Source organism: Tauraco erythrolophus, chromosome 1, assembly GCF_009769465.1.
Source record: "Tauraco erythrolophus isolate bTauEry1 chromosome 1, bTauEry1.pri, whole genome shotgun sequence".
In the NCBI taxonomy this organism is placed as follows: domain Eukaryota; kingdom Metazoa; phylum Chordata; class Aves; order Musophagiformes; family Musophagidae; genus Tauraco; species Tauraco erythrolophus.
Genome location: NC_141465.1, coordinates 55,254,211 through 55,398,389, shown reverse-complemented (window position 1 = coordinate 55,398,389; position 144,179 = coordinate 55,254,211). Strand labels below are relative to the sequence as shown.

Sequence of the window (144,179 nt, the reverse complement as noted above, 5' to 3'; positions counted from 1 at the left end):
TTTTAGCCATATGAAACATAAAGAGTGGTTTATGTATGCTTTTTTGATTCTTCCAGGTAAGTCACTGACTTTGTATCTTCAGGTACAGTGGACGTTTTCTTGTCATGGGTGATGCTGCCATGGGAATGAATTACTATTACCAGAAAAAATGAAAACTCTTTTATAGTGAGTTTATTCAAAGCAGAAAAAGATTTCTCAAAGAGGAAAATACACTGCAGAAAATTAGTATCCCATATAACAGTGAGGCATCCACACTCATCAGCATAGTACTTGCATCCAACCCTTTTAGAGAATTACAGATATGAATGGATTGAAGTGAAACATATCAGAGAAAAAGAATATTTCAATCCAAATATTTTATGTTTTTTTTAATTGATTCTGGTCTATAGGTATGTCATAGTTTGATGTGGAGGGGGTGGGGGTTCTGGTGGCAGGAGAGGGGTTTTGGTCCCTGCGACCTCCCCGGTTTTGGAACCGGGTCAGACCTGGTTCTGGCCACCAGATCAGACTGCCATCCCCCTCAGGCTTGAGCCAATAGGGCGCCTCTGCGAATTGCCCTATTTAAGTCAGGACAAAGGAACCGGAAAAGGTGCTTTGCCCAGAAGCGAGAAGAGAAGGGAGGAGGGCACTGCCCCCTCTCCCCGGCTCCCGGCCGGGCAGCTGCCGGCGTCGGGCTGGCACCGCCCACGGAGAATGGCGGTGGAGGAGCCAGCTGGGGAACTCGGGGGCACCCCACTCCCGGGGTGCCCACTGGGCTGAGTTCACCTGGAGAGGACTGAGATCTGAGAAAAACAGCCGCATCGACAGCAGGTCAGTGAGGATGGAGCGGGAGGAGGTGTGCCGGAGCTGAGTTTCCCCTGCGGCTGATGGTGAGATAGCAGGCGGCCCCCCTGCAACCAGGACGGCCTCGGTGGAGCAGAGACCCACTCGCAGCCCGTGGGGAGAAAATGCCTGAGCCTGAGGATGGTCGTGTTGGGACGCACAACAAGGCAGAGAGGCATCTGGAGTCTGCGTGACGACCCACGCCGGAGCAAGTAGCTACAGGTCCCTAAGTACCCGAGACTGTGGTAAAGCCCACACTGGAGCAATCTGTGGGGAAGGATTGTTTCCAGTGGGCTGGACTCACGCTGGAGAAGTTTGTGGATTTTTCCTCGTGGGTAGGGGATCCACTGGAGCAGGGGAAAAGGGTGTAAGGACTCCTCCTCCTTTAAGAAAGAAGCAGCAGTAACAGCACGAAATGAACTGACCTGCACTCCCCCAGTCCCTGCCCCCTGTGCTGCTGGGGGGAGGAGGTAGAGCCGGGAGGAAAAGGAAAGGGGGAGGGAAGGTGTCGGTTTTAAGATCTGGTTTTGTTTCTTTCTGTCCTCTCGAGTAATCGGTTTTGTTTCCCTTTGTCCTTCTAAGTAACCATTAATAAACTGTTTTGCTTTAAGAAAGCCTAGTCTGTTTTGCCCGGGACCATGATTTGTGGGTGCTCTCTCTGTTCTTGTCTCAACCCTCAGTTCCTTTATTTTTTTTTTTCCTCCTCTCTACTTTACTAGAGAAGGAGAGACTGTGTGAGTTTTAGTTGCTGGATCAGCCTAAAACCACTACAAGGTAACAAAGAATAACATGAGTTTCTGAGTAAAAAAAATTTATTTAATCTATTGATAGATAATAAATGGTGTCCCATTTTAGAGAAATCATGTTGACCTATCAAAACTTTCTATAAAAAGCTTAGTCTTGTTCTGAGTAGATTTAGGCTGATCTAATAGAGCTACAAAGTCAAACCAGGACATCGGGATTTTCAGCCTCATGCTTAGAATCATCTTTACTCTATGATCGGCTTTCTGGATGGAAGATACTAAAAAAAGCTGCATGGAGGCAAAAATCAAGGATAAAATTCATTTTGGAGTAAATGTTTGACACTAAAATGTAGGAAAAGTTTTTTCAAACCCTTGAAAAAAAATTTAGGGAAAGATGATCCTTTAGTCTTCCACTGGCCTTAGCCAAAAACAAAGGTTCTTCTACAGACTATAAATACAAAATATTTAACACAAAACATCATGTACACATTTTATGAGCTTTCTGTGGGCAGCAGAAGCCCATTCAGCAGTCTTGATATATCACAGATGTTGTATATTCAGCAAATGCAAGATTCAGGAACAACAAAATAATAGGTCTTTGATATTTCAATACAAAAGAATCTTGGGCATCTTGACAGGAGTTATAAAGATAATTCAAATCCAATAATATTCTGTAATGCAATAAGACTCAATTCAATACTTAATATTTAATGCAATAGCTGATGTCATAGGAAGGAAAAACACTGCCACAGTACTGGTTTTACAGCTTAGTAAACTGAGGTAAAGAAAGGTTAAGAGATTTGCCCTACATACTAACAGAGTAAAAAAAAAGAAAAAAAAAAGTAACTTATTCGGGATATGCACCGCCTTACTAATCAGAGTAGTTTCCTGCACTTAACCTAGAAGTAGCTTCCCATGATATCTTATGAATGATAAAGATACGGTTATGCTGAGGACTTATGAATACCTTAATGTATCTTAATAGTTCTTATGTCCTAGAGGCCTGGCCCTGCAAACGAGTCAGTATCTCATAAAACATTTCTGCTACCCAGAGCCCATGCACCTATCTATTCTTCTACGAATGTCAGAATGATTATACATAGCAAGTAATTATGTGGACTACAAGAGAAATTAGCATGGTTCTGAAGAATCTCTTAAGGAATTAGTTCTGGAGCCTTAGACTCCTGAAAATTATCTCTACTGGGACTTCAGGACTAGCTGTGTGCAAAATTCATCTTTTTATTCTTTGAATTCTGGGTTTCCCATTCACTAAGGTTTCAGCTGGGACTTGTCTGAAACTTTGTTAAAGCTGGCTGACCTGGAAAGTGTCCCAGTTGTGGCTTGCCCACTCATTATTTTATGCAATTAATCACAGGTATAGTAGAACATGGCAGATAATAAATACTCTTGATTTTATTTAAAAAAAAAAAAACAAACAACAAACAAACAAAATCTGGGTGGTTCCCCTGATGGCTAAGGCACAGGAGATCCTAGGAGTTTGCCTCTTTGCCTCAAAGTATGGAGGAGGACTTTATGTTTCCCTGTGATATAAATCACCCTCCTTACATAAGAGATACACAGAAAACTTACCCAGAAATGAGAGGGCTGTCTTGTATGAACTCCTGCAGTAAAAAGCCAAGGTCAAGGCAACAGAGACAAAGTGGTTCAGGCTTAAGGATATGGGAAGACATGAGAGGAGCACTGTGAACCGTCTTTAATCAGTATGGTTCTGGTCATCATACAGTCTGCAGGGAAAAGACTTGAATTCAATACCTCATTTTCCTGCCAGGGAAGCCAGCTGGCTCACTCAAGAGTAGAATCTGAATGTCAGCTGACATCAGAATATGGGTGACTGGGACTTGGGTTTGAAGGAAAACTGCAACCCACATTAGTATAAACATGTAGCAGCTGTGCAATCAGCTGTAGCGTAGGTTAAATTCACCATAAAAATTGCAATTGTCTAAGTTTCTGCAGTTGAATAATTTTGACTGTGAATTTCTTCTCCCTCCTTTCCATACTGGGAAAGAAAAGGTCTGAAGATTACCCCAAAATGCAAACTCCCAAAGCAATTGCTTAAACTGAAAGATAAGCCCCACTGAGTAGAAAATGCAAGCAATTTGGCTATGACTACAGCTTTCAAGACGAATTGCAGAGATTCTCTTTGAAGAGAAAAAAGCTAAAAGAACAATAGTGAAATAAAATTAATGAGATTAAGCTCCTGAAACAACAGCAGTGTTCAAAATAAAAGCTGTAATCAGTGAGAGAAAAATGCCTTAGGTTTCTACAGTTTGGAGCAGGCGGCTCTGTCTAATTGAGTAGATTAGAAATTATGTCATTTTGCTTTAGAAACTAGGCAGAAATTTGGGGATAACATGTAAAAAACGTCTCTTTGGCTACTTAACCTAAAACATAGTTAAAAGCAATCATTCTTCAAGCTACACATATGCATTTTGAACCCATGCACAAACATTCAAAAACTATTGACACTGAGTGAAAATAACATAGAAAAACTCTCTTGTGCTCTAAGGTTCAACAGGATTTTGGAGAAGTTGACAGGAAATTAACCTATCAGAGACTGAAAGAATACTCATAGGGCCTTATCAGAAAAAGATTTTCCTGTCTTCTCTCTCCCCACAAGCACTGTTATACAGCAACTTTAATCCCTAGAAGTACCAATTCTCTCAGAACTTTGGTCTTAAATTCACAAGTTTCACCAGCCTTATAGTAGGAAATGAGTCAACGTTTTATACAGGAACCTTATTTACAGATTCAGACATTATTTGTTTAAAAAAATGGACCAAACAATGGAATGAATGCTGCATTGTTGAGACCAATCATATTGTGGCAAGAGTATGGCACAAAGATATTGCAGTAGTACTGGATGACCATTCTCCACAACTGAAATTTTGCAAATGTGAAGAATGAATTTATGAAAAGAAATGCAGGGGGGTAACACACATACTCCTGTAATATAAATCAATATTGTTGACATCTCAATTGGAATTATTACTAGTTAAAGAGTTTCCTCAATGAAGGTCGCACACTCTAGAGAGATGTCAGTTAAGATGGAAAAGAAAGAAATAGAAAAGTATTGCAATGGGGTGCTCTAGCAAGGTAATTCCGTAAACCTTGTGAGCTGCAAGACAAATCAGATGATTTAATGCCATCCAGTAGTAGTAGCTCTTAGCATCTAACTTTAAATTTGTCAGTGGTAAAATAAACTGTTTGCAACCTAATCTTCCTCCTCTGTGGGTTTTGGGGTTTTCTTTTTTTTTTTATTTTTTTTTTTTTTTTTTCGGATTCTAAAGCTTAATCCTCCACCTCTAATAAAGGGATCTCTCTACAAGCAAAGCACAAGCTCTGACTAAGCCTAGTATTACTGCCAGTGACAGTGGCTCATCTCCAAAATTGGATCCAGAGAAGAAAAGAGCAATAGGGATCTTTAAAACTCAAAGGGATATGATTGTATTGCAGCAGGAGAGGGTAAGACTATTCTCTGACGTCATAATCAGCTGTTGCAGAGAAGAGTGTGGTCCATCATCTAGGCCCTGACACAGGGCCTAGGATGTTGATTTCTGGTCCTAATCCTGCCCTGAGGTGATTAAAATGCTTTTAAAAACTATTTTCCACTTTTTTGTTTCCTGCCGTATGTTTCACCTTATCACTTCTTTGTTGAGCAGGATATAGTGATCTCATTGTAATAGGAGAAATATGTTAATAATAAATATAAACAAATTAGTGAGTCATTAGTTTAGCAATTTAGGGCAAATAATTTTTAAAAATCAACTATCTGGGGTTAGTATCATCTTCATGTTCTCGTATACGAAAGCCAACAACATTTCTAATGGAAATGAAATGATATAAAACACTTTTAATTTTATCTTCTCATACTTTGGCCACTAGATTGTTAAACCGGCATCAAAGCTAACAGTAACCTGTAAAATACCTAAAGAGGCTCTTTCTGTTCCAAGATCACAGGATTTCCTTAATCTTTATAAGAAGTATCTGGTGATGGATGCATGTGTCAATGATACACTGTGTTAGATAGCATTTCATTCTTTCCAAATATGGCAATTACTGTGTGTTTCTTCCTTGCAGAGTGACTAGAGCTGCTCAGGTAAGTAGCAATTCACTGTTATGAAGCCGTGACCCCTTACAAAATAATTTGACACTGTTGAAAAATAGTAGCAGCCATCACTAAATGGATTAATAATAGCTATTTCTAAGTTTCCTTTTCATTCATGATGTTGGAAAATAACACCTTTAGACATTCTTATTTTCATGTGCTAGGAGAAGTGTGTTTACTACCACGTATGAAGTTACAGTGGCTATCTTACATTTGCCAGACGCAAGCTTCATCTCCTCTTCAGTGGCTATCCCATAATGTCATACATCTTAACAGTTAAATGAAGATCTAGTCCATGACGCTGAGAATTAATGTGAAGCAAGTGTGTGAAAATTCAGTACATTACCTATAAACAACAACAGGAGAAATTATTTTAGAGGTAGTTGGTGTGTCAATCTACAGTAACTGACGAGTCAAAAGGAGAAGGAACACTGAGAATCTCAGATTCTTGCAAATGCTCCCACATATCATCTGAAGAGGTTAATGATGGACAATACAACAGCTGCCTTCTAGCACAGGGTTCAGTGTACTTTTTGAGCTCACTGGCATGTTGCAGTTGTATTAATATGTGTACAATACACCTCTAGTATGACACTCCACCATTATACAACTTGCTTCCATTTACATTGCTTCCAAAGCAGCACCACTTGAAAAGATGTAGCTTCTGGAAATGGACGGTGTATTGCTTAAAAAGTGTAGGTTGTGTTTTTATCACTGGCTAATGGCACTATAAAGATCAAAGATACGTATATACATAGTGCACATATGTATATTCACTCCACATCATGAACATTGTTGCTCACTGTTCTCATTGAGAAACACATTACTCCTTCTCTGTGACTACTTCTCATCCTAATACATACAGAAAGACAATGGCTTCCTCTGTAAACAAGCAAACAATGCCAAAATGTAATGTAATGTCGTGGGTTAGGCCGATCCGGCAACTAAACCCCACGCAGCTCTCCTAGTCCAGTAAAATGGAGAGGAGAGAAAAATGTAATAAAATAGCTGAGGATCGAGACAGGAACAGAGGAGCACCCACCAACCACGGTCCCGGGCAAAAGAGGCTTTTTCTTAATGCAAAACTATTTATTAACAGCTACCTACAAAAGAGAAAAGCACACAAAAACAGTTACTTGAGAGAATAACAAGAAAACAAGGCCAGGTCTTAAAAACAACACCACTCCCCCTCCCTTTGCTTCTTCTTTCCGGCTCTACCTCCTCCCCCCAGCGGCGCAGGGGGGCAGGGAATGAGGGAGTGCAGGTCAGTTCATTCCAAGTTGCTACTGCCGCTTCTCTTAAAGGAAAAGGAGTCCTTACACCATTGTCCCTTGCTCCAGCGGATCCCCTACTCACGGCGAAAGCGTGAATCCTGCCCGCTGGGGGGCAAATCCTTACCCCATCGGATTTGCCCCAAGTGCGGGCTTTACCAGTCCTGGGCTTTTAAGGAGCTGTCTCCACTCGCCCTGGTGTGGGTCATCAACAAACTTTAAATGCGCTCCGGCGTGGGTCGTCATATCGACCTTAAATGCGTCTCCGTACAGACTTTAAATGCATAAATGCGTAAATGTGAAATGCGTAAATGTGTCTCTACCTGTGCCCATGATTCACAATAGTCTCAGGCTCTCGCATCTCTTCCCGACGTGGGTCATCCACTGGCTGCGAGTGGGTCTCTGCTTGCTCCACCGAGGACTGTTACACAGGGGTCGCTGCTGGCAAGGGGGACTCAGCCGCGGCACACGTTGTTCCGTTCCATCTTCACTGACCTCTTATCTGTGTGGCCGTTTCTCTTAAATTTCAGTCCTGTCTGGGTGAACTCGGCCCGGTGGGCGCCCCGGCAGCGGGGCTCTCCCCGAGTTCCCCAAGCGGCTCCGCCGCCGCCATCCTCGACGGAGCAGGCCCGGCCGGGAGCCGGGGCCATGCCCCCCTCTCGTCTCCTTGCTCCTGGGCAAAGGCACACACCTTTCCGGTTCCTTTGTCCGACGTAAATAGGGCAATTCGCAGAGGCGCAAGCCCCGAGGGGGATGGGAGTCCGGTGTGATGGGCAGCTTCTGCCACCCGGACCTCCCCCCCCCACTTCAAACCATAACATGTAAGTATTGACTTATTTTGAGAAAATGTCTACAATTGTATCCACAACATAAGCACATCCAAAACAAATAAAAACACTACTCTAATAGGGAGCTGTGAGGGTTTCACTGTCTGGTTCAAAAGACTTTGATTTTTTCTTGTAGCCGTAAAGCCCAAGAAGATATATTACCTTCGAAATGCCTACAGTCTCACTGCCTGCCATTAACTAGAGAACAACATACTTTGTCCCTAGAGAAGACCCTGCCTGCAGTGTTATATATTGCACAGTGAAGAGCATATTGTTGGCAATCAGCAATCATAATAAAAGGCATTTGACTTCTGCATGTGGCAGCTAAATGGGTAAAAGACTGACTGCTGGGAAAAGGACAATAGGCAGATTCCAAAATGTTCTGCTCCCAATGCATGTTAAGCTTTCTGGCTGTGTAGGTTGAGCAGACTGCATCTCCCACACTGGCTTGTGCCAGAAGGCACTGGTGAATGAAAGTTTGGGAGCAAGCTTCAGGGAAAAAGAATGAAGTGTTTTGAAAAGTATTCCAAATAACTGAGGATCTACATAAGTCCTTTTGAAAGTCAGACAAGTCAGCTGAATATCCCCCACAAGCCTCTTACTGCTGGAGATATAGGCACATGTGCATATATACATATTCACTGCACATTGTGAGCATTATTGCTCACTGTTCTCATTGAAAAACACGTTTTTCTTAGTGCTATGCATATTAATGGATTGAGACACAGCTATGTTAAAGACTGAGTTTAGATTTGAAGACTGACAGCTGTGCTCTTCTGAGGCAATACAAATCCTGGAGTCAAGAGGAAAGAACATGAAGTTAGGGAGAAAAAAAAAGAAACAGTTATGAAAAAAAATACCAAAAACATGGAGGACAGATTGCAGTCTGAGTCACTTTACATACACCTTTCTAAGGAACTTCTAACCATAGGCAGAGCAGCATTTGTAACACTGCTACCTCACCTCTTCTCTTAGAATTACTTGCAAGACATTTTAAAGTGATATATAAAAAATACACAATGAAAAAAATGGAAATTAGAGGTGAAATCTGTGACACTGAAGCATCTAAAAGATGGATCTAAGTATAAGTTAGTGCGTCTTGATTTTCTTCATGATTTGTGGGGAGAATTATATAATGAGAATTACTTGTCCTTTCTTAAAATAAAATGAATGTAATCCTGTGCAGCTAGTTACTTTTTTAATTGTTGATAAAAAGAGTTTGTGGGACCAACTAAGACTTACCCATCTCAGACTGGGTTAGCCAGACTAGGCAAAATGAGTCCCACTATGCATCTTTAAATTCATGTGAAGAACAAGACCTCAATAACTGCAGCAGTGGTTGACAAAAAAGATGAAAGCTATGAAAACATGAATGAGAGTCAAAGCTGAAGGCATAAACCTGAAACAAGATAGAGAGGAGGAAAAACATGCAAATGAGAAATCAGTGAGTTTAGAGAAAGCTATTTGAAATATGACAAATTTAGCCTAAATGTATTTTTAGTTAAATTTCTCACTGTTGAGGTAAAGTTTACAGCAGTTCCTCTCTGTGGTTTTGGAGTTTTTTTAGATTTGAGATGCGATTTGTTATGTGTTAACCCAATTCTTGTGTCCAGGTACAAAATGAGATGAAATTTTGCTTTTTCCTATATGTGTAAACTGCCCTACTTTTTCTGAGATCAGCAAAGCTATTCCAGCTTATTTCTGCTGAGGATCTCTCTACAGTCCTAAAATAGAGGGACTACCGGTAGAAAGAACAAATACGTATAAAGAAAAAAAAAAAGATAACATTCAAATGCAAGATTAAGCATAACAAAAATCTACTCATAATCAAAACACCATAGAAAAGGGATGTTAGTGATGCATTGTAAAGAAATTACTCTAGCAACAACAACAACAAAAAGGAATCAACTGAGAGATTTAGAAAGGTAATTATTTACATGGAAATTTAAATTTTATATTTATTTGATACATAGTTGCTATATTTTCATGGAAGGACTACTTTTCAAAAGTTAAATCAAAATTGAATAATTCTTACTGTCTCTGAAGTGGAAATTGCACATGCTACAGTGATACACTTGAAGGTGCACAATGGAAAGCAAACCGGTGCCTGAGTGAAAACTGGACTAGTTTAGAAAGGATTCTACTTTTGTTGGAAGAGTAGACACAAGCGCATTTAGCAGGCATGCATTTCTGAGTGCTTGTTTATGTAAATGTTTGAAACAGAAGCATGATCCAAGAGTGGGCATGCCCTACTCAATCTCTTATTAACTCTCCCAGGTGTAGCAACCTCATGTTTCACATGAGCAGATACCTCTTTAGACTTATACAGAGAAACAGACTCTCCTGTGTCCCACCATCTATCATAATCCATGTCTATCTGATGATAAATTGCTCTTACCAAAAGGGCCTCTATTGTTGATTAGATGTGTGATGTGCACGTTTCATCGGTTTGTAGTATTTAAAGGTTGAAGTTTTGTACATGTTTTTTGTTTTCTTCCCTCATTCTTTTTAGAAATGATATTTTTTACCTTCGTTTTGACTCCTCAAAGATACTGTGCCAACTTCTCTAGTCAGTTTACGTTATAGTATCAAATTGAGGTTGCTGCCACAGTGACATAGAGGACAGAAATCTTGTAAAGAGTAGGAAGCTGTCTTTCAAAAGTCAAAAGGTTCCATGATTTATAGGAATACAAGATATGCCCTTGTGGAAACTAACTTTGCTTTTCAGGTGCCTTTTTCTAACAAGATGAGGCTAAAAAGCGTAAAGTTAAAAATGAATTCTTTATGCAAATGCCACATTTTACTTTCAAATTCCTAAGTACATTTATCCATCATGTTCTAGAAAAATGGTGATAACTAAAAAAAGCTGATAATGGGTAAGTACTGTAGCAGACCAATTATAGTGAATGCTAAAAATTACTTCTTTACAAACTCATTCTCAACCCCTTCTGTTCTTTTGATTTACGTGTCATATGGCTTTTTAATCTCTAGATTTTATCCTTTTTTTTGGAGATACCCCACTAAGCAGTTTACATTTAAGGGAGACTGGGAAATAGAATTGGCTTTATTTCTGTACAAGGCAGATTGTATCTTCCCCAAAGACTTTTTTTTATGGTAGTTCTTTGCAAAAGATATTGCCTGTGCTCTGTGGATACCTGCAGTGTTTGTCCAAATTAGTCTCGATGTTATACAAGAAGTTTCTCATTAAAGGTATAGGCAATAACGGTTTGCTTTTTCCTCCAAAGAGTATATCAGCAACACAACATACAAAACTATATAGCAAAATTGTGATGTTTCTGTGAAATGAGAAGGAGACAGATGAAGGAAAGTTTTTGGTTGAAAGGATGAATAGTAGCTCTCAAAACTTGCTGGAACAAACAAATATCTTAACCTATTTTAGCAAAGAATTTACAGGACCATATCAGGTTATCACTGTGTACCAAGATCCCATGCTGAGGTCAAAAGACTGTGCTACAATCAAGTTTAAAAGAGCTGACCATACAAAACACAACTCCATGTGCTTTTTCAAATATGTTTTCACAGTACTTGTAAGAACCTCTGACAAAGTTCTAAATAATTTCTTCTCTTTTATTTATATTTCCTATTTAAAAAATAGAATTAACTCTTACTGCATAGACATTTAATCTGATTCTTATTTAAAAAACAAACAAACAAAACCAAAACGAACCAACCAAACAAAAAAAAACACAAGAAAAAACATTCCAAGTTAATTAATGGGAAGTGGATTATGCCCTGTGTATTTTATCAATGTCTGTTTTCTTTCCGGTAGCCAGCAATGGCTGTTATATGGGAGGTCTATGAAAAAAATAAAAGCAAAAAACACCCGTTACCTACCCCTCAGCTATAATTAGAACATGAATTATTTTATTGAGCAGATAGTTTTGTAATGGCCTTTCCACTCATGAATGGCATTATAACCCACAAATATCAAAACATTTCCATCAAGAAAAGTAAAAGCAGTAAATTTCAGTAATTCTAGTTATGGTGAGATCTCAAACAACTGCAGTTGGCCTCAGTTGAAAGTTAAGATGAGTATTTGCTAGCAAATGTTATCTCTTAAAAAACCCAAACGCAACATACAAAAAAAGTGTCTCACTATGTCTTGACAAAGTGGGATTAATTTGTGACAAAGTGGTGATGAAGAACACTGGCTCATTAACATTCTAGTGGGAATATTCTAATTATCCACCAGAGAGGGTATTAATTAGGTCAAGTCCAAATCACACAAGTTGCATGATACCACTACAGCATCCAACCTCCAATGATTCTGTTCTTTCCCTTTGCAGCATCTCAGGAAATGTCAAGCAGATATAGGCAGTACCTGATTTTTTTTAAAAAAATAGTGCAATTTCTGCTATTTGTTTGTAATGTTTTTAAACAGACAATTTGAAATTCAGAGAAAAAAAAAAAAAAAATCAATCCAGAACAGGAAAGTTGTAGGTAGAGAGAAAACATACCCCATACTCATTTGGCCCAATATTCTGCATACACAGTGCAATACTTATTCATGTTTCCACTGTTGCAAAGATTTATGCTGACTGCTAAAGGTCCTCATTCACGTAACACAGGAGCTCAGTATGTACTGAGAAAACTCAGTACAAAGAAAACCATTTGCTTTATGGCCAAAATATTTTGAATATTGTACAACTGTATATGATGAGAATATGTTGGTAATTATGTTATAACTAGTTCTGTATTTTCTTAGGCATTACTTTGATCAGTCACAACTATTATTTTGTATTTAAATAGTTTAGGGAAAACAACAACAACAAACTTACGCAACATTGCAGAGAAGCCTGTATTACATTATCTGAAAACTGTTTTTTATTACAGATAGTTGGTATTTTTTATTCTTTTTTCTTTCTCTCAATTTTATTACTCAAAGTATGCAAGTAAAGAGGAACAAAGAGGAAGAAAAAATTAAAATCGATAAACCAGAAATGAATACACTACTCTTTCACTTTTCTGTGCTGGTTTTATGTGGTGAGTTTTTGGTAGCGGGGAAGGGGCTGCAGAGATGTAAGGAGCTGTGAGAAGGTTCCCTGGCTCCAAAAATCATTGGACCTGCCCCTGGCCTGGTCAGACCATCCTCTGGCCAGGGCCAAGCTAATCAGCACCTCTGAATAAAAATATTTAAGAAGGGGACAAAGAAACCTGCACCATGTAGGATCTGCAGTGAAGAGATGGGGGAGGCAGGGGGCACCTGGCCCCTAGCCTCCTGCATGGGCAACTGCCAGTGCTGGGCCGCCACCACCTGACTGGAGGTGGCTGCAGTGGTGCAGCTTGGAGAGCTCCAAAGGTCTCCGCTCCTGGGGTGCCTGCTGGGTGGAGCTCATTCTTCCAGGACTGCTGAGGTTCATCAGGCTGTACATGGTGGAGCAGAAATCCACCTGCAGCCCGTGGAGAACCCCAAGCTGGAGCAGAGGTGTCTGTGCCCAAAGGAGCTCATAAAGAATTGACTCAGTGGGAATGGACTCCCCACGCTGCTGGAGACTGACGGTGAAGTAGAGATGCATCTGCAGTCCATGGGAAGAGAGTCAATGTAGGGGTGGATGGCTGCACCCTAAGAAGCTGTGACTCTGTGGGAAAAGCCTGTGCTGGAGCGCGTTCTAATGGGTAAGAACTGAATTCTACAGGAAGGACACATGTTGGAAAAGTTAGTGGAGAACTGTCTCCTGTGGGAAGGGGCCCCACGGTGGACCAGGAAGAGTGCAAGGAGTCCTTCCCCTGAGGGAGAAGGAGCGGCAGAAACAGCTGTGTGACAAACTGACCTTCAACCCCCATTCCCCACTCCCATGTGCCACTGCTGGGTTGGAGGAGGTAGAGCCCAGAAGAAGGCAAGGGTGGGGGTAAGGTGTTTTTAAGATCTGACTTTGCTTCTTTTTATCCTCTCAAGTAACTGTTAATAAATTAAATTTATTTGTCCCCAAGTCCAGACTGTTTTGTCCGGGGCCATGGTTGGTGGGTGATCCCTCCCTGTTCTTGTCTCAACCCTTAGACCTTTTGTTACTTTTTTCTCCTCTCCACCCCACTGGGGAAGGAGTGAGTGAGTAGCTGTGTGGTAACTTAGCTGCTGGCTGGGCTACACCATGACATAGTGAGATAAGATTTCAGAATTAAGAACACACATCGTTTAATCGTTTAATTAAATATCTTCTACCAGCTCTGTTGCTTACGTAGCCTTGTATCCTACTTTCCAGAAATATAAATAGGACAGGTCCTTTGGTCAAAAAGCTAAAAATCAGTGAAATATTGAATGTACAGCAGCTGTTCTGCCTGCACTAGATTCCACTAACTAGAGCTAGAGAGACTTCGGTATTAGACTGCAATGACATTGGGAGGAGTTAGAAATAGTCACTGCCGTTTGGCTTGGTTAGAGTCTCCATTATAATGCTCCCACTGGGACTCGCACCTATCTATCACATAATGCCAAGGTTTTGAGACCTACACCTGTGTCAATCTGGACATGCATGAAGAGTGGCTCTGTAAAGCTGTAGGGACTCTGTCGAGTCCAAAGGACTCCCTGGAAGAGTCATCGGGGCTCTATTAAACAAGAAGCTAACACAGGAAAAGATGCGATGAAAATTTAGGTGATTTTTTTTTCCTTTTTTAGTTTGCTTTTTGTTGCTGACATCTTTGTTTCGGAAGGTTTTCAGATAGTATCTTGTATATCCAATATTGAAGCAGTATGAAGGAAAGGGGGAAAAAATACCACCAAAGAAGTATCTTCTGACCTTTATCCAGCATTTAATGCTGCTGCAAATAAAAAAGGTGAACTTGTTCCAGAGAGAATGAAAAATGCTTCCTACTGTTCTCTCATACAAAAGCAGTATTTTTTTTTCAATGAATCAGCTGGAAACTAAACTGAAATTATTCTTTTTTCAGATAAATAGCAGAAGCCCTCTGGTAAAGAAATGTGGTAGGAAGATAGATCACCTTTGTCAATCACCATGTGAATAGCGGCCATTGAGTAAAACTGTTATCTTGTTTACTAATGGCTGATAAGTCAATTCCATGAACCTCACAGAAGACAGATATAAAAGAAAATAAAGCACTTGTGACCCCACCCCTTTTATCTAAACTCGTGAAAAGGTGACTTAAATTTTAAAGGTTTACTTGTTTGTTCTTCTGTAGGATACAGTACAAAATGAGGGATAGGGAGAAAAATGTGCAAAAATCTGAACAAAGGGAACTGCCTTTCTCAAATGGTGATTGAAGTGGTATTGTCTTTGAGCATCGATTGGCATTAAATAGCATTAATCTGTACATGTATTTTTATTCTATCTTAAACCATCATCCTGTTTACAATACAGATTATGTTCTGATATTATCAGGAAGTCTCAGAATTTCCCCTATTTATTATTACGAAAGACTCCTACACCCTTTTGTTTGGCCTGTCCCTCCTGAAGTGATGTAGCTGTTTATAACACTGAGATTTACAGAGAGCTTTTCAATTTATATGCCATCAATTCTGTTTTTTCTTCCATCTTTGTAAGTTAGGTTGGTCTAGACTAATAGTAATTTACACTCTGAGTCTGAAAGCAGAGATTTCTTAGTCTTAAACAATCTGAACTCTCTTTCCAGTCAAACAGTGGTGCTCAACCTTAAACTCCAATGCCTTTTTCTACAAACATCTACAAACACCTATACAAGCTAACTTATCAAAGTAATATAGAAACATACAGTACTTAGCCTTCATATTGTTGGTTATGTACTTTACGCAATGGAGCATGAGAGAGCTTCTCAAGCAAGACATTTACCAACTTGATTCATCCACTCAGTGCGACCCAGAGCCCAATCATCTGGACCCTTCCAGCCAAACAACAGCCTTACCCCATCTCTGTGCCTGTGCTACAGCTGTCTGCCCTTCAGGGCTGATGGGGAAGGCCCCCATCCACTTTCCCTTCTTATGGGTATAAGTACTACTGCTTCCTAAGTAGGACAAGTGTTAATATACTTCCCTGAGAACTGATAAGAAAGTTTTCCCAATTAGCACTTATCACTGCTTAAGATGTCATTGCAGGGGGGAGGAAAAGATTATACGCCTTCGAGCCCACAACTCTTCATTTTGAGGATAACAGTGATAAACATGTATCAAAAGGTTAGTTGTGAGTAAAAGCCCATCAAAAATGCATGGTCGTGTTAAGTGTTATATAAATTTTGAATATTTATTAGTAAGTTTAAACAGACTTAAAACTTTCATTGCTATACGATGTAAATTGTTTATAACAAACAGAAACTGTCACCATAGGCAGTAAGACTTTAAGGTTCTTGTGTAATTCTATGGCACCCAGCCCTGACACCAAATAAGCATTTTTAAAACAGCAGTTTCACTCTGTAGTAGATTGTGAAAGATGATGTTAAATTTTTGTTTCTTTCAAAGGAATTCGACGTATATTTATGTTGCAAAGTGTGTGTCATGTCCCTGAGAGCACCACAAGCCCTCCCCATCCCTACTCAGCCCCACCTCGGGCTCTGCCACCCTGCCCAGGGCCCAGGACCCCATGTCAGCCTCCCAAGGCTGTCAGCCCCTGCCTCAGTGATGCTGCAGCGGGGTTGGTCTGTGACCCATCCCAGCCTTGGCTCATTCTCAGGGAGATGCTCAATGCCTGGGGCTGGGGCTGCCCTGGTGCACCCCAACAGCCTTACACATGGATGAGGCTGGGATGGGCCTTGGCTGCCAGGCTCTGCTCTGACCCACCATGGGGATCCCCCACTGCTACTGGCACCCAGGGAGCCATCAGCCCCAGGGAGCCATGACAGTGAGGTACGGTTATTCTGGGTATGTCCTACATGAAGGGTGAATCAACAGAGACAAACAGGACATTTCAGATCTTCTTTATGTACGATCCAAAGAGGAAGACATGATTTTCTTACATTTGTAAGCATTCTTCCCAACTGAATAGATGGAGAAATTTTCACAATATTTTTAAAGAGAACTGGAACTTCCAGAAAAACCTTCATCTCTCCCAAGAAAGACACATCAGAGAAAAGAACAAATGTAGACCTCCTTAGTTTTTAATTTGATCCCTAGCAGATCCTAGAAGTTTATTCTTTGATTTTAGCCAATATCTTTTGTTGCAATCAGTCCTTTGTTTTTATTTAAGTATACAGATAGTTTGGATCATGTTAATTATTTTTTTTTTAGAATTCAGTGGGACTTTGTATTGGAGAAAGAATATACCATATCTATTACATTGAAAGACCAGGACTTCACATATAAACCAAACCTTCCACCTTGAAACAACCAAAAAATCAAGAGCCAATGAAAGAGTTGATAGGACAAAGATATTTTCAGGTTTGGTTGTGTTTTTTTTTTCTTTTAACATCATGAATTGTTCATTCTTTGAAACAGAGGAGTCTGAATGCATTGCTTCATAGGTATGGTGGGTACTAAAAAATACAAAAAGTCCCTTAATATTTCTAGCATTCCTGATGAGCAGAGTCTTCTGCATTAACCTTTCCCCATCAGTGGCTTGAAAAGCTATCTAAACTAGGCCAGGGCCAGGAGTATAGCGCTTGGCAGTCTTCAAATCTCTGATGAACTATTTCAGGGAGTGCTAATTACAATGCAATAGTGAGAGCAGGAGCAGCTCATCACTGCAGAAGCACAAGTCAGCATTTGTAAATGGTTCACTCTGACAGCTGTCTGCTATCTGCACTCCAAAGATCTCCCTTTTAATGTACTAAAGCCTATCCAACAGCAAATCTCTTTCCCTTTTCCCACATTAACTGTTAAATGCATGAAGTCTTGTTTGCTTTGCCCACAGAGACAGTTAAAATAGTGGTCCATATGTTTATCATAGCGACATGCATGGTTAACTTATTCATCAATATGCAAGGGAAATACAAAACCAAATGTTCCTACAGGCACCTAGAAATAGTCTATCCCTACAGCATCATTAACCATATCATTGGACTGGTTCATATTTCTATTTCTTTTCTTTCTATATCCCAATGTTTATGTCTCTCTCATATATTGTTGATTCACATTAAAAGACAAATTAGAATTCTTTATTTTGTAAATTCTTTTCTCCCAAGAAGGAAAAGTCTCCTTTAACTTTTTTAAAGCTAGCTAAAAAAGCTAGCATTGGAGTCAAAGTTGAATCAAGCCTAGTTGAAAGGACAACTAATCACTAAAGATTTTACAGTTAATGGTGATAACATGAAAAGTGTCATTCTAGAGGATTTGCAAGGGGAAAAAACATGCTAATCTTTAAGCAGTATCACTCAATGACTAAGTGGTGTTTGATATTCATTAAATGGGAGGTAGGTCATAATCTTTAACTGATGAATGATTAAACTAACACTGAAGTGTGAGATTAAATTTTGGATGGCTGGAAGAACTTTTAGCCAGAGGTGAGCCAAATCACTAGAAAGTAAATTGAATGATCTCAGGGGGAAAAAAAAAAATTGCTTTAATGGTCATTAATTAATCTTTTTGTTCTTGGTTTTGTTTTGAATACATATCTTAATTTTCTGACAAAGTCTCATATACTAAATAAGACATTATCCTGTCATCTGTAAAATATTAAGAAAAGGAAACAGGAATTTGAAGTTTATTCCGCCATTGCTTTTGTTTGCTACTAGACAGAAATGAACAATTTCTGTCAACTTGAAAATCATTGGTCACTGCAGATACAGAGACAAACTTTCTGTGTTTCTTTTATATATGTCCCAAGTTACCCAGCAAATATATGGAGTTCTTTATAAGAAGAAATGACTGCAGAGTTTTGATTGTCATGGTTATTATGTTCACAGTACAACTTTCTCCTGGGAAATGGAAAAGGTCCCTGGTTGTTTCTGCCAAACTTCAATATGTGTTTATGGCATGCAGCATAACGTAATTCATAACGTTAAAGAAGAAAAAATAGGGGGGAAGGGGAGCTGGGTGAAAGATGACATAATGAAAAAGATGTTTGAAGGTATACATCCTTCAAAAGTGAGAAGAGAAAAGAACTAAGAATAAAATTGAGATTTCAGAAATTCCTCATTTTGACCTAGCTCTATTTCCATCAAATCCTTTGTTGGTAGTCTCAATGGGAATAGAAGTAAACCAATATTGAACACTTAGAGTATAGCACAGTAAGTAGCATGGAGAAAACTGTCATCAGGGAAAAATGGTTCTCTGTCTTTTCTAATCAAAGATCCATAAATATCAAATTAAACCATTTTATTTCAGGTTTAAAACAAGAAAAAGTATGACTTCTTCAGGCAGTGAATAGTTAAGTTATATTTTTACTACAGGATGTTGAGGAAGCAAAATCTTTATGACTGGACAAACTCACAGCATAAAATCCATCAGAACTATTAGACGCTAAAAAAAAGCTCTCACTTCAAGCATTCACTCTCCTCCCTGTTACAAATCGCTGAAGTCTAGGAGAATCTCAGTAAAATAGTATCATCTGATTGGCCTGATCTTATAACACTCACTATACTATTCTCTCGGTATTTAATATTGGCCATTGTTGGAGACAGGAGCCTGAGCAATAAGGAGTTTAGCCTGATTTATGCAACTGTCTTATGTTTCTGAGAATGAATAAATGTGTGTACCTGAAGTTGATGCCTTTCTCAGTTGACAAAATTCGTCATTAAAAGTGATCAGACATTAGGAAGGAATATATCTTAGAAATTTACTTTGTTGTTTTCGCATGTTTGGACAACTCAGAAGACAGTCATTGCCACTCAAATTGCTTCCAATTGTATTCTTACAGACTGCAAACTGAGACTCAAAGACAATTTGAATTCTCACAGCCAGAAATATGAAGGAACTGCTACTTTATGTGCCTACAATATTACAAGCTGTTTGAAGAAAGCTGTATGAAAAAAGAAAAAGAAGCACGACCTTATTCCGTTCAATTCTAGATGAACTATTCTGGAATGCAATAGCTTTCTCTAGTCTGGAAAACTGAACTTTCCATTTATGTTTTAAGGGCACCCATCACTCAGAAAGTAGTTCTGTTCCAGACATGTAGTAGTAATGTAAATAAAATGGCTAGTGCCCTTGTAGCACACATCAAGTAATTCACATGTTTTCACTTTATGACCCACATTTTTGTCTGACATAAGCTGGCAAAGGGAATAGAATTACACCAATTATCAATAAAGTCTTTTGGCTTGCAACAAGAAGAATGGCTTAGATGTGCTCTTCTCAGGAAATGGATGTAAAAGAAGCCTGGTGAACTCATAGTGACAGATGACTTAATGAAAGTGCATATTATAAGAAGTTGTACCATGCTGATGTAATGATAGATAAATAACTAACTTCAGATTCTACTGAAGTTCTGCAATTATTATAATCATAAAAATTTCAGCTGGTCTGAATTTTCTGATGAATCAGATTTTTTAATTTAAATAATTTCAACATAACAATATCAGTTATGAAAACCTTCTGAAGGAGTACAGTCAGAATTAATCCCAAATTTTTCCTAGTTTCATGCTAGCTCACGTGGCACATCACCAAAGTACTAGATCTAGTCTATTCTGTTAAATAGAAGAGGACTGATCCGTGACCCTGAAATCAAGTGGCAAGAACTGATTCCCATCCGCACTTGCTAGTCTTGTGTAAAACAAATTGCCCATGTGTGTACTGAAAAGCACTCTGCCTTGAATCTCCCCTGAGTCCTTTGTGCTCTATTTGACAAAATTAGTGTTTTTTTCTGGAAACATGGGGCATGAGGCTCTGTAGGCTGCTTGAGCATACAAAGCTACTGAGAGAGAGCTGGCAGACTGTCTAAAGGAGAAAAAACCTCAGCTCTGTTGTATTAATGATGATATTTTGCCAATGCTGCTCTGACTCACCGACTTGACATCCGTTGGCCTTGGACCTGCCCTGTCACTACAGACAGGACGGTGGCTGGCCCTGATTGTGGCTGCCTTACTTTTCTCACACGGGTGCTGTGGGATCAGGCTCTTGCTGCCAAGGCTGCTGCCCCGTCTGCCTTGCTGTCACCCTCAGCTCCCCATTCCTGTTCCCTTGCGGAGCAGACAGCTCTCGCTGCTGCCTGACGGTAGGTCCCCAGAGTGCAGCTCCACAGGACCGCAGCTCAGAATTTCATTAGCAAGACCTAGTCAGAGCAAGCCTAAGCAGAAACAGGAGACAAATTAACAGCTGAGCTGTGTGGGTAATCAGCGCGTGCGTGCTCCAGCTTGTTCCTCATCCCCCTTTCCTATACCAAACCTGCCTGGTTTCCTATACCAAACCTGCCTGGTTTCCTGTACCAAACCATTGCTTCACAATGCAGAACCCTTCAAAGGCTGCAAAGCTGGGAGCCTGGCAGATGGAAAACCCTCACTGTGCTGGCTCCTGCCTCCATTTCCACGTCAACAGCAGATAGCCTAGAAATGGCAAGCCTGTGCCTCATATAGTACAGAGGGTCTCTCCTGAGCATACCTCCAGCCTTCTGGAGCAGAAACCTAGCCTGAACACGGTATCTCATTTCCAGAGAAGATTTTCTTAGGAAAACGGATCACAGATATAAAGGAGGACAGTGTGGGGTAAAATCTTGTCTTAACAGGAGGTTAGGATGAAGTTGGCTGTCTCTGGCATTTTTAAGGTATCAGCTCCTGAATGTACAGTCAGGAACCTAGAAGCAGTGAGAGCTCAGATCTGAATTAGGGTTAATCAAGCTTCTAATTTTTATCACTAAGGTGATAATCCTAAAGTGATAATTCGCTAAGGCTAATCCTGTGGGCCTGTATTCAAAGGGTTTGAGGCTTTTTGAGTAATCTGTGACTCCAAAAGTATTAATCTCCCAGTGCTCCTTAGCTTTGCCAGTGCTCACATTGAGCTAGGAGTCTAGAGGGCCTTGAATGGACTGAAAACACTCTGGGGGCTTCTCACTGGGTGCTTCTTCATACAGAAGAAGGCTTGTACAGAGCAAAATGCTGGATGAATGCCATTGATCAGCAAATCCTATCATCATATCTGATTACTAGATAGCTAAAATTGGGTTTTGCTCAACAGTGCTATAGATGAAGTTGGTATAAATACATAACACAGCATGATAATTTGTTTCTTGAATAAAAAATAATTAATTCTTTGAATAAATTATTTGGAGAACATTATACAAAAATTTCTAGCTAAAGTTAAAGAGATTTTTCCGTAAACTAGTTCTTTCTTTTTCAACAATAGGCATTTTTTATTCAGAAAAGAATAATTTTGGTTTGAAAATCAAAATAAAAGAAGAAATAAAGATGGATGCAAAGCATTTAGAGACTAGAGGCTCTCAAATTAAAATATAATTTAAAATTGAAATCCAAAATACATTTTGTTTCCCCAAAAACATAGGAAAGAGAAAACATTGGGAGTTTGACTTGATGATCCTTATGGGTCCCTTCCAATTTGAGATATTCTATGAGTCATAACACAACTTTGAAAGCATTTGTAATATATAGTGTTTAATTTATAGAATGTATAGAAATAACATTTTATTGTTATTTCTGAATGTGATTGGTTTTGCAATCCAAAAATTAATAGTTGTTTTAACTATAATATTTCTTAAGTAGCCTATCAGTAACCCTTTAATAACAGCAATTTAATTTAAAATGACATTTATAAACAGTTGATGAAAGGCATACCATTATTCAAAGCAATAATATAAAAGCCACATTTACCTAATTTCAGATACAGTAAGGAAGTAAAGGTTTAATAATGCCTAAAGTTTAATTATATCTGAAGTAAAAAGTCACTGTGGACATTACCTGAAGACCGCTAGAGTACATTTTTACACCTGACTAAACTAAGGTTCCACTAATATACGGTGTCATAATATACTAAGCACAATATCTGAAATTAAGACGTTTAGCTCATCAGCCAATGTAAGATTCTTACAAATGCCTCTGTGTAAAAGGATAGTGTGGATTTTTTTGAGCAGACACGATTTTTAATGTGATAGTTCACATTTATATTGCATTCTGGGGTTTAGTCAGTTGGGACATATAGGCAGTCACTAAGAATGCATAAAACGGCTCCTGAGATACCAATACAGTGAATTGACATGACACAATTTTACAAATAGCATGTGTCAGAAGTAAGAAATGGATGATTTTTTTCCTACTGCAATATTTCCCATTGGAAAATGCCAATTCAGCAAAATCAACTAATTCAACAAGAATATCCATTTCATTGACACTTCTATTGAAGAACTGTACAAATGATTCATTTCAATAAGGTCAAAGAAATAGATCATTTTGACTTCTATATTAATACAATGCAGGCATTGTGTCAATAAAACCAAAACAAAATGTTTCAGCTTTACCAAAACAAACCTGTTTTAAATATACCTAAGTGGAAACTTTTTACAAAGCCAAAAGAAATGTTTTCAATTTTCTAGAATGTTACTTTTGAATTCCATATTTTGAATATTTTTTTGGTTCAGAAAATGTAACTGTCAAATGTTAGAAGTGTTGGACTTTAAGAGACTATTGTTCCATGCTCTGATAAACTATGCCTAAAGGAGAAAAAAATTAAGACTGCAAGAAACCAGTAGTAGGACCACAATTGTTCATAATGACTAATGCTTTTGAATGTTTGATTTGGCTTCGAAAGTGCCAGTTTCTCAGAAAGTGAAGGGCCATATACATCGGGATTTCTCTTTAACATGTGGCTTGTAAACTTCTCCAGGCTGCCCACAACTGACTGAACCAAAATATTTTGTCTCTTAATTAAGAGATAAATTTAAATAAAGAAGTTAAGTAAAGTTTATCTCTTACTTAAGAGGTAAAACAATTTACCTCTTAGACTTCACATAAGAAGCATGTAAAAAATGCAGTACAGGGAACTTCTGTATTGCTGTTCCTTCTGGTAATTAAACACAATTTCAAGATCCATTAACTGTTTTTCAACACTATCGATTTCTGGTTCACCCTCCTTCCCCCGCCCCTCTCAGTGAAGTTGTAAACAATTTCAGAAGTTCTCTCCATAAATTGCATCACATTTATAAATTTAGTTTTCTCAATATCACCTTTCATGGAACCCTTTGAAACAACCTATACAAACCCTGTATTTTAAAGCACTGAATACCAAATCAATATTCACTGAAGGCAACAGCAATGTACTCCATAAACACGTTTTTACAGATTCTGCCATTTTTCTCACAATACAAGCTCTCATGTAAAAATAAATTCTCACATCCTTTGGCTGTGGAAATAGCCTTCATTCCCTAAATCAATAGATTTCTGTCTTGTTCGCTCTGCAGTCAAGACAGACTGAACAATATAACACCTGCAGAGGTGTGGATGTCTTTCACCTGAGTAGGATTTTTAACTTCAAAATCAACATCTGACTCTTCAAATGTTTAGGGCTCAATTTTCAGTTTGTAACAAACTGCAGAGAGTTTGTGACCAAAATCAGAGTTTAGTTTCCAGTTATTCCTGTTTCAGCAGCCGTAAACCTGATACCGCTTACTTCCCAGTGTACCTGCAGGGAACTACAGGTTGCATGTACTCTTTGCTGCCGACAGTCTTGATAAGCACCCCGGGGAGCAGCCTCCTGCACAGCTTGTGCTGCAACTGCAGTAAGGCCAGTCTGGCAGGAAAAGAGTGACTTCCTTCAGCATCTTTGCCGCCCAGCACTGTCGAGGGAATTATAGCCTTGTCCCAAGGTTCGCAAGGCAATTTAACAAATAGATTCCAGGTGGCCAAACCTGTATTTTCACATGCAGCATCTGACACGTACATGGGATGCTATGCAATCTCACTTAGGACAAACAATAAAATATCTGTCTTTGTTTTACACAGGTAAGTGAAAGCCAAATCAAACCGAACTGCATGCAAATGAATGTTGGCCTTCGTTCTATGCAGTTCTTAGGGCCCTGCCATAATTATAAGCGTTTTACAGTGTTAAAGACTCACTGACTTCTAATGAAAAATATCGACAGGCACTCAATATTGGGAAACAATCTGCCCCCTCATGAATTATGGTGACAAACAGCCTCCACTCGACCCTGAGGGAAACATTGATTAAAATAATTTTGCTTACGTTTCGCACTTAGGATAAAAATCTTTTGCATAGATTTTCTTGTAAAAGAAGGCAGGTTATATTGACAAACATGTGAGTATCTAACATTATTGGAAGACATTTCTGAAAGCACTTAAGATTTTTAAAGTAGAAAGCATTTGAGATTATTAATTAGTAATAATCTAGTATTAAAATTGTAAGGGAACTTTCTGAGAACACTATAAAATAAAATAAAGCTAAGATTGTCTTTTGGATTCCAAGTATCTGAGGTGTGATGTAACGCCTTCAAATTTAGCATATGCTTATGCTGTATGAGTGCTTAGGTCCCATTTAATCCCATTTACTAGGACTGTTCACGTCTTGTGGATCTTAATTTCTTTAGGCACCACAAATTAACCTAAAGTTCCCTGGATCAGTGACCCGGGCAGACTCAGGCGAGTACCCCTGCTCTAAGAAGAAAAGCTTTTACCTCCATATTGCTGTGCACAGATAAGACAGTTTTGCTGAAACCTGTAAGAGATACCTGAAAGGTTTAGATGCAGTGAAATATTTCCCACACAAGATGCGAAAAATCTGAGAGCAAAGTTTTGTTCAGCCTGAGGAGATGTAGTCGCAAAGGACCAAGAAACTGTGAGATATCCTTGGCAAAGACAACAAGAGTGACTTCTTTGGTCAGGACAGGCCTTTCTGTAACTATAAAATTTGCCATGTGCTATTTAACTTTTCCACACTCTACACAGCAAAAGCAGCGTAAGTAAAATAAAGAAAATGCAGAGTAGAACTACAATATTTTTTAAAAAAATGTATCTTAAATAAATTGCATATTCCTGACATATTTTCAGGTGGCTTCCAAAAAACAGTACTTAAGCAACACCAGCTGTCTTAGAAAGTCCTCAAAAGCATAACACGTACTAAATTCCTTAGTTTAATTAGGCAGGGTTAGATTAGGAGCCATTTCATGTAAATCTCCATATCACAGAGGATGTAGAGAGGAGAACAATACTGTATGAATACAACTGGGTATTCACAGAATATAAGCTTAAAGAAATCAAGATATTAATACATCAAGATAAATACATCAAGAAATTAATGCCATAAAATTGTGTGCCTGTGAGTTGATCACTGTGGTGGAAATAGCAGTCTTCCAGTTAGAAATTTGAACAGGTTGAGAATTTTAGACATAAAAATTCATATAAAATATTGTCCCATAATAATAATCAAACTCATCTTCACAGAAAATTATGCTTTCAAGTAAAGGAAGGTTTTTTTATTTTAAGAATTTTGTAGCATATTTCTGAAAAACTAAGTTTTGTTACTGGGGTGGGCTGCCCTTGGCCAATTGCCAGAGACCCATCTAGCCACTCTCTCAATCCCTCTCCTCAACAGGACAGGGGAAGAAAATAAAAAGAAAAAGCTCATGGGTTGAGACAAAATCAGGGAGATCCTTTAGCAATTACTGCCACAGATACAACAGATCTTTACTTGAGGAAAATTAATTTAAGTTCTTGACAATGAACGGTGAGATACAAAGAAATATTCCCTTCACTCTGTCTTCCCAGGCATAACTTCACTCTTTCCTTCTCAACTCTTTGACCTCACCCCATCCTAAACAACACAAGGGGAATAGGGTATGGGATTATGGTTAGTTCATAACAGTTCCTCTCTGCTGCTCCTTCTTCCTCACACTCTCCCTTTGCTCCTGTGTGAGTTCCACTCCACCGGCTGTAGTTCCTGCCAGGAGCCTGCTTCTGTGTGGGCTCCCCATTGGCTGCAGCTTTCTTCAGGGAATATCCATTTGCTGCAGCGTGGGGTCTTCCATGGGCTACAGTGTGGATATCTGCTTCACCATGGTCCTTCTTGGACTGCAGGGGAACAACCTGCTCCACCTCAGCCTCTCCATATGTTGCAGGAAATCCTCAGCTCTGGTGCCTGGAGCCCCACCTCCTTCTCCTTCTTCACTGACCTTGGGGTCTGTAGGATTGGTTCTCACCCTTTTATTTCCTCACTCCTTTCTTTCACAGACTGCCATGCAGCCTTTTGCCTTTTCTTAAATATTTTTTCCTGGATGCACCACTAGCGTCACTAATGGAACTGGCTGGAGTGTCTGGCATGGGGCACCCCCTGGCTTTTCCTTGCAGAGGCCAACCCTGCAGTCCCCCCTCGACTACCAACACTTACAAACCTATACCAAATAAAGTCACAAAAAAAATCTGACACTTTCTTCCTGAAAAATAGAAAATAATTTTCAGTTAGTATTTTCACTTCTTCTTCAGTAAAAATTTGCCAGAAAGGAGTGAACTGTTTTTATATCACACTGAAACTTTCTTCCTTCCTTGCATTTTAATGCTCACAAGTTTGCTTTTTTCTTTTTCCATTTGCCAAAAGAAAAAGTGGTGGGGTTTTTTTTCCTGTCTATGATTAAAAGAACCATAAAATCATGACTTAAAACCCCATATGCATTCTATTCAGTATTCTGCAAATGTTTCTAATTAGCTGACTGGCTGAAGTGGTGAGATTCATTAACAAAAGACAAGGTTTTTTGGTGTTTTGTTTTCCTAATTAGAGGTCAAAAATCTTTGAAACAGTAACAAACAGAAATAGATGTAGGACATACCTATAAGACACAAGAAGCATACAGCGCACAGCCATTGGAATATGTAGATGTTAAAAATATATATAAATTTTGAAAAATGCATTTTTAGAAGAAAGAGTCATTAGAGGCTGATAGAAACAAGGTTTCCACTCTGGCTTTATCAGCAGATAACATAATTCTAATAGCACATAAGTCCTTTTCTTATGTACAAGAATAATTTATCAGTTAGGACTGAACAGAAAATGAAGAGTCGTTCATTCCTGTGACACTAATAGCTCCAAAAATGCCCCATCTTTGTAAGACTTAACTCAAATACACACTGTTTTCTCATTGGTGCAATTAGTAATATTAATTTCAGTAGACAATGACTCCAAAAATAACTCTATTCTCAGGAATAGGAAGGAGAAAAAGCTATACATAAGGAACAGAAAAACAGAGATTGATGGAGGAAGAGTTTAAAAATTACAAATGTAAAAGAATTCACCTTTCTGTCATCTCCGATGCCTGATAGTGCATTTCAGACTGATATTAGAGGTGAAGAGCTGCAGTCGTCGACCTTGAAAACCTAATGAAAAGTCATATCTGTTTTCCCTTCAATTGTGTGTTAAATATGATCAGTTCTTAATCCCAGACAAGGTGAAGAAGTTGTTTTGGCTATGGTATACGCAAAGAGTCAGTTATTTGGGAAGAGATGGTAGCATTTGTTCTGTATTTTTAGTGTGCCTGGAAGAGTCTATAACTACATCCTCTTTAGTAATAATGCAGCTAATTAATAGTAATACATTATGTCATTTATACTATATAAACCCTAACTTTTCTTGCAGGAGCCAGATGCGCTGTTCAATAATCACTCAGAGCAAAAGGGTTTTACACTTTTAAACCTCAATGACTAAGTTCTAGCTGATCAGTATTGTATGACTTCAACATCTGTGCACTCCAACTGGTTCCAAATGCCTTTTTCTAAAAGTTGGGGTTTTTTTTAACTGCATTTATTTGATTGGAGTTGTAGAGGCAATTTAACAGCAACCTTACTCTGCTATTTTTAGTCTCACTTTAGATTAAAACTAACCTCGTTCATTCAAGCAAATCTACACCACTAGATTGATTAGAAATTGGATTGGTGACAGTAGCTACTGTTTCACTGGCAACACTGAAGAACTGAAAAGACACGAAGGGAAAGATTTGCAAAGTGGACTTGCGTGTGTATTTGCCTTGTTAAGTGACACCGGCAATTACAAAATCCAACTTATTTGCCACCTACAAGTTGAGGTTTCTGTTCATGCAGTGAATTATTGAACAGATTTTATGCTTAGTTTAAAGCTAAGTCTGAGACAGATTTGCAAAAAAACCCCATTCTTATATTTTTACTTAACTACATACTCTGATTCCGTAGGCATGTTCAGAGTGTCTGATTCTGCATAAATAATGCTAAAAAACTACTTCTCAATAAGTAATTAGGGTTTGCATATGAAATATGGAAGATCAGATGAAATTCCTTTCTTTAATCTTTGATCTGGAGTATGAATTTGTACTTCAGAGGAAGTCAGGCAAAAACACCAGGAGACCTGCATGGATGAACAAGGAGCTCCTGGACAAACTCAAACACAAAAGGAAAGCATACAGAGGGTGGAAGCAAGGACAGGTAGCCTGAGAGGAATACAGAGAGATTGTCTGAGAAATCAGGGATCAGGTTAGGAAAGCTAGAGCCCTGATAGAGTTAAATCTGGCCAGCGACATCAAGGGCAACAAGAAAGGCTGAACAAGTCAGTTGTTAGGGTTATTCAGCCTGGAGAAGGGTCCGGGGAGACCTTCTAGCATCCTTCCAGTACCTAAAGGAGGCCTAAAAGAAAGTTGGAGAGGAACTTTTTGCAAGGGCATGTAGTGACAGGACAAGGGACGATGGCTTTAAACTGAAAGAGGGTAGATTTCGATTCTTGACTGTGAGGGTGGTGAGGCACTGGCACAGGTTGCCCTGAGAAGTTGTGGATGCTCTATTCCTGGAAATGTTCAAGGCCAAGTTGAATGAGGCTTTGAGCAACCTGATCTAGGGGAAGGTCTTTCTGCCCATGGCGTGGGGGTTGGAACTAGATGATCTTTCAGGTCCCTTTCAACCCAAACCATTCTAGGATTCTATGATTCAATTTCTCACATCCTCCTTTCTTCCAGGTAAGGCAGCACAGGCAGTAACTTATTTATTCTTATTCTAGTCTGCTTTATGCATGCTAAAACACCCAGTTTTCCAGCAAATAACAATGACTCTGAGGACAGATGATTAGCACAATCACCAGGGTTTCAGATCTTCATTAACATCCTCCTCACTGCAAAGAAGTTTAACAACAGACGCTTTGCCACACCATAGTATACAGCAAAGAGACACGTAGAGTCTACTCATAGATTCATAGATTTCTAGGTTGGAAAAGACCTTAGAGATCATCGAGTCCAACCATCCCTAATCCCCATTAAACCATATCCTCAAGTAGATCATCCACCCTATTCTTAAACACATCCAGGGATGGGGACTCAACCACCTCCCTGGGCAGCTTATTCCAGTGGCTGACAACCCTTTCAGAGAAGAAATACTTCCTAACATCCAACCTGAATCTCCCCTGACTGAGCTTATGCCCATTTCCTCTTGTTCTATCACCCATCACTAATGTAAAGAGCCCTTCCCCCACCTCCCCACCATCTTTTCTCAAGTATTTATAGGCCGTAATCAGGTCTCCCCTCAGCCTCCTCTTCTCCAGGCTAAACAGCCCCAACTCCCTCAGCCGCTCCTCATAAGTTTTATTTTCCAGCCCCTTGACCAGTTTAGTTGCCCTTCTTTGGACTCGCTCCAGGAGCTCAATATCTCTCTTAAAGCGAGGGGCCCAAAACTGGACACAATATTCCAGGTGCGGCCTCACCAGTGCCGAGTACAGGGGCAGGATCACTTCCCTGCTCCTGCTGGTCACACTATTCTTGATACACGCCAGTATCCCATTGGCCTTTTTGGCCACCTGGGCACACTGCTGGCTCATATCAAGCCGGTAGTCAACCAACACCCCCAGGTCCTTCTCCGCCAGGCAGCTCTCCAGCCACTCTTCCCTGAGCCTATAGCGATGCTTGGGGTTTTTATACCCCAAGTGAAGGACTCTGCACTTGGCCTTATTAAAGCTCATGCCATTGGCCTCAGCCCAACGATCCAGTCTGTTCAAATCCCTCAGAAGGGCCTCCCTACCCTCGAGCAGATCGACACAGCCTCCCAGCTTGGTGTCGTCCGCAAATTTACTGAGGGTACATTCAATCCCCTCATCCAGGTCATTGATAAAGATGTTAAACAGAACTGGACCCAGCACTGAGCCCTGGGGAACCCCACTGGTGACCGGCCTCCAGCCGGATTTAGCCCCATTTACCACCACTCTTTGGGCCCGGCCATCCAGCCAGTTTTTAACCCAAAGGAGGGTGTGCCTATCCAGGCCAGCAGTTACCAGTTTCTCCACCAGAACACTATGAGAAACTGTATCAAAGGCTTTACTGAGGTCCAGTGAATACTCATGCATAAAAGCATGTTTCACACATCTGAAATGATGATTAAAATTAATAGAATATGGGAAATTAAATTTTAATTAGAAGAAACATCTGGCAAGACTATCCAGTGTCCAAAACGGGATTATCATTATGCAGCCAGAAAGAATTCTCCCTAAAAGTTAGATGTCTAAATATTGCAGTATTCAGTTAGACTCTGTCCATGCTATTTCCTAGTGGTTAGCCTAGATAACTCCCTGGTGAGCATATGGATTTATCTGAGCCTTACATCTAGATGTCTGCCTCTTCTTGTGATCGTAAAGCATGTATCCCTATACATTTATGGACATCATACATATATCTTTGTACATATATCTTTGTACATATATCTTCAGATCCCTCAGGACACTACCAGGCCTTATTGTTCGTGTCCAGCCCCACTTCCTTCCCACCCCACCACCCATGGACCCAGGAGCCCTGTTTCAGCCCATGCCAAGGTCATCAGTTCCTGTCCCAGTCACGTGGCTGGAGTGCCAGTCTCTAGCCCTGTCTCTGGCCCTGCCTCCCAGAAGGACCTTGGCTCTTCACTGCAGGTAGCTCATCTCTTGGGTGGACCCTCAGACACTCACCTCCTTTTGCCCCTCGCTGGTGCCCCTGGCCAGCCTTGGCCCTGGCTCATCGCTTGCCTTGCCTGGGATTGTTGATTACCCTGTTCCAGCATCCAGTGCTGCCCACTCTGTGCAGATCCTGTGGGTCTGCACTCCTTGGAGAGGGCACAGCCTATGATGAGGTCACCCTTGGACCCTGGTTCCCTGTCCCTCAGGGAGCTGCCAGCCTTCACTGTACTCTTACATGTATATTCTATGAGTTTAATTGAGAGTTGTGTGTTTCACTAAACACATTAGCATGCTATCATGATACATTAATCTTAGATTAAATTCTTGTTGGAATTATAAATCCAACTGCTTGTTGAACAAAAAGTCTATGAAGGTTCCTCAAGGAGGGCAAAAGCAACCCAAGTGAACCCAGGCCTGGTGAAAGATGATAGCTGAAAGTAGATGCTTGACATCCTAATGAGATTCTTGATTAGAAGAACAATTCACCTGTACAGAGTATGTCAGGAAACCTTCACTTGGAGAAAAAACGAGACAGAAAACTCTTTAGTCTTGAACGGACAGAGAAGAGCTTGGTATCTAATGGGAATTGTTTGCATATTTCTGAAACATATTTCTAAAAGGCAGAAGGTTATAGGCATCTTTCCAGAATACCTAGAAATGTCTACTATATTCCTGCACTTTCTAGATATCTAAGCATGCAACAAACTGCTTTAAAGGTATCACCAACTTAACCCACTATTGTCTCTTTTCTACCCTTTTTGAATGAAAAAAAGCCTTTAGGCACAAAACTTGTGCAAATATTCATCTTAAGCTGCATGTGAGATATGTAGCCAGCTAATCATAGAATCATAGAATCATAGAATGGTTAGGGTTGGAAGGGACCTCAAAGATCATCTAGTTCCAACCCCCCTGCCATGGGCAGGGAAATCCTCCACTACACCAGGTTGCCCAAAGCCTCATCCAACCTGGCCTTGAACACCTCCAGGGATGGGGCATCCACAACTTCTCTGGGCAACCTGTTCCTGTACCTCACCTCCGTGAGAAAAGCTCATGCTGAACCAATATCTGATAGGTAATGATTGCGTCCAGTGGGAAGGACTCATGTTGGAAAAGTCTGTGGACTGTGTCCAGTGAGGAGGGGATCCATTGGAACAGAGGAAAGAGTGTAAGGAGTCCTCCTCCTTTAAAAAAGGAGTGGCAGAAACAATGTGTGATGAACTTACCTGTAACTCTGCCATTCCCTGTCCTCCTGCACCTCTGCTGAGGGGAGGAGGTAGATCCGGGAAGAAGGGAGGGGTGGGAGGAAGGTGTTTTTAAGATCTGGCTTTGTTTCTTGTTATCCTCTCAAGTAACAGTTAAAAAAATAAAGTGATTTGTCCCCAAGTCGAGTTCTTTTTCCCTGGGGCCATGGTTGGTGGGCAATCCCTTCCTGTTCTTGTCTGGACACTCAGTCCTTTTGTTACATTTTTCTCCTCTCCAATTCACCGAGCAGGAGTAGTGAGCAAGTGACCTCATGGTACGTAAACTGCCAGCTGGGCTAAACCAAGATACCACGTCCTGAGCTTCAGGGGTTATGAGTAGTGTGCTGACATCTAGAACTAAAATGAGGTTCCTGGTCTTTGTATAGCAGTCTCTGAAGCTTAGCAGTTAACTCTGAAAACATCTTTTCTCCCAGGTGTTGATAGTCCATGATAGCTACTTCATACAACCTTTCTTTTTTTTTTCTCTCATTTTTCTTCTTCTTTTTCTTTTTTCTTTTTCTTTTTTTTCGTTATTTTTCTTTTTCTTTGCATGGTATTAGAACAATTCTTTTGGCATTCTATATTGATTTGACCATTTTGGCCTGCTAAGAATATATTTCATGAAAGATGCATCCTTTACAACAAAGGCAGCAGAACTGGCTGCTCGACAAGCAGCCAATTCCTCTGTAAAATATTTGTTTGTCTCCTGAGTAAATTAATTAAATCAACATGTTCACTGAACAAGGCAACAATCTCACAAATTCTGCAGCAATCTCACTCAAGTCACTAGAAGTGTCAAAAAGCACCAAGTTCAAAAAAATATTCCCTGTGGGCTAAAATCTCAGGCGTATTCAGGTATATACCTATCTAAATATCAAGTTTCTATTACAATTCCTATAATCAGTGCCACTTACTTCTACTTAAAGTCATGTATCTACAGGCAGACATATCCAAAGTCAGTGCTCCTTCAAGTCAGTAAGCTGCTCAGAGCTCAGCTCAACATGAAGCTTAGACAATCCTCCAAATCAGTCTTGTCAGTGGCCTGAATCAATAGCAGATATCAAATACACCTAAATACAGAATCTTCCTAAAGCACTGCCTAACATCTGACTGTTACTCCAGAAAAGTTATGTATCTGAAACATGGTAAGTTTCCTTTATAATTTTGAAAACAAGGGAGGATTCCTGCCTAACCAGAGCTAGACAAATGACAGATCTATTCTTTCCCTGCAGTTCAACCCTGGCTCGCCTAAAGCAGCTACCTTCTGAAAAATCTTGGTTAAGGCATGTATCTTGTGGCAAGAAGACACCTAGGAATTTGGTATGCCAAAGACAAATGCCTTCAAGGACCTGAATCTACAATATTATATCCTCTAGATTTCTTTTTTTCTTCAGATGTGTGTTTCAGAGATTTCTGAGCTTCATCTGGAAGCATAAGAAATTACCATGTCCATCGGAGTTTCTGACTTCTAAGACCTTTGTTACAATATGCTCCAAAATGTCGTTCAGAAATATGCTCTGTGACCTCTGTTGGTCATAAATTGGACTCTGCCTGACAAATGGAATAGCTGCTTATTTGAAATGTTTAAAAGTCTCTTCTCTATCATTCTACTTGGTTTTGCAATGAAGGTAGGTCTACAGATCTTTTGGTTTAATGGTACTCTCCCTCTGCTCAATTACAAAATTGTATATTCTGATGCTAAAACATACTGCAGGCTACTGTGGGACTCCAGTTAGGTGAAGAGAACAGAGCAGCCCTTTTTCATTTTTATTGCTATTTGTTTGAAACTCTCCTGACATTTTACAGGCAATAGAGAAAGCAATGAACCTTATTTTCTGACAGATCTGCAGTTTTAGGGGCTTTGTTTGTTTAAAAGAAAGGTTTGTCCTTTGTAAAAGAAATTGTATTCATACATCTTCTCTATTCTGTTCTGTCTATTGGCTCCCAATATACACAACAAAGAATCCAGATGCGGCAGAAACTTGCAAGTTACTAAATTTTTCTTCTCATTTAAACTTTGCATTTTAATATATCATTCCTTGATGAAACTCAGAAACTGCTGGCTAATGAATAGATACAACATATCAAACATCACTGTAGAATACAGGAAACCTTTCAGGAAATGCTATACACTAATAAAGTCATGGGACGTAGAAGTTTCCAAAAGAGATTTGGATCAGAAAAAAATGCTGTTCTCCAAGCAAGTCTTAAAACAGTCTTAACTTACCAGATGTCCTCCATGAATCCTGTGTATTTAAAACTCCTTTAGGAATCTTTTTTTTTTTTTTTTTTCAGCTGGGAACTCATTAAATTACTGAGTGGAAAGCTCTCAATTTACTAAATACCTGATAATTGTATCTCGTCTGATTAGGCACTGTCATTTTATGGCTTTGTATCCCATTTTCAGTATAAGATATGATCAATAAATTCCTCTTCAGAAACTATTTGTAACATTGATAAAAAATGGAAAAACACTTTGCCTCAAAACTGGATGAAAATATATTGTTTTAAAGAGACAAAAAATATCAAAAGAGGGAGTGGAGGAGTGATAAAGTTGACCAGACACAGTTCGGTTGTTGATGCCATGTTTAATAGCACTCTCAGCTGTTAAATTCTGGCAACTGAAGAGTCTACTTGTAAGTCAACTGTGATCTTTAACGTGAAGAAATATAAATAGAACAAGGTCTAAATTCAAAAGTAGATCAGTACTAGTTACCTGGAGCTGGCAGAAAATGGCATCAATAAATCTTATACTTCAGTTGACTTAGCATGATGCCTTTCTTTGTGTCAAAATGAAATGAGCTTTGTGAGCTACTTGGATTTTAAGGTATTTGAACACAAGCTTTTTCCCTGTTTTTGTTTTGTCCTCAGAAAAAGTTTTATTGTGTATGTGAGTGTCTCCATACGAATTAAGTCAGGCAGAAAGCACAAATCAGTGACTTTGAAACAGCAGCAGTCTCTCCTGAAAATGACAGGACCTGGGGACATATAAGTCTCTAAAGACCCACAGTCATCTTCAAGCACTGCATAGAATTCTTTAATGATTATTCACTGCAGTTATACACCTGATATGACAACTCAAAAGAATGATTTGGTGAACAGAAAAGTAGACTCACTAAAGAGACTGATAACATCAGAAAATCGTAAGTTCCAAGGCAGAACATCTAAAATTGACTGGAAGGATATTTGGCATGCTTCCTCGTACTATACAGTTATGTAGGATATTAAACAAATTAAAACAGAGTAATTCATAAAATAGATTGTGAGTTTAAAAAAAAAATCACAGAATGGTTGGGAGACTTTAAATTATGAAATCAATGTAAACTATTCCAATAAAAGAACTACTCCAAACCTTTCAAACTCAGGATCTGTTGTGGGTATTCATAAAGCATCCAGTGAGATTTTACCGTCTCAATAAATTAAAACATTATTAAAGCTGCACTAATTATCTATATGCTTTCACTTGCACATGATTATACTCTTTAAAGCAAAATAGCAATAAGGACACTTAGCTGTGTCAGGATAATAAAGTCTTCATTACTTTCAACTCTAATTCAATTTTTCTTCTTTTTTTTTTTTTTTAATGGAGAAAGCTATAGCAATCTTTGCTAATGTTAATAGGCAGTGGAGGGACTTAAAATAAGCATGTACCCTAAGGATATGCATTAAAGAACAAGCTCATGCATTTTTTACCCTGGAGGAGGTGTTAGGTTTGTGGGTCATGATTCAGCAAGACTGAGATAGAAGAAGGTGACTTAAACACTGACTCTTGCAAAAGCTAGAGAGAGAGGTTGAAGGGAAGCTGGTTAACCTTTACAACACTAACTACTATATACAAATTGCTTTAACAAAGCTCTGCTTCCTGAAGATGATGGTTTTCAGTGCCTTTCCCGTATGAGGGCATTTTCCTTCCCTGAAAAGCTGGACCTTGTGTTTCTAGCAATGGCTCAGATCTACTTCTTTTTTTTCTTTTTTTTTTTTTTTTTTTTTTTAAATTCCCTGTCTAAAGGTTGGTTAAAAAGCCTAACAAGAGGGAACAACTGCCACATTGCTGCCAGGAATATTAATTGACTATTTATGGTTGAAGTGAGCACTGGGGCCTTCATATCCTGGGCATCCTTCGCACAGCTCTCTTCTGTTTCTAGGGATGAGAGTAGGGTTTTACTCATGTGTTTCCAAGACTTCTATAGATTCCAGTGAGAGTAAAGTTAAAAGCATTTCTTTTTGTCCCCTTTTAAGTTAAGCTTCCTTTCCAGTTAGGAAATTAACATTTCTTCCCTTGCCCATTAACTTCCTCAGGTTTCTGAAAAGATACTGGTGAAAATATGACCGCAAGCTCTCATCTCATTCCGTTATGGCCTCACGTGATATGTTAGAAAGTGTATGGATTGTCTTGTGAGATATTTCTTCCTTAATAACTCTACTTTGAGGGCAGACGAGGAATAAATAAAATTGAAATCTACCTATAGCTAATCTAGGTTCCTGGAGCCTCTAAATGGTCCGGACAATGCTTTTTAACCAAAACTGACAATTTACTCATGATCTTCATATTTTTCAGAGCAGAAAAATGGCTGGAAAATGATAAGGCAAAATCTTGCTGTTTTTTTCTCATCTTGACATCACAATACCAGAGGTACTAACTTACCTCTTCCACAGTAGAAAACAGTGGTTGGGGTACCATTTTTAAGGTCCTTATCTCAGAAGTATTGAGGATGTCTCTGAAGAACAACTAGAACTGAGACTCAGAAGCTCCTTGAATATAGTCATCAACAAATTATTTGTTGGCAGAACTTATACTGGAAAACTGGTTTAAAAAAAAAAAAAACAACAAACAAAAGAAACCCCAAAAAAACACAACACTGAACAGGTTACAATGAATCCAAGCAATAGTTTTAAATGACTAAAGATAAAAGGGTAAAAAATGAAATATTGAAATAGCTCATTCTAGCAGTTCCAAAGCACAGTTTTCATTCATGTTGAAGTGAAATTACTTTAATGAAGTATCCCTAGAAAATCTAAGCAAGCTAGTCTCATCTTCTTCACTTACCTAATTCAAAACAGGTCCTTTGACCAATTTTCTCACTGTCTCAATGATTTCTTTTAATATTAGCCTGTAAACCGTTTTATATTAAGTAAATCGGTTTCAACATAAGCTATGCAAACAATTCAGTATCTCTTACAGCCCAATGAACAGTTACTTTAAGGAAGAAGAAGTCTTCAGAGATCAAGAAAGAAATGTTCTGAGTCTCCAATATCCCATTCTAATAGCATAACCACTTGGTTGGAAGTAGAAAGGGAGATCAGGTTCCTATTTCTGGTGTGGCATGGGGTCTACAGCATTAAAATTTAACCATGTTGACCTAAACTTTGTTTTGCTAGAAACACCTGGGGAGCTGAGGAAGTGCCATAAATGACCAGCTTTTAAACAAGTTAATGATCAAGAAACGAAGTTTGGAGTGAACTTGAACTGGCTTTTTGTTTATCTTTCATTCTTCTTAGGTCTTCCTGAAAATTTTTTCAACAAACCTAACTTATATCACCAGTAGTCACCATTCTTATTTTCCAGAGGGAAAATAAATTCCATTATTTTCCTGTATAAAATTAACATATTGTAAACTTTATATTTTTAGGTCAATTTTACTTAAATATTGATATACTTTTGACTTGTTTTATCATAGGAAAGTTCAAGGTACTAGGCTTTGCATTTAAACTAGAAAGAGGTGAATCTTACGGACTTTCTCAGTTTCTCCAAGCAGTGAATTCCATTATTTTATTCTAAGCTCCAAAAATATGATGACTCACCTCCTTTCTCATAGAGTTAGGTAGTTAAATTCTGAAGGTCAGAGTAACCTTGGCAATACTCAGTCAGAGACTGGAAAACACTAGATGAAACATTAAATGTGACTCAATGTTCTTTCTGTAAGGAGTTAGTGCCAAGAGCTGAACAGTGGGTGTAGGTACCTACTGTGTTCAGGCTTCAGTAAGCTTCATCATGATAATTAATTCATGAGGTAAGGAAGGTATACATGATTAAGGTCATTTCATCACAAAACAAAAAGCGAGAAGAAATCTCTTAGTCTTGGTGTTCGTGTATAGGTTGCTATTTATAAGTCTGGGTTCAGAGGGGAGTCTAGAAACCAAAGGCTGTTTTGATGATTTGTGCTGTATGTCTTCAAATGGAGAAGTGAATATGATGGAAAGCTCCCTAGGGGTTTTCTTCTGCCTGCAGGCATAACCTCTCTCTTACCTGGATTTAGTTTCAATTAACTCCTCATCAGCTATGTGCTGAGCTCAGCCAGGCACCAGAACAGTCAGCAGCCTTCATAAATTATGACAAATAAACAGATTTAAATATAATCTGAACAATGTACCAGAGCCCATCATATCCTAGTCTTTCTTCCATGTTTGGTTGCTAACCATGGGTATCCAGATTCAGCACTACTCAGCGTTTTTGCATGGTTATTTATGCTCCCACACAGTGTCTGCAGAAGGTACCTTCTCTAATCTAATCGTATTCTGCATCCTTTTTTTTTTCCAGTGGCAATGAATGGATCTCTTGACATTTGGTTTATATGTTTTTATGGTCTACATTGTTTTACTTTCTACCTTTCTTTAGGTTTGCTAAGTAACATCTAAATCAGTGTATCCCCAAGACATGTAAATCACTTATTACCTGTATGGTCAGCAACTATATATATATTTATTATTGCAAATAGATTTGACCCAGATGGCTAATCTAAATGCAGTCATAAAAAAAATGTTTATCCAGAACAAGGTACCTCTCAGAATATAATTGAAAACTGCCTGGAGCTGACCTGACAAAAGGAACATTTTTAAGTGTTACCTCTAGCCATAATCTGATATTAAAATACATTTTATTTACTGTCACTTGAAAGCCAGTTTCTGCTTTACTTTCATAGGGTATGTCAGAAACTGTGATAAAAGACACTGCTTAGGTAGAAGCTCTCTGCAAAAAAAAAAATCAGCATCTCGTTAAAGAAAACCATGATGATGAAACAAACTTTTTAAAAACAAGCCTAAACCTCTAAACTAATCGGGAGGGTGCCTTAGGGTATCTTGGTGGTCCAGACTTACTCTAACTCCATAATGGGATGGGAACCTGGGCAGGTATTCATAGTATAGGAAAGAGATTTATCTCAGAAATTGCATCAGAAGTCCTTGTATGTAGCTATTATGTTCCTACAGATAATGTCTGTTCATAAATTTCGATTGAAACTTCCAGAATTCTATGAGAAATCTTTAAAGAATTCCTCAGTACATGTAGGCTTTTTTGTCTTTCACTGGTTAACAACTAGGAAGGTCTTAAGGAACCTAAGTGGTAACCAGTTTCTGCTTACCTATCAAGCAGGATGCAGGTCTAGTTGCAGAGGCCTGTCATACAGAAGATAGTCCTTCTCATGAAAATCAGAATGGGAGATGGAAATGACATCTTTCCATCCAACAACAACAACATATTTTAGTAAGTAGTCCATGATACTGCTTCACTCCAAACAATAAGTTCTTTTCGCTATACTCATACTTGTATGAGTTAATATTGACCTAGTATTGTAACAATGCTAACAATTTCCAAGTGTGTTTGTTACTGCTGGAAAGGGGTATTTTTTCTCCCTTTTAGGTATCACAGACAAATGCAAAAGAGTGCAGACTGAGTTTTTCACTGGCTTTTGTCTAACATAGCAGCGAGAATATCACATGATGAAATATGGTCTAAGAAAAACTTAAAGCAAGCACTGAATGTTATGGCACGTCTTCAAGAATTCATGCAGAACAAGTGACACCCCAGATGCCTGCAGAAGGTAGCTTGAGGAGGATCCCCATTAATATCCTATTAAACAATCATTTGCTAAGTAATATGTAGCAATTTAATGCAATTCTATGTTAAGAAGAAGGAAAGAATCAGTAAAGCTTTAAGTTGTATGTATTTTTTGTTGTTTGTTACAATTACAGTCTTCTCATAAGCAAGGGGGAAAGGAGACTAAATTAACTGAAAGCAAGTACGGGATCTACTAAAAGAGGTAAATATCTGTAGCCAAGTGGCAGAGCAGAATCTAGCTACTGCAGGACCATGGATAAACTTTCCTTTTTAGGTCTGGTGGTGTTCAGTAATTCATTAATAACAAGGATAGTGGAACAAAGTGATGAGAAAATGTTAAAATGGTGTTCATCAGGAAGGAGACTCAGGCCCTTTGGAAGACATCCTCAGAGCTCAAAATGAACTCTGCAGTTTGCCATGGTCATCAGTCGAAAAGTCCTGATACTAATAATAATACCAAATAGACAGTATTTACGGGGTAGACAAGCAAAGGAGAGCGAGATTGCACTAAGCAGCTAATGAGCACTAGTGGCAAGGGAAAGGCCTCTGCTGGTTATTATGCATTGATTTCATAATGGCATTTAGGAAAATTTAGAATCAAAATAACACCACCAAAATCAAGACAGGTTAAAAGATTTTGCCTCTGGTTAGAAAAGACAGCAACTGAATTTTCCAATATAAAAGGTTGATAGTAACGAGCACAGTCAATTGTTCTTTATGTTCCCTGAGTATAGTTCATTAAGTATTCAGCTTAATTTACAGGAAAGAAAATATGGCATAGATCAGAAAACATGTTTCTAACTATAAGGATAGTTAACAGTCAGAACGGGCTGTTTATTAGACTGCAGCAACAGTATAATTTCAAGCTTTAAAAGAATTCATATGAGCTTCTGTCAGGGACAGTCTGGTTGTACTTGAATTGTCTCAAAACAAGGAGTTATATGATCTTTTTAGGTAAGGGTTTTTCGTGGTTTTTTTCTGTCGTTTTCTGTTTTTCTTTTTTCTTTTTTTTTTTTTTTCCCATTTCCTGTCTAGGAAGGTTTCTACTTAACAGATAAAATTTATTTTTCTGTTTAACACTGTTTTTGCCACAAGCCCATGATGATTTTTCAGGTTCAAAACCTTGCATTCAGTTCATCAAGCAATCTGGGAGCTATTAGGCTTATAGAAAATATCCTCTATCTTGCTTAGCTATTCTTGATGCAGCAGTAATAACACAGCCAATATGTTACACCAGGTTTCTGCTGGATCAGCTACTGGTAATCACTAATACATAGAAATATTCTAAATAAAAGTTTTGAAGTAAAGCATACAGATGATAAAGACATTATAGAAATGGAGGCAGAAATTTCTAGTTACTAGTATATCAGAAGCATTGAAGTGAATTTTAATGTAAAGGTAATGTAAGATTGAATGAAAAAGCTTTAGAAAACTATTTAAAAACCCTATGAAAATTACTGAACAAAATATGTCAGCTTTTGAAACATTACCTGAGGAGGAATTATGTAGCCAGAACCTCACATAGCCAGAAAGGTATCAACAAAACCCGAAGGACGTATCCAAGAAGGAAATAAAGAAGCTTTAGAACTGCATGTGATTCTTACTTAAACCATGGGTCATACTGAAGCTATCAGAGACACAGGAAGATGATGCAGATAAACTATGAGTTTTCCATAATGAAAGGATCAAAACAATCTAGTTTCAGCAAAAACAGAGGTTCTTACAAATGCAAGGGTCCAGCAGAAGACAATGACTTAGAAAGATTCTCTGAGATAAAGCAGAAGAGCTGAACCTCATGGTCACAGAAAAAAAGCATGTCATATCCGCCTCTAAATCTTGGAAATAGTTTATTAATGCATGGCTTAGATTGAACTGAATAGGAATTGTGCAATAAAATGTCTCTATACCAACTTAGTCATATAATAAGAGAACTTAACTGATCTTGCTAGTTCAGTTATTATTATTTTGTCCAAGAAAATATTGGTGTTGCCTCTTTTAAATTTCTATAAATCAAAGAAAAAAAAATTAGCTACTTAACCAATACATATAAAATATTTCCTATTGAGATCACAATATTGTTTTAAACAAATTCCAATATATTTATAATAAAAGTACAATGAAAAAGTTGTCAGTCTACTCTTCTGACATATATAATGCTGACTTATTGCAGAAGACCTATACTACAACTCATATTAGTTGTATTGATTGCATCAAAGTAGGCTGCTGAATGAGAAGATAGGTGGAATGGCGATCAGAAGGTAAAAACGGATATAAATAATCATAAATTCAGGGAAAATAATAAAAAAAAAGATTATAAAATCTGACTAGGAAATGGCACTCAGGAGAATGCCACAGTGGTGATGTTAGAATCATCTCGTATTTCTAGCTCAGTTCCTTCAGATAGGAATTATTACTGAGGCAGGGAAGTCTAGTTAACTTCATGAAAGAAAGATATATTATTCGTGTGATATTACTAAGTATGAGGCTTATGAAAGTCAGCATTACAACAATTGCAAGGTAAAAACATGAAAAAAAATACATATCTCAAACATGAGCAGATCAGTAGAGTACCACAAATGTAGGGAAGAATGTTCCCAATCTATTCAAACCGGAGAAAATAGTTGAAACTATTCAGCTATACATCGCATAAACTAAAGTCAGTGTCAATTTTCCTTTCTCCTCTTACAACAGGCTGCTAAAACCTTATGTGGAATATTGTATTCAATTTTCATTTTCTTGCATTAAAAATGATGAAGATATTCTGCAGTTAAAGGTTCCCAATTAATTTGGATATTCTAAGAGCTTACTCACTCTGAGTGTTCAGAGGAGCTGTAGAGTGGAATTCTGTGAGACTGAGAAATTACTTAAATGTTCTGTAGGGTTAAAAACTCATGTTCTTTACACTCTGTATTTGGAAAGTCAGGACGTCAATACATTTGGGCAGAATGCTTACATCACATGGAACAATGCGGAGAACACCAGCATTCAGAGAAGTTAGTGAAACAATGCTGAAAATGGACATGCACAAGTATTTTGAGTTCAAGAGAACTCTGAACTGACACAATATAGGCTGACAAGTGTTATTATTGCTATGAAAATTTATGAGTACTTTAAACATTTTACCCTGTCACATTGGCAAGTATAACTAAAAGGATGTGGATAGTCCTGTACCAAAATCCACTTCTGAATAAATAATTTCTTTTAAATCATAGTATTGGAACATGGAATAAGAATTTTTTAATTCGCTTTGATTTTTTTTCACAGGTACATGCTGCTGAAATTCTCACATTTCATAATTTACAATAAAAATGCATGAAAACAAATGAAATTGAATTGATTTGCTTAACTATATTTTCTTAAAATACCATCTCTGTGACGTTTTCTTCTCAGACAGAAATTCACTTGTTTAAGTTTCTGTCCTATCACAAATCCAACTTCCCTTTTATAGTGCCACAGTAATACATTTTAAGACACTGTGCCCATGTTTTAACATCCCTCATTCTTTTGTTGTTTTAGAAAAGAAACTATATACAGAGACTAAATTTTCAGTATGGCAGAAAAACAAACAGTTAGGACAAACTTGATAGAGAAACAAGATCCTCTGAGACAAATACTGTAAACTGCAGAAGTGAAGGAAACTAATAAAAAAAATTGTACAGTTACTTTTGGGTATCCAAGCTGAGAAAATCGCTGTATATTTTTACACCAGAAAAGTGCTTAGCATTCTCTAGAACATGAAATGTCTTCAGCTGAGCAGCAAAAAATTCTAATTGTTTTTAAATTTTTAAAAAAAAAATATCTGCAGAAAAACTTACACTTTTCCCCATCACATTTAAACAAGTCTTACAAAAATGAGCATCTGCAAAGGGGCATGACATTTCATCTATATAAACCGAGTTCATCAACTAAGGTTAATATCAGACCAACATCATCAAATTACACCAGGCAGTAATTTAAACCTATTTAAGGCAAACAAAAATACTGTATTTTTTTTTCTACTTAAAGTACTTGTGATATTATTTATTGTACTTACAAGACTTGTGGGGTTTTATTTATTCTACCTATTACGAGGATTAGATCATCACTGTGGCTCTCGTCACAAGTTATTTTAGTATAAACTGGAAATGTGTAATAGCAAATAACTCCGAATGTCACTTTTTCATACAGGTATTTCCTGGGAATACAAGTCGTGATCTTACTATATTCTCAATCTCTTCTATTTATCATTTAACATCACAGAAATTCAATGTGTAAACGAAAGGTTTTAGCCAGAGGAGAAAAGATGAAGCCAGCCAAACATGGACTTAAAGCTCGAGGGAAAGAACCGGAAACATTGCACTTCATCCTTCTGTAGGGCCTTACATGTTCAAAGTGCTGTATGAGCATTCATTAGCGAAAAATGTCTCCTTTCACCCTCTCATGCTAATTACTGTGAGAAGTAGCAAAATGTTAGTAGCACTAATGTGCATATGCTCTGAACAATATAGTACTCTACCATGTATTAATTAGGATGAATTTATTCCAACTTCTATTGGAAATATTCCAGGAATGCAAAAGCAGCAGGAAAAGAAGAACTATTCCAAAGTACTTGAAGGTAACAAGATATAAAAGCTAAATAAAAAAAGCAAATCTAAAGAAAATAGCTGGCTGCAATGTTTTGGGTTTTTTTAAATTGTCATAGTAAAAGAGGAAGTATTTCTTTAATGATGGATCTCCATTCATTCTCATTTAACTTGTTGTCTGTATTCACAGAAAAGAGTAACTCTCTGTTGACTGAACGTCAATTAAATATTATTAGTAAGTTGTCTCCTATTATAACCCTGTTTGTTCCCCACAGTGAACTTGTAAATCACACAAGTTGAGCACTGTGCCTGTCTCAGATGCTGTGCAGGGCGAAGACTGTGGTCTCTCAAACATTTCTTGAAATTTCTCTCTTCCTTTTAATGTGATTTTCTACTGGTTTGTTTTACTTCAGAAGTTTGTGGCAACATATTTTTTATATTTTAATCGATTCTTCCCACTAATTTTCTTTTTCAATGAGAAATGGAAAACTTCATGATACTTTTAAGAATAACATCTGTTCGTTTCCATAGGGAAAATCTTATTTTATCTGTTATTTTATTATACCACTGGTAACTAACAAATGAGGAAAATTGAACTATCGTCTGGCAGAAAGGAGGGAAATAGAAATGATTCTTTTCCCTATATGTACATAAAGTTAAACAGCTGTTTCAAATTCTACCAAAGAAGTCATATTTAAATACTTTCAAACAAACAAACAAAATAAAAAAATTATGACTGTCCAAACATAATAGTCTAAATACTACTAAATATCTTTTTTCAAAACAAGCATTATCCTTAGATAAAATTATCCATTCCTGTACATCAGTATTAAGTCCTTCAAAGCTTCATGAATAAGACGCAGTTAAATTTTCAATATAATGAATGCTTAGTCTAGTAGGGGGTAGCTTTTCTTCCACAACCTTCTTTGAGGTTTGAAATCTTTACAGTATGGAATACTACTTAAAAATGTAACTCATACCTGGCTTCTGAAGTTTTTAGGCACACGAGGGAAGACAGAATATCCTAGCAAAAGTCAGAGCTGATTAAGAGAAGAATGCAGCCATGTGGAAAATCTTGTGATTCAAAAACATAGATGAGGACTTTACAAAACAAAGTAATAATCTGACGTTTGTTCAACTACAGACGCGAGGGCATAAATTACCATTGCAGATTGATTCAATGGTCTAATATGCTGTAGGTATCAGTTATGCACATTCCTGCTTATTGATTTGTCAAAAGGCTTTTTTTTTTTTTTTTTAAGAGTAATTAAATTTCAACCTCCTTCATATCTTTGTCAGCAAAAGGGTTAATTGCTGCCAATTGGTCTGGTATTTTTCTTTCAGAAGTACTTGCTAATCTGTTCCTTAAGGGCTTTCTTAATCATATCACAACTATGCAGTATATTTTGGACATCCAAAGAGGTAACAAGCACAGTTAGCTCTCTGTAAAGCCTCAATAAACATCTATAATATTACACAAACAATTGATAAAAAGTAGATATCACTAATAATTGGTGCTGATTAATATCACTATGTGTTTCAAATAACTGAATTTAAGATAAAGTCTCGTATTCTCTAATGAGTCTCCAGGGTACGGAGATATTTACGGTCATTTTCTAAGATTTTTCTTTTCCCCTGTTAATTATGTGTCTTTCCCAAGACAGTCAAAAATTCATCTCTATTATAGAAAAATATCAGATTACATAGCAGAACAATATGATGAATTTAAAATTTAATTTTCAGCTTTTAATTTTACTTCATCATATAAATCATGCACCTTTTGCCTTCACTAATTTTTTTTAAAAACAAAAAGTTCCAGTAAGGATGCTTTTAGACTTGTAGATGGCAAATATTGAATTAAATTTGAATGCAGAAGAAAAATCTCAATAACAAAAAAGTCACTTTGCAAGTAATTTTTTTTCCATACAAGTAATTGAAATTGTGAATAATTTGGGAATATATTTTATTCTGAGATATTAAAAACTAATTATATCCTTATAAAAACTCAGGTTTGTAATTCTCAGTTTTCTGCCTGCAAAATGTACTGGTATACTGCACTGAACTCTCCTACTGCTCTAGCAGATTCATATTTTGCATGCAAGTGAAATTATTTATTTACAACATTTCAGTCACTTTGTCAACAATGAACTTTAGAGCTCGGAAGACAGCAAAAGAAACAAATGAATGGAAATATTTAGAAGACATAATCTTCTTCATTTATATCATATATGCTGCTAGCATGACAAAGCTCCAAATAATTTTCTTACCTGAAAGAGAACATTAAAATATGTCAGTCATAAATTAGGTAAATCACTGAAGATTTCTTCCTTGTTCATGATATCTTCAGACAAGAGAACTGTACAATGTAACTGTTGTGGAGGTGTTGTCAGTTGGCGTTTTTTTCCCCCTCTTTTAGTACTTTAAGAATATTATTTCAAAACAATGAAACAATAAAACAGATTTTATTTTCTGGAATCTTCAGAGAAGTTTATTTAAAATATATATATGCACTCTAAGAATATGGGTACTGTTTTAAGAAGACTCAAGAGACACATTCAAGATCTCATGTTACCATCAGTCTTACCACCCAAAGTATTAAAACCTGGACGTTTTTATCTTTTGAAGGTGATTCATGAATGATTTCATTGTTTGCACATTCACTTTCTTAGAATACAACACCTATTTTATACAGATGATTCTGAAAAATACTACAGTTTAAAAAACATGCAAGGCATGGACAAACAGATACAACAGAAGACATCTAAAACAAGCATCATCCATAAGAAACTGTCAGACAGAATATCTACTGGAAATTAATATCATAAAAATCCACACAATTTTTATCAAAAAGTCATTGAGATCTTGCATGTACCATGGAAAAACTCACAGACCCAGAAATCATGAGTGTATTTTCCATTACTGGAGACATTAGCTAGCAATAACTTTACTCCAGTTCTGTGCTGTGCATTGTGCCAGAGTTTCTTTGCTGTGCTTATTAAGCTGGTGACACAGGTAGTATAAACTCTGGCATTGCAATTCTGGTTGCAGTCAAAATTGGCTGCTCCAGTCAGAAAAGTCAAGCTGAGAAAGTGGCAGCATACTGATAATTTCTCAATAACTTTCCATTCAAACCGTCTTGGGGAATGTGAGGGAGGAAGGGGACTTCTCAGCATGCAGCCAGTGAACGCACTGTCGAACCTGAAACCCAAGCTTTCCTTCAGCGTAGGTCTTACCAGCCCTTGTTAACCTGAGGGTCTGGTGGGTCCAGTGTGCTGAGGTAAGGAAGAAGCAGTGGCAATGGAAAACTGCCTGTGAAGATGGTGGTGGGAAGTGGAGATGCTCCAAAGGACAAGGAGGCCAAGGTCCTGGCAGCAAAACTTTTCACATCGTTTATTGTGTTTCTATGCCCTGTTACATCATACGCAATTGTGCAGGATTCACTCAAGCTGTCACAGGCAGGAACAGTAGTTTATTTAAATGCACAGAATGAATGAATAAATAAATAAATAAAAGGTATTTGGATGTCATCTAGCCCATTCCCTGGGAATGGGACTCAGGACTGCTATGTTAAGTGGCCACTAGGAGCCTATTAACATTCTCACTTAGTGCTACTTTCCTAATCTAAGACTCAAATCAGAGTTGCATCCCAAGGCATTGCTTCTAAAGCAAGAAATCAAATTTAAATACTCTGCCTTCTTCTAATATGCTTCTAACTGATATTTGTCTCTAAAAAGTAGAAATCATATCACTCTCAATGGAGAAAATAAAATATCAATAAAGCACTATAAAAGTAATAATAAATTAATAAAGCTGTGGTCTGTGAGTATATTGTCTCTACTTACTTACACTTTCCATTCTCTTGCTCTCAGAGATGTTGTCGAATGTTTTAAAGCAGTGCTGAAGAATAAAAGACAGATGAAGATCCCTTGTAATCTTAATCTGAAAAAAAATCACTATTTTTCAGTTATTTCAAGACCTCAGTTTTCACACAAAATCCTGTAAGAGCAACAAATTCCAGGTGCTGATTTGGCAGCATTATGTTAATTTGCACCAACTGACATCTAATACATTACATTTCGCAAACTATAGGTGCAAAGTTTGGGTGCGCATGAGTCCTTATGTTGAGTAGGCAAATATATGTTCCATATAACAAATAGTTGTGTGCCTGTATTTTTTTTTTATTACCTAGTAGCTAGGCAGGTAAGAAACTCAAGCACCTACTCTATCATTTAGGAACAGTTTTTGAATTTGCTACAGTCCTTACAAGATTTGGGGTCTTCTAAACTAATCAAGGATTTATGAGACATAAATACTATATTATGTCTGTGACAGATGAATTTTCCCCCCCACTAATGATCCTCTGGCCAGTCTAAGAGCTGAGGAATGTTGTTGGATGAAAAATAGATATTGTGATACATTGCCTGAAGGGAGTTATACCAGAGAGGGAAAAGAGGGAGGACCTTTTCCACGAGTGGCCATACAACTGTAAAATATACACACATTTAGATACAGTGATCATGGAAGTTTATTTGTTTTGAATGTTATTTGGATTTTAATGAATACTAAAAAAATTTAATGTTCAATAACCTCATTAATTGCACAAAATTCCATGTAACGCAGAACATCTAAAGAAAGGATGAAGAGCTTAAATTAATACAAAAAAGCTTCATTGGCACGGATGAAGTTGCAGTGGTTTATATCAATTGAAAATCTATCAAAAAAATGAGATGTGGCTAATGGTTGTGAAGTGCACTTCTTTTTGTAAATTGTAGAAGATGAAAATGTGATATTTTTAGATGCAATATTATAAGATACAACTTATGCATACATGATATTAATGGCAGAAGACATTAAGCTCTGAATGATTGCTTTTTCCTGCTTGCATACCAATGCATTATTTTATATTTAACTCATATCTTAGATGAATATCTGTTCTTTCATCTCCTTTATTTATGTAAGATGTTTTCTCTTTTTTCTCTTCTATACATTTTGTTTGTTTGCCTTGATATTTTTAGGGTCTTCACATTTATTCTGGGAATAGGTTTTGTTTGTCAGGATGAGTCATGCCCACCCTCTTTCTCTCATCCATACAAGCACACAAGCAGAACTGAAACGTCCCTTATGTCTTCAGAGCAGGAAGACATTCTCTTGGTAGCATGTAATTTATTTTGTTTAATAGAGCTCTTATCACAAGTGTACAGTGAACAAGAGTTAGTTTTGAGTCCTTTACAAGAGGGTTCAGTTTTGGTTTGTTTTCTTTTCAATCCCAAAGGAGGTAATCTTTACTAGTTTCACACTTCTTTTGTGGCCTGTGAGCTAATGCAAAAGCTGTTGGGTTCCTTACTATTTAGTAAAAGATATACTTATTTATTTATTCTTACATAAATTTTCCCTGCTTCTCAGCCTGAGATGTTAATATTCAGTGCATGACCATACATTGCTTTATAGACAGTGTGTTATATGTCTTCATTGAGAATTTTCTCTTTCATGATTTTTTATAATAACACTGAAGTTTTTAGTACTATTTTGCATTTATTTTGTATGCAAGTAATATTTCATTCAGTTGCATCTCTCTGTATTTGCCTTGAACTGAAATGTATACATGAGTGCTATCAGTTATCAGAACAATAACACCTCTTGCACTTAGGACTGTGGTACTTTTGCTTCCCTGACATATGCACATGCATGTGATGCATACATGTAATGGACAGGAAAGTAGCAATTCCTGAAGACAATATATTGGAAATACATCTTGTTTTGTAAGTATATGTTGCTATCTTAATCAGGATTTTTGTTTTTCTTTTTACATATATATGTGTATAAAATCTCACATTGAAATTTTAGCTAATGACTAGAATTGGAAAGTATGTTTCTTTGGATAATTAAATCAGCATAACCACATAATTTTTTTTTTTTTTTTTTTTTTTCAGTTCAGTCGTGGTCACAATATGCAAGATAACCTTTTTGTTCCACTTTCAACTCCCATACTACACTCAAATTTTCTTCCTAAATTAAATTAGAATCTCTTGAGTGGAAGCAATTACCTTGATTCCATAAATTCTCTGTCATAGAAAGAAAGTCTCCAAAACAGTGTGGAAAAAACAATCTTCAGGTTTATCTGTCCTTTGTCATGAAATCTGCCAATGATTTTCCAGAGACAATGTGAAAATAGAAGGGAAATGTGAAAGATGTGAAAATATGAGGGAAACAAAAAACATGTCAGAAAAAAAATATATTTCTGTTTGTATTTTACTTTTTTAACTTCATGGTCATAAGACAAAAACTATAATTGTCTTAAATTTGTGTAATTTGCAGTCTTTTAGTCCTTTCAGTTTGTCTGCACTGCTCTTTGTGAGGTAGACTCACAAGGACATTATCCTCAGGTAGTATAAATCACAACAGCCCCATAGCGAATGCATCAAGTTTATAAACAATTATATTTTTGAACCTTCAGAGTCACAGGCATACAAAGAAATGTAGCTTGCAGCTTTCTAATCTCCAGATTTGTCCACTGATTCTAACTGAACTTGAGAGAATAAGCTTGCATGAACTGCATATGGAAGGATCAAGAGAGAGAGATGTAGAAGGGAAGGCAAATCTATAATGCATATGCATCAGTTCAATGCACAAAAGTGATCTGATGAATACTTTATAAGCCTAATTTATAAGTGTGCCCTGACTCCCTCAGTGTGCATTGTTTAAATTCAAAGTTTGTACATCCTGTATGGCATACTCAGATTGTATCAACACTTCAGGGTGTTTTGTCTCTTTCCCAGCAACAGACCGTGATTCTTGTACACATTTTGCAGAGTAAAATGAGCCCCAATGCTAAGACACACAAAGAGGATATTGCTGTGAACTTCCAAAGTGTGTTGGTTCATTTCCTTCAATTCTTCTCATTGATTAAAAATTGAATACATACTAGAATTTTTCTCAGCTTAGTTACAATGCTACCCTTAATCACTCGATGAAAAAGTTGCAGATTTCATGCACAGCTAATGTAGGCCAAGACAGAGCAGCTCACTTACGAGGACTACATCAGTGGATCTATTATAATTTACTGCCTTCTTGAATCATTATTCCTGCAATGTAAAGAGATGGAGATGAGTTGCTTTCTCTAAGAAATGACAGAGAGAACATCTGTCTTCATGGAAGAGTGATATTTGCAAAAGCGTACCTTAAAAATACCTCCCTTAGGAATGTCATGTTCTAACCTCACAGGAAGCTGTACTGCTCATCCATGGATTACCCCAACAAAAAAGCGTAAGTAGTGTCTGGAAACTTAGAGGTACAAAACCTTTAGCAGGCTTGAGATTCTTAAGTAAATCAGTTGCATTAATTTTTAGGTCAAAAAGAATTAACTATGTATTGAGAAGGATCTTGTCTTCTCAAGCAATTATTAGCTGGTTCATGACTACTGACTTCACAAAGGCATAAAATGTAGAAAGTTAAGGATACAAAATACTGTGGGCAAGTCTCTGGAGCTGCACATTTATCCAATGCCTAACTTCAGCTCCAGACATGTGGGGAAGGGAAAAAGGTCCATGAAAACTAAAAGACTATCATTAAAGGTAAGTAGTGTGTGTAAAAAGCATGTATCCTGATCTGTCTCACTAACAAGACACTCTGCCAGCAGGAACTACCAACAAAAGTCATCCCTTTTATGCACTGAAGAAGGTATTTTCTCAGAACTTTTCCAAACCAAATATACTCTTATTATTTATTTTAGATTTACATTTTTTTTTATTCTTGGGCACATTGAAAAACTAATATCATTTAGCTTTCCAGTCAAATTGCTTTTTCAAGTTTTCATGCCTTAGTTTTCCATTCTTCCAATTCAATGTCTTTAGCATTCAAAACTAGGTGGAAGGAAATGTTCACTTTGGAATGTTAAATGATTGTTTTTTCATTCTTTTTCTTACCAAAAAAAAAAGCAAAAATAGATATGTTATGAAAACATATATGTATATAAAATACACATATATACATATATAGCATGTATGTTGACTTATGAGGTCTTTATAATAATGGCATATTAGCTTGATTAATTTGAGTACATCACGGTGAATTTGATAAAATTTAGAAACAGTAGTCCTCACTTATCAAACATTTAAATATCATTACAGATGAACTAGACAAAATATTTTCCCCTTCTCATAAACTCTGGTATGACCACCTAATGCATGTTTTTAATTATACGTACTTTAATAGAAACAAAGAAAATGTTTGGGAGTTTTTTTTAAGTAAAATAAAAAAATTATCCCTTTAACCCTTGCTTCCCCTCCTCCTGGTCATCTTTTTTTGTTTTTGTTAGTATCCTATTAAAAGCAACTGCAAAAGGAATATTATCATACTGATTTTATGTCAGCACTTGCACAAGATCATTATGTAGGTGACCTTTTCATTTACCTTATTATTTATCTCTCTAAACTGAAAAAATGATGGTTAGTTTTTTTCTTGAGAGAGGTGAAGTTGATGGCTATATTGTCATCACTGTTTTCAGTAGTCTTGTGAGCTGGGGCATTTCTGAAATTTCTATTTAGACAAAAAAAATCCACAAACAAAACAACACAAAACTCAACTACATGAAAATTCATTGTCAAGGCATTTCCCGCGATACTATGTTTTACATATTATACCTTTCTACATTAAGAGATGTAAAGCTGAATCCAATTTGGAAAAGTGAGATTGTATTTTATAAAGAAAATGTCAACATGCAGCCATGTGTCTCTAATGCCCTTAAAGAATGATGGTCTTCCAGATAGCTATACTATTCTTTTTTAAAATTATTGAATTGCTTTTGAGATTAATCCATAAATATGGTACTAAAAATGTATGAAAAAGTCTAGCTTGTTTTTGTTAGTAAAAAACCCTTCACTTAGCAGACCTGGACATAATGTAAATGAATATTTCAGTTCAATGTTTCAATGGGATGAAAGGCTGGGAACATTTTTCAGCATGGACTGAACAGCTCTTAAAGCCTATTTTTCACAGATTATAAGGCAAAGTAAAATTATTATAATCTTCAGATCCGATCTACTCCTTGACAGACAATGAAATATTTCCTGAATTACGCTTTGCATTAAGCATAAATTAAAAAAAAAAAAACACCAAACCAAACCAAAATATTTTTAGTTCTGATATCAACATTTTGAGAAATAGTGAATTGAATACATCAATAGACAAGCTGTCCCAGCAAAAACATCCTGTTCCAAACATGCATACTTTCTAATCTTGATTTATCTAGCTTCAAATTTAAGACTTCTAGCTTACAAAAACCCTGCTAAACTGAAGAGCTTCTCAAAGTTTGCTTTCTTATAGTGGTGGCATCAGTACCAAACCCAGAGGTGACTCTGCTCCTGCTTGACATTTCTCTGGGCACGTGTGCAAGGCTGGTGTCAGCCTTCTGCTCACCTCTGCCTCTCGTGCAGTGCAGGGGTGCACAAGAGAGCCCCTCGAGCACGGGTGCCCTTTGGGACGGGGGGAGACAGTATGGCAAGTGGCTTCCAGCCTGGGGGCCAAGCGTGCCACTGCTGGAACTGGAGACACGTGGAGGGGTAAACTGTGTTCCCAGTTCTGGCTTAAAAGTTACAGCATTGCTGGGACCCAAAGCATAGATATTATTAAGTTGTGTGATAAAAATCTCTTTTGGGCAGGTTGAGTTTTGAGCCGAGCTGCTGGAATGATCCACGTTGCCCATGTGTTCATATATATTCTCCGTAGCCAACCTCCAGTCTGCTTGGGCAAAGAGGGGGACAGGGTGAGCCCCTGGTGCTGCCTGTGTTTGTGCGAGTGCTCTGTGTGTGTCTGTCTGTGCTGCCTGTGCGGCTGGCAATGTACTGAACTAGACTGTACTGAAGAACATATGTGGTGCATAAGTGTGCTCTGTGGGCATCTGCCTGCTGGGAATACGTGCACAGCCTCACTGCTGGTTGGACCTGGGAGCATGGAGCTGCAGTTGCCTTCCCACTGCAAGATTTGGCAACTCCTAACCAATACGTCTGCTGCTGCACTGGGGACTCATTTCCTGTGGACTCATCCACTGTGATCCTGAGCATTTTCGGAGCCCTGGCTTACCAGGACAGAATTCTCTATCCTGTGGGAATGGACTCCATTCATAAACACTTTGCTGAGAGGTACAGTGAGTAATCTGCAAAGATTTTTCTTGACCAGTATCCAGTCATTCTTCTGCCTTCACCTGCTTGTTCTCTCCTTCTGTAATTTGTGCATCATTTGAAGACTGTATCAGTAATTATTTTCCCCAAGACATTCACAACCTTGTCAAATAGCTTAGAGCCAAAAACTGATCCCAGTGCATCAACCTCTGTAGCCACTTAACAATGAGTCCTGCTTATAATCAAACTGAGCTATTAATTAGATAACTTTTAATAGACCTTATGTGTAACATGCAGATTTTTTTAATGGTTTCATATTATTTCCCAAGGCACTGTGCCATGCCAGATCAGAATAGAAATCCAAGAATATTACAGCAACAGTACCTTTACAAGTCAAATTCGTATGTTAAAAAAAGCCCCAAGTTACTTTGACAAGATATGCTTTCCAGAGACGTCTGTTGATTTGCATTAATTAAATTAACTCTCTTTTAATTCTTTATAACCTGAGTCCCATATTAGGTGTTTCTTTTTTTTTATTTCTCAGACTAATTTGATGATGACAAGCATATAACTAAATAGGTTATCCTATTTATTCTTTTTTAAATATAGGCACAACGTTCATTTTTCTTCCAGATATTTACTGAAAGTCCTTCATGTTTCACTACTTTTGAAAATCAACCTTGACAGTGTAGAAAACTCCTCTGACACTTGCTATAATTCTTTGATGCAAATTACATAGATATGCTGATGGTACAACCAGATGAGAGTGAGAAAGAGCTTAACATCCTTCAGAGTAACTTTTGTAATTGAAATTTTTTTATCATTGACTATGATGGGACTATATTATCTGGGTGTTTCCCAAAAGAGGACAGAAATACTGAAGGAAACCTTCTACTTTGTCCAGTGATTATCATTGTGGATTCATTATATTTTATTTTATTCCATGTTCAAACACAAAGAAGTTGCGTTCCAAACGGAAAATTAGCTGCGTATTTTCTTTGTCAATTTGCTACCCTGGAAGCTGTGGGTGCCATGACTTAGGACAGTGTGTGGAAAGATCTCTGCCATGATTGGCATGGATGGGGGCATTCCCAGGAGGCCTCCTGAAGCTTCACCATCACAGCAGCCCACAGCCAACACATGACAGGCAAAGGCACAGAAACATTAATTTCACTAAGCAGCTGAAGGGTTGCAATTACATTCAGCTCCCTTCACTATTTATTTACTTTTACACTGTGGTTGGTCACATTTGCACTGGAACAAAACTTTAAAAAGAAGCTGAATCAACAATCTAAACAAAATCCATTTGATGGGTATCTTAACCTTTCTCCATCCACCCTAGACCTGAAGTATGCATTATTCCTATCCACAATGTGGAAAGAGAGCTCAACGGCATTGCTTCCAGGTACCCCAGCTTTATGTAGGCAAAGAGATATTTTTTTCTCCTAAGTTTTTAATACTTTTTGTTTTTCTGAGATGCTAACTTCTTATTGTGTTGATCAGAGAAGTAGACATAGGAATCCCAGGTGATTAAGCTCCATATTGGAAGGGATGAAAGAGGAAGAAGGATAAAGAAAAAAGGGGTAAAAGAGCTGTCTCTTCTCTCTGTAAAGAGAATGGACAGCTAAGGATTTATCTGTATTCCAGATTTAGGAGCCATTTTCTGTTTGCCATTACAGGCTTAATTTTATTTTTTATTAGTTTTTAATCTCAATCAGAAGTTTGTAAAATTTACAGCTATAATTAAAAAAATGAAATGATTTGAAATATGGGTAAAGTACAGCATTTGGGTAAATTTGACTTTTTCCTTTCAATGGTGATTAAATTGTGCAGTTATAGTTACAGTATTCCTGACAACAATGGTCTTTTATAAAAAAAATAATTCCAAACTCTTTACTTAATATATTATATAATAATATTAAAGAAAGTTTCCTGTTGAAAAATCCAAATGCATCACTAATATTTTCCAGACATTTCAAATCCCTGTTTGCATTCTGGCTTACAAGTTTTTAACTGTTATGAGGCAGAATTATATTTTTTATGTGTGTTTTGTGATTAATTGCATCTGCAAAGCTCATTTCTGCTGATTGTTTACACCTGTAATCAGCTGCGCAATCAGACAACTAAAGGAGTTGAATAACCTAACTAGTTTACATGCACTTCCAAAAAAACCTACAAGTACAAGAGGAGAAAAGTATCGTGCTATCATTAGTGAACTATAATCAATTAGTCATAGAATCATAGAATCATAGAATCATAGAATGGTTAGGGCTGGAAGGGACCTTCAAAGGTCATCTAGTCCAACCCCCCTGCAAGGAACAGGGATATCTCCAACTAGATCAGGTTGCTCAGGGCCTCGTCCAACCTGGCCTTGAATGTCTCCAGGGATGGAGCATCCACCACCTCTCTGGGCAACCTGTTCCAGTGTTCTACAACTCATAGCGTTCCACGGCTATGCTTTGGACTTTTTAGAATGAGATCTAACTCTATACTGGTGGTGATTCTTACGTCAAGCATTTTTGGATACACACACAGTTCTGCTTTTCTGGCGCAAGGAGCTCTGTGCACTGAGGGTGGCTACTGGTACTGAAGGGGATTCAGTGAGGTCTGGCCACTCTGCAGAGATCAGTTGATAATTGATTATATGCTCATATTTGTTGATACATTTTTCCTGTCTTTTCCTTACCAGAACATGACTAATGACAGATATTTTATCACGTAGAAGCTCTTCTAGCATACGATAGTCAAGTTATTCACTGACTGTACATGGCAAGAGTGGCCCACACAATGAGGTGGCTTTGTATTACCAGGAGTCCCAATTTATTAATTTTAATCTTAAACATCAAAAATGATTTGTGTTCAGATCACTAGGGATAACTGTGCCAGCATGCTGGGCTGTACACTGAGAAATCTGAGGGTGAGATTCACTGTAAAAGAAAGACCTAAGTAGTGTTTCCCTCAAAGATCCACTGATGAGATGACAAATTTTACCTTTTGACAAATAAATCTCAGGTTGTTTTTTACTTAATTAGTAAACCGCACTTTTTCCCTTTACACATATTAAATGGCTTGTGTTTTCCCTGGGTACCTTTTAGGTCAGAATCTGGTATCAAAGACAAGGTCTCTGTCTAATGCATATGTGCAAACAACTGTGGTTACGTGGAATTTTTAGAATCTTAAATTTTGAACAGATAGGAATAATACACTTTTACTTTTCATACAGATACAAAGTGCAAATGTTAAAAAATATCAATAATTTGGCAGGAATAGTTCAAGGGTTTTTTTTATTTATCAAGTCAGTTAGGGTATTTATCTGCGGGAGATGAAGGAATCTGAGGATCCCTGTTCAGGCGCCAATTGCGGGAGATGAGTGAGGACACCTGACACGATCAATGTGATCAAACAAGTGAACCTTTATTTGCATACACTCAGCGTGCTTTATAGCTTTCTAAATGAGACTTGGCAATCTATGATTGGTTACAATACAAACAATAGCCCACCCCTGAGTATGATTGGTTGCATCCCGGAAGCAACGTCATCATGGTGTCGAATTCCCTTTCTGCATCCAGGCACGTGCTCCCAGGAAAGGCTGGATTGTTCACATGTCTCAGGTATCCTTCCACATTTATCCAGACGAACATCCACACATTCAAAGAGAGCATGTGTCTTAATACTTTTGACATAAACCTAACAGAACTGAAAAATACTATATCAAGTGTGACACCTCAGCACTGCACCGAGGGAACCCAGAAGGGAAGGTGGCTTTTAATCATGAGTATTACAGTCACATACATGTTTATGACTTCTTACCTTCAAAGATGAATTCATAGGAGTCATAGTATTCAATCATGTTATTGATCTACTATTAGGAATTTAAAATATATTTTAATCCTTGCATTTAACTTTTAGCACATGGTAAATCCAAATGTTTACATGTGGCAGGGGGAGGGGAAGAAGAAGGTAACAGGAGAGAGAGAGAGAGATGGGCTAAAAGGAAATTGCCTGCATATACTTGTGTGATGTATAGCCCATTTAACCGAGGATTTTATGACTTGCAATTACTTGTACTTCTCATGAGAGATATTTTTCTTTCATTCTAGCCATTACAGTCAAACAAGAAACATGTGTGGCACCCTTTTAGTCTTATCACTACCACTGAACCAGTAAGAAGATGGTATCATGATTTGTCATAAACCATCATAGTCTGCAGTATTGTTTTTAAATTTTCTATAGAATTGTATGAACAATTCTACAGTACACATTAATTTACATTAATTAAATGTTTATGAAGTTTGCCTAGCGTCATGGCACGAAGTGGATTGGACATTTAGCTATAGAGCAAATTCAGTGCAAAGCAGTGTTGGGAAGTCTTCCAGTAGAACCCAACCCTCCTGAAGTGACTGCTTTGTTCTTCAGTTATTTAGCTCTTATTAAAAAAAAAAACAACACCAAAACCCAAGAATCAACCAACAGAACAAAACAAAACGAAACCCCTAATACTCTCATGAAAAAAAAATCTTAATAACAGCCAACAAGGCCAATACTGTGGTAGTAACTTCAAATGGCTTAATAGAAGGAAGGGTGTAAGCAGAAAGGTTTGTAAATTATTGAACTAAGAATGCAGGGAGTTGTCCAAAAATCATAGCAGATTAGAACAAATAACTACGATAGTTCCCAGTGGATGGCCCTGGTTACCTTTGTGAGAGGGTATCTCAGACATTCAGTATGTAATCACTCATAGATATACTCTCTTAAATGTGCAGTCTTTGGTGTGGTCATTATAGCAATTAGAAGCTGATATAATACATGCCCAGATTACCTACAGAATAGCTAGACTGGGTACTGATACTACCACAGACGCATAGAGGTAGAGGTAGCTGTAAATCTTAGGCCACAAGCGAGGCAAATATCTGTGCAGTTAGCTCGCTCTGAAAAGAAGGCTGCTTCATGTTAGGTGCTGTAATTTGCTAAACATCAGACTACGTTGTCTACATCTGGTTCAGTATCACTGGAAAAGGGAAGGGAAACATCCCTGTGAGGTGTTCGTAGTAAGTGTTTAATCCTTTAAGCAGTCTCTCTCTTTAAAGAAGAATTTATGGTGATAAGGGTTTACTTCCATTTCCTCAGGAATATTGGTAATCTAAGTAAATGCCATTGAGAAATATCCTGTATTTTTAAAGCCCATGGAGTCTCAGCTTGAAAGGACAAGAGCCAAACAGATCTCATAACCACACTGGCTTCCACATTCAAACTGATGATTCATTTGACTGAGAAGGCTCGGAGTCAACTTGTGGGAAGGGTGGCATTCTGTTACTTCCTTTCTCCCTTCCTCCCTTTCTCCCTTCCTTCCTTCCTTGCTTCCTTCCTTCCTTCCTTCCTTGCTTCCTTCCTTCCTTCCTTCCTAGAGCTAGATTTGGCTGTTTACTTCCATTCAGCAAAATTTCACACAGGTGTGAACTTCACTAAAGATAAAGCACTCTCTGCTGAATTTATGAGGATATTAATTTCATACTAGATACAGCAATGATTTTAAGAAGTGCAGAGATGACAGCTGTGCACCAGCTCCTTTCATTCAGATGTCAGAAAGGCCTTCGTATAAGAAGAGGTTTACAAGCTGTTCCTAATACAGTTGAGTCTTCACTAGAAAATCAGAGCTGAAAGGACTCCATATACAATTTCACAAACCACCTTCCTTCAACCATACCTACAAAAAATTAAAAATAATTTTGTAAGATAGGCATGGAATGCATTTAGTGCACTGCAGACAAATAAATTCATTTCCAGCCATAAATTTAGTTACATTATGTGCTCTGTAACTTTGACAAAATCATTACTAACCAGAGTTATATAACATAGGCTTAAGAAACATGATAGGATGAAATTACATGATTAATAAATTTCCTGACAGTAAGATTTGCTTTAGAGAGGGGAAAAAAATCCGCCATGTTTTCCTGCTTTATATTGCACTGAAAAACATGAAGTCCCTCTCCTAATGTGTTTGATCTGAAGAAAGTGAATGCCCTGCGTTTTACAACATTTCAGATGCAGCCATCAATAAGAACAATGTTGAGGGCCATAATCGATAAGTTTACAAGGCTGAGGTCATAGGCCACCAGGAAATCCATTTTGACTTAATCAGCTTTCCAATTTTTCAGGTAAAATATAACACTTCTGGATCATATCCAAGCAATGAAGACACAGTAATAAAATGATTCAATACAGTTTGCACAGTCTTCACCATTTTTCAATCAGGATGGTATTTTAGCAAAGATTAACACTTGGTTTCCCTCATCTTGTGCACCTCATTCCTCCCTGTTTTTTGATACTGCAGTGAAAACTGTGCTCTCCCCACTTGCAACTGGATTGTGACACCCATGTCTCTGTGGATATTCTGCAGCAGGTCAAATGTGTGAAATATTCGTATGTTGTAAAACTACTGTTTGCTGAAATTATTTTCTGCTACAGCAAAAAGACATTTCACAAGGCATGACACTATTGAATGATCTTCAGCAATTTCTGAAAAGGGAAAACATTCCTTTACTTTTCCCACCTCCCCCTCCTCCAAGTGTAGCACTTCTCTTTCTTGAGCTTACCTACCACAGCACAGTGCTTGAGGTGCTGAGTGTCTCAGCTGACTAACGAGCATGAGAAACTGCAGCTGCAGCAACCACCAAGAACAGTGGTTGTACTGGTATGTCACAGAGATGCTTGTTTGCGTTTCTGGCAACGTATGCAGAGAATTTTCTGCAACTGAAGCCTAACTGAATTTCACATATTTATGTTTACCTCTAAAGTTCATACGCAATAGAGAAAACTGTGAGAACAGAGACAAAATCTGTCTATCTGAATTTGTTATGCCAAAACAATACTTTGGTTAGCAGCTAGAACTCCTCTCCTTTTCTTGGTCTTGGGAATCTCCTCTGGGAGTATCAAAAGAGGCTCAGAATGGTTGATCTGTGTGTGTCTTCCCTCTTGTCCCTGCACGTTTCTACCCTGCGTTTGGAAGAAGTCACTAGGAATAAAACTATTTTGTGGAACTATCATATTTACATTCTTCCCCAGAAAAGCTGCATCTTTGTATAAGGAGCCCGTGGCAAATATATTTTTCTATCAGCTACAGATCTACATGATCTCCTACTAAACTCTTCCTTTTCAGAGAAAGTAAGAGGGTGATCTGGACAATAAGCCTCCAGTCTGAAGTTCCGAATTTTTTGATTTTATCACATTTGAGTGTAAGTTAGCAGTTTTACCTGCAGTCATACAGTGATTTGGATTGGACACTGCTACTATTAGACACATTGCCCACACTCCAGGTATGCAGGTAGCAGTAGTCAATTAAATTAAAAGCAAGACATCCAGATGACACATTGGAAACTGCTTTGTCAAATCTACAGGAACTTAATTAAACCTCTGTTCTCCAACTTTCAAAGTTCTCTAAATGAGGAGGTGTTGCCGGCTACATATAGTGTTATTACTCTTTGTGAAAGGAGGAGTAATTTACACCATCACAATACAGTTCCATGATATCTCCTGAAACCATGTATAGTAACCATGATATCTCCTGAAACCCAGGGTAGGGAGCTTGCTGAGTGCCCTCCTTGCCACCCTAAGGATCTTGAACTCCACCATTTCATGATCACTGCAGCCAAGCCTGCCCTTCAGCTTCACCTACAGATTATTCTCTACATTGATTTGTGCTCTGATGCTCATCAAAGGCAGTTTACACATCATCTTTGATTCTGGATTTCAACTGCTTCATTTTCTCTGGACTTTATTTTTAAGAAACATGCTTCAGGAAGTTGACTCTTTTCTTTACAAACCTCAGTGCCTTATAACACAATGTCTCTGAATATGTTCTTGACCTGGGTTTTGCTTCTGTTAATGCAAAGATTTTCCCTCCATAAGCTGGCAATTCTTTTTATCAAGATTTAAAAAACAAAAAGTGGATTTCTGTATGGACCTAGTAATAAAGCAGAAAATTTCAAGCTTCATTCTCTAACTGTTAAATATACGGATGAATCTTAAAGCAGTGGAAAATCATTTTATTTTTTCTTACCATGAAGTTTCTTGCAACTTTTTCTGATTCATCTAGTTTAGCTTCTGCTGAAGATATTTTTTGGAATATATGCAACATGAGCTTGATTCTGGGCAGAGGTTTCTATGGTTTAACTATAGCATTCTTTAGAAAGACATCCAATTCAAATGAACATCTCATTTTTTTCTGATCTTTATTTGTAGAAAACAAATGCCAAGTTTCAAAGAAGTCAGTCGTCTTTTTGAAAGTAATCCTGTACCAATTCAATGAATTTTCACCTGAATATATTAGGTGAAACTCCTGTTTATGGATATCTTTGCAACCTGGATATTCTACCAAGATTAATCCCATTGGAGTTCCAGTAAAATGTAAAACCTAATTAACTTCTGAGACAGAAAGGAGTTTAAGTTCAAGTACAAAACTTCATACATCACTAACTTGCCCTTTTTTTTTTTTTAATATGAATTTCATGGCTGGATTTGGCTCCATCTTGCTGCACGTATCCTATTTTCCATTGGTAAAAACTTGGTCATGAAGTTTTGCCTTTATTTTGTGGGGGCTGGAATTCTTCTCAGGATATGCCTGAAGCACATGTTCTATATTAAGCCAAATAAAACTGAACATATCCTTAAAATTAATCTGGTGCTTACTTTCTATGCTTAATAAAAATGAATTAAGCATGCACTTAAGTATTTTTTGGGATTGAAGTTGGCTTGCTGATTTAAAGGATAGAATTTTTGGAGTAGTTTTTAACAGACTTCTTCATACAAACACAGATGAAACATTCAAATGTCCTGATTGCTCACATGTCCTCATGATCTGTAGTCAGGATCTGGTGTGGATTTTTTTAGTTCAGTCAGAACAAGACTTCATCTGGAAAGCAGCAGATGGAAGGAAGGGAAGGGTTCCAAGTTTTTAATACTTTTTTTTCTTTTATTTTCTGAACAGATGTTGTTGAGATGATCAAGCTACAGAGCTACAAATCCAACCAAAAAGTGGGTAAAGAAACACATACAAACATATGTTGGTATTTGGTATATGGTTAATCAGGCAGGCTACAGTCACCTACTGCTGACATGAATATCCACATCTCATATGATGGAGATGACAGGATTTTTAAGATTACTAAAGATAAAGAATTTAATTTGTGTACTCTTTTGATTTCTCATTCAGTCAAAAGAAAAGCTAACACACCACTGGTACTTACTTTAATAATACTCAAATGGTTCAGCACAGGACCAGGAAGTTGGTCAACAGCAAGCAGTAAAGTGTAGGGAAGGGAACTTTACTAAAAGAGGGGAAGGTTATACCATATGGCTCAGGTTCACAGATTTCAGTTTGGGGCAATAATCTCACTGACAACTCTCAGGTGTTATACTAAATGCATGAAAGAATAATCGTATGGGACAGGATTTACTGTTGAGTTAAAAAGTGATAGTTTTCTGACTATTAATTCTCAGCAAAAGATTAGGCTATTAGAATTGCAGGGTATGCTGATCTCATCATGGTGGTCATGATGAAGTAATTCTGATTTTGTCAGTGATATATTTATGAATGTCTCTACATCTTTAATAAGAAAATTCAAGACTTTGATGACAGTTCCATCAAAGCAAACTGTAAACGAGACATACTTAATTTTTATTTTTTTTGTAAAACTCTCCAGTTAAATATATGCAAAACTTTGAAAAAGTAACTAATTACAGCTTATTAAAGCTTGGTCTACCTAGTAACTTCCCTGTTGGAATTCAGTAATCATGAATGAAGGCGATCCCAACAGGCACCTGCTTTACACTTGAAAGCTCAGAATTATTGCTATACAGTAACACTTTGTCTTATGTAACACAAGTCAAAGGAGGAATTATACAGCAGTATTTCTGTTACCTTGTCTGTAGGGACCAGAAATGGAATTCATACTGGGTGGGATGGGTTGTTGTCATTGTGCGAACACTATTCACTGCAATATCCATGGGCCTAAAGAAATAACATAATATGCAAAATACCTACACTGAAACAATATTTACCCTGTGTTCAAAAAAATGCTTCCAGATCTTAGATGAAAAGCATTTAACTGCAAACCATTATACTACATGTACTAAAAATCATCTGCTACCATCTAGGTCATATTTACTGACCATATGGAATAAAATTTCTTAAATTTTTTGACTACAGTAACAGCAAATAATAGCAGTCTACGTAGAAGATGTAAAATTCTGGTTTTGTTTAAATCCAGAAACAAAGAAATGTAAGGAAACTCACCCTGAAGACTGAAGTATCTATGATTCATTAATTTTTGTTCCTGACTAAAAGACCTAAACAGTTAAACATTAGAAATGCCTAGAAACAATTTTGTGAGGAAGATCATAGATAAACAGACGATATTAAAAAAAAAAATCATGAAGTCAGAGAAGTAGTCTCATAATACATGGATATTATCTTATTTGACATATTTCACACTTCTTGTCTTTATGGAGTTTGATATTTTACCAAGATTTTGGAGTAACTTACGGACACTCAATTAGAAATTTAGTTTTTTAAATGCTGAATACAGTAATTAATTTTATAAAACAGTCATAAACTCTGCATAGTTTTCTTTAGACAAAGCCAAAGACATTGTTTCCACCAAGTCGTACAGGTACTTGTGGATTCCACCAAAACCTGTCTACATGTCTAGCATTTTCTAAAGAGACCCTTACCCTTGTCCTGAAGAGATGCTAGAAACAGACAAAAGTAAGAGGGACAGACAACAACATAAACATTTTGTGGAAATTATGGTAGCCAAGAAAATAAATTTTAAGTATTTAAAAATTTTAAGTATTCAAATAAACCAAACCTACAATTTCTGTATTTTTAAAGAAAGATAGCAAAACTCTCCGTAGGGAACTTGGCAAAAAAAGGGCTCAAGAAAGAGGTAAGAATGGAAAGTAAGAATGGCCTAGAGAAAGCTATTTGGATATGAAGGAGCTATGGCCTTCACTTATCAGAACTGAAGCAGGGAGACAGGACGGATTCACTCCACAAGAATAAAACGGAAGGCTACAACGCAACATGGAAAATAAGAAGAGTATAAGGAAAGGAAGGCAGATGCAAAGCATTTCGCTAAACTGTAGGATCGCATAACCTCGTATAGCTCCTAGCAAGTGTTCACCATGCCAAAAAAGATAAAGACAAAATTATAGAATAATGGAGGTTGTAAGGGACCTCCAGCAGTCATCTCATTCAACCCTCAAGAAGAAAACTAAGAAAACACAGAAAGTACAGCAAAACCCCTGTAAATAACTCAGGGGGGGAAGGGGGGGGGCGGCGACCCAGCAGAAACAATGTGTGATGAACTGACTGCAACTCCCATTCCCCATTCCCCCTTCATCACTTGGATGGGGAGGAGGTAGAGAACTTGGGAGTAAAGTTTAGTCCAGGAAGAAGAGAGGCATGGGGGGAAGGTGGTTTAATATTTGGGGTTTTTTTCTTATTATTCTACTCCAATTAGATTGGTAATAAATTAAATCAATTTCCCCAAGTTGAGTCTGTTTTGCCCGTGATGGTAACTGGTGAGTGATCTCTCCCTGTCCTTACCTTGACCCACGAGCCTTTCATTCATTATATTTTCTCTCCCCTGTCCAGTTGAGGAGGCAGAGTGATAGAGCAGCTTGGTGGACATCTGGCATCCAGCCAGAGTCAACCCACCACAGCAGAGAACAAGGCTGGATTCACTTCACAAGATGAAACATTGCTTTAATTTAACATTCATCATGAGGACAAATGATAAACATTCCAGTCAACTTTCAAAGGTACTGCGTGGAAGACTTGGTGTTAATTGGGTTTTTGTGCTCTAGTTTTGAAGAAAAGAGGAAAAGATGTAAAACAACCATAAAATCATAATAAAATTTATATGTCACTTTCCCAATCTCCAGTTAAGTGCATATTCATAGACATTAGGCATTAATCATTAATCATATGCTGGTAAACCAAACAGTTCTGGTTTGAAATCCTCCATGGAGTTCAGCAGTAGTGTTGCCTCCTTTTTAAGATCTGGATTTAATTTTTCATCTGGAATCATAACCACTTGCATTCCTGCTGCCAGGGCTCCTTTGACTCCAAGTGGTGCATCTTCAAACACAAGACACTGAGAAACAAGGAGGTGAGGGGAAAAAATTAAATAATAATGTTACTATGAACCTTTAATCTTTTGTTTTAAAAGAGAGAATGATGCCAAATAAACTTAGTGGGAAAGCTAAATTCAATTCCTGGCTAGATACCCCTAATTAGAACTAAGGCAAACCTCTTAATCTGAACATTTGCATAGTAATTAACCTTAAATTCATTTCAATTCAAAAAAACCCCATCAACATGCATACTTAAATCTCAGCAACTGGTTATCCAGATGTTCCTAAGTGATTTGTTTTATAGGGATAGATTTAAGCACCAGCTTAAAGTAAAGTTAAGCAAGTGCTTAAATACCTTTATAAGCAGGTAATTTAACTCTTCAAGACCAAATTTACAACCTGCAAAATAGCAAATGTTATTAGCACTGCTATTACTACTAATATCAAAATTACTGCCACACGTAATTTCAGTAATTCAACATGTATGTTGGGATGGTTAGTACACCCTTCGGACAGTGCAACTCTGCCTTATCACAGATTTCTCTCACACATTAGGCCTTTCTCTACAGTCATTACTGATCTACCAAATGCCCTCTTACATAGCCAGGATGGATTTTCTTACCCTTTTCTTCACAACACAATAGACTGTGGCAACTAATACCAAATGGGTAAGAGTAATGAGTTGCTAAACTTAGTTTAACTTTTGACTGAATCCAGATGTGACAGACTAGGAGAACATGCAACAACATACTGCATCTTTTAAGCTCTCTAGCACACAACTGTTTCACCAGGGAAGATTAAGGATGCACAACATTTGTCTGTTCTAGCTGTGCTCTAAGACAACAAGTTGTGTAACCTGCAAAAACTTTACTGTCCTTAAAGAAAACATTTTTGCAAGATGTATTAAATGTCTGCACTGTATATATCCATTTGTATCAGAGACTATGAAAGAGGAAGAGGGAATGCGCCTTTTCTTTCTTCTTTTTTTTCTTTTAAAAATATTGATTCTTGCCTGTCAACATGTCAGCAAGCACTTGGAGTCTGTCAAGAGAAAGCAAGAGGTGCTTTCTACCTTGCATATAATAAAGTAAAACTTAATGATTTTTACTGAGCCAATGGAATCACACCAATCTGTTTTGTGCTCATTTCCTTTACACAATCATTAAATTCCAGTTAGAACAATGTGATATTTTCAAATGTTGATCATTATCACTGTTACTAACAACAAATATGTAACCAGCTTATCCTGCAAAGCTTGGAACAATCGCTCTTAGAACAGAAGCATGGTTCTGCCTACAGGCTTTGTTCTTAACAATACTTTAGTTTGTGACTCTAAGCACTGTGAGGACAGTAAATGAAACCCTGACAGGCTTCGCCTTTTGAAGAGTAAGCTTAAATGTTGCACAAAACAGCATTATCAAGGCCTTTCAGAAACCTTTTCTAATCCAGTCCATACAAAGAAATGTACTTCACTGCTCTGCCTTGAAAGACCTACTTGACTTCCATGATGTCACTAAGCTTACTGTACGAGAGGAGCCGATGACTATGGAAAGCAATATGCATAATGAAAAGCTTAACTAATTCCCTGGAACTAGAAGCAATTAAAACTTTTAATAACCAAAGAAGCCAGGCAAATGACCCATAATTACAGTGGCTTTAATGTTGCAGGAAATAAGTGTACTAGGTCTTCCTCCACTCTTTCTTGCTACTGACACTTATTGTCAACAGTAGAGCAACATTTTTAATGGATGATGATGAAAGGTTTGCAGAGGTCCACATACAAAATGGATTTATTAACTTTGCTGCATAGAGATGTTATAAACTGTTCACTGTCCTGTCCCACTCACATACTAAATTTAGAGATATGAAAGGAGCCAAGTTCTTCCCCATTTTGCATAAGTATTGCAAAATCAGCATCACTCCAACTGAGAGAGACAGATGAGATTTATACAGACTTCAGCTGAGATTCTGGCTGCTTCTCTGCATTATTTCTAAAACTTGTGTCACTGATCAATACTACTGCTATGAGATTTCTCAAAAGGTCATACTAATATAGGACAGTTTTCACTTTGGAATGAACTAGATGCTTAAAAAAGTGAAGTAGTAAAGCATACTAATTTATATTTCACTCTATTAATCTAGAAAAAGAAAAATAAATCACTTAACCAAAGGAAGAAATAATAAAATCACTGCAGCACCTCATTACCTCATCTTCCTACACAAAATTTAAGAATATAAAGAAAGAGTGTTAGTTAGACCCTTGGTATATACAGCAGACCCTTTCCAACCTATATATTATAAACGTCTGGATAGAATATTTATGTAACTAACGGGGATAAGCATAAATGTTATTGCTATAGTGATAACCAAGACAGCTGGAAGGATAAAAGATTAAAATCAGTTTTCAAATTCAGATTTTGAAAAACTTACGTAGATAATATATATGCATAGGGAGTGCTTATTGAACAAATATCCTTGACCACATATGACACCACTGTATAAATGTAGTGGTAGTAGACACTACTACTACTAAAACAGAATGAGACAAAAAATGGTGTAATTTATACACATAGAACTTGTCTGCACATTAAACACTACCATCTATTGTTCTATAAAGAAAGAATGAAAAGAAAATTTTCATTGTCTTTAAAATGGGTAAATATGGTCTCAGTTTCTTTCATACTATATTAGAAAAATCTTCCACTCTGGTCTGGTCAGTTTAGATCCTTAATCTCAGTGAATACATTTGCAAACATGGGGACTAAACCAAACATTTCAGTACTTTGTCTTTGAACCAGAGTTTTACTGGTAAGAGTATCAGGTATTTCATTCCCTCTGATAAAAAGAGTGGGGAGAAAAGGAACCGAGTATTTGTTAATTCCTTCCTTTACTTCCCTTTTTTTTTTTTAATATATTATTATTTTTATGTTGTATTCCCCATATACTTCATGGGAAACAGCTACTATGGAATTAATGAGAAAATATTAAACTTCAGTTTTCACTTTTTTTTTCTGTTATCATTGTTACATTTTACCTCGTGGTCTGTTCAAACTGAAGCCAAAATGGTTGTCTTTCAATGGCCAAAATATACTTGAAAAAACTTCAGTCCTATTGAGTCTTACACAGGACTAAGTTAAAACTATTGTTTTTAGAGGAACTACTGACAGAATGACTCTCTCATCATGCATAAAACCCCAATTCAAAACCACTGCATGTATGTACTCTGACATTAAAAAAAAAAAGAAAAAAAAAAGAAAAAAAAGAAAAAAAAAAAGAAAAAAGAAGAAAAAAGCAAAAGGCATTCTGGGGACAAAAGTGGTTATTTAAATTTTTAATTTTTAATTTTTTAAAGATTAATAATTAATTTTATTCTTCTCTCCTGCTGAATAAAATAAAAAGGGAAAATAGTGGAACTTTGAGGTTTCAAATCACACATTCAAAAAGGGCTGGTAAGACCTCTGAGAGGTTATCCCTATGTTCCTCCTCCAACATCTGAACAGGAACAGTCTCTTTCTGTCCTTGGTGAGAATGGATAGTGGAAGATTATTGTACCTTCTGTCCTCAAATGACACAGAAACATTTGGTTTTAGAATGTGACATAGTATGTTTGAGGATTCTTGTGGATTGCATATTCTACTTCTGTAACTTCTTTATTTATCATTGATTTTTCTCCCTCATGATCAAGCCAACTGGTCAAAAGTGTGATGTGTTAGTTGCAAAATTTGCACTCTGGAAACATTTAGTAACCTTATACCTTAATTTACATATACATGCACAATGCAGTCTTTTATAAGCATTTAAGGCCTAATTCAAATTCCATCATATCACTAAAAAAATCCTCGTTGATTTCAATGGGCATCAAAGTGAGCCTCAAAACTGGCTGCAGGAAGAAATCTGCCAAGCACAGTCAGTTCACATTGATTCCAGAACAACATTGCTCATCTCTGCAAACCAGAAGGTGGTTCAGAGGTTTCATTTCTACAGGTAACTTGTTGATTGTTCACTTCCAAAAGAATTTTTAATTTGCTCTTTGTGAAAAACTAGCTCATACTTTGTGGTCACAATTCAAAACTAAGTAGTATCTAAGAAATACATTATGAGTCTGAAAGATACTAACACTGCAATCATGTTTTTTGTTGTTGTTGAACAACTTTTATCACTTTTTCCTTGCTTATTCATTTTTTTCAGGTTTTCAGAATAATTCTGCTATTGACCAACTGTGTTACTAGTGTAAAAGCGACTCAGGAATTTTCAAGAACCATAATATAATTCAGAATACAAAACAGACTCCATCCAGATCCCTTACAAAACACTGAGATGCTGAAAAGATGCCGTTTATCATTTATGGGAGGTTGTGGAAATTCACAAAAAGAGAGAGGAAACACCATCAACTTCACTAACATGTCATAACACAGATGCTAGGCTATTTTTTAAGGAACTTGTGTTTTCTTTTTTCCTACACTTTGATATACAAAGTATCTAGGAACAAGAGGAAAATGTATTTCTGGGTGACCCATTTACCACCAAAGTTACTTAAACATTACTGAATAAATGCATTTTAAGCAGCTACAGTATTTGCAATTTTGACCTCCCACTGTGTTAACTCTCTGAAGAATTAATAAAAAACAATAATGAAGTAACTTGATTGATGTTTCTCTCCTAATCTTTGGTCTTACATTCCTTCCAGAAACAGTTGGGAAAAGTCTCAGTAGCAATAGTGAATTACACTTCATTTTATTTTAAGGACATATGCCAATTTGACTAGCCAGGGATAACAGAATCATATTAAATATGCTGGTTAAGAAAGTCATGCAACTTACAGCCCCACGACTTAGTTCCATTAAGGAAAATGAGGAATAAGCCAAGATGTTTTTAAATGCTGTAACAAATGAACAAGCAAGCTGGAAACTTATAATCAAATGAATTAAGCATCAGAGTATCCAGAATACTAACTAGCAGCCACTATTCTTTATGATTCAATGATTCATAATAAGAACTGTTTGGAAATTATATGCACATATGGTTTTTAATTCAGATTTTTATTAACTCGCTACTAGGAGTACATCACAGATCAGTACAAGAATCAAATTGTTTACTGGAAGACTTAGAAGATAAAAACAAAAATCATTAGAATAATTTAAAAAAATAAATATATTTATATATATTATATATATATAATATATATATTATATCTGCATATAGTTAAATCACTCTGCATTTCCAGCTCTTGCATAAATGCCATTTCACATTTCAGTCCACATCTGAAGCTACTCTCTCACAAATCCGTTCACAGGACGTTATCTTAAGGTGGGCCAGAAGTAGTAAAACAGTTTGAATGGGGAAGAAGGAGGAGAAATTTCAAATTTCTTGCTTGTTTTCAAGACTCGATCAAGTGAAAAAAAAGTGCTTCCGTGAGTGACAGTTGGACCCAGACACAGCAGCTCTGTGAGGCAGGGAGAAGGTCACATTTACATGCAGGGTTACTCTGATCATTCCGGATGGCTGGAGCACTCTTTTCACAGAGGGTTGTGTGTTTAGAGGACAGTACACTGGGAACTTTGTATGGCAACTTGTGTTACAGGCCTCAAGAAATTCCCAGGCATTTCTGAAACAGTGTCCAATTATCCTGGCAGCAGAAATCAAACTCAATCAACTGCAGCATGGACTAGTCATAGAAGAGTATTGTTCTTTTATGGAGGACACAAGGCAAATATTCAAGATGCTCTCTACTGAGACTCATACTGCAAAACATGCTGTGTTTTTATGCCATGTACCTCTAAAAGTGGCCTAAAAGTTTCATTCTGTGCAATGAAACAGTTAATCTGTGCTCCCTTCCCCTCCACACAGAAGTACCTTTACTAAAACCATTGACTTTCTTGATGTGCAATACACAACACAAAGAGCTCAGAACCGTAGGATAATTTCCACTGGAAGAGATCACTGGAGACAATCTAGAAGCACCCTTACTCATTGCATGTCTAGACAGAAGAGGCTGCCCAGGGCCTTGACCAGGTGAGCTTCGAGTATCTTCAAGGATGGAGATTCCACATACCTGCTGGACAACCTGTTCCCATATTTCACCACCCCTTATGGTGAAAATGGTTTTCTGAGCATCTAGCAGAAGTTTCTTGTGTTCCAGCTTATGCCTGTTGCCTACTGCATGATCACTCTGCACCTTGGAGAAGAGGTTGGCCCCATCTCACGAGCAAGCACATCAGAGATATGAACCAGGTACATCCAAAGGAGAAGCTGTTTTGATGAATCCAAATTCTAAGTCTTCAACTGAAACTGGAAGTAGGTATCAAAAGTATTCCCTGAATAAATGCCAACAACCTCTTTGCCACAGGGAACGTCTACAAAGTCACCAGTGCAGCTCAGCAGGATGACAATGGCAGGTACTGTGCCTGTTTTGTGTAACTGGACACCACAGCTTGCCTATAAACAACTCAGCAGGTGCTGCAGAAGGCAGCTGATTCTCATGGAGCAATCCAATTTTTTCAACATGTAGTTTTTTCTTTTTCGATAATGTCTCCTTGACCACTGCTATTTTGCTGCACAGGAAGACCTGCCTGCATACTGAAATGTACCTTAATCTGATCTAAACATCATCTTATTTATTGTGTAATCTTTGACAGAAGTGTTAATAACATCCCACATACACTTCAGACATAAAGTCATTTCCTCATTTCTTCAGTAAAGAAAGAAAGGGCGAGAAGAGGCATTCACCTTTAAACAGGTTTTCATTGGGAGTGAAAAAAAGTCATGGAAAAGGTCTTTTCTTTTCTATTCAGTACAAGCTTCTTATTGAACTGTACACAACACAGTGTCACCAACCTGGAGTGACTTGGTGAGATGCATTACATTTTAACTTTTCATGATCAGGAAGAAAGGTAGTTTTCTTTCAAACATCAAACAGTTGAAAGTTATCTTTTAGAGAATATTTAAGATTAATGCATAAAACTTCAAGTGCAAAGCCACAAACTAGCATCTTTAAGTAAACCAAACTAAATACCAACAAAATTTTATTTATCATTTTCTACATATTTAAACTACAGGAAACAAATACTTATATTAAAAGTGGAAATTCTCTGTTCTCAATATAGATTTTCATAAAGGAAGGTGAACAATAAAGTACAAAGGTGAGTTGGAAAAAATATTAACTCCTAATTTATTGAATTTATGTAAACATCTGAACTGAATCTTAAAGACCTTCTGTTGAAAATTGGCTTTTGTAACTTTTAAAAGAAAAAATAAACCATTTTTTACAACATTGCTTGGAAGAATAACTTAATAGCACTGGCTTCACAAGAGAATGAAAGTAGGAAATTAAAAGCTGGTTTTACTCCAGTACAAACCAAAACCAAGAACAACTCCTAAAATCTTTAAAAAATCTAATTATCTTGGAGAGAGTTGCACCTCATAAGAGGGTTAAAGGAAATGGAAGCACCAGAGAGGAATAAACTTAAGACAATCAGTACTAGGAAGAACCATTAGAATCTAAGAGAAACATACTATTTTGAAAAAGGAAATAAATTAAGATCATAAAGAGATACAAACCTATGAAGCTTCAGATTTTGAAACACAATGGTATGAAGGTTTGAGTCCAGGTTGTTTTCAGAAACATTTGCTAAAATGGAATTACTTCAACGTTTTCTTTTGAACTCATCGTTTCCACTAAAATATGAACTTTAATATAGCAATAGTATTAACAATAATTGTTATAAAATTAAACTAGCATCTGTTACATCTATGTAAGGATATGCTTCAATTTAATGTATTTCCATCATATGCCGTTAGATTAAAATCCATGTACATGTTTAAGATAAAAGTAAAAATGACCAAATTAGACAATTTTCTCCTAATCAGGCTTCTAACCTGTTCCTAGGAGGTAGTTTCAAAAATAGCTGAGCCAAACTAATGGTTTGCTGCTAATGAAAGGCTGTTTCTTCCTTCTCTTTCTTTAATCTCCCGTTAACTGGCATATGTTTCCATCTGTCTCCTACTGATGGGTGTTGTGTTTGTGTGCCCTTCTGCGAATCAACTGCGTACCCTAATAGAAACTATTCTCCTATTAGGCTCATAAACTGGAGAACCACCACATAGCAGCTGCGAGTGAACAGGAAGATTGAAGAGGAAAATCAATCCTCCTTTTTGGGCCATGTTTAAATCATAGAGGAGTTCATCTCTTTGAACTACAGTCTTATTCCTGGCATGCCTTGCATTTGCCTAAAGCAGACCATATGTGTAAAACCACAGAATGGCTGTGCAAACTTTTGCAGAACCTGCTCTTTCAACACAAGCCCCATTGTGGACATGGGATTACGGTTATGAACGTCACAACTCCAAAATTTATTTTGCCACAGCAATCTAAAAATATCACATCCGAAATGAAATGCTTCATTACATTGATAATCAGATCCATTTAAGTAACTGCCCTCAGGATTTCAAAAGATGATTTCTCAGCCTCTTAGTTGGCCAAGCTGCTTTGACTGTGCAGGCAAACAGCTCAGAACTCCAAATTTCTTCAAAATTTTCTCTACCTGAGAAAGTATTCCTGTGTGTTAAATACTTTATTTTTAATGAACATGAAATCTACCATCAAAAGTAACAGAATTAATAATAAACACCATATTTCTACATATATTACGTCTGATACACCCCTTCTGAACTATTTATTATGAGAAATAATTAATGCAATGGAGAGCACCCTCCTAACCCTGAATGATTAAGTGCACAGCAAGATCTACTAGATCAATACAATTATGTACTGGTAAAAATAAAAAAAGTATTAAGAATAAGAAAAAAGTTAAAAAGAAAATGTCAAAATCACTTTTTTAAGAGTTCAGTAGAGAAGTCATCTCTTTCACATTAATCTCTAGCTTGTTTTTATCAGCGTGCTTTGTTCATTTTAGGGAAGCAATAATTATCCAGGTATTTCAAGCTATGAAAATTGTAAGATGGGAAGCCAGTGAATATCAAGCAGTTTTATGTGAATCAATCACTAAAACAGACTACTCCTCTAAAAAATTTCTTTCCATTGTAAATTCCAAGTTCCAATATATCTACAAATGTGAAAATTATTACACTCTTAAAATGAAGTGGGATGGGGCAGATTTGTTTCCATGGGGGAAAAGGCTTCTTGCTGCAGAACTAGCTGGGATCGTCAACAGGGCTTTAAACTAGATGTGAAGGGGGTGGGGGGTATTGCCAGACTTGGAGGAATAACAGCCAAGGACGGCCCTCCAGTGTCTGATGAAGGGAGTGTAGGCAGGTACCTTCGGCCTGCCGCCTCAGTGATAGTAGTGGGTGATATGTGTAACAAGGGGCAACACACAAGTTGCCCAGAGGTAAAAGAAAATCACATAAATAACGGTTCAGGAATTAATGCTACCCCCCCTAGGGGTGCGATGGGGTCAAGACCCCAACTTAAGTGCTTCTATACGAATGCACGCAGTATGGGCAATAAACAAGAGGAACTGGAAGCCCTTGTTATCCAGGGAAACTATGACGTAGTTGCCATCACAGAAACATGGTGGGATGACTCGTATGATTGGAGCGCTACCATGGATGGCTACAAGCTCTTCAGGAGGGATAGAAGAGGTAGGAGAGGTGGCGGGGTTGCCCTTTACGTAAGGGAAGGACTAAACTGCCTAGAGTTTAATGTTGGGGATGACTTGGTGGAGTGTCTGTGGGTAAAAATCAAAGGGGAGACTATGAAGGCGGATATTGTAGTGGGAATCTGCTACAGGCCACCCTATCGGGATGGTGAGGCTGATGAATTTTTTTTTAAACAACTGGGGGAAGTCTCGCGCTCACTAGCCCTTGTCCTTGTGGGTGACTTTAACCTACCTGATGTCTGTTGGAAGTATAACACGGCAGTCAGGAAACAGTCTAGGCAATTCCTGGAGTGTGTGGAGGACAACTTCCTATCACAATTGGTCAGTGAACTGACTAGAGAAGGTGCTCCCCTAGACCTGCTGTTTGTGAACAGGGAAGGTCTCGTGGGAGATGTGATGGTTGGAGGATGCCTGGGGCATAGTGACCACGAGATAATAGAATTCTCAATTCTAAGGGAAGTTAGGAGGGGGAGCACTAAAACGGCCAAGCTGGACTTTGGGAGAGCTGACTTTGGACTGTTTAGAAGTCTGGTTAATAAAGTCCAGTGGGAGACAGCTCTCAAGGGTAAGGGGGCACAAGAGGGATGGTTACTACTCAACAAGGAAATTCGGGAGGCACAGGAGCGAGCTGTCCCTGTGTGCCGGAAATCGAGCCGCTAGGGTAGAAAACTGGCTTGGATGACCAAGGAGATTTGGGAACATCTCAAAAGAAAAAGGGAAGTCTATAAGTCTTGGAAGAATGGGCAGGCATCCAGGGAGGAATACAGAGAGGAAGTTAGGGCATGTAGGGAGATAATCAGGGGGGCAAAAGCCCAACTGGAATTTAGACTAGCCTGCTCCGTAAAGGACAACAAAAAGTCCTTCTATAAATACATTAATAACAAAAGGAGGGCTAAAGATTATCTCCAGCCCCTACTGGACACAGGAGGTAGGTTAGTCACTAGTGATGAGGAGAAGGCTGAGGTCCTTAATGCCTTCTTTGCCTCAGTCTTTAATAATAAGGTTAGTAGTTCCCAGGTGAGCTGGCCTTCGGTGTCTGAGAGCAGGGAGGGAAAGCAAATCGAAGCTCCTGTGATCCCAGAGGAACGGGTCAAGGAACTGCTCCTCCGGCTGGATGCCCACAAGTCTATGGGGCCTGATGGTATCCACCCGAGAGTCCTGAGAGAGCTGGCGGATGTCATTGCCAAACCCCTGTCCATTATCTTTGGGCAGTCTTGGCTCACTGGGGAAGTTCCGCTGGACTGGAGGCTGGCGGATGTTACCCCCATTTACAAAAAAGGGCGGAAGGAGGATCCGGGGAACTACAGGCCTGTCAGTCTGACCTCGGTGACGGGCAAAGTCATGGAACAGGTTATCTTGAGTGCTATTAATGAGCACATACAGGTTAACCGGGTGATCAGGCCCAGTCAACATGGGTTTATGAAAGGCAGGTCTTGCCAATCAAACCTGATCACCTTCTATGATGGGGTGACCCGCCTGTTTGACGAGGGAAGGGCTGTGGATGTAGTTTTCCTTGACTTCAGTAAAGCCTTTGATACAGTTTCTCATAATGTTCTGATTGAGAAACTGATAACTGCTGGCCTGGATAGGCACACCCTCCTTTGGGTTAAAAACTGGCTGGATGGCCGGGCCCAAAGAGTGGTGGTAAATGGGGCTAAATCCGGCTGGAGGCCGGTCACCAGTGGGGTTCCCCAGGGCTCAGTGCTGGGTCTGGTTCTGTTTAACACCTTTATCAATGACCTGGATGAGGGGATTGAATGTACCCTCAGTAAATTTGTGGACGACACCAAGCTGGGAGGCTGTGTCGATCTGCTCGAGGGTAGGGAGGCCCTTCAGAGGGATTTGAACAGACTGGATAGTTGGGCTGAGGCCAATGGCATGAGCTTTAATAAGGCCAAGTGCAGAGTCCTTCACTTGGGGTGTAAAAACCCCAAGCATCGCTATAGGCTCGGGGAAGAGTGGCTGGAGAGCTGCCTGGCAGAGAAGGACCTGGGGTTGTTGGTTGACTGTCAGCTTGATATGAGCCAGCAGTGTGCCCAAGCGGCCAAAAAGGCCAATGGGATACTGGCGTGTATCAAGAATAGTGTGACCAGCAGGAGCAGGGAAGTGATCCTGCCCCTGTACTCGGCACTGGTGAGGCCACACCTGGAATATTGTGTCCAGTTTTGGGCCCCTTGCTTTAAGAGAGATATTGAGCTCCTGAAGTGGGTCCAAAGAAGGGCGACTAAACTGGTCAAAGGGCTGGAAAATAAAACTTACGGGGAGCAGCTGAGGGAGTTGGGGCTGTTTAGCCTGGAAAAGAGGAGGCTGAGCGGAGACCTGATTACGGCCTACAAATACTTGAGAAGGGATGGTGGGAAGGTAGGGGAAGGGCTCTTTACATTAGTGATGGGTGACAGGACAAGAGGAAATGGGTATAAGCTTAGTCAGGGGAGATTCAGGTTGGATGTTAGGAAGTATTTCTTCTCTGAAAGGGTTGTCAGCCACTGGAATAAGCTGCCCAGGGAGGTGGTTGAGTCCCCATCCCTGGATGTGTTTAAGAAAAGGGTGGATGAACTACTTAAGGATAGGGTTTAATGGGAGATTAGGGATGGTTGGACTCGATGATCTCTAAGGTCTTTTCCAACCTAGAAATCTATGAAATCTATGTGAATTCATAGATTTCATGAAATCTATGAAATCTGTGAATTCACATGCAGAAATTTATTTAAGCTTTTATCTCCTGTTGTAATATATTTCAAAACACTTCTGTCAAAATTTCCCTAATAATATCATCTAGCTATTTAAAATACTGCATGGAAACACTTTCTTTTTTTTAAATGCATTGATGAACCATAGTTATCAAGCTGTGCCTGTTTTTCTATTAGACCAGCTCTACCAGATAAGAGAGTGCTACGAGTTTCCTCAACCAAAGGCTATCAGTTCTTATTTCGACTCAAGCATGCTCACAGGCAGAACAACAGGTCATTTTCAGTGAAAGGAATAAGGGGCTGTCGTGGGTTAGGCCAATCCGGCAACTAAACCCCACGCAGCTCTCCCACTCCAGTAAAATGGAGAGGAGAAAAATGTAATAAAAGAGCTGAGGATCGAGACAGGAACAGAGGAGCACCCACCAACCACGGTCCCGGTCAAAAGAGGCTGTTTTCTTAAAGCAAAACTATTTATTAACAGCTACCTACAAAGAGAAAAGCAAACAAAAACGGTTACTTGAGAGGATAACAAGAAAACAAGGCCAGGTCTTAAAAACAACACCACTCCCCCCCTTTGCCTCTTCTTCCTGGCTCTACCTCCTCCCCCCAGTGGCGCAGGGGGCAGGGAATGAGGGAGTGCAGGTCAGTTCATTCCAAGGTGTTACTGCCGCTTATCTTAAAGGAAAAGGTGTCCTTACACCATTGTCCCTTGCTCCAGTGGATCCCCTACTCACGGCGAAAGCGTGAATCCTGCCCGCTGGGGGGCAAATCCTTACCCCATCGGATTTGCCCAAGTGCGGGCTTTACCAGTCCTGGACTTTTAAGGAGCTGTAGCCACTCGCTCTGGCGTGGGTCATCATACAGACTTTAAATGCGCTCCGGCGTGGGTCGCCATATCGGACCTTAAATGCGTCTCCGTACAGACTGAGATGCGTAAATGCGCCTCGACCTGTGCCCATGAATCACAATAGTCTCAGGCTCAGGCATCTCCTTTAACGAAACACCTCCCCATCGGCGGGGGGTCATCCCACGGACTCTAGATGCGTACCGTGCTCAGGCTCTGGCATCTCTTCTCGACATGGGTCCTCCACGGGCTGCGAGTGGGTCTCTGCTTGCTTCACCGAGGACTGGCTGCAAGGGGCTGCTCGCAAGGGGGACTCAGCCGCGGCACACGTTGTTCCATTCCATCTTCACTGACCTCTTATGTGTGTGGCCGTTTCTCTTAGATTTCAGTCCTTTCTGGGTGAACTTGGCCTGGTGGGCGCCCTGGCAGCGGGGCTCTCCCCGAGTTCCCCAAGCGCCTCCGCTGCCGCCATCCTCGACGGGGTGGGCCGGGCCGCTGGCCCGGCCGGGAGCCGGGAGCGGGGGCCATGCCCCCCTCCCGTCTCCTTGCTCCTGGGCAAAGGCACACCTTTCCGGTTCCTTTGTCCGACGTAAATAGGGCAATTTGCAGAGGCGCCGATTGGCTCAAGCCCCGAGGGGGATGGGAGTCCGGTGTGATGGGCAGCTTCTGCCACCCCCACTTCAAACCATAACAGGGGCGTAAGTGAACGTTTCAGAGTAAATAATGAACAAAAATAGAAAAATATGCTTATTTAACTCTGTGTATGTATGCATGTGTATAAACACATGGTGTATATATGGTCTCTATACAGAAAGTCTCTCTGTGGCCTAAGGCTTATTCAGTTTAATATACGTTAGATCAATAACTAACACAGCCATGACACTGTCTTAACACTAGTTTGGGAATACCAGCCATGGTATCAGCAACCACTAGCTATGCTTGTCACACAAGTCCTACCATGAATAACTTCTTTTGGGTACTCAGTTCACAGACATAAGTTTATCATTATCTGGGTTCTCATCAGCTTTTCCTTAATATAATTTTTATTTTAAAAACTTCTAATCTGTATATTTCCATCAGAAATAACATTGAGACGTCAACAGAGTATAAGGCTGACAGATGGCAGACTAATATAAAAGGAAAATTACCACCTATCTGCCTGTAAATTGACCTCTCATGAGCAAAGTCCTCAAAACCCTGCAACAGGCCATATGCTTAAGTGAAAACTACTTGCTCATCCAACACAGTAACGATTTTATATTAAAAGTAAGAATCACCACTTACCTAACGAATCCACTGATCTGAAGTATCCTGTGTTTGTTGACCTTCAACAGTTTGAGAGAGTCTTTGGAAAAGGGATGAGGGTTGATTTCCCATTTAAACTAAACATGTTCATTTCTCTGTGACTGTTAGAATTGTTAGGCTAAAGCTTGCTGCCTTGTTATTTTGCTACTATGTTATGGATTACAGATGCCCACACATGCTATACATACACACTCACACAGAAAATAAGTAAATGCTACATAAATCTCATATGAACTCACAGAATCACAGGATTCCAGGATGACTGAGGTTGGAAGGAACCTCTGGAGGTCACTTGGTCCACCCCCTGCTCAAGCAAGGACGCCTACAGCTGGTTGCCCAGGACCATGACCACACAGTGTTTGATTATCTCCAAGAAGGGAGACTCCATCACCTTTCCGGGCAACCTGCACCAATGCTTGGTCACTGTTACAGTAAAAAAGTGTTTCCTGATGGTCAGATGGAACCTTCTGTGTTTCACTTTGTGTTGAATGTCTCTGGTCCTGTCACTGAGCACCACTGAAAAGAGTCTGGCTCGGTCATTTTTGCACCCTCACTTCAGGTATTTATATACATTAATAAGATCCCCCTCGAGCCTTTTCTTCTCCAAGCTGAAGCGTCCTAGCTTGTTCAGCTGTTCCTCCTACAAGAGATGATCTTCTCCCTTCATCATCTCTGAGGCCCTTTGCTGGACTCCCTCCAGTACTTCTGTATGTCTCTTGTACTGAGGAGTCCTGAAGTGGACACAGCACTCCAGGTATGGCCTCACCAGTGCTGAGTAGACAGGCAGGATCACCTCTCTCAACCTGCTGACAACACTCCTCATCATCAGTCACCTTTGTTGCAATGGAACATTGCTGGCTCATGGTCAACTTGGTGTCCAGCAGTCAACATAATTATCTTTTCGTCTGAGAGTATGAAATAAATTTGCTTTTCTTTCCTGTTCAAAAGCGTGCAGCCACACTTACTGGTGCAGAGACAGATGGCACTGTAATGAAACTTCTAAATTTAAAAGTTTGAATGACAAACGTGTAAAAAATACAGACAAAACATATTGCTAAGTGACCATTAGAGAACCTATGATGAGAACATAAAACACTACATGAGGAATACTGATATAAACCCATTTCTTCACAGTTAAGTCAAAGGCAAATTGTCTTCTCTACAAATATTTGCAGTCAATTTACAAACAAGCACCTGAATGAGAGTTAACATGCTTATAACACATACTTGTTTGGGGAAATAAGTTGTCTCTGCCTAAGCATAGGTCATCTCTCTTTTCTTCTTTTTAAATCAGTTTATGCGTATTTATATATTAGTAAGACTACCATGGCATACCGCAAACAGTGATTTTACATTGCTCTAACCATCAGAACACATGACCTGTAAGAAACCACCTCTAATACAGCAACACAATCAGTTCAGAAATAGACACTGCCACAGGTATTGCCAAGAATCTGGACAAATTGACAGGCAGCTGAGTGCTACGAGCAGCATTTTGCTGATAACTTGGAAGCTTCAGCTCCCAGACAGTATATAAGGATTCCCTGGGGAAACCAGACTGCAGCAGGTACGTCAACGTGACAAAGTATCACTGCCACACAATCCACTGAAAGATATGTTCTGGCTACCAGGTAAAATATGCTGTGAGTACAAAAAAAAAGAAAAGACGGACAGGCTGTCAGATGAAGAAGCAAAAGAGAATCTCAAACACCATGATTCAGTGTACAGGAAATATCTCAAGTAATTTCTAATTAGAAGTTGTAGCATTTTCTGGTTATTATATTTAAAAACTTTGCTAATTGATTTCAACTACTTCTAGTGAGACACAGGTAAGATTCATTACTGAATAGAGAAAATTTATAAATCAGATGGCAAATATGTCTAAAGAGTGAGGACTGAAATTTCTCATCCATACATAAAGATTGTCTTGGAAATACATGTTATGGGTTTGCAGGTCTTGAAGATGTAGCTAAACACATCTGCTTCGTATTCTTCAAAGGTTTCAAAGTTTTAGTCTTAGCAAGGAAAATAATGTGAGAAAGATGCTAAAACTTCTATTTTCTTCATTGAATCTGCATCTGCAGATAAAACACCTCAATATTTTCAGAGCCATAGAGAACAGTCTCCTCATTGGCAGGTAAAGTAGTAATTTAACAAGTAGTTCTATGGAGTATCAAGAGATAATGGGTTAAAACAAGAAAGAAACAATTACTCTCTCTAGAACTACTGTTGTTATCATATCAATCAGGCCAAGTTTTAACTTTGTTACCAAGAGAAAAAGGAAGAAAAACTTACAAAATCAAGTGCCAATTGTAATTTTGAGCTTCTTCAGATTATCAGCATCTTGCATCTAGATGGAGTGCAAAGACATTGCTCATGACACTCTAAATGCTTTTCTCAATCAGATCTTCTTGTGCTCAGCAATGGCAGTGCTGCAGGCTGCCAGCCAAGGTTCTTCACTCCCACGTGTTCTCCTAGTTCCCTATCAACCAAAAAAGTTTTTCTCCCTGCTTTGGGTGCCTTCCTAACTACCCTCCTGTCATGGTTTGATGTGGAGGGGGTGGGGGTTCTGGTGGCAGGAGAGGAGTTTTGGTCCCTGCGACCTCCCCGGTTTTGGAACCGGGTCAGACCTGGTTCTGGCCACCAGATCAGACTCCCATCCCCCTCGGGGTTGAGCCAATAGGGCGCCTCTGCGAATTGCCCTATTTAAGTCAGGACAAAGGAACCGGAAAAGGTGCTTTGCCCAGGATTGAGCAGAGAAGGTAGGAGGGCACTGCCCCCGCTCCCTGGCTCCCGGCCGGGCAGCTGCCTGCGTCGGGCCAGCGCCGCCCACGGAGAATGGCGGCGGCGGAGCCAGCTGGGGAACTCGGGGGCACCCCACTCCCGGGGTGCCCACTGGGCTGAGTTCACCTGGAGAGGACTGAGATCTGAGAGAAACAGCCACATCGACAGCAGGTCAGTGAGGATGGAGCGGGAGGAGGTGTGCCGGAGCCGAGTTTCCCCTGCGGCTGATGGTGAGATAGCAGGTGGCCCCCCTGCAACCAGGACGGCCTCGGTGGAGTAGAGACCCACTCGCAGCCCGTGGGGAGAAGATGCCTGAGCCTGAGGATGGTCGTGTTGGGGTGCACGACAAGGCAGAGAGGCATCTGGAGTCTGTGTGACGACCCATGCCGGAGCGAGTGGCTACAGCTCCCTAAGTACCCGAGACTGTGGTAAAGCCCACACCGGAGCAATCTGTGGGGAAGGATTGTTTCCAGTGGGCTGGACTCACGCTGGAGAAGTTTGTGGATTTTTCCTCGTGGGTAGGGGATCCACTGGAGCAGGGGAAAAGGGTGTAAGGACTCCTTCTCCTTTAAGAAAGAAGCAGCAGTAACAGCACGGAATGAACTGACCTGCACTCCCCCAGTCCCTGCCCCCTGTGCTGCTGGTGGGGAGGAGGTAGAGCCGGGAGGAAAAGGAAAGAGGGGGGAAGGTGTCGGTTTTAAGATCTGGTTTTGTTTCTTTCTGTCCTCTCGAGTAACCGGTTTCGTTTCCCTTCATCCTTCTAAGTAACCATTAATAAACTGTTTTTGCTTTAAGAAAGTCAAGACTGTTTTGCCCAGGACCATGGTTGGTGGGTGCTCTCTCTGTTCTTGTCTCAACCCTTAGTCCCTTTATTATATTTTTCTCCTCTCCGCTTTACTGGAGAAGGAGAGACTGTGTGAGTTTTAGTTGCTGGATCAGCCTAAAACCACGACACCTCCCCAGAGAAAAGGAGCACAGCTTAAGTAGACAGTTTTTAATTAATAAGAATCTTTCCTTCAAAATGTTCTGTGGTTATGAAACACCACATCACTAGTAAGTCCAAGGAGCATCTATGGAGCATCAGCAGTTAAAATTGCCAAGTATGTTTCTACAGAGACAAAACTGCACACTTTCATATCTAGAAATACGTATATACATGCATACACATATACACACACACATTAGTTTATGTGATAGAAGTTCTTGTCTTTGCACGCAGGAAGAAGAATGGCAGGAGCAACAAGGGCAGGTGAGGGAAGCCTGAATCACAGCCTGCCCGGCTGCGCCCAGTCCCACCACAGCAACCATCAGCCTGCGAGAAGCTCGTCCCTGTGCTGCCTGATGAGGGGGAGCCCCAGCAGCCCTGCGAGGGCAGTGGAGTCCCCTGGCCCAGCCGCTCCTGGTGCCACAGGACCCCGGGGAGGTCCGAGGCTGAGCCAGATCCACTTGGATGCGCCAGCAGGACAGGCTCCGCAGGTCAGGGTATCCTGTGGTAATGGGGGACAGAAGGGGCTGGTGGGGGGTGAGCAGGGGCCATCAATGCACGTGCCTGGCTGTTCTGGTTCCTCTACATAAACTAAATTTCTGCTTTCCTGGGCAAGGGCTTACGATTGTGCATGCACACGTACACAGAAGTCTCCATGCTGGCCCTGCTGTGGGATAAGGGGTCCCATGTGCCCATAGTGCAGCACTTGCAGCAGGTGTCCGCAAGTGCATGTGCAAGTGCTAGTGAAGGGCACGCTGGACTAGCTGGCAAGTTGGTGAAGTGGCCTGGGAGCCAGGTCTGTCCCGACGGGCAAGAGCATAGGCAGCGCTGGCTCTTGGAGGGACAGGGTAGGCGTAGGGCAGCCCTGGCCAACAGCTGTAGAGACCATGGTGCCTGGGGCTGTCCAAGACACTGATCTGTATGCACGTGAGAGACTCTGTGGGATGTGATGGAGGGGAAGTAAAAGGTTCTAGGACCACCGGATGGGCTGGCTGTGTCTAAGGCCTTCCACTGCATGGGTGTGGGTGAGAGGAAGGGGAAGGGAAGGGGAGAAGGATCTGCATGGAGGGTTAGAGTGGGGCTGCAGCCTTTGCAGCTCATCCCTCCAGGTGCCAACAACTGGGGAGATTAGGATATGGGGCCAGCTGAGTACCTAAATCCAGCTGCTGGAGGGATCCTCAATGCACGTATGTATGTATTTTGTACAAACAGACCTTCACCCTGATCACTCAGAGAATAGAATGAGGCTGTTGGTGTTCTTTGTGTTAATGCATGTGCTGAGTGTTTCTGCTGTGCTGTTCTGAGGGACACGCATATGCATACATGCGTATCATATACGCTGTGTGTGCTGATGTGACTGCTGGAAATATGCTCTCAGCCTCACAGCTGACTAGATCTGGGGCCATGGAGCTGCAGCAGCCTTGCTTCTGTCAGGCTCCTGGATTCAAGATATTTGTTATATACAAATGCATGAATGTAGTACATAGTTTAAAATATGTATCTGCATATATATCTCTGTGCAGATATATATATACACACACACAGAGATATAAAACTGCATGCATTTATATAGCTAACATCAAATGCAGTAAAATGTCAAGAATAGTAACCAGGAAGGGCTGGGGAGAAAAAGGTGACTTCCACGATACTTTGTCAGGACTGAACCAAACCCTAGAATGATGGGGATTTGGCAGGAATTAAAAGTGTTTTTCAATTTAATATAGTATTCAAGTACCACCAGCACAGCAACAAACATGTTTTGGGAAGGCATTGGTAAACCAAAGTTATCAATTTTGAATTCTACATTACCTGATATTTCATTGTCATTAAATGTTCAACATAATTCAAACATATGAAATAACATTTTGCCTGGCTGAATGATTTCTAATTGGAAAAACACAGTGGATGAGGTCCTTGCTGAACTTCCTAACCGATTTAGGAAAATAAGCTAATATAGAATCATAGAAACATAGAATGGTTAGGGTTGGAAGGGACCTTAAAGATCATCTAGTTCCAACCCCCCTGCCATGGGCAGAGAAATCCTCCACTACACCAGGTTGCCCAAAGCCTCATCCAACCTGGCCTTGAACACTTCCAGGGATGGGGCATCCACAACTTCTCTGGGCAACCTCTTCCAGTGCCTCACCACCCTCAATATAAAAAATTTCTTCCTTATATCTAATCTAAATCTACCCTCTTTCACTTTAAATCCGTTGCCCCTTGTCCTATCACTACACGCCCTCGGAAAAAGTCCCTCTCCAGCTTTCCTGCAGGCCCCCTTTAGGTACTGGAAAGCTGCTATAAGATCACCCCGGAGCCTTCTCTTCTCCAGGCTGAACAGCCCCAACTCTCTCAGCCTGTCTTCATAGCAGAGGTGCTCCAGCCCTCTGATCATCTTCGTGGTCCTCCTCTGGACTCGCTCCAGCAGCTCCATGTCCTTCTTGTGCCGGAGACTCCAGAGCTGAACACAGTATTCTAGGTGGGGTCTCACGAGAGCTGAGTAGAGGGGCAGAATCACTTCCCTCGACCTGCTGGTCACACTTCTTTTGATACAGCCCAGGATACGGTTTGCTTTCTGGGCTGCCAGTGCTATATCCCACACTTCAGGTGTCACTGTTGATATATACTGAAGTATCACCAATACAACTGAATTTATGTATCATACACAGTAAAGTGTACCACTAATATTTGTATCCAGTTGCCTGTTGTTTTCTCTAAGTGCTTCCTTCCCAGAAACAGTTCCTGAATCTGAAGAAGGCACACAGGAAAAATAAAGACAGATTTTTGTTTTTATTCCCTCCAGTGTACTTCTGCATTCTACTAAAAATTGGTTTCTAAACATCTAAAAAATAATTTTCTACTTTTGTAATTAATCAGGACATCAATAGCCAAGCTCTAAATATTTCTATAATACCGCTTCCCATGCCTTTTATCAAAAGAAATCCTAGTTGATTTTGTTGTTGCAGTTAGAATATAGGGTAGATTTGTCTCACATGTCTGCACATGAAAGTGACAAAACACAGATGAATCCACAAGATAAACATAGGTGTAGGTCTGAAAACACAGATTTAAGTTCTCTAAAATTCACAAGTTCATTGATATTAGCAAAAGCTTATGAAGTCAACAGAAGGTTTGGCATTCCATTGTCTGCACCATGAACATGTGTACTTGTTGAAGAACCACAGCATTTTTAACTTTTTGCTAATTAAGGTGATGTCTATTTGTGCTCTCAACATAAAAATGCAAACTGTGTGGAAGACCGATAAATAAAGGTATTTGCAAATAAAATGAGAGCCACAGTCAACTGAAATAGTACTGAGCCCTTTGCTATATTTATATGTAATATGTAAAAAGAAACGTAAAAAGGTGGTTGGTATGTTTGTTTTTGTCAGGCAACACAAGCTTTTAATATCTCTAGTCATTCTCAGCTTCGATTGAGATTTATTAACCTGTCAAACAAAAGCAATTTTACAACATATACAATTGCAGTTCATTTCAGAACATTTATTGCTTTGTAAACAGAAAATCCACATTCTCCTTAAATAATCTGTCCCTTCTCTTCTTCTTGAAGCAAGAATGAAGGCATGGTAGAGAAAGAAATTTTAAGTGTAACAGAAAGAAGTATTCATGAACTTATATACACAAGGGTATAAAAAGCCTAAAGTTAGAAATTAGAAGAGACTTTTACAGTGATTACCTCCATTGCAAAAAATCTTGGGTACCAGTAACTTACATCAAACAAATCAAATGGGCACAGAATTGAGAAACAGTTTAAACTGAAGGTGTTCACAATACTTAAGGGAGGACAGGACGGCCTCTTCCCAGGAGATGATGTAGAACACCCTCCCCATTGGGGCATTATGGATGGGAGGGGAAGGGGAAACAGAATATGGCCACAGCTCCTTGTTTACTTGTGTATTTTGTGCTGTGCAACTCCCAAGCCATGAGTTAAAGCTAAAAGAAGTGTCAGGTTTCTGCATGCTCCTCAAATCTTTAAATATAAACCAAAATTACAAGTCCAAGGAAATCCAAATAATTGCAAAAGGCTATTTGGCTCATAATTTAAGTTAACAGTATTTGTTAAGCAGAAGCTTTACTATGAAATTCTGTTCCTGTTTATCATTGTAATTCTCAAATGTGCAAAGATTAAGTTTGAAAAGTTCATTAGTCATTAAAATCAGGAAAGAAGAAAACAGAAGGATGATGACGAACTTCAGGAAGTCCAGGAGAGGGCCACCAAGATGGCTGGGGATGGAGCAACTTGCCCTATGAGGAAACACTGAAGGAGAGCTTGGCTTGTTCAACCCAGAGGAGACTTCACAAGGGCCAAACAGCAAGCAGCTGCTCAGTATCTCTGAGGACATCACTTAAAAGATGAAGACAGCCTCTTTACCAATGTGCATAGTATGAAGATGAGATGATGGTTCCAAATTGAAACAGAAGAGGTTCTATCTGACTAAATATGAGAAGGAAAAAAAAAAAAAAAAACAAAAATAAAACAAACAAAAAAAAAACAAACCACAGATAAAGAAAAAAAAAAATCACAGCAAGAATTAAGCACTGAAAAATGTTGTCCAGAAAGCTGTGCGGTCTTCACCCTTGGAGGCTTTTAAGATGTGACTGGACAAGCCCAGAGCAATCTGGTCTGAATTCAGTGTTGACCTGCTCTCAGAAAGTTGGATTAGTTACTTTGCAAGGTTTATTCCAACCAGAATGACTCTACAGAGAAGTTAAAACAATGTACTAAGTATTCTTAAGCATTCCTCTACTCCGGTTTTCAAATCTTCGAAGCATTAAGAATAATTTCTAGAATACTAGCAGCACACTGGATACTGACCTTTTGTACCTACTGCATATTAGAGCAATTATTAACTAAAAGAAGCGCTGCCTGCCAGACCAAAGGGAAATATTTTCTTTATCATACACTCCACTTCCTGGCATCTCTGCAATACAAAGCAAAACCAACAAATACCTGAACAACTGAAAAAATTTTTTTCTACCATTAACTAAGATGATTCTCCAATAATACAATCAATATTAGCTTTAGATATCTTTTGATCTCTTAGTCTATGTCTAGAAAATGAGGACATCCATTTCCAGAGTCAGGGGGTGAAGAAAGTCGTGACAGTACGGTAATGTTCCCAGATGGGAACAAATGGGGCAAGACTTGTCCCAACAGAAATGTAATAGAAAATAAGGAAGAAGATACCATAGATCTAATGTAGATCCTACAGTAGAAACTAGGAAACTAGGGCAGAAGAGCTCAAATGGCTCAGAGATGTTTAGAAAGGAAGGGTTTTATCAGGAGACTGAAACAGAAGGACTAAGATACCTACCTGTAACATCTAAAGCTAAACTGGCTGTCTAGTCTCCCTTTATGCAGAGAAACGTGTGATCCTGAGGAAAGGGCTACTGCTGCCTAATCTGGTAGCCTGACAGAGGAGGCAGCTGCAGCTCCATAGCCCCTGGTCCAAACACCAGCGAGGCTGAGTGCGCATCCCCAGCAGGCACATGCACACAAACACATACATAAATACACACATGGCTGGCCACACAGGTCAACGCAGTGACACTCAGCACTTGCAGGAACCCACGGGTCTGTGCAGCTGGTTCTTCACCAGCGCTCTCACACCCACCTGCACACACAAGCTTGGTCCATCACCAGCATCACAAAGGCACAGGTTGGCCCCTGCGACCCGCAGTCTCACACCAGGGTCTGGCACTGGGTTTCACGTGCTTCAGTCCCTCCAGCCAGACTGCACTGGTCAGGGCAGGGCATGGCTCAGGAAGGTGTGTCACCTATTTACACACATCCAGCCTTTCTTATCCCCTTATCCCTCTGTTTATCCGTAATAAGTACTGGGAAATCCTGAAATTCTCCTCCCCTGTATCCCATAACATGTGCCATGCTGCAGGCACTGACTCCGCTCAGTCCAAAAGGAGATCCAGCATTGATTCCCCTTGATGGTCTCATGGCTGGACACGGGGGCTGAGGCTCTCCTGGCACAGGCCATCCCTCCCTCCAAGTCCTTAATCTGGGATCCAATCTGCTTTCAGGACTCTCTGCTCCCCTGGACTTGTGGAGATGGGTCTCTGCTGGGTTGATGGCTCCTGTAGTGGGTCTGGGAGGAGCTGGACAGGGTGTGATTTGGGATCCCCCATCTGCCATTGCCTCTCTGAGCTCTTTCATGGGTCTGCTGACGAGCTTTTACCACACAACCTAACAGCTGCATCCTGTGTCAGATCTTCCTTAGGATCTATCCAACTCTGTGCAAGTTTATGTATAAAATGGTGCTTGATTTCTAACATGCACGACCAGGAATCCAAGTAGTTTCTTTCACAGGTCTTTAGAACTAGGGCCTGGCATACCATACGCTACCCTAAATATAGAAATCAATAGGAGAAAAAGAGATGCTCAAATCGGACATCCTATTTTTCCTTTCTTCTCGATGGTGCTATTATTCCAGTGTTCAGTCTGATCCTAAAGCAATACAGCACAGCATGTCACAAGCATTATTATGCCTTCATACTGCCGAGTAACTGAAATCCTTTTATTAAAATACAGCATTCTGTGTTGGATTGCTTCATCCTTGGAGTGACATTGAGCCTGAAGCTCTTACTAGTAATCACTTTACACAAAGCCAGATCACACACTCAACTCAGACAGAGAAGCTAAGGACTCAATTCACAGATTTTTAAAAATGATGTGAAAGCTGGTAAGACTGAATTGTTCCTGCAACGAATGGATACATTTCAAAATTTCTGAGAGAAACTACACTGAAGGCTTTTTCTGAATAATCGACTTACAGAACATTTTATTCATCCTTCATTAACACTGTGTTATTAAAACAAACTCAGTTCCCAAAAACATCAGAGAAACAAGAAGAAAGTTATTCCATTGAATATTAATCACCTTAAAGAAATTTAAGGCTGTCAAGTACTAAACTAATATCATGGCTGTGAAGAAGAGCTCTACGACATCAGTAAAACAGTCTTCCACCAGTCAACTCAAAATCAACCATTATCTTTCAGGCGTACTTGCTCCTCAACTGATTGCTAAGACAATAAGAAAAAAATCAAGTGAAAGGAGAAAGGGACTGTAATAAAATGTCCAGATGCCTTAGAATTACTAGTCAATACTAGACAGAATAGAAGATGAAACTCTGACATCAGTGTTTCTAAAGAAAACCTCTTTTTTTGAGAGACATGGCAAAGTACACATTTACAGCTGACTCCACTATCTTCATGAGATTTTAAATTTAGACATGTAGCATCCTAAATGTTTGAAGAGTTTCTGCTGTAATGTTAGCCCTGTCAAATCATCTACCAATCCTCTTGAGACAGAATGCTTAGCCTCAAAAAAGTAACTGCTTTTACTATTTCAGTATATACATCATTAACTTATCTACTGTTTCCTGACTCTTCATCTACACTCCCTAAAAAATGTTTGGGAAAGCGTTAAGGACAAATGGGTACTGCACACTATTAACTCTTCATAATTTATAATGAAGCTATATAGATTACTTAATGAAGTCACAAATTCAGGTTTTCATTTTCACCTTCAAGGCCCTATATTATCTTACTCACAATTACTGTATGTCTTGCTTTTATTTCCTTCTACTCCCTAGACATCTTCTATCCTTTCACTTAATTGCATTCTTTATCTCTTTCTCCCACTTTCAGCTGTATGTCTTATATCATGCTGACCTCTGTGCCTTGTACAATCTCCACGCCTACACTCTTCATCCTTCTTCAGCAGTATCTTTAAAAATACACTCTTTCAGGAATCATTGGTGCATTCTCTTCTTCCTCCTCTTCTTATTGCTGAGCTATTAACTGAAATCTGTCTTATTTAAAACACTTTTGCTCCTTGCTGGACCAGGGCAGCAGAGAATACAGGCGAAAGCTAATGCAGAGCTGGCTAATTCAGTTCTTAATTCTATCAGAAATTACCTCTGTTAACTCTTTAACTTTGAGGAAAATTGAGGGACAATACTTGCTTGTCATCTAAAACAGGAACGTAGAACCATGTTCACTAAAAAAAAAATCACAATATTCATTAAATAAATGCCATTCGCTGTCCATATGTAGGGAGTGATTAGTTTCTACAAGCTACATCTGTAGTTCTTACAGACTTAGATGCTTATATATATAATAGTGCTCTGACAGTTGCCCAGAGCAGGCTCCATGTCTATCATCTAGCATACATGAATTCGATGCTTCTTTTCTCCTCAGGGTTTAATGTGTACTTAAATATAAATATGATGTACACAGTGAGCAGCCACGGCACACAAACATCAGGAAACTCAGGAGCATCCCCAGGTCATAGTATGGTAGAGTCATAGCAGGACTCCCAGCTTCCCAAACTTCAAACGCCTGCTCTACACAATATAACTTTTCATGGAATTTATCATATGACCATTGTACTAGTCATTAGTATAACACGAAAAATTATTATCTTCATAGGAAAACATTAAAATAATTGCAAACACTTTTTGCTGAAGTTGAAGAAAAAAAAAATCTTCTAAATGAAAATTTTTTGCCTGAGAAGTTAAAGCAGTCTTCACAACTTAAAGCAGTCTTCCAAGGATATATCATAGCTAATCTCAAAACTGCAAATGCATTCTACCTAAAATACATGATCATTCTTTGCAGAATAAAAGGTTCTGTTGGCATTCTCTTGGGGTAACTGCATTATTGAAAGTGGAAAGCAGTTAAGATAAGTTACATACTATTATGCTTTTTGCCCATGGCACTTTTTTTGAATCAGTAAATTTTGAGTCTATAATGGCTTTGAAGCTCAGGACAATAGGCTGCAACGTCTAATGCTTCCACTCTTTAGTCTGAAGCTGCAGGATGCAATAATGTTTTCCGGAGACAGCAACTGAATGGATCACTGTGACCAGGTATCTGTTCAGGAGAAAGTGGATAATTTCCTAATGGAGGAAAACATGTTCTGTAACAGAAGATACTTTCAGTAATGGATGAAATGTCATCAGCTAGTCTTTGGTAGTCAGCAAGATCCTGAGGCTTCAAAGCCACTAAGCTATGAAGTGAATGAGTTACTAACATTAAAAATCATTTCTCATTACCATGCTAATATTTAAAAAGTAGTTGTAGATGCATTTTAAAATAATTCTGGTGTTACTCAGGGAATTATTGATTAGTAAGCCTTACTCTTATACTAGGTAAAGTCTGCTGATGACACAAAGTTATGAAGGCTAGCTGGGATAAGAAACATCTGTAAGAAACTTGGGATGACAAGGTAGTCTACTGGGCAGTCAAACGTGAAATGAAATAAAATGGTCAAGAAATATAAGAAATACACATTAGCTGGAAAAAAGTAAAGGACATGTACATCTTGTAACATTCAGTTTAAGTACTGGACATTACTGTAGACAGCTCAGTGAAAACTCAGAGCTTGGGTGATATGGTATATATTCATAGACATATATAATGCTGTCTCATGTGGAATACTCTATCTACTGTATGCCACTGACATTATTCGATGTTAAAATATTTTTGATAGGAAAAGTCTGAAGAAATGCAATCAGAATGCTGATAAGGGAAACAAAAAACAAACAACAAACCATCCACCACCATCCCTCCCAAAAAATCCCAAACACAATCCTTTCAGATGGTGAGAGTCTGAACAGAATGTAAAGTGTTTTACTTATGGAGCAAGAAATAAAAGGGATGTGATGAGTAGTGCTTAAAATACTGAGTGGCAGATCAATTACTTCATATCTTTCTCACTAATAATATAAAAAAGAGCTGACATTCAAAGAAGCTAAAAGGTGAGAAATTCAGAATATACACAAAAGATTTACAGAATTCATTGACCCAGGTAGTCATCAGAATAAAAAAAAAAACCCAAACAAATATTGTGAAAGGATTACTAAACTCCCCCTCCTTTTATTTTTTTTTTTTTTTGTTAAAAAAGAGCCTTCAATACTTGATATGAGAGCAACAGAATTTAAGTGGATAAATTAACTCTCTCTAGATGAAAGGTGATCATTAAGTTTCTGGTATTACCTGTCATCAGAGCTGGTACTGAGTAAGATGGACACTGAATCTGAGCATGAACAGCAATTCCTATATTCAGTACAATTTGGACAAAAAAGAAAAGCGTTCTTTGATGGAATAGGAGGACAGTATTTCTACCTCTGCTTGGATCTGTTTTCTACTTTAAATCAGAATCACTTCAGTCTTACTGAAGCTTAACTTGAATCATTTCCTTCTTGGCTTTGAATCACACTATTATTCTAAGATAAAGAGATGCTGGAATGGAAATGTTAAGCATCCTTTTTTAGCAGATAAAGCTGTCACTTCTTCAGCTCTTGTGTGTGCTACAAGGTCTTTTATCTTTATACCACCAGTCTATCACAATAATTAAAAAAAAAATCTCAAACATTGGTTTCTGGAGTACACTTTGTAATCATCTTGTAAGTGCACTTATTTTGTGATACAGCAATCAGCCTGAGCAAAATGCTTTGCCCTGTTTAGACTATAAATAATTTGTCAGTGTTAATTGATGGTCCTGTATCTAGGTTTTCTGCAATCGTGCCAAAAAAACAGACTCTTACAAATTCTTTACCACACAACAGAATAAGCAGAACCCTACCACGAATACCAGCTCTCTGAAAATTACCTACAACCACATATCCACAAAGATCAAGTAACTTCAAAAAAAAAAAAAAAAGCAGCAAATAAATGAACTCTCCCTTCTCCAGCCTTAGTGCATTAAAACAACACGTAGTTGACCTTAGTCTTTCAAAGGTTTCCAGAGGTCTCCCCATGACAATAATTTACAAAGCAGTAACCAAAAAATACTGCTAACAACACAATTCCTTGTTTCAGTCTTCATTCTATGCCCTGAAGCTGTTGAAAAACACTGTTATAACAATTTGAGGTGATTACAAATGTAACTTGAGATACCAACAGGATCAGTGCACTAGATCTTTTTGAAAGAGGATTTATCCATGCTTGCTATAACCCAAAAGACATAAAAAACATTTTTTTGTGAAAATTCTTGTTAATTAAAATCTAATTATTCAATGACTGCTGTTTGGCATCTCCAAAAAACGCTCAAGGTCTTGAAAGAAAGATAACTCAGTAAGCAATTTATCATAAAAGAAGGATTCCCCCCCCCTCTTTTTCACTACTTATCATGTATAATTAATATGTGATAATACCCATAATGAGTTCCCTAAAACAATTAGCAACACATCTCCAGTGACCTGCTAATCTGAATATAATGCTTTTAGAATTTGGAGGTGTACCAGTCTCTTTGTGCTTACAGACTCACCTCACGTAGAAGTAAAGAAGGCTGCAGAACATAATTTACTATTCTGCATCACATTTCATCAAGTCCCTTAGTAGCTACTTGATACATTATCAAGACAAATGTAAGGAAAAAAAAAATTATTCCTGCCTCCCACCCCCCAAGTAGGGCACCCCAAAGACTTAAGAATCAATTATAATCCTTCTTTTCTCTTCCAATCAGATACATTAAGTGAAAGCAAACCTTGACCAGGTTATTTTTCTGCACAGAATTTCAATGACTTTTTTCATCTCCATAAGACAAATATATCCATAAATAAACATGCACTGCAGTAACAAGGGCAATGTCTGGAACACCTAAGAGCTAAATTATTTTCAAGCCATGCAACATCTCATTTTTCTTCCACAAATATAACAAAGACTGCCAGCATGGTTGGGGGGGGGGAGTGCACACATGCAAGCACACATGCCTCAGGAGAAAAGGGAGAAAGAAAATCAACCATGTGAATATGATAATTGAAGACAAAACAAAACAAACAACTTTATAACTGTCTCCTTCCTTTAATTGTCTTGTACATATAAAATAGTGGCCTATTACGGATTTAGGGAAAAGGTACATGTATCTAGCAGATCTTCAGAAGTCCTGGACTGTTAGATGTGGTGAAATATTTCTCATTCGTCTCTCTGCAGCTCTGTCCATTTCATTTACAAAGCTGGAAGCTGAGCTTCAAAAACACAGGCTTCATCATCCAGCCTAGGAGACACAAGTAAGGGCTACATGCTTAGGCTATATAGAAGTTGAGGAAGGCGCAGGATTCAGCCAACAGACTGTCAAGCAGCATCTCACATAAAACATACATTCCACTACAGTGCTGTGATCTTTGCATCCCAAGCTGTAAGCTTCTAGCAGTATTTCAAGATGGAGATCTTAAACATAAAACTCTGCATTGTTCAATATCTACTTACTTTAAATTGCCTCATAGGTAATTTAAAGGTATAATTTATTCCTTTAAATTTCTCCAGTGTCTGTTTGAAATCAACGGCTTCTCCAGCAGGGGGAGGGGGAGCATAAAAAAAAGTTATGCTGTTTATTATTTTGCACTGCCCCACAGTAGCAAGAATTCAAGAGCTGGGAATTCGATAGCTACTGAAAACTCAAATCACAACTTGCTATCTAGGAGTAAGTCTTCAGTCACACTGCAGAGCAAGACGAGCAAAGGCTTTATGAATTCAGGAAAAAGTTCTAGTCAATAACCTTCCTGAGCAAACAGTTGGTGTACCATGAGGTAACCAGGACAATGCCCAAGGAAACCCAAAAACTAGAAGAGTGAACTCCTCAGGTTGAAGAGTGGTCAGAAAGCTATCTTCCTCAAGTTTTTGAGGAAGTATTCTACACAGTGGACCAGGTAAGGAAAATTCTCTTCTGATCTGCTTTAAAAAGAAAACAGAAGTCTCAGATTGCTGTTATGCTCTCTATGGAGTCAATTCTTCTTGGCATTTTAGGAATGCACTGGAACTACTTTTCCAATTAAGCTTTACAAAAGATTAACTGCAAGAGATGTTTAGTTCCTGAGAAATGCACACATGAAAGCAAAAACCTTGTTTCTCAAAAAACTATAAAGCCAGAAAGAGAGCTTCCTATTGAACTTGGAACCTCATCTTGATTAGAAGCAGGCAGGCAAGTGGAAATGTCCTGTGGTCAAATCAATAGATATACCTTTTCAGATTTCACTTCATATCCACTCTCAACACTTAAGGGTATGTCTGCATGGACCAACTAAACGAATATGGGTACACACAAATGATGCAACATACTTCATTCACCTCCCAATCGCCCCAGTAAAATCTGCCATATCTAATCTAAATTTGTTAAGGGAGTGAACTGTGGTTTTGTTGCAAACTAAAGCATGCTGTGCGTACATAGAAGCAGCAGTTTCAAGCTCTCGTGGGACTGAGCCAGTTGCTCACCAGTCCCATCACCTCCCAGGGTGCACCATCCCTACCACACAACACACTGCTGCCAAGGGAGAGTCTTCTCTGTGCTGTTTGGAAGCCAGCCACTGCACAGCACAGGATGTGAGACTAATGGGAATGCTGAGGGAGCACAGCCTTGCAGATAAGGGACTCCAACGGGGCACTCTGCACAAGCAGTGAGGAAATTATCTCAAAAAAAGCCGAACAAGAAAACATACACACCAGAAACACTCAAACATCCCAGACCTTCGGTCAGTGTACTAACTGCCTGGCACCAACAAAGCAGATGACACAGGAAGTTCTTTACTGCTCTAACCCATCAACTGCCTAATTTGAATTAATTAATGAATTGTAATTGCATCAGTACAGACAAAGAGAATGCCCAAATTCTGCTTTTTACCTGAAAACGCACCAGCAGCTGGAAAGAGTCGTGGAGCGACACTGAACCCTCTTCACGCAGAAAGGGGCCACTGGCACGTACTGTGCCTGCTTCTGCGCAGACAGCAGCCTATATGAGCAACACTCATCTGCTGCAGACTCCTCTTCATCCCTCCCGCTGACCACAGCCTAATGCTTTAAGTCAGGTGTGCTATGACCATTACCATTGCAGGCTGTACAAGTGGGAGAAGCAAACATCCAGCAATATGCTAAAATAACTGGTAAAAATTACGAGTCCAAGGAGATGAGATGGCAGAGCATGGGTAAATCAGAACGGTTTATATCATGAACAGCTGCTCAGAAGAGTGTTTCAGCTGAGGAAAAATTGAGAAAGGAGGCCTATTCAGAGGATGGTCTAGAGCCCAGGTTGAAGAGACAGCCATTGATGTAGGTCTGAACTAAGTTGAAAAACCTCTATGTATTTTTACATTTAATGCTTTTGTTATTTCTAAAATAAAACGCCTGATTTGTGAATTGTAAACATTCGGGAAAGAGTGCAAGTCAATTTATTTATAAAATGAAAAAGGGGTAGATTTATAATGAATAAAATATGTGATTTCAACAGCAGGGAATCCAATTTACAGCTTAATACACCACCTAGAACGGCTGCTCATGCTTTTTGTAATTTCTGTCTTATTTAAAGTACTCCTAATACATTCAACCTCCAGGTATATATAGGGAATAACAGAAACATTACTAATAAAATAACTTTTCTGAAAATCATAGTAAGTGAAATACATACACTACATGCATACGCTAAAAGTGATGCAGGTGAAAGGGGAAAAAAAAAGTAGAAAAAGAAAAAACAAATGGGGGGGGATAAGAAATAAATTAGATTTTAGCATCGTTTCTACCCAAGCTCACAATAATGATGTCATGTTAAGCGCTAAATCAGCCTTCTTCACCCTCTGTTTTCCTTGTACAATATAGACTAAAATTACAAAATGGTCATAATGTTCTGAATCTCTATTACTCTTTCACTACATCTTTTGTAGTTAAAAAGTTTCAGAAAATTTCTGTTTGAGCTTCTCTTTTCTATGACATAAAAAGTCCACTGAGACTCATAAATCCTAATGCCATTTAATCAGTCTGAAAAATTTTAATGAGCTCTCACTAGATTTGGTACAGAGATTATTCGTAACTATGGGATCAATTAATTAATTACAAATGGAAGAAACTGCAAAGAAATAATGTTTTAAATTAAGGTGATGATTTACATCACTTAGAACTTTTTAAATAGAACAGATTGACTCTTCGTAAGAGAGTTATGACCACTTGTATCACTACAATCTTTTCCTCTTTTAAAACAATGGATATAAATGGTATTTGTTTGTTTTAAAATTATACTAATAGTAGGGTCCTTTATTTTAGCGAAAAGCTATAGGCAAAACAACCAAAATGCTGGAAAGAAAGGCATTGAACTGCCACATCCTCAAGTAAGTAAATAACCAATTTATGTGTTTTTACTGTCATGAGCATAGAGGAAGTATGTATAAAGGCTTACATGGGAATGTCTGAAACCCTCTGAGTTAAAGCCATATTTGAAATAAATTTTGTAGCACAACACTTTTGTTACTGTGAAACAAAATTGCTTCAAGACAACTTTGAAAAGTTATATTTGAGATCTACATATCGTATAAACAAATACACACAGAAACACACAAACAGCAAGTAGACTAATATTCTAATATTTATAAATTCTAAAAGCATGATTTTAAATAATTTGAGCCCTTTAAACCATAATGGAACAGTAAAATATTGTTTAGTGAAAGCAGATTTGTTTGTTTATTTTTTTTCCAGATCAAATCAGTGAAGTGTATCACCGAATCCCAGGACGATTGAGGCTGGAAGGGACCTCTGGAGCTCATTTGGCCAAACCCTCCTTCTCAAGCAGGACTGCCTAGAACCTGTTGCCCAGGCCCATGTCCAGATGGCTTTTGAACATCTCAACATGGTAGACTCCACCACCTCTCTGGGCAACTTCTGCCAGCGCTCAGTCACCCTCACAGTAAAAAAGTGCTTCCTTGTGCTCAGACAGAGCCTCCTATGTTGGTTTGTGTCCATTGTCTCTGGTTCTGTCACTGAATACTACTGAAAAGAGCCTGTTTCTGTCTTCTTTACACTCTCCCTTCAGGTATTTATATACATTAATAAGATCCTCCTAAGCATTCTTTTCTGTTCATCAGCAAACTGCCCCATCAATCAGGTCATTTAAAGAAACATTAAACAGGACTGGACCCAGTATTGACCCCTACTTATAGGAGCGCTTCTTGTCTTTGACATCCCTTGGCATATATAGCTGAATTTACCAAATTTCACAGTAGTGTCATCAATGAAACTTCAACTGCAGCACATTTTAATGGTTTTCTTAAAAGGAATTCTCATTGAAAAAATTTAAAACATAGTAAAATACTAAGTAACTAATTCTAGAAAAACATGAAGCAACTTATTTTCCAAATTATGATCATATAAAGGTAGGAAAATAATAAAAAACCCCGAACAAAAATAATACTTTGAAAGATTTTTTCAATTGTCTAAATAAAACGTGAAAAAAACCCCCACAGTGTTTTGAACATTATGGCCTCAAATTTCTACAATGTTCAAACACATACTGTTTCTACATTTGTAGAGCTCCAGCTGGTTTTCTTACGAGTTGCATCTGTGTATTTAAGAGCAGAATTTGGCATATATTTAAAAACAAAAATAACTGAATTTTAGTAAAAGACAAAATTTCTAGTATTTAATCTGCAGATGACATTTCGGTTACCCGACCGATGTAATTAATCACTCATACTACAGTGCATTGTTACTAGTGTTGGAAGTTCCTATGAAACTTCGTGCATCACAAGATAGTAAGACCTAGGTTGAACTTGCTGGATGCATCTTGTTTGACATTCCTATGCTATGGTTTCATCATTATGCTTTTTAATTAACCAAAGACTGCAAAACAAAAAGTTAGCATTTAAGAAATTCCCAGATGGACAATTAGGATATCCTTCAATAATAGTAAAGAAGACATCATATCCATTTTTTTATCATTTTAGAACTGCCTACTTGTAGAAGTATGCCTGCACAGCAACACTCACAGCCTGTTATGCCAGTACAGCTAAATTCTGGATTTGGCCTTCTATGGCTACGTTGTATTTTTCGCTTTTCGCAGCGGTGAAGTTTTGAAGCAAATCTGACAGTCCTCAGTTACTAATAAGTAGTTTTGGTGTGTACTAGGTTGCTTTAGCAGGATGCTAAAGTGGAAGTCCTCTCCAGGTGCTTATCAAGCAATCTCCAATGCTTAAGCAGACAAAATTCCAAAGAACCTTATACATGTACCTTTCAGCTGGGGATCAGAGTAAACCTAATCCAACAGAAAACATTTAAATCACATACAGCACAGATGTATGGATCTAAGCAGCAAATACATTGCTCTAATAATCTGTTTCTCTTGAGTCCAATGACTTGCTTACGCTGACATTGCCTGTATCTCCTGATAATTCTGCTCCAAACTTGCATGTTATAGAAATCCAAACCCCCTCTATTAGTTCACCGCTTGGGACTAAACACTGCAGATGCCATCACTACACTGCAATTGGTCATGAATGTTTCAGATCGTTTTGCATGTACTGTTTTGATTTTCTTTTTCTTGAGAGTTCTGTGCTTGTGCTAAATTCCCACGCTTCGACATTTGTGACTTTTGTAGATGGAACAAAATTAAGTTCAGCTGAACTATATGCACTAAGGGAACTCTGAATGCTCTTAAACTTCTTATAAAGGAAAAGCATGGGTTCAAACATTTATGCCCTTCTTCAAAGAAAGGTTAAAGAAAATAACTATCAAAACTACACACTGAAATTTTGCCTTTCAAGTTTAAAATTTTTAAGTGTAATACAGATGCTATTATCTTCAAACACTTTTTCATTGTTAACACAGCTAAGGCTACTTACTGCTGAATAAATAAAAATACCTACAACACAGTGTCACTATTTTATTGGTTGTTGCTCGGTTTTGTTTTTTTTTAAATGATGTTGTCCTTTTTAATTATTACCACCTTGTGACTTTTCTGAAATAGACCTAAATAACCTAAGAGCTTTGGGAAAGCTGTCCTTCTGGATATTACTATTAGGGTCCTCATATGAAATAATGGTTTAATTTGTCATTAACACAGTTGATATTCAACTTCCTTAATTCAATACCAGTTATGAATCAGCTTTACATAAATTTTCAATACTTTATGCTCTTTTACTTTCAGAATTACAGAACACCTTACAGCCACACCTCCATCCAATTGAAAAGTATTCATTGCACATCTCTCATTTTGTTTCACAAAAAACACACCATACATTACAGGAACATACCCTGTTTTTTTTGTTCCCTGGACATATAGTTAAGCAAGAAAGAATAATTTTATATGAAAGCCAACAGTAAGCTGTGGTTTAAGCTTGTTTTCAACTCCCCTCTGACTCCCTCCAAAACCTTAGGTTGCTTCCCGACATTTGCTCTCAATTGAATATTAACAAGTTCAAAATTCACAACTACTTGACTCGAAGGTGAGATTTACAGCCTCGCTGCTCAGATTCATCAACATTTGCAATGTACCATACAAGGTCTACTCAGACAAGCACCTAACATGTCCATACAACCGCCATCCATGAACATGATCGCGTACATTTGGTGTATCCTTTCTGAACATCTAAGTTTCCCCATAAAACTGATGCATGTACACAGGATGTGAAGAGAATTTGCAACAGGAAAAAATCTCAAAACCAAAAACCAGTTTAGTTAACACTGTTCATAAACAGTGCATCAAACTTATTTCGCTTTGTATTCCCAGGCAACACAAATACCATTTAGACTCTAGGTGAGAACTTGAAGTATGAAAGGCTGAAGAACCTTAGATAATAACTCCGTATGTATTTGTGTAATCATTATTTCCTCAATAATCCTACTGAGAAAAAAAATAATCACAATCTAATCCATCTAAAGTTGTTCCTTAAAAATTAGTATAAAATGTATTTTTTTTCAGTAATGAAATCCCAAAACTTCAGAACTTATGTTCCACTCAGGACAGACAAGAAGTCAGAAAAATATTTTAAGGAGAAAGACAATTTAATTTAAAATTAAAGCAAAGACATTATTTTAACTATCTCTCAATTTATTTTTCAAATATTCTCCCTACAGATTTCTATTTCAGGGTCAAGTTTGGAAAGTTATATGTAAGAGAGAGAAACTAAACATCTCTGCTATGTGAGAAAGATTGCTCAAACAGATCGGATTTAAATCAGAAAATAAGAATTATGACCTCAGAGATTTAAAACGCAAGAGGAAAGAGATGGCTTAGGAAAAATATATGCCCTTTTTACAAACAAGTATCGTTACTGTTTAGACACTTAAGAGGTAAATCAGCCATGAATGTATGAAAAATAAACTGATCTATGTTTAAATAACTGTTTCCAAACTTTGAGTAGTGAAGTTGAGCTTGCAGATTTATGCATAGAGCGGAAAATCATTACACTTTCCTATTGCTGCACACTACCATGTAGTAAATCAGAGCAATCTGCATTACAGGCATTATATGCAGTGGAGGAAAAGGATGCTTTCCAACAATCTCTTGCTTCAACAGCATAAACATCTTTGAAAATAAAGGTTGCTGATTTTTAAAGTGTTCATATGAAATTTTAATCTAAGGATTTATCACATTAAATAATAAATAAATCCAAGTACAGCCCAAACAGAATATTCCTAACTTTTCAGTGAATTTGTTTCCTTCCCTTCTTACCTTCTCTGGAGGTGCTGGAGGGTGAAATCTCTTTGCACAAATGAGAAATGCATCAGGCTCTGGCTTGCCACACTTCACCTCTGGGTCATCGCCCAAAACAATATGATGAAAAAGACCAAAGAAGTCTTTGTGTCTGGCTGTTTTCATCTTAAATGTCACTTCAGCTGAGCTGGTGGCAACAGCCATAGGTATGCTGTGTTTGTGCAAATGACGGATCAGCTTATCAACCCCTGCAAGACAAATATATACATTTTATTTTATATATATGCATATATATAGGTATATGTATTAATATTTATACCTACTTACAATACATTTAACATTATTTCAACAATGTTGTCTTACTGAATACAACAACCTATTTCAATCAGTTAGTGTAGAGGAAAATTCTTGCTATATCTGAAATGTTCCTTCTCCACACAAAAATCATGGAATATTCCTCAAGGTATATACTTGTTCTGTTGACGCTTTTCTCAAAAGATGTCAAAAATGGGTTCAACAACATCGCATAAGTGCACTCACTAGAAGTTCATTAAGCAACATCCCCAACATTATGTATGTTTATTATTTCAACCTCTCTGTAAATGAGAGAAAAGCACACAGGAGAACATTTTCTTTTATACAGAGTTATGCTCCTAGGGAAAAAAAAAAAAAAAATCAAAGTCAAAGAAATATACTCTTCTTACTGAATGGTATAGTTTTAATTTCTGAAGCAGGTATCCAACTGGCTTAAACCAGCCCTTAAGAGAGCTCAGTTTCTCTCTTCTGCAGTTACTAAAGCAAGTAACCCTGGGCAGAGGAGGGGAGCTGTCAGTCACAGTTGTTAATACCAGAGCTTTATCAATTGATGCCGTGAACCCAGAGTAATGAACACCTCAAGCCTAATAGGTAGAAACTTCAATCTGATCCAGTCTTCTAGGGAAGGTTAATGCAGGCAACAGAGAAAACACAGCAGTCTGTGTAAGAGGAGAAACATTCTTCATTATTCAGTGCAAGTTTTGAGTTTCCTATGCAGAGATTTCAATGCTTCATTGCTGAAGCATTCTAAATGCTGGATACCTCTCCTAGACAAAATAATTACCAGTGTCTAATGGAGAACAAGAGTGGACATCTGGTTTTTACCAATTCACAAGAGAAAATCCCTCCATATCTGTAAAATCATTGCAGCTCTGCTTCTTGGCATGAATCCAAACCATGAAGCACAAAGGATATTAGTTACAGGTAGATAAGTCTCCATTTTGGCTGTTGGAACCAATTTGAGAACAATCCATTGTTTGCACCTTCCAACTGCATGAATTCTTATCCTACTTCCATGCCTGGCTATACTAAAGTAATCTTATTCCCCTCCTCCTGATTCACTGTCATACTTATGTCTACTCCTTCAAAACGTTTCTACTCCCCATGTCCATTTAATTATTTCCTTTGCCACCCCAGAATCTCTGATTTGCATTTCCCAGGTGATCCAGGCTTTCTGCTCCATTGCTCCATTTTAACAATTCTATAAACAATAATCTTGTCTACAATACATTTTTCCCCAAGTATAGACATATGCTCAACTTCGAGAAGTTATAATTACTACTGAATTAACTAACCCATGTATCTGGAAATACGATCTGTAGATGTGGCTCTCTGCAGATTTCTTCTCTCTTCTCTAGAATCTAATCAATCAATTAATAACTGACATTTCCAACTCCATGCTTGTACTTGAAGACAGCTTTTACATTATAAATACATGCACTTCAGTGATGTTAGATTTCCAGCTGGACAGAAATAACAAGTGTTATTCCTCCTCTAATGTCATTGCATCACCCATTTAAAAGCCTTCCTATGCCCCCTTAAATAGTTATACTAATAACAAGCAAGTGCATTTTTTTCCCAAATGATGCTACTCTGCCCTTTCGTATTCAATTCCATTGGAATTCCAATACGATGCTACATACAAGTTAACTTTTTATTCCAGAGATTATGTCTTCATTCTGAAATATGTGAAGCAAGTCCACATTAATTAATGGAAGTACTAAGATCTCTTAATATAAAGCAGTAGCCTAAATGTCCCTTTTTTAAAATAAAACGCATTCAAAGGAATGTATTCTAAATAATCTGCAATATTTAGCAAGGCTTGCATATTGCGTGTGTAGTAATATAAAGAAGTAGTTTAAAGATTACACAAGTAAGAAGACTTTTCCTATCTCCTATGCCCTTGCTATGATATAGTTAGATTTCTCTAAAGCTGTGCTCTTTTCAAATAGCTAATTTTCTTCAGTCCCACTGCATCACAGCTTCAGTTGATCTGTCACAGAATATGTTTAGTCTACGTTTCTATTTGAGGTAGCCAGCCACAGAAAAGCACTGTTACAGAAAGGTTATTTCTTCAGGGTTCTCTCTTCTATTCCCCCAGCACATGTCATGATTTTGCTGTGTAAATATGTTTGTGTGTGTGTGTTTGTATTTACCTCCTCTTTTTGGTTTCCCTCACTACAAAGGAGCTAAAATGTAGCTGTCCCTATTAGCTCCAGAGAATAGAGATTTAAATTATTCAGAAAATGCACTTTAATAAAAATATGACATTAAAAAAATATTATTTATATATGTGTAAACATAGGAAGATAGATTAGAAAACAAAACACAAGGGAAAAATCAGCTGCATGGAAAAAAATTAAATTGCATATGGAAGAATAGCTAGCACAACTTAAATAGCTCAGGACAGTAGCAGTTGAAAAATATTTTCATTCCAGGTTTGTTATTTCTTGGTAAAAGTAATAGATCAAGAAAATCAATTTTTGTTTGCATCAATTACCATCAGTACAGCTCTGACACTTTGCCACTACATCAAATTACTGACACAATTATTGTACTAATTCAGTATATAATTCTTCATTAGGAAGATAATATGCTTCTTAGTATCTTTCTTGTGTTTTTTTTTTTTTACAGAAAATGTCACCAGAAGGGAAAGTGGGGAACTGCTTTAAAGATCTGTAAGAAACTTCCCTTGGCATACGCTTTGCCTTATAACCCCTATAGCTACACAAATTTTTCAATCGAATGAAACTTCAGTTACATCAAAACCGACTAATTAAAAACTCAATGGTTATGGAGAAGTATGGTGAAAATTCCTGTGAACTCACTAACTTCCAACTTACTTATAGTTACCATGTAAGGGATCGAGGCCAATCCATCACAGTGAGACCTATCTGCTAGGTTTCCTGGGACCATCCTCCACCCCTCCTACTGAAAGCTTAGCCACATGCAGCGAGTTCATAGTTTTTTTGTTTTGTTTTGTTTTGATTTTTTTGTTTGGTTTTTTTTTCTCTCTTTTAGCATCTTTAATTAAAAACAAAAAATAAAGAAAGATCAAAAGAACACAAAAGCTTACTATATTCTAAATGTAACAGTTAAACACCAGTGATGACTGGAAAGAAAAATAGGTGAAAAGAATTGTAAGCTTTGTAAGCTGAGTTTAGTTACAGAAGCCAAAAAAGAAGAAAGACCAACTTTAAATGTCAGCATCTTTAAAACCTGATTAATCACAAATGTCTACGAAATTAACAACATTGGGAAAAGAAAAAGAAAAGTAACTAAACCAACAGAAAGACGTTATTTCTTCTGAGACCATAGACACATTTCAAAGGAACAGATAAGCACTTTTGTTCTGAAAGTTGCAGAAAAACTTTTTTTTATATATATATATACACACATATAAAATTATTTTTATTTAAAGGCAGTATTATTTCTCCATTAGATGGTCAATGTGCTGTTTATTCTCTTTAGATTCAGCTGAAACCACGGTGACTAATACATTGGATCAACTGACAAACTAAAATTAAGACTTATACCGAACAACAAAACCCTTGGGCTAACTGTCACATTTTCCTTTCAATTGACTAATACAAACATGTACAGTAATAGTTCAAGAAACCAAATAATGCTAAGTTAAAATGATCTAACGATAGTCCCTATCTAATTATTTATATGCTATTACAACACTGTTCTCTACATGATTTTTTTTTCAGTTATCACATTGTATAATCAAATGGCATTATTCATTATGAAGTGAAAATTAACAAGACATAAATCCTGAGAGCTAATTCAAATTGATGAAAAACAAAGGGAATTTCTTTTCCTTTTAACTTTATACAAACATGAGCTCTGTGGAATTACAGAATACTTCAGAACTGTGAAGAACAAATATATTTTTGCTATGTTTTATTTGATATACTTTCAAATTTCTGTACCATCTCTTTTGTTGTGTTTGTCTACCACTGAAAGGAACACTCAACTTACATCCCTTCTGGAACTCCAGATTCAGACCTATTTCTTGTGAAATGCCTCCAGACAAATAACGACATAACATAGAGCTCTTCTATTTTCTTCTAATATTAAGTCTCCAACCAAAACTTCTGTCTTACAAAGCATTTTTTATTTCTCTCTTTTCCTAAAGTGAAATTTCTATGAACATGTTATAGTAGACTATAAGAACGCTTTTCAAGATAGAAAAGAAAGTGATCTCCATCATAAACTGGGCAAACATATAAGACAGAAAGGAGGATTATTCATGCCGTTTCAGCACTGAACCACAATTTCAGTTTCCTCTGTGCACCGGTTGAAGGATGTCTGGTGTTCATGTTTCTGCTTACAGTCAATTCAGTTGAAGGCATAACTACACCATCAGGTAGACAACTACACACTAAGCTCTATCAGTACCTTAACCTGAAAAATCCACTGTTTGATAGTTTCATAAGCACGGACAAAGTCCTACAGTCTTATGGCTTCAGGAATACAGCTGGCTTGTGTACCACCAGCACAGAGTGCAGGAACAAAGTCACAAAAATGTCCAGGCCTACAGAGACAGTCCCATTGTCTTTTCTCATGTGTGTTTCAATCCTAAAAAGATGAACACATGCTATGTAAGAAAAAGATGAACGGCAGGAAGATAAGGCCTTCTCTTAAGTAAAAGCATACATTTTAAACAGGACTACAAGAAGTTAGTATCCTGAAATTTACAAGTTAGCTTTTATGAAAGTTAAGCTTCAAAATTGCATTACAGGAGCTCCTACCTATCTGAGAATGCCTCAAATAAACAAACGGTAGCATTTTCAGTGGCAAATCGTTTCATGAACATCACAGTGTACCACACATCATACACATTAACACCTTATACTCTTCCAAATGAGTGTTGTCCTTATTCAAATAATTACAGTGCTGGACATCTAATAATCAGAGAAACAGTATAATGTAGGATTACTTTAGTTCAAGATAGTAAATAATGAAAAACAACCCCACAAAACAAGCAAAACACCATAAATACAGCATATTCCTTATACTTATTAAATGCAAGCGTCAAGAGGCCAATGAAATGAGGTTATATTGTGGAGTTTCCACAGATTCTGCCTGCTCATTTTCACAGTCAAGGGGAAGTTCAAGCTAAACTATTACAGAAAGCTAAAGGCTACATGTATAGAAGTGAGAAAAGGTTTAGATAGACTTCAAATGATTATTTTGTGTCTTCCTCTTCATAGTTGCTTTTTCAGAAGGCAAATATGTGAACTCAAAAAAAAATCCCACTCAGAATAGCAAATGGGTACTTCAAAACTGATACGAAGATGACTTTCTATGCCTCAAAGCTTCTCCACAGTCCAGTTAGTTTAATGAAAGATATTAGTTCTCATTTAAAACCTTCTCTCACATAGGCCTTAAATCATTATGATTATAGTAACATTACTGCTATCCACAACTGCTGTGTATCCTTTGACATAGTTTTGGGGACTACAGAAATACTTTAGAAAAAACGAGTTATTTAGGACACTTACTCAATTGTCTTATTGCCCTTCCCAGCAAGTTAATGGTTATTTGATCATTTATCCAGTTAAATTCATGTGCTGTTCTTATTTTTGTCTGTATTTTGTAATCACAATATGTAATTTGGTCTCCCGTTAATTTAATTGTTGAAAAGATTTTAATTCTCCTTACTTCAATAAACTGTACAGGTCACTCTCATTTGAAAAATTAATCATGAGTACTATTAGTCACATTTATTTATTGTCAATTTTAATTATAAGCCAAAGGAATGACTTTCTAAACTTTTTGATATGTGCTGCTTTGAAAAATGGGGTGGAGTATTGAAATATGCCACGAAGTTCTTTTTAATGGAGAAAAAAAATTATATTTCATGGGAAACTAAAACTTTTCCTATGTCTATTTTATTTTATCTACAGATGCTTGAATTTTCTTGGACTTTTTTTTTTTAAATCTGAGCTTCTTATTCTCTTCCAAAAAATATTCTTTTTGGATCACATTTGACCAGTCTGTTAATCTACTACCTCTTTTAACCTGCTTCCCGTTTTCTTCACCAGTGTATGTATATGTTTTGTTTCTCTTTCCCTACCACACTTTTGGAGCTCATCTACACTATATAGCCAGTGCTAATTGTCCTGGTTTTAGCTGGGACAGAGTTAGCTCTTCTTTTTAGCAGCTAGAAGAGCTCCGTGTTTTGGTTTTACTCAGAGGCTTGCTCTGAGAAGAATGCTGATAGCAAGTTGATGTTTGTGGTTGGACGTGAAATTCCAAGGACTTTTCAGTGTGCCGGAGTGCAGAAGCACGGTGGAATAAGGGGGGAGCATAGCCGGGACAAGGGGACACGATTCCCCTTGTGATTTGTGGTGGAACTTAAGACTGAGGGCCAAACTGGCCAATTAGTATTCCATATCATGCAGCGTCATGCCCAGTATAAAAGTGAGGGACAGCCAGGAAGAAGGGCTTTTGTGCTTTGGCTCTTTCGCCGCTTTTGCTCTTTTGCGCTTGCTGCGCTTTTGCTCTATTGCCTTTTTTCTCTCTCTCTCCCAGTACTCCCACTCTCGGAATACTCTCTCTCTCTCTCTCTCTGCCCCTCTCTATTTCGGGGCCTCGCGTTCATCCGGGATTGCAGCTTCGGGACGAGACGGGCTGCGGATAAGAGGGGGTGGTGAGCATCTACCCTGTGTATTAAATCATCTGTATTAAATTGTTCTTATCTCAACCCACGGGTTTCCCGTTTCTCCTTTAATTCTCTCCCTCATTCCTGGGGTGGGGGAGGGGGAGTCAACGACTCGGGGGGGGGGGGGGGGGGGGGTGGTTTGGTTGCTGGAGCGGCCTAACCCACAACATAATATAACTATACTTGCTAAGTCTTGTAGCTGAGATGCAGCATGTTCTGCAGAAGAAACAACATGGCTACAGGCTTTTTTAGAGAATGCTGTCTTGATCAACAGACTTTTGGCCTGTGCACTGACATTTTTGTTGGAAGAACTATAATGGTCACCAAGTGCTTTCTTCACATAACTCACACACAAATTATGAGCCCAAATACATCTCCACACTCTTTTTGCTGACTGTCAGCACTCCCTCTAAGAAGTTTTTAATATACATCCATCACAAGTGTTGCTCCTCATTCACTGCCGCGTAGATACAGTTAGCTTTCTACTCACACTAACAGCATGAGAACAGAGGACTCCTGACCTCTGGGGCACAGAAATCAAGGCTCTTTAGAGATCCATATTCAAGTCCACTTCGTTTTGCTGTAACGTTACACAAAACAAGCTGTCTGAGAGTGTTCAATGTGTATTTGGAAGAAAAGATTTACCACTGAGAAAAAGACTAAAGGAAATCAGAGTGCTCCATGCATTGTTTAAATTAACTGTGTATGCATTATGCATGTCTTGTATGATTTATGTCCAGTTGTGCACAAACGGAAACCTTAAGGATAAATATAGCCTCTATATGAAAAGACTGCTCCTCTTTTTCAGAATCATTACAGTTCTGACACTGAATGTGATATCAGACCAAACTTGAAGCTCTTCAAGATATCATCACTTTCATTAATGAAAGAAAAGCTAACATTACCCCTCAGAGCTTTTTCAAGTTGATTAGACTTCTAGCCAATTAGATGATAATTCTTTAAGTTCATAAAAGTTTTTACTATAGAATCAATAGTAAAAACTTCAGCAGCCTCTGAAGACTAAAAGCATGCAACAAAAAAAAATAATAAATAATGTCATGTAGAACAAGAAGCAGCTGTCTGTTCACTTAAGTCGCAAACTGATTAAAAAGTATTTTTTATGTAGTCTGGTGTGCTACAACAGTTGCAAGCCCATCAGTACAGCACTATTCATTATCTACCCTTGCTCTCAATCCTCAAGTGAAGTCAGCATCGCTGCTGTGAAGGTGACAGTGTGACAGAGGTGAGGCTATCCACCACTTGGTGTAATTGCCATGAATCTGATGAGACTATAGAAATGTAACTCTCAGATCCACCTATTTCTTTTTTGTTCTGAGATATAAAAAATGCTATCTGCAATGGTATGTTATCTTTTCACTGAGCTACAAAAGTGGAGGTAGAAACTAATAACTTACTTCCCAGTTTAGAAAGTAATTGGCTATTAACAAAGAATTCTATCTTCTCACCTTATTACTCTCTAAAACATCACCAAAGATCCTTCTGGTAGCAGAGACTCCCTGTTCACCAAATCGATAATCTTGTTTTAGTCTGAACATACTGACACATGCATAGCCATGGAAAAAATATAGGTACTAAATTTTACACAGTTCAGAACCTCTGTCAAACGTGTCGCTGACTTCCTGGTAAAAACATTTTTGGGTTGCAATCCTTTAGCACTTAATGCAAAGGCCAAATGTTTGAAATCAGCCAAAGAGACAGCATCATTCCGAGTTTGCAGCTAATTGACTGATCTCTAGGGGTTACAGGCTCACTGAGCCCAGCACGGACTCACTAGAGTTTCCTACCATTAAAACAATAATAGCAAAGAAAAGAAAAGATAACATGGTAGGAAGTCTGTTTAACTGTTAAGGGCACAACATGAATCAAGGACACAATAGCTAAGTGAAGCAGACTGTTGGTTGAATAGAACTGTTCAAGAAAAATATATATACGACTTTAGAGTGAGCTGCCATTGGAACTTGAACTGTTTATCTGTCTTCTTTTTGTGATTTCTGATTGGCTTCATTTGGTACTAAAACTGAGCTATGAAATGACCTCCTTATGTCTGCAAGAGACAGTCAACTGTACTTGAATCGAAAAATAGTTTGCACATCATATTCTGCACTGGTTGAAGAGGAGCTGCAACAAAGAAATCCCAGTTATCATGAAAATGACCCAGGAATGGAAAATCTCTTAAAGGTATACACAATCACACAGCCCTTAAGGATCTGTGCTTGCGATGATGATGAGCCAAAAAACAGAGAATGCTATGAAAGAATGGCATTAATTTCATAACCCTGACATGATTATACTAACTGTTGGCAGCAGTGTAACCTGGAGTTGGGTTTTTCTGTCTCTGTGTATATTCTAGGTTTATGTTAAGCAAAAGCTCACCTATACATGTACAGGTAAACATACAAATGCATGGTTTTCTTTTGTTCTACTTGTCACTCCTTATTCTTCTTATGATCCACTTTTTTGCAACACAGTGCAGCACTTGCAGAAACAGAAAGCCTACTGTGTTTACGCTTGCAGATAACAATGTCTGTATTCTGACAGAAATATTTAGAAAAGCAGCACAAGTGGCAGCCCTGTCATTTTGTCAGTGTTGTCCTGGATTAATTCTTTTCTCCACTGAATCAAAACTAGCCTTGCCTAAGATTCTTTCAAAACTAAAAATAAATCTAACCATGAAAAACTCTCAAATATTTATCAGAAAATTCCATATTAGAAACAGATATATGCTCTTCACAGATGAAATCTGTATTTTGACCATAGCCTGACGTATTGAAGCCTGTCAGTCAGTTCAGCCATATTGAAATAGTCAAAATTCTGTCTTCAACCACTAATGTCTCAGAACTGTTGTACATTAAGTGGTATGGCTGTGATATAGTCTGTCAGGCAAAGAACTGCTTTGACAATTGTATATTCACACAACTTCTACACCATCCTTAACCATCACTGACATACTTGTCAATTACTTGATTTGGGAATTAACAGTTATCATCGCTGGCACAAACATGTGCATAGCTCATTCTATGTCCAGAAACAAGTGCTGCTTTGTTGGACACACTTTTTCAAACATTGTTAGTCATCATTTAGAACTCGTCTCTACAAAACCAAATTTGAATATTATTTTTTGGAAGAACTGTAGAAACTAATTGAAAAAAAGAACCTCACCTGCTTATTAACTGTCAAAAGATGGCCAGAGACACAGTATGTCAGTCATCTTATGTCATTAATAAATATGACAATTAACTGTTTAACTTTCCTGTATTAACCTGTAAGTATCTGAAAGACCAGTTTAGTCAGCGAACATTGTAAACTCAAAATGTCACCACAGTCTTACATCTTACACAACACCTGCAGGAAGTCCATTCTTAATTAAAGAATATTAAGAAGCGGTAGAATAAATCTACAAAGATTACATTAATAAATATCCTTAGAAGATGCAAAAGGAAGAAGAAAAGCATCAGATTAAAAAATTGGGTTATCAGATTGAAGAATAGGTCAGTCCTTAAAGAAACTAAATAGCAAGTAGCTGGAGCCATTCCTTTCTAGCTTATTAGCTGACACCAACCTGGTTTCCTCAAAATTCATGGCAATTCAGCTTGTTTCTCATATGCTGCTACCAAGTACAGAACTCATTACTTCAGTGACCAAGGCTGCCTTTGCTCCCCACAGTGGCCAATGAGCATAAAGTATTTAACTTCACATCAATTCTGCTTTAGAAAATAGCCTGAAGAAATTTATCACATGTATTTAGTTGATTGAAGAGACAATCAGCTTTGCAATTCTGGCAATGATAAAAATGTTTACTTGCTTGTCACAGTAAGAATTGTGCTTGTTTCAGCTATAATAGCCCAGCTTCAGTGAGTCCAGAATTGACTTTCTGAAGGCAGGAAGAGTTCAAAACTTCACGTTTCCTTCAGCTAATCTGTTCCAGCACTTCTCTGCAACTTTGTTCAAGTCAGCTCAGCCACATGATCACAATCTCAGCAGGCACAGAATATCCACTTAATGGCATCTATTACCTGTGTAGTTACATTACAGTGACTCTTCTCCGTGCCTCCTAACATTTCACCTGGTTTGTCCATCTGGCTTTTTCTTAGCCCAGTCTAGGGCTTTTTTGTTTGCCTTGCAAGAGATATAGATGCAAAGTTAGTCCCAGAAGTTGGACATGAAAAATGAAAACCACATCCCTCCATCTTTCTTGTTTTCATGGAGAGTTTAACTAGGCTTACAGTTTTAGGTGGATATCTAAGTGAGAAAGATGCAATTTGAAAAATCTTCCATATAAAAGACATCAGAGAGATAACTAAAGAAGTTGGCTGCACAAAATACTCAAATTTTTAAGATGCTTAAAAAATTACACCTTTTATTTTTGCTGCTTGTTATTTATTCCTAAGATACCACATATCTTTACTTTCATCCTCTGAATGCATTATGAAACTAAGTGTACAAAAGCATCTAAAAATTAAAACATCTTTAAGGCTCTGTAGAGACTGTCAGAACAAACAAGCACACATTCAAAGAGAAAAAATTGTAACAGACTTGTTATAGTGATATGTAGTTATTTCGCTTTTAATACTTTTTTTATTCCTCCCTCTCCTCTCTCTTTTTTTTTTTTTTAACAAAAAGTTAACAGTAATCCTAGTTTTAGGTATTGCTTGTCTTGTATGGCTGAGAATTTTTCTCTCAGCATTTCAGATATAAATGTATTAGAATATAAAAGTATGAGTTCACACCATGGATAAGATTCATCCTCTTGCTTATCTTAGGTATATAGTTTAAGCTACTCATCCGGGCCTCCTGTAGAGTCACTGGTTAAAAGACATGTATATTCAGAAGCTGATGAAACTTACCCATCTCAGGATAACCTGAGAAACCCTTCTTCTCCATTGACACACAGCTGGCTCTGATGCTGTGCTTAAGTTTCAGTGTTCAGGTTAGGTGAGATGAATCCCAGCTGAAAGAACTCATGGGTTCATACATTTGCCTGCACATTTAAAAATGTATTTCTGCTTAACAAAGCTGGACTACGCTCATAGCCAGGGAAAACTAACTTGCTGAGTTACATAGCTGATAACAACAATAATAAATAATATTTGGTTTACAAAACAGAACTAATGCACATTTACCTAGTCTTTTTTATGCTTTTAAAGCATACAGAAAAAAAAGCTGTTCTCCAAGTAAACAAGAAAAAAAAGTTTTCAGTACCCTTTAACAGGTAAAATATCTCTTTTACTGATAAATAACAGGCAGATTTGAGTAAAACTTTCTAAAACAAGACTGATGACACTGAATCTGTAAGAGAAACTATTTTGTGAAAGGCAGATTAAAAACTTCTACCCTGGTTAGCATTTACGTAGTTCCAGAAACAGTTTATAAATACTGAAGAGAAACATACCTGGCATCAATTCAGCAGTAGGGAATATCTTCTCCTGCATCATTTTACTTTCATGTAATAACTCCTCTTTGGTTATTGGAAGATCTAGAACATCTCGAATAATCTGTGCCCCTTCTATGGCTTTTTTACCCATGACTAAGGATTTCACATCCCAGGTATAGGTCTTCCCAAAACGCCCACAGATCTCTTCGAACACTACTGTATAGAGACGCTCGGTATCTGACAAAAAAAAAAAAAAAGATTAAAAACATGTACAGCCAGCTGAGCAGCCAATCTTAGAAGGAGAACCACATAAATGGTCAGAGAGTGAACTGCCAGGAGCCAGAGGGCATATTGAAGTGGACAAAATTGCCTCTCTTTATTTGCAGAGGGGAATCAAGACTTCTAAGATGACCTCAGAGATACGTAGGTTATCAAGCTGTCACTTCTGTGTTAAGAAAATGTTACTGAGGGTCACGACAAAGAACTATCTGGACCTGCTCTTTCATCACCTTTCTTTACTATACAAGTTAGCAAGCAGTGTCTTAATTAAAAGACTATTCTTTGCATGAGAAAGAAAAGAAGCGAAGGAAATCTGGTACTTGAGGGATGGCATTACATATTCTATGTAAATTGAAAAAAAAAGAGAATATATTTAATTATTTAAGAATGCCTTTGAACGGAAGCTTCAGAGTGCCTTCAAAGACACTACATTCATTATTATAGCGCTGCTGGCACCTCTGCATTTACATGTGATTACTCAAGCAGAACACACCCACTTGCATTTCCAGGAGGCTTCTGGTAAGAGTTAATTCTGCCAGTGAAACTATCAGCTTCTACGTCAAAGGTGGTTTTAGTTTTCAAACTATTTTTTTTTTTAAATACAAACAATCCTTTCTGTCTTTTCCCCCAGACATATCTTTGAAAAAGAAGGTCAATAATATTTAACAATAAAATGAGGAAGAAAAGTCCTTTCAACTCTTGGCTTCATTTCAGCAAAGATCTTGAACAGTGGCTTTTCTACCAGTCTATCTTTTTTAAGTAGTCTCCTTTGAAACATCAGCTATTGCTGTTAACCATGCTTTAATTTCCTTCTCATGCACGTCTTTGCCTTCTGTATCTCTAAAGGTGTGTTTACTATTATCACTTCAGCAATGAAAGGCAAAAGCGAAGAAAGAAAGTAGTTGCTCTTATGAGATTTATTTAGAGAAATTAGGGACTTCACTTATCAACATGTCCTTTGACATGTAAAAATATTTCTCATAGGGATAATAAAATAGTGAAATTATTCATGCAGACATTGCCTCACTTTCTGAATATATAAGAAACATGCAACAGAGTTTAAGCTTTAACATAGATATTATGGAGAAGACAGACTGAAGAAAAAAGAGCAGAGCCCATGACTACAATGTACTCTGAGATCTTTCCTGCAGTCTGACAAATGCTTGCTGCTTAACCACAGTAGTCTGCTTGTCCTGAGATCAGCAGATGATTCCGGTCTGAAATGAAATGAGAAACACAGGGGCCGTTTCCCATCATCGCACCTACCACCACGTGAAGAGAGCAGTGCAGAGACATGCTCGGCCACCTGCCAGAGCACTTTTCTCCATGTTTCCCTTCAGTAACTAGAAAGGACGTTGAGTCAAAAGATCAGCTAAAGACCCAATGAACTTGTCTGGACTGCTTAACAGGGAAGCAAATGGCCCACAAAAACCTCTTCTCTTAAAAATGAAAGAAAAAAATAGCATCTGTCATAAATGCTTCTTAAACAACACCTCTTAGGGATAAAAGATAAGAGTAATCCTGGAAACCCATAAAACACACAGGGAAGGTGTGTTTTACACACCTTCAAACTAGGTGCAAACTTGCTTGAAACACAAGCAACTAGGCTTTGAAAAGTATTAAGCTGGCTAAACCAGGAAAAAAAAAAGAAAAAATCCCTCAGTTTGCTTGATACTGCTAGGTGGTACTCTGCGTGCTGAGAAGGTGAATTAAGAATACGGTATTTAAAATGTTACAGTTTTCTCTTTCCTTTTTTCTGATACACTGATTTTTCTTAAATATATATCTCTCAGACTCACCAGGTGAAGAACATAAAATTCTTACCCTAAGTTTAAAATTAAAACTGAAAATTCATCTTCATCCTATTAAGTAATACATAGCAAACTAAGCAGAAATAAAACAAAACAAGGAATCAAAAAATATAATTACAGAACATGAAAAATTTCCTATAGGTCTCTACAATAATGACATATTAACCTATTTGAAAGTGAAAGACTCAACTATATAGCTAAAGATACTCAATTTAATAGCCTCATGCATTTTAAATACCTCATACCAGACTTGTAAATGGAATTTTCTTTTTCTTCTTAAATAAATGCTTAGTAACATCCAGATTGTGGACTTAAAATAATCTGGTATGCAGTGCTGCAGTTTGCCAACTGAAGAGCACTCACAAACAAGTTTGAGTCAAATCTATTAAAATAGTTAGTTGTTATCTTATTCGTACTGTGTTAGAACTTATTTTTTTCAGTGGTGAGAAAAAAAAAAAAACACAAACCAACCAACCAAATCAACCCCAAAACTGGTCAACACACCATAGCTGATCCCTGCTTACATTTCAATTTAAATGTGAGTTAGTCTCACATACTACTCCAGTGTTTAAAGCAACATAAATGCTTACACAAGCAGGATGTCAGAAAGCCATCTTTCCTTCACTCTCCTCATTAACTATCTGTTAGAAGAACTGGTTTACAAAACCTCCAACTTTTCTTTCAAAGAGATCACTTTCACTCTGCCTGAAGACATAGGATTTGGAACCTGGATATCAACTTGGTCTCAACGAAAATATCATCATCTGAAGATTCACGACCTCTTGTAACATTCTACATATTTGTAATTCTTGAAAAACAACATGATTTTAATTCCCATGATTGGATGACAAAAGCATAGATATGGATATTTTACTTGCTCAAATAGACATGTTTCACTACAGCACATGAATGAAAACTGAAATCTGAGGAAAAACAGTACACACGCAGGAGCACACACACACTGCAAAATCTGCAATCGGAATCTGAGGAGACCACTGCTGGCAAAGCTGCACTTCCTGCATACATGTATAACAGATAAGGTCATATGCTCCTTTTGATTGAAGACAAAGGAAAATCTATATGTCCTCCTTATAATTAGATGGCAGAAAATAAATATTAAATAACGATACAACTTCAAGATTTCTTACTCCCATTGAAATGGAGGAATCTCAGAAAAAGTGCTTATAACAAATACGAGGTAGGCTAGCTTTTTTGCCATTGTAATAAGAAACAAACCATAGCACAACTGATGGATCAGAGTTTAAGTACAGCAAAGAATCATAATTTCAAACAACTGAAAATCTGTGATACAAGAAATTAAATGTAATGACTATAACACGACTATAACACATCCATGAAATAAAACAAGCAAGAGGAATTAGAAGTTCAATTCAAGTGTCTAATTACAGGTACCTACTGGTATCTTAAACACCCCAGCATGTCCAAGATGTCCACACATAGTGGACATTAAAAAAAATAATCTGGGTGAGACTCACACCTCACTGCATGAGCAGCCGGATGCCCTATAGCTTCCCAAGTGGTAATAAACACATACATTTCAGAGAGTGAAACCAGTCCCAGCTGCTAGCTTTCATCAGGGATACAAGCCAAGAACACAGCAGGATGCACATGGCAATGGCCTGTTCTAACAGCAGGAAGGAAAAGCAAGACTTCTTAGTTCCTGCAATATGCAGTAAATGTATAACCTCAGATTCATTCTCTTCTGCCTTTCAAAATACCTTTCATCTTTCTAGCTCTCATCCCTTGATATATCTTTTACATGGACATTATCAGCGCAACGTACTGTCCATCCACTCACTACATTTCATGGGGAATGAGTGATACTCATTCCCTAGCCACATATCATCTTCTAGTCATTTTTATAGCAACACCACTTCTATACAAAAAGCACAGTCAACTCCACTGGCACTGTTTACAGTGTGTAAAAGCCAGTCACAATAAATATAAATAGAGTGACAAGAATGACAGAGCCACTGGATTACTCAATTTGTGATCTGTCACAAAAATATGCTGATGCATATTCAGAAAATCTACAGGTCAAGCGGCATCAGACCACAGTGCATAACTGGCGTGTATGATCTGCTCAAATCACTGCAGAGTCAGAATCAGAAGTGCAGATCTACCTAGGTTAGAGCAAGCAGCAATGCAGTATCTAAACCTCAACCTTGTCAACTGCTTACTTACACATGAAAACAGTTTAAGTTGGAAGATTATGACTTCATGACTGAACATGGAACTTGATTTTTTCAGAATGTTATACACCTTCTAAGTTTATTAAAACTATTTTATTGCAATTTTAAAATAATCTCTAGTTTATCAAGGAGATGAAGTTTTAAAAATGGAGGCGAAACCTCTCCTCTTGCAGTCAGTGGGAACTTCACTGGACTGCCACGACTTCTCAGATAGGATGGATAACGGCTTAGCAGCCACATCTGCCATCTCATCCGCAGGACCTGTGGATGCATCTCATGTCCCATGGACTTGTGCAACTTCAGGTTCCTTAGATGGTCTCGAACCCGATCTTCTCCTACAGTGGGTGATTCATTATTCTCCCAGTCCCTGCCTTTGCCTTCTGTGACTTGGCCACCTCCTTCCATTCACGCTTTCACTGCTGTGAAAGCTAGTTTAAAAATTCATGACTATGGTTACCTATGATGACTAAGAGGACAAAAAAAAACCCAACGGTTTAACAGTTGACCTCAAAATCACTTACAGCAGCTTAGTAAGAGTGAGGATGAGGAAGGCAGGCAACAGAAATGACTTTTTGCACAATAGCCTAAGCGTAACAGCACTAGTACAGAAAATGAGACTCAGCCTTTCAATATATCCTTAGGGCCTGAATCTATTTCTCTAGCATCCCATGGATTTTTTAATGCTATTATGTTATATACATATATATACACACATATAAACCATTTATATTCTTTACATTTATATAAAGCACATATATTTTTAGATATGTGTGCATATATAATATTGTGTTTTAAAGGTGAAAGCTGCCTTTTAAAGAATAAAACTCAGATCAGTGCTAGCCAGTGAATACAAATGAACCTGGAGCATGTTAACTTAAGGGCTCATTAAAGGATGTCGGTTCAAACCCCTTAGCAAAGAGGGCCTCGTGGGGAGATGAGGAACAGGAATGCTCAATTATTTGCTGTGGGATTCCCCCCATTCTTTCCAAATGAACTTGCTTACAAAGAAAAATGAAATCTAAATTTATCACCTTACAGAGACATCCACTTCAGTCACTGTCACAGGAGGAAATAAGCACTGCTTTTATGCATGCTCAACCAAAATATCTGAGCCGGGCCTAAATTTCAAGATATGTGGTGCCAATGTACCGAAACAGATGAGCTGAATCTAAATGCCCATCAAACCAAAGTAAATGTTGCTGCAGCATTCATGTCTTGTACCTTTTAACTGATCTACTCTCATAGCCAGTACCAGAGGAAGGTCCGCAGAACTGCTACCTTGGACTTCTGGAGGGCAGACTTTGGCCTGTTTAGCAGCCTGGTTGACAGAGTCCCTCGGGAGGCAGTCCTGAAGGGCAAAGAAGTCCAGCAAGGCTGGACATTTTTCAAGAAGGAAATCCTAAAGATGCAGGAGCAGGACGTCCTCATATGGAAAGATGAGCCTTCAGGGAAGAAGAAAAGCCTGGCTGAACAGAGAGGTTTTTCTGGAACTCAGGAAAAAAAGGACAGTTTATGACCTGTGGAAGAAGGGGCAGGCAACGCAGAAGGACTACAAGGATGTCATGAGGTTATGCAGGGAGAAAATCAGAAGAGCCAAAGCCCAACTAGAACTTAATCTGGTTACTGCCATAAAAAAATAATTAAAAATGTTTCTATAAATATATTAGCAACAAAAGGAGAGCTAAGGATAATCTCCATCATTTATCAGATGCAGGAGGAAACATAGTGAAAAAAGATGAAGAAAAGGCTGTTACTTAATGCCTTCTTTGTCTGTCTTTAATAGTAAAATCAGTTGTTCTCCAGGTATCCAGCCCCCTGATACAGAAGACAGGGAGCAGAATGAAGCCCCCATAACCCAAGGGCAAATGGTTAGCAACCGGCTACACCACTTAGACACACACAATTATAAGAGGTCAGTTCTGTTTAGTAGCTTTATCAATGATCTGGACAAGAGGATCTAGTGCACCCTCAGTAAGTTTGCAGACAACACCAAGTTGGGCAGGAGTATTGGTCTGCTTGAGGGTAAGAAGGCTCTACAGAGAGATATGACAGGGTGGATCAATAGGTAAAGGACAATTGTATGAGGTTCAACAAGGCTAAGTGTTGGGTTCTGCACTTGAGTCACAGCAACCCCATGCAACGCTACAGGCTTGGGAAAGAGTGACTGGAAAGCTGCCCAATAGAAAAGGACCTGGAAGTGTTGGTGAACAGCTGGCCAAATAGGAGCCAGTAGTGTGCCCAGGTGGCCGAGAAGGCCAATAGCATCCTGTGGCCAGCAGGACTAGGGAAGTGACCGTCCTCCTGTATTTGTCACTGGTGAGGCCGTTCCTCAAATACTGTGTTCAATTTTGGGCCTGCCCCACAAGAAAGCCATTGAGGTGCTAGAGCACATCCAATGAAGAGCAATGAAGCTGGTGAAGGGTCGAAAGCACGTGTCTTATGAGGATAGGCTGAGGGAACTGGGATGGTTTGATCTGGAGAAAATGAGGCTGAGGGGAGACCTGAAAGGAGGTTGTAGCAAGGTGGATGTTGGTCTCTTCTCCCAAGTAAGGAGTGGAAGGACAAGAGGAAATGGCCTCAAGTTGCGCTGGGAGGGGGTTAGATTGGATATTAGGAAGAATTTCTTCATCAAAAGGGTTGTCAAACATTGGAACAGGCTGGCCAGGGAAGTGGTGGAGTCCTCATTTCTGGAGGCATTTAAAAGACGTGTAGATGTGGTGGTTAGGGACACGGTTTAGTGCTAGGTAAACATGGGACTTGGTGATCTTAAAAAAATGAGTCTATGATTTTATTTAAGTTCATCTTACTGTTACCTGGACAGGAAGGCAAAGCCTCTACTAAAATAAATAGCAAGCATCAAATAATGGCTACTTCAAAATCATAATCTAGTTATAAAGAGCAAGTTATTTGGTAAACCATTTTACATGATTGATAAACCATAACTTCCAAAGATAAAGAAAAATAATTACTATAATTGCTGAAAATGATAATTACTGCTTCCAATTTAACTGAGTAATGACTTGCAAATCATTATATTTTTGATTAGCACTTAGAAAAATTCACTGAAATGATCCATTATTCATTTTAGTAAGGAGCAGGTAGAAGTCTGTTTTAGAGCTTTAATTTTTGCTAATCTATTTCTTTCTTTCTGTTGCACTAGAATATTAATGTCAGTATACTCCAAGATATAGGAATAGGCTACACAGTGATTACTTCACTAAGTCCAGAGAAATACACTGCCACTGACTAACTCACTCAAAGTGCTGTTAGTCTGTCTGCCCTTCTCTGATATGAGATGTCTACCATGAATTCAAGTTATTGCTAAGAGGCTTAAACAGAGAGTAAGTTTGGTGCCCCAAAAATAATAGCTGTATAGAACTGTTCTCAAACGAGTATCACATATGTGCCCCTTTGGGCTTATTACTGGGAAAAATATTCAATGGTAGCTACAGAGGAAGCCAATTTCTCATTTTACTTGCAAAGAAACATTTTACTTCTATGGGGAGGGGAAGAAGCTTCTGAATAAATCCAAAAGGCTTTTAGTTTACATTAATACAGCAGACATATCTTAATGCTATCTTGTATTCACATACGCACCTTATCTTTCTTTTTAATGCCACAGGGCAGAGAAAGAAATAGTTCACGAATAAAGCATGCAAACACTCTTCTGATGTGGAGCTGTAAACAAATACTCCATAACCAATACAAAATAGCACATGAAAAAGTAAAGAGAAGTCTGTATTTAAACTTCAGAGCATGAGGGAACACAACTGTGAAGTAGCAGGCAATATATATGACTTAATTCAAAACATTCTAAAACTGAACTTACTAAACATCAACTATGTGACAGCGTCTCATTAGTTTAAATATAGGAAAGCTATTGATTCATAGAACTGCCTGATACACTTTCTTAGGCATTCACTCAGGACCTTAAACATTAAAAATAGAACTACGCAAACAGCAGTTGATATGGTGCCTACACAATCCTGCTTCTTGGGCTGAAACCTGTGGCTCACAGAGACATAGCTTCTTAAAATGTGTATGACAAGGCCCAAGTCAGGTAAGAGTTACACTCTCATTAGCATATCAGCTACTATAACAAGGCAACACTACTATACAAGGACTGTATGCAGAGAAGCAGTTACTAGCTCCGGGAAGAACAGCTTATAGTTTGTTCAGAAGGAAGTTAGCCTTTCACCAAGGGGCTACCTCTTCTCCTCTATACATTGCTGACAACGCATGGCAGCAGTTCACTGACCTGAGGAACGCAAAACAGGGTTTAAAAAGGTGTTTTGAAATGATGTGTTCCAAGGGACTTGGATAAAACTACCACGCAGAGTAGATGAAACCAGAGGGTCACTGTGTGATCAAAGTCAGCAGAATAACCAAATATATCTTTTGATTAAGATTTACTTTCTCCAGAAAAAGCTCTAAGAAACATAACCCTCCCTGAACAGACATCCCAGAGCTGTTCTGTTTAACCTACAACCTAAAAAAGCAACAATGGAAAAAAGAATAGCCAAGAGAGAAGAACGAGTCAGAAAATATTATTCCTCCCTCAAAAAAAAAAAAAAAAAACAAAAACCAAGAAAATAAGACCAAAAGGGAAAATCTCTTCAGTATGCCACAGTTGTCTCCTAATATCAACTTCTGTTTTCCCAGACAGCTTTTGCTTCCCAAGGAGACTACATATATGCAAAGCGTTAGGCAAGTTGTGAAACCAAGTTGTTTGACCTTCAGTGTTACATGTTTCTAAATAACTTTCTGTATATACTGTCCAAAAAGCCAGTTTCCTAAATAGTGAAAACATTTCAAAATACAACAGATTAATAAAGCTACTCAAGAGTGCCGAAAATTTTTGAAGTACATCTGCTGATGAAGTAATTTCTTTTGGGTGGTAACACTGAGAGGAGAAAACCAGACATCATCAATGTGTTTGATTTCCCAAGAGAAAGGACATTTGATCATGGCTGACTGCATACAGTTAAGAGGAAAGTGTCAGAAACACTGCAGGATCCGATCACAGTATCTCGTTCATAGTCGAATAACCAAGGACTCCTAATCCTAATTAGAATCTAAAAACACACAAAAGAATCAGACCTTTGAGATTCATGAGGCAAGTGAATTCATGATACAGAAAACTGAAAATTGTTTTACGAGCTGTAATCACTGTTTGTTTGAAAACTGTAGATGAGACCTCAAAACCATGGTATAGATACCAATTTAAGGGACTTCCAACACCACATAAGCGTGGACTTCTACCCAGGTGAGCACAGGTTTCTCTGAAGTCACATGACCACAGCCCTCACCTCCCATATGGGGCTGAGAATGTGGGCAGAGGGCTATTCTCAGGGAGCACTGAAAAACTGGTCATGGTGACAGTAAGAGTTGTCCTACCTCCAGACTTGACAGTAATCCGGAAGCAGTTCTTAAATGACTCCTAAGTCAGATATAGCCTGCAGCCCAGAGCTAGACCACTCAAAGATGGTGGGCTATCACAACTGATCGTACATGAGCTTTTTTTGTTTCTTAACACCATGGGTAGAAGCACAGAACTACTGGAAGACTGTAATTTGCTTTAGACTATAATGAACTTGCTTATAATTGGCATGGTGAAATAAAAACTTATACTTGGTCACAGAAGCTTGTAACTAAGCCCCATTGAACCCACTGAGAGAGAGGTACCTAAATCATAGAATGGTTTAGGGTGGAAGAGACCTTTAAAGATCATCTAGTCCAAGCCCCCTGCCACAGGCAGGGACATCTTTCACTAGATCAGGTTGCTCAAAGCACCATCTGACCCACAACGCTTGTGTGTTTCTGAGCTCAAACATCATTTGCACTCCGGCACGTGAACAGCAGATGCTGCGTGCTGAAGACATCTCATATGGCAAAAGGAACTTCTGCTATTCCCAGAAAATGAGGTCAGTGTGCTACTCAACTGCAGTCGGACTGTATTAGTACTAGATCTTTGTATTAATACTCCTCAATAAATTGCCACTTACAGAGTTCAGTATGCAGTAACAATTGTTAATACGATTCCTTCTATTTTCTTCATGAATATTTACACACTAATTCTCAATCCTGCTGCTGAAGAGCTGTATAGTCTTCCTCCCAGCATATATCTGAAATTTTGCTGAAAATCTTTGGCTTCTCTGCATAGAAGACATAGTCTACCTAGTAATACTAGTATACGTATTATACTAAAAATAGAGATTATGTTAACCTTTATTAAATGGAAAACCTTATCAGCATATTTTGAGCTAGGCTTCTGTTGTGAAAATTGTTTACAAGGTTGTGTGATCTGCCCAAGAACTCTACCTCACATCATACAAAGTCTCTACTTAATATGGCAGATGCAGATTGATTAGGAAGCCTGAAAACCCAATGCAAATACGAGGCATCAACTACCATTCCCTTAAGATATGGAGGAGACATTTTAAAGTTAAACATTTGATGCAAAATACCAGTGAAAGGTTTTCAAACCACCTCAGTTTGAAACCATCCCAGGTACCTTCATCTGGAAAAAAAAAAAAAGCATCAATCTCTTCACTGCACACAAAAATGATTTTATTTTCATAGAAGTGCTATAGAGAACATTTAAAAATTTGGTACACATCAGGTACTTAAAGGTGGATATACTGGACACAGTCCTGACTTTCAAGGAAAATATTTTAGCTTTTAAAGCTTTTCTAAGAGTGTCACTCCCTGGCAGAGAGGGGGTGACTGAGAACGGATCCACCGCTTAAGTCCTGCGCTTGGATCAAACTGACTTAGTATTATTTTAGCACATTATGACAATTCTAAACTAGCATAAGGTCTTCAAACATAGAAATCCATTTAATCTAAACTCTACTGTTTCTTGTTTAAAACAGAGAGAAAATAACAAAACAGTACTAGAGATATTTTGCACAAAGACATAAAACTTATCCTCACTACAATCCTGGAAGAATATCGTGATTACAAAAAGGTTCAGACAGAGAATCTCACTAACACATCAGTGAACCCAATTCACATGAGGACTACAGGAGAAATAGAAAGTTGGAAGAAGACTCTCTGATGGTAGCTATTAAGGTTATATTTTCAGTTACCTCAAAGGGGAGAGGCTGAATCTTATTTTGCTAGAGAGTGGTTCTGGGCATAATGGAAATGTTATAACTCTGTTTTGAGTGTGACAGCTCAGAGTGACAAGAAACACCACTATGTATCCTACTAAATGAAACAAAAAATATGTGTTCGGAGACAAAGAGTGCAAGAAACTTTAGTCTGTCATTTCATTCTTCCATATGATTAATGTGCTAAAAAAAAGAACAGATATTGTGAACTGAACTAGGAGTCATTTCACTTTCACTCAATCTTTCTTCCTTTCTACCTCAGTTCTGGAAGCTGAGGTCAAAGTTTACACCTTGAGACACAAGAGCTTCACTATCCTGCAGTTGGAATTTAGTAAGCCTGACACAGGAGTTACTTCGCTGGGGTGTGCTTAGTTCTACTGCAACAGCACTTGCAAAAGACAGGCTGGCAAAGTATATGCTCAATAAGCAGGTAAGCGGAGAATTTTTACTTTATTTCCAAAACCAGCCTCAACTTCCTTCCCTCCAACCAAAAACTAAAGAAGGAAAAAAAATAAAATCCAGTAGCCTTTCTCTCACCACTCAGAATTAGGTACAAACCTACTGAAATCAATAAGTCACAATGGTACAAGCAAGACACAATCAAGCTCACAGTTTCTGCATACAAATACATTACATAAGGTACGAGTTTCCAATTCCGCAGTAACTAACCTGAAATTAGACTTGCAACAAAAATTTCTTTGCTCCATAGCAACCATTTACTATCATTCTGCTTGAAAATGGAAAAATTATTTTTGGAGGTGCATTGCAGGCAGCCTCGTATTTAGAAAGAGGCGAGAAGTGTATGGAAATTAGGAAAAAAATTAGTTTCTCTGATTAACACCTGACAAAGTGTGGTAAAAACAATAGCTAGAAATCATTAATATAAGCATCACTTATGTAACTATATATAGTAACTATGAAAACGATTATGAACAGCTGTATTCAGCAGTATCCAAACAAATCTGACACACAAAATCTGGAATGAAGTAGAAGTTACTAACACCTGAATGTGAAATAACTCTGAAGAATGCCATTTGTAACAGACACTGATCAAGAAATAGCTTCCTTGACTCAATTCTGGTAATCTCCTTTTGCTTGATCCAAAATCAAACAATTAGCAAAATAAGAAGCGTCTGCTTCATTTGTTGAATACACTGAACTAAGCCACTTGAACTTAAATGACTTCTAGACAAAAAGATGAAGTTCTAAGGCTATGTCTTTTGACTTATGTTTCGAAACTGTTAGAAGGACTACCATATCCTAGGCGTATAATTAAAGCTGCATATCCAGTTCAAAAGGGTAACTTATCTGTTTCCTAAACGTAAGGAAAAAAAGAATTAGAAGGCATACAAGTTGCAAGAATAATCAAGCAGCTGGTCATCAAAGACCTTTCTCTTCCGAAAAGAGGCAAACACACCACAGGCCAATTCTTTCTAATAGCCTCGGCACAGTAGTTTAAATCAAAGAGATTTAAAACTTTGCACAAACATGCAAATCCGGTATTCCATCAACAAGCTGAAGAGCCTTTTGGTTTTTTCTGTTGTCTGAAGAGCAAATCTATTAATATATGAATCTAATTGTATGAAATGTTGCTATCAAAGAAAACGGAGTTGAACACTGTTGAACATGGCTGCAGTCTACCCTCTAAAATGTAAAGGGCAGTTTTAGTCACTGAGCTTGTCATAAGCAAAGAGGTTGGAGGGTTTTTCTTGTATTAGGTTGGCACAGTTCATGGTCATATTGCTACAGGGTTGTTCATAACATCACTTCTGTTATGAACTTGTATTTTCTAGAGCTTTAAAACTTTGCTGGTAACAAATATATAAAATTAAATTATACAAGAATTAAACCTGTTTTCTTCAGTAAAGGGACTCCTTTTGACAGGACCCTCTACCTTATTATTAGTATTAGTTATAGAAAATCTAGCATATCTCCTGAGAATTTAACTCCCTACCATGGACTGTCAGAGGAGCTTAAGTAGGTCTTGAACTGGAAATGGGAAGCATCTACATTGTCAGTACTGAAGCCATTAAAATGCAGCATCATCATCATTCTGTGAAAAAATAATTTCCTTGGTAGTCTATAATTGTCTCAAAGGCTCTATTATAGACAATTCAAGTGGGTAATGCATTTTTCAAACTCAGTTATACCGTACCTGTAATCATTGATCTTTGTAAACTATTTTGTTGAATATTTGATTTATGCTTCTGGGTCTATGTTGCGGAGAAAAAAGTTCATAGCTTGGAGGAAAGGAGTAGGTACTGTTATTCCAATAGAACTGTAGGATTTTGCAACATCTGTGTCAACTTCTCCACCACCCTCCAATGAAAGAGCGATATCTGTAAAGTACACCTTATTACACCTCTGATAAGGTACAACACCTATGTACTGGCACCATGTAATCACACCAGTACAAATATAATCTTTCTGAATGATGTATATCCATGCTGCGTTCATCTTTTAAAGAAGAATGGCATGAAAGAACAATGTTTTGGGGAAATGTTATTGATAAGCACTATCAAATCAGCTGCCAATTCTAGAAGAGTCAGATAAGATGAGGATTTCAAGACTTTAGTGAAAATAATTTCTAGGAAAATCAGATCAAATCTTAGTTGGGCCTACACTTACAGAGTATTTTTTTTTCAACAGCAAGTCTGTTTTTAATTCACAACAGAAGACGACTACTTTAAAGAAACAGGAGCGAATAAAGGCAAATGTACGATCCATCCCAGGAAGAACGAATGGGTACTGGAAGTATTTTTTTTTATTGTAACTCTTTTGAGATATACTTAGGAATAATGTTAGAACATCAATAGAACAGAACTTCTTGTACATACAATTAGAATATAAAGGAGGGAACTGAAGCTCCCAATTTCAGTATGCAAGATACTATGAAGAGAAAGGTAAACAAAACATCAGCTGAAGAGTACACAGAGGGAAAAAGTATTCTGCCTTCCTTTTCTTTATATACAAATACAGAAACATTTGGGTCAAACAAGAATATTTGTTTTAATGCCCTGAAAGGTGTAATTATAGCAGAAGGAAGAAAAACATGAATCTATTCCATGTTGAACTACTGTATTAGAAAAGGGAATGGATGAAGAGAGGAGTAACCTCTATGCATGGTTTTGCTATGTATCTTAGAACATGGCTTTTCTTTTTCCCCTCTTAGCAAAAACTTCTAAGAACATATAGCTACTTCTCAATTAACCAGGGCAATGAGAAGAAAAAAACCACACTAACGCACAATTTAATCATCTTGTATTATTGCCTGGGGGAGAGGCAGGGGGAAACATAGAAAGATTTACATAGAGAGCAGCTTTAACCAGTATACTGCAGACAGGTACCAGTTATAGATCTTGAAATGCCATCTCTTAAAGCTGAGAGCTTTGATTAGGGAAAAACAAGGTCTAGGTAATTCATAAACCATATAATCTGGTCTTATTGTTAACTCTCTGTTATGTAAAGAAACTTCTTCAAGAAAATTTTGACATATTTTTAAGGCATTTTTCTTCGACAACTTCAGAGTTACTGACAAGCTGCTCATTATCTTCATAGTTATTTTACATGGAAGAAATCCTCTTTTTTTGCATACATACACACACACACGAAAAGACATTCCCTGTATTTGTAAAGCTTTATCTAGGAATTTTAAGGTTTTATAGACCACTGGAAACTTCCAAACGGAAAGAATATTATTTGAAAGATTCTGTAGTCTGTAAAACACATATCTAGGAAAATAAAAATAAAAATTAGCATATACAGAAAGGCTAATACCATGATGAATACTTCACAGATTTTCTTCTATTTGTGAAATATATTTGAGATAAAAGCAATACTAACATAATATATCGAAAGAATGATATCCAAGGAATGATAACTGTAGAATTTAGAGCATAGTATTAGAAAAGCCCTAACAACAAAAATAAACATAACGTAGAAAAATCCTAATACTATGACACTTCTCAAGATGCCATGAAAATTCAAAAGTTCTCTCAGAGACCAAGATGCCACATGAAGACTGCTGTATGAAGTATATCTGCAGATACACGTAAGTATTGGGATAAACTCTTACATGTTCTTAACACTGCCATTAACAAGTACAGTTACCTCCGCAGGTCCAACATACACATTTTGGAAAACACAGGCTATTTATAAACCCTGGGACCTAAAAGCACTCAGGCCATGTGTTATTTCAAATCTTGTCCCAACATATGTGTAGACTGCATCCTCTCTCCATCATCCTGCTTTCCATAGGAAAAGAATGGTCTGGGCAGCAGTAATGGTGCTACAGCAGATTCCAGAAAGCTCTCCTCTCAGGGCAGTTCAGGGACCAGCCAGGATAGGTGAGGTTGTGTGTGACAGATTGCAGCCACCCAGAAATTTTACAGTAGTATAATGTGAGGTTTTTAGGAGACGCAGCTGTTTCTAAAAGTATGAAGACCCAGGTAACAGGCAGCTAAAAAACACATCAAAAGTTCTGTAAACTTTGAATACAATTAGCAGGTAAAAACAAAATCTTTCCTTTTTTTTAATCTGTAAGAGAACACTGTTGGTTTTTTTAATGAAAAAAAAATGGTAGAACTGGAAGTAGTATAACAACTGGTATAAGATGCAAAAATTTTTTTTTTTTAAACTTTACCCTTAGAACCTAGAACTTCAACTTTATCTTGTTATTCTCCAGTGTTTCCAAGTGTACACACTAATTACCTGCTCTCTGTAACAAGTTCCAAAAAAAGGAAGGGAAATAGTTCACTTCCTTTTTGAAAAAGGCAAAGCCATGATAAACTGTAAACTATGCAAAGTCAACAGTGAGTCAGACATTTTAAGAAACTAAATTTTACAATACTGTACAATTTGCAATCTACTGCCACATAACAAGTTTAAAGTTCTAGAACACACAAAACCAGAATAGCAAAACTATTTCTTGGTCTTGACTCTTAGATGTCTTTATTCCTGGAAAACGAAGACGTTCAAAATAAAAATGGTAAAAGGATAAATATAATAAAAATATGATCTACAACAATAATAACAATGCAAGTTATTAGGCAGCAGAGTAGCAATTAGATATACTACTATACCTTAGTGGCCCAAATATTTTCATTTTCCTGAGATACGTTCCCCATGAAACATTGTTTTTAATTTTTAAAGACTTGAAATTTATTGCATTGTGATACGCTCTTTGTGGCTCTGTCTCCCCAGAGCTGCAAAGCAAAGAACATTCTGTTAGTCCAATAATAACATAACGCTATAAAGAGGATTCAGTCCTAGCATGAGATCTACCATTTCACATGGTGTAATCCTTTGCAGTAATGGTCTTGTAACAGAATGATGACATTATCCAAGGTTACGTCACTTTACAGACATACATAGGTCTACTGTATTGTCCTGAAGAGACAGGTCAAAGGAGCTTTCTGTACGTAAATTACAAAACCAAAAAAAATCTTTATCATAGAACAATTTATTCAAATGAAATTATGTCTCAGTGTCCACATGCTCCACTTTAAACCCATTATTTTCTCCCACTTCAGTCCTTCTTATACACTATAATGCAATTTTTTTCATCAAACACACATTATCTTTCATTTCATTCTTCTTCCAGTACTAGTGCAAAGTTTTTCCTTTTCCTTAGCAATGTTCTCAAATGAACAATACCAGCATCAAACTCATAAAACATCCCAATCTAACAAAGACACTTCCTCTCATGACTGTCCAGTAATCGAATAAGGGTCTATTAGCTTGAGCATGTATTCTGTGGCAGTTTACATTACACCCAAATAGACCTAATAAAGCAGAACACAATTTTAAAGATATAATGCTCAAAAAGATGCCCTAACATGAGGAGGCAATTTGCAGTACATGGTGACATTGTGAAAGAGAACCTGAGTGAACTAATATGACTAATATATTGTCTGCACAGCAGACAATCAGTGCCCAGGAGTGAACACAAGGGCTGAGCTGTTTGGCAGCAAACCCAACCAGTTCAGCACCCACTAGCACAGGACTGCTCCAAAGGACTAGCACACACACCTATCCTTCCAAGAGTGAAGGTTACACATGGGCTGCTGGAACTATTACACCAGGTCAAAGAACGTGTATTAATGAGTTGGGAGAATGAGACACTGTATAAGGCCATACACATTACACAGTGACAGAGGTCATGAGTGAATTCCTACAGATGTTCCATAGAAAGACTGGGCTGACGAATAATAAACTGGGATTTCCTCTCAGTTGTCTTGTGCTGTCCTCAGACAAACTGCACAGGAAACTTGCTCAAAAGAAACATACAGGCACAGCAGACGTGGAAACTAATAGTAGAGGGAAAAAGTAATATATGGAATACTGATACAAAACTGGTGCCCAAAGGAAAGCTTTCAAGAACTAGAAATAAACCTGTTTCATCAGAGACGCACAGTCTACTAGAAGTAAGATCTATCTGACAACTTTTACAAAAATACTTCATAAAACTCAAAAGGGAAGGAGGAAGAAAAGTAAGAATACATTTTAAAAAGAAACCAGCTATTACATATAACAACAGCAAAACCATACTTGGGAAAGAGCAGTGCCCACTTAGATGCAAATTTTTCCAAATTACAGCATCAGATTTATTGCCAAACTACTACACAAAATGGTACTTAATCATAAGAGGAATTAAAAATTATTAAAAGTTGCACAAGAACAGAAAGCATACACAGAAACAGCAAACACTGATATTGTCAATAAGTGTGCAATCCTTCAAGAAGCAAAATTTTGCTCCCTCTCACAAAAAAAAAAAAAAAAAAAGTTGTTAGTCATGAGAAAAAGAGCCACAAGAGACAAACATTCCTCACTGGTTATTAAAGGAAAGGAAGCGAAAAGTGAGATAAATAAAACAAGATGATTTTCTACCATCTAAGTAACAAGAATAATCTTGAAAAAGACTGGCAGTACCTCACTGAACTTTGAGTTAGAACACTGATTTTACTATTAAGGAGGAGGAAAAAGATGAATTAAGGTCAGGAGCCTCTGTCAGAACCATTATAAGATATAAAAATGATCTTGGTTAAAAAGAATCATAGAATTGTTTAGGTTGGAAAAGACTTTTAAGATCATCAAGTCCAATCATTAACCTAGCACTGCCAAGTCCACCAGTAAACCATGTCCCTAAACACATCCACACGTCTTTTAAATATCTCCAGGAATGAAGACTCCCTGGGCAGCCTGTTCTAATGCTTGACAACTCTTTTGGTGAAGAAATTTTTCCTAATACTCAATCTAAACCTCCCCTGGCACAATTTGAGGACATTTCCTCTTGTCCTATTGCTTGCTTCTTGGGAGAAGAGACCAACATCCACCTCACTAAAACCTCCTTTCAGGTAGTTGTAGAGAGCAATAAGGTCTCCCCTCAGCCTCCTTTTCTCCAGACCAAACCATCCCAGTTCCTTCAGCTGCTCCTCATAAGACACGTGCTTCAGACCCTTCACCAGCTTCATTGTCCTTCTTTGGACACACTCCAGCACCTCAATGGCTTTCTTGCAGGGAAGGGTCCAAAACTGAACACAGTATTTGAGATGCAGTCTTACTAGCGCTGAGTACAGGGGGACAATCACTTCCCTAGTCCTGCCGACCACACAATTTCTGATACAAGTCAGTACGTTATTGGCCTTCTTGGCCACACTGCTGGCTCCTATTCAGCCAGCTGTTGACCAACACTCCCAGGTCCTTTTCCACTGGGCAGCTTCACAGTCACTCTTCACCAAGCCTGTAGCCCATAGCACTGCATGGGGCTGTTGTGACCCAAGTGCAGGACCCAACACTTGGCCTTGTTGAACCTCGTACAAACGGCCTTGGCCAATTGATCCACTCCGTCCAGATCTCTCTGTAGAGCCTTCCTATCCTCAAGTAGATCAACACTCCTGCCCAACTTGGTGTTGTCTGTAAACCTACTGAGGGTGCACTAGATTCTCTTGTCCAGATCATTGATAAAGCTACTAAACAGAACCGGCTCCAATACTGAGCCCTGGGGAACCGCACTTGTGACCATCTGCCAACTGGATTTAATTCCATTCACTTTGCTCCTGGACATCCAGTCAGTTTTTTACCCAGTGGAGTGCATGTACATCCAATTGTGAAAATTATCACCATTAATGTCTGTTGTCAATTAAAAAAAAAAAAAAAAGTTAAAAATTAGTTAAAAATAATAAAACCAAAAACCCTCCCCCCCCAACATTAGAAGTATAAATGGCAATATTCAAGAGTAAGATTGCCTCTTGGAGAAAACATACCAGCAGAACTCGCAGAGCAGATTTTTGCTAGTTAACTGTCCTACCCAGACAAATTAAGGTGTCCTTAAAAATTCCACTCTGAAGAGTTCAATTAGCCAACTCACAACGAGACTACACAAATGAATTACAACTACTCAGAACAGGAGCTGCAGAGTTGTGTCGAGGCTAGCATACAGTGTAACTACTGCCAGTATGCAGAATAATAAATCCAGGGTTGTAAATGTTGTTTTTCTTCTTAAGTAAAGAGAAAATTGGAATATAGCAGCTGGAAATAGTGTTATTATAAGGGAAAATTCTATGCACCTTTTCTTTGTGTGAAATTCGGTTCCATTTATAACATCTTATTGTTTACATTCAAAACAAAATAATTGGAACTTTATACACAAAAGTGTACATAGCCAACAAATATAAAACCTTATCATCTACAAACAGATTTGAAAATCTGCATTTAGGCACAGAAAGAGACAAATTTTTATACATGGTCAAACTACTGTGTGCATCTTTAAAAATCACTAAATAGAACTTCTACATTTCCAGCACCTTCAAAACGTACCTCTCCACTTACTAAGGGCCCTCTATACAACTGAGTTTGTGTGACAGTCAAAAAACGAATGTCACGTTATTAACAGTGGAAATTTGAAATCTCTTGGGATTAATTTATTTAGTGTTGGGGTTTTTTTTAATTTATTTTAAACTCACATACTTTGGGTTCAGTGCAACTAATAAATAAATAAGCACAAAAATTACATTGCATTTGTGTGTAATTAATGTGCAATATTAAAATCAAATCATGAATCTTTCAGCTTGGGAGCACTCCTCTGTTATCTCCTCAGGGAGAAAAAAAGGATCGTTGCTAATGCTGCCCATGGCATTTTAAAATGTGGTAACTATTACAGAAATGAAAAAAAAAACTGTTCTACAGATGCCAAAGTAAGATCTGATTCTGGATTATTCTAACCACAAACAACTGGTAGCTATGTGGATGGACAATTTACAAATCAATCATGGGAATAACAGAAGTCAGACTCAACATTAGCATGTTTGTTACGTCCTTGCCAAAATTTTCCTTGCTGTTAAATTACAATGTTATCTTTCAAGCATATGACATTTTATTTACTCAATTTATGGTTAGTTAATTCTCAATGAGGAGCTGTTTTACTTATCTCCAAAATTTGCTCATGAATCATCTACGAGGTATTTTGATCTCTTTGTTTTTGCAACAAGATACAAACACAGAACACAGGGGCAAGACAGTATTTTTGTTTCCTTCTTTGTTCACCAAAATCAGATGGAAATGGAGAACGGCAAGAAGTTTCGTTTCCACTACCTACAAGCAGAAAATAGGCTTACAAGATTGCCAGTTTATAGCCTAAGAAGATTAATTCCTGCACTTATGCCATAATAGAGGACAATCTAGAGAGGACTGATGTTTAGTTGAATTGGTGCTATTTGCTCTGATGCAGAAGAAATAGGAAGCCGTTTTAACCTCCCATTCACACTGAAAAATAAAAGACAGCATGCACATAAGCAAACTCCAGCATGGAACTGTTACCAGTTTTCTCATAACAGCAATCTCCTAGGCAACTTGTGCAACAAAATGAAAGTAAGAGTACATTTTTGACTTCCGACCTTGTGACAATGGGTAGGTAACACGGTGGAGAAAGAAAAGATGCCAAAACTCTTGTGAATCTCACAACACTGCAATGAATTTAACTGCAAGTTAATTTCTTCCATACTACAGACCAGAGACTACCTGTATGACTAGCCATGCAGGACTTGCTTAGGAGTGGCACACAAGAATTTAGCAGTCTGCTCCACACAAAGGCGATGGCTGCTGCAAAAGCAGAAACTTCTGACCCCATTTGCCTCCACTGCTTCACATCCCTCTGCGAATGGTCAGAACAAGCTGGCATACCTGTGCCTGTACAGTCCAACATGACTGTCACAGCCACGTCAAGTCATGCTGAAGGTATCTTCAAAACTAAACTGCTTTAGAAACCATATCTCTTTCAGATCTACTTACATGCTGACTTATCTTACGTAAAAATGTTATTTCACAACACCAGCAAGGATAATAATTGACATAAAACAGTCCCTATTCCTAACGAAAATTTAAACAAAAATAAATACATGACTAAAATTTCTATACTCAAGTATCGCGTTTTCTGCATGTTTATTTAGTTTTAGTTCAGCTTTAAGCACAACACAAAGAAACATCTTATCTTTGTAGCAGTTTTCTCAAGCTCATTTGTCAGTTAGGAAAGGTTAATATCACACACGCAGCTTGCAGAGAATGTAATTTCTACTTCAAAATGTTTTCAGCTCCCTACAAGTTTAGGCACAGATCAACAAAGGCAACATTCAATCCTATCTGTGTTCTGGTGGTGGGATAGCTATTGGCTACAATTACGTAACAAAACCACTTGTCATAGCTCAAAGTACAACCTATGCAGTAAGCGGAGAAGATAGATCCCGGGGGGCATTATTCTAGTTGCATATTTTGTGCAAATTCAATTGATTTTTCCTTATCTTCAGCACGGGATTAGTATGCTTTTACAATATGCTAAAATGCCAGGATCAGATATTAAACAGTACAACTATAACAAAAGAATTTATTTAGTTATCAAAGATCTCTAGCTTCTGTTCTGTTGTTTTTATTTTTCATTTTAGCCAGTTAACCCTGTACTCTGTGTGTTGGATAAGTGCACACATAAGTAGGTTTACTAGTTTTAATTATACTTCATATTAGTGGTTAGAACAGCAGTCTACTGTACAAGTTCTGAGCATTTAGCGTTAGGATGTGCTGTAGGAAAGCAAGTAGAAATTTAACACTATGAAAATGTTGGTTTAAAAAAAAAAAAAAGTACAGCAGTACACCAAAAATTAAAATTTAGTTATTCCTTTCCCTCTGGTTTATACTATATAGCGAAGGGAGCATCACTTATAAACTACATTAACTAAACGCTGCTGCATATATATAATAAAGCAGGATGTAACTGCAGTACACTAGCACAAAGGCCGTTATTTCTATTATATTTGGACCTTCCTACAAAAAACCCAAGAAGTCCTTCAATTAATTTTAGCTAATAAATAACAAGCTGTCTAGAGGTGCTGTTCTCATATATTACTTACTAAATGAGAGCACTATTTTCCAGCGTGCTAACTTCCTGGCAACTGGAATGACAGACAAAAAACCCTAAGATTTCATCCAACAGCTCAAAGGGAAAAAGAAGATAATCCAAAGGAGAAAACTCCAGAAGGGTGAACCACACTGATTGTAAGCACTGAAAAAGGGTGTTAGATAACACTTGAAATAATGATACAGAAGGATTCCGAATGAAAGGGATGAAGTACTTCCACTGGTAGCTCAGGGGCAAGAACTTCCCTAGTGAAGGTAAGCTGATATATCAAGGTGGGGCTCAAGGACAACTTAATCAGTCTCAATTATGTTAAAGAGATGGGGGAGATAAAGTCACAGAAGATGAGACTCAGTAACACTTTCACATAGCCCAGCATTAGCTACTAAAGCATATGAATGCAGCTTCTGTAGGATAACACTTGGATTGTTTCCAAAGTCAAGAACCTCACAAGTACCTCAGACCTCATTTAAGGATTTTACACTCACGGTTATAAAGGATTCACAAATATTTCAGAAATCTTCCTATCAGAAGATAGCCTACCTTCCTCAATCAGAAGCAAGTACGTCAGCTATAGAAAGCAAGTTCACAGCACATTACATTAGATCAATTTAATGTTCAATTTTTCATTGTTTATAGACAAATTTATATTTGTTCTATGAAATTGGCAAGGTTTAGGTGAAAAGTACCAAAACCAGTCACATCTATTCTCACACACTAGTTCGTTGTGAAAATTATTACAAAACCTAAAGCTTCAGATTCTGAAAAATGCAACCAGCTACGGAGGCACTTAAAAAAGTTACAAAAGTTATAGACATGCAATACTGAAAATTTTGCTTGTGCTTTTTCAAAAGAAGTAATTTTATGTAGATTTCTATAGCTTCTAGAAAAAGGTATGTAATTTATTGTATCATCTGCACTAAGCACTATGCTCTTACAAAACTGTTAATGTTTCACATTAAGGATAAGGATGTTATTTCTTATGTAGGTTTACATCAATATAACCATTTGTCTCATTCAGAAGATTTACAGCAGACAGGTTGGGCAGAAAGCATCTAAACTGTGCGCCCTTTATTTCATTCCTTCCCCCAAATTATTCCAAATTTCTTGAAACATTTAGGAATCTTGGGGAAGTCCGAGTAGTTTCCTAACTGCCTTTTTGCCTCTTAAGGGTCACAACTCATTCCGAAACAGACAGGTTCACCAAAAATTACATTAAAGTTGTGACAGAACTCAAAATATTTAGAGGCTGAAACATACTACAAGTCCTCTGAAAGAAAGCGGATGTTACGAAAATCATCAAGGTGGTGTCCCTTTTATGCCTCTGTACTGGAAGACACTTAAGAGTATTTTAAGTTTAATTTTGTACATAATTATGGCTTTCACTACAGATGAAAGATTTCTGAAATACAACACATTCTTGCTATGCAACTTTTTTAAACAGAAGAAATCACATCCACGTTGTAGCATAACAGTAACTATGGGAATAGAAACACAACACAACAAATATTTACCAGTGCAAAGGATGCCTCATATGTAGGGATAAAAATTAAGTATAGCAACATGCATAAACTCTTAATGTAAGTATATTTTATATATAAGCACACAAAAGGCCATAATTTATGTACGCTATTTTATTTGAATCCAGAAAGTGACAAAATATTTCTCTGGAGCTGTACTTTATAACAGATAAATTTAATAACAGTGAGGAGTAAGTTTATACCTTGTGTGTCTCAATGTTAGCAAACTTAGGTCCAAGAATTATAGATCCTTTATAATTACTTTCCCAATATGAGGTAGAGTTCATAATCTACAGCATTTTTAATGCTTCTTCACTCTATGAACTAAAGGAGTTTCGGGAACTAAACATGACTCAGAACCTCCATTTGTATTGTTTTTGCCTGTTTGGAATGTTACAGAAAGGCGATTTCTAATTATAGACAGGATAGCATCTGAGAAAAATATCTTTAGTTCCTAGAATACTGTCCAAAGCTAAAGCACCTATCCCATAAATACCCGTGCATAATAAATTCACTTAAAACTAATACAGTAATCTTACATACCCATATCAATGCCTAAATATTTATACTGCTTACCTAGACTGTCCTGCTCAGGTGAGTTGTGTGAAGCAGACTTTCAAATTACGCTAAAAAGCAGTAGTAACCAAAAAGGCTTTCCTGAAATTTCTAAGTAAGAATGAAATTAAAATAATTGGTTCCAGATTAAAAAAAGAAACCCAACACATAACCCCAGGCTATTTGAGACTCCAGTGGTGAAACTGAAAAATAAACTGAAATAACTCAATCACAGTTTTGCATAGCATATTGAAAGCACAGACGAAACAAACAGAAACCAATGGCTCTAAGATGCTTGAAAGTATTTGTGATAGTGTGAGTAAAGCCATTTTTGTTTTAAACCACTGTAACAGAACTGCCTTCACCTGTTCAGGTGTGAAGGAGGGGAAAGTGCACATTTCTTGGAAACACAGTAACTCATTAGACTTCATAGCAGTCTTTCCAGAAACTGCAACAATTTGGGTTTTGCAGAAGGAAGATACGTGCCTAAAGCTGACACTTTTAGGAATTCACCCACATCCAAAGATCCACACAGATTATATCAAAAGCCAAATCACACACAAAAATGCTCCATTATTCCACACAAGAGATGCAGCAGAAGGCCCTGATTGAGCAAACAGGTAAGAGCAGACTGAAATACTGTTCTGGTCACACTGACTATTCAAACCTCAAGATCCAACCTAGCTGTAGCATGAGGGACCGACGGATTTCAGAGTAACCCTGCAAAGCTGCAAGTCTACTGGAACAAAAATTGGGAGATGACTACCACAGTGGTTTCTAGACTTTTCAGCGGGAGACTGCAAATCGAAACGCTTAAAAATGCTCTCCTGCAGCCCGCACAACAGCGGCAGCCCCCGGGAAGGGACTCGCTGTTCTCGCCGCCTCTTGCGGACCCCCGCGGCCCCCGGGCTGCTCCAGCTCTGCGAACTGGAAACCCCTGCTCCATGCCCGCTTTTAACCTCGCCTACCCCTCGCCTCTCTCCCCGCAGCCACTCCAACCTCATTCTGCCGAGAAGGGTAAGCGCCCTTTTCGGACTCAGCCCTGGATCTTTTAGCTCAGCTGAAACGTGCCCACGAAAGGCAGGGGGTGGCGGGAGGAGGAGGAGAAGAAGAAGGAAATAAAGCGTTTCCTGTTGCTTCAATCCCTTCAGACGAGTTTAAGCAACGTCGCCCGGGGCGCCCCGGCTGCCCGTCCGCCCGGAGGAAGACCGTGAAGGAGCAGCCGCAGGGGGCAGCCGGCCCGCTCCCCCCGGCCCCGGCAGGCGCTTCGGCGGAGGGGCGGGCAGCCGCGGTGGGGACAGGGGCCGCCCGGAGAGCCGGGCCGGGCCTGGCGGTGGTGCGGGACCGGCCAGCGCGGGGCGGGGGCCAGGCCCCTGCAGGGGAGAGGGGCGAAGGCTACACACCCAGCAAGAGGCCGTCCATGTCAAAGATCAGGTGGGTGACCGGCTGCAGCGCGGCCGCGGAGGAGGAGGAGGAGGAGGAAGCGGACATGGCGAGGCCAGGGCAGCCGGGAGCCCGTGTGGTGGTGGCGCAAGCGCGCTCCGCGGCGGCGGCCGGAGCCGAAGGGGAGCGGTGGAGCGGAGCCGCCGCGGGGCAGGGCCGGGCCGGGAACGGGGCAGGGCGCGGGCCCGGGCGCGGGCCCGTGCGGCGGTGGCGGCGGGAGGCTGGTGGTGGCGGCGCGTGGTGGCCGGCAGCCAGCGGGGCGGGGGAGCCCTTTTTTTGGGGGAAAAAAAAAAAATAAAATTTTTTCGTGAGCCTCATTCCATGGAGGACTTTTCTTTTTAAATCCCATGTGGTACAGCTCATGGGAGAGGCTGGGGAGTCGCTCGCGTTTTGGAGGTTTAGACCTCGTTTCCTCTCCA

At 38.3% G+C, this 144,179-nt stretch overlaps 1 protein-coding gene across 1 annotated transcript; it reads right to left on the bottom strand.

Moving 5' to 3' along the window:
- Positions 1 to 67,214: 67,214 nt before the first annotated feature.
- PUDP (pseudouridine 5'-phosphatase) lies at positions 67,215 to 143,808 on the bottom strand. Its single transcript, XM_086615640.1, has 4 exons — positions 143,721 to 143,808; positions 117,442 to 117,660; positions 105,062 to 105,291; positions 67,215 to 67,391 (listed from the first exon to the last, which is right to left on the bottom strand). The coding sequence occupies exons 1-4, from the start codon at positions 143,806 to 143,808 to the stop codon at positions 67,215 to 67,217; spliced, it is 714 nt and encodes a 237-aa protein (XP_086471766.1).
- Between the last annotated feature and the right edge of the window lie 371 nt (positions 143,809 to 144,179).

What these genes read in the sequence shown, in the direction of transcription:
- PUDP (XM_086615640.1), bottom strand. Translation starts at nt 143,808, where the DNA reads ATGTCCGCTTCCTCCTCCTCCTCCTCCTCCGCGGCCGCGCTGCAGCCG. An exon ending in TACTGCTGAATTGATGCCAG is followed by an intron (nt 105,292 to 117,441) that starts GTATGTTTCTCT and finishes TTTGTCTTGCAG; the next exon opens with GGGTTGATAAGCTGATCCGT. An exon ending in CTCCAGCACCTCCAGAGAAG is followed by an intron (nt 67,392 to 105,061) that starts GTAAGAAGGGAA and finishes CTTGTTTCTCAG; the next exon opens with TGTCTTGTGTTTGAAGATGC.